A 134,744-nucleotide genomic window follows, 5' to 3' on the forward strand; every position below is an offset into this window, starting at 1 on the left:
AATAAAGTCAATAACAGTCCCTATTTTATCAAGGTCAATGGTAAGTGAAAATGATATCTTATTGACCCCTTGTCATAGTATTTTATCACAGCAACTAGAAATGAAGCTAGAGTTCTCAGCTGGGGTCCATCGGAAGTGAAAAGGAGCCCTTTGGCTGTTTATATAATGGGCAGGAATAGGCAAGACATTGTTACCATGGAAATCATAACCTCTGGCTGCATCTTAAGCTGGAAAGTGTGTGGACAAGGAGGGAACTGACATAGTTGCCTTGACAGGTACAGGGAGACTACATTTTGAAAGACGAGTCTATTTCTTATAGTTTAAAAGACAAGGAAGAACCTGACAGCAATGCCACATGGGGCACTCTGGGCTAGTCAAAAGGAAGAAGCCTAGACTGAGGCCTTTCTTTGTGACTTTCGAGGAAAAGGATTGCAGCAGGACAGAGAAGCTAAGCAGGATTATAACCAAATGTTGTTATGCATGTTGAGGATAGAGGCATGCATACATGTGTCGGCTCATGTGTTCCTGCTCGTACATGGGAAGCTGGAAGATACACTTGGGTGTCATCCTCACGAACATCATCCAGTTCCTTAGAGAAAGAATTTCCCATTGACCTGGAGCTCATTGCTTAGGCTAAAATGGCTGGTGGCAAGGCCCAGGGTTCCATGTGTCTCCATCTTCCCAGAGTTGAGGTTGCAATGTACACCATCCTCCGGCTTCATGTGTGGGTTTTAGGTATCAAGCTCAGGTCCTTCCTCACCTTTGACCCTACTGACTGACCCATCCCCCACCCAGCTCCACAGTGGTTTCTTTTTTTTTTTTTTAATCGTTTTTTAAAATTATCAGAATCCAGATAAGGAAAAGCAAACTGCAGGCTGTGGCAAGGACCCCGTGACGGTATCACATATTTGGTGGCGAATGGCATCACGGGAAAATCATGTATGTGATACATTGGTCATGCAGTAAGGCAGAGAGTAGAAAAGGGTGGGCTCACCTTGATCTTCTAAAACACCCTCTCTCCTGGGCACTACTGCAACCGCATGAGAAGAGCCTTGACACCCCTTCTCGGGACCGTGCACCCAGTGACCTCATACAGGTCCCACTACCTGATACCATCACACCGAGAACCAAGCTTCCGGCGTATGAGTTGTGGAGAGATCCGTGATGTTCAAAGCATGGTACAACTCACCAAGGGCCCTGGGTTTTTCTACCATTGCAAGCAAAGAGGCTGAAGTCAACACTGAACATCCAGAAACTTCAAGGCAAGGAGAGGATTCGAGGTGGAGCCCTGAGTATCGCCTAAAAAGGTGCACTTGGCTCCACACTGGACTGGAAACCTATAGACCAAGGGCCTGATGCTAGCCCTTACTAGGCCCCACCTAAGTCTTCCAGCCAGACTCCCCTAGAGGCCCCTGCACCTGGGTCCTAAGGCCCACTGCACCAGGCTGGAGCTCTCCTCCTGTCTCCTGAGGTCAGCTCTGGCCTGGTTGGCTCACACAAGCAGGCTGCATAATGGCATAGCTGACAGCAATGAGTGCACAATGGACCAGTGTGAAGATGGCCAGCGTGACTCAGAAAAGTTATGGTCCGTTCTCCGAGTTGTCACCTCTGATGTCGCCCAGCAAGCGCTCCTCACAGCTGACTTTGAAGAGGACACCATCTGCATTCCCATATTACAAGGCTCAAGTCTTCCCAACCTGGGCCAAGTTCAACTCCATGACCACGAGACTTGGCCACAGTAGGATCTCACAGTTCCTAGGAAAGGCCTGCTTTGATAGTGGCTGAGCCCTGGTCCCGCCAAGGACAGTCTGGGAAGACGCAGGGCTGGCCCAGATGCTCACACAGATGGGTCTGCAGACCCCATAGCCAGCAGCTTAGGGAACCATCTCGGGCCCTGCTGTGGACAGCACAGGTCCAGGTGGTAAATCCAGAGCTGGCCTTCAGCAGTCCTTCTTGGGTCCTGGAAGGGAACGGTCTAATTATCACAAGCCCTGGCCTGCGCAGCTCTCCACAGAGCAGAGCCTAGTGAGAAGAGGCCTGCACTGCCAGATGGGCCTCATTAGGATGGGAGTGTGGTATTTCTTATGCAAATGAAGGCAAATAAATCCTTTGGAGAAATGTGAACCAGGCAAACCTACGGGGAGCCTGGATTTTGCTGGATTCTAGCTAAGGAGAGGGAAAGTAGAAGGATCCAGCATTGCCCTGGGGGGACCTTTAACCCCGGGTGCTCTAGATTTGCCTACCTGGGCATCCTAAGTGAGAAACTAAGGCCCCTGGATCAGAGAAACTGATCCTGGCCAATAAGTAGCTGGCACCAGGAATTGTTGGGGTGCAAATAGGCAGAGATAGCAAGAAGGCCCCAGCTGCTGGGACAAGCTGGAAGCCAACACTACCCCGTCCAGCTCCATCCACCCCTGCGAGCGGTAAGCATTTGACGAACCAACCTAATCACCCCTGGGCTTTATCCTCCCGTCTCCCACAGCACCCCCAGCTTCCCTCAACTTCATCCTTTACCTTGTCAGCTCCACCCTGCTAGAGGCCTCCTCTGCCACTCTTTGGTTGGGTGTTTGATTTGCTTTTTAATGACAAGGTCTCGTGTAACTCAGGCTGGTCTGGAACTTACTATACAGCTGCTGAAGATGACCTTGAATCCCTCCTTATCCTCCTGAAGCCCCCTCCCCATGCTGGAACTAGGATTGTGTGCCACCACACCTGGAGAGTGTGCACAGCCAGCACTGTACCCACTGAGCTACCTCCCTAGCCGCTCCGCAAGGCTTTTAGCTCACTGCTGCCCTCCCAGGCCTCTCCCTTGGGCTTTACAATCCTGTGTCCACCCTGGACTCCTGGTCCATGATGGATCATGGCAACTCACCATGTGCTGTGTGGGTCACCACTGAAACCTGCAGGCATTGCCTTCCTGTGCCCCCAGCTCACATCTGTTCAAGAAACTTACTCACCCTCCACCTGGAACCCCACCCCAGACACAGCCCCTTCCCTTCTTCAGCTTAAATTCTGTAGCCCATCAGTCACCCCAGCTGCTGTCTGCCATGAGTTCCTCCCTTTTCCTCCACTCACTAAAACCACAGACCTGGCCTCAGAGTCTCTGGTGTCCCCGGCCACCGACTGAGCTAGAACAACATTCATCAGACCCAAGACTCCCCTGTGGGCTCAGCCCTCACCCTGACAAGCCTTCATCAGTTCAGGCTTCTGTACTCCACACACTTCTGTACTCTGTGGATATCGCCCACTCACCCCGGGGTGCAGGATCTCCCCGCCTCCCCCCATTCCGACCTTGCATCCCCAATCAGAAGTGACTTATACAGCACTATAACACACATCTGAGGCAATCATCTTATAAAGAGAAAGGATTTTTTTTAAATTGAATCAACCCTGTGTTGTTGGTCATTGGAAATCTGGGGCAAGCCTACCAAGGATACCAAGGGGTGAAGAGACCACTCTGGCACCAAAACCCACGTCCTCTACAGGACTTCTAGAAAGAACTTGATTTAGAAATCATGTCATTGCCAATTAACTAGCTAAAGTCATAATGGAGCAAAGTAGATCTTCCCTCTCACGGGGCTGAAGTCTTCATAAGAGGGTGAGAGACACAGGGACACACCCCACATGTCAACAGTGTAGGGGGAACCCCAAGGGCTGCCAGGAAAACCAAAGCAGAGAGGAAAGCAAAGGCTAGGTTCTCCGTACCCCACCATGTCTCCTGCTAGATGCACGGCCTGCTAGAGCCTAATTTTGGCCTTCTACCCTCAAGAACCATGGCTTTAAGGCACAAGGTTTGTGCTTATTACAGAGGATCTACCAACCAATACAGAGGTCATTTTGTCCCCATGTTAACTATAGGCCTAACCCAACCCAAACCAAACTCAAACAGGATTTGTTTAGATTTGAGCTTTGAGTGTGTGTATGTGTATGTGTGTGATTGTGATTTGTATACAATTGTGTATGTAGTTGTGAGCATGTGTGATTGTAAGTTGAATGTGTATGTGATTGTGAGTGCTTATGTATGATTGTGTTTGTGTGGTTGTGAGTGAACATGTGGTGTGTGTGTGTGTGTGTGTGTGTGTGTGTGTGTGTGTGTGTGTATGTATCTTTGGGTGAGTGTCAGGGGTTGGATGGGGGGTGGGGTTATAACAATGTCTTGCTATGTTTTCCCTCCCTGTTTTTGTGGGTTTGGCGAGGGAAAGGGATTTCAGGGTCAACCTAGCGGGAGGAAAAGCTCAGCAAAGGGAAAGTGACCAAGCTTGGCCAAGGCTCCCCCTGCATGTGGCCACTGCCAAAGGGAGGGGCCGAGAAAAAGAGGGAGTCGGGAACAAGCAGAGAGGGTTTAGTTCACCGTGGAGGAGGACCCCCATTGTGAAGGACATGGATTTGATCCCCAGAAAACACAAGATGGCTTAAAACCACCTATAATTCAAGTTTCAGGGAACTGCAGCCTTCTTCTGACCTCCACAGGCACCAGGCCCTCCCGGGGGGCACAGACATACATGCAGGAAAACACTCATGCATAGAAAAGAGTAAAAATAAATCTTTTAAAATTAAAGAAAGAAAAGAAGGAATGAAGAAAGGAAAGACAGGGCATAGTGCTGCCCACCTGTGATCCCAGCATTCAGGAGATGGAGGCAGGAGGATCCGGAGTTCAAAGTCACGCTCTGCTCCCCAAAGTGAGGAAGGAGGGAGGTGGACAGAGGGAGAGCCGGCTGTGGTAGATGGAGCATCCTTTTTCCAAGTGCCCCAGCAGCACAGGGATAACAAAAATACTTTCAGTGGTCCACATCTTTCAAGAAAGTTTTGGAAAACATAAAGCAAATGAAATCTGATTTATTAGAGACACCAAAAGCAGAGGAAATCGCATATTCGACAGAGAATTCCTTTTTCCCACCAAACATCCTTCCTGGTTCTTGCAAGCCCCCCCCCACCCTTTGCACATGCTCACCTATGATGCCCCTACGAAGTCTCCCAAAAGCTCATAAGAAAAATTATTATGAACCACATTAAAAATTTGATTAAATTGTAATATTCTCCATGTGCAAAGATTTCTTATAAACTGGAGCAAATTTAGGAATTCCCAAACTGTGTAGCCTTTTAATTAGCATAAACCAGCGTATAAGACATGCAAGTCACTGTCTGAGCCCATATGCGGCACTAGCTTACACTCTTGTGTGTCCGTGTCTGTGCGTGCACGGAGTGGGGGTCAGAGGACAGCCTTGAGTGTCGCTCCTCGGGAGCCACCCACCTTAGTTTGGGTCTTTCTTTTTTGTTACTTTTATTGTTGCTATCATTTCCGTGGTGTGTACATCTGTGTATGTGTCTGTGTGTGAAAGACGTGGGGGGGGGGCATGGTTGCCATGGTTTCTGTGTGGAGACCAGAGGATGACTTTGTGGAATCAGTTCTTCCCTTCTACCTTTAACTCAGATTCCAGGAATCAGACACTTGCTCATTGCTAGGTCTGCCTGGCAAGTGGCTGTACCTGATGAGCCATCTCTCTAGGCCCCACCTTGTTCTTCAAGACACAGTCTCTCACTGGAACTTGGGGCTCACCTATTAGGCTTGACCAGATGGCCAGTGAGTCCCAGAAATGGACTTGCCCCCCTCACCCTGCTCTGGGATTACAAACATCCCCTGCCACACCTGACTGTGTGCTTGTCCATTCCTGCGAGCTCAGGGGTTCTGAGGAGAGAACCTGGGTCCTCATTTCTGCAAGGCAAGTGCTTCCCTGCCCTGAGCACTTCGTCCCATCCCCTGCCTTCCTCTTTCCACACCAAAGGCTCCTTTCCACCCTTCTCTCACGACTCTGTCCAAACCAGGGAAACCACAGTCTCAATTGGGCCTACTGCATAGACATCACCCAGAGAGGCGAGACAAAGGAGGCTGGTTTTAGGCAAAAATACAAACTCCCCTTCTCCTTCTCCTCTCTTTCCAGGCATTCCACGTGGTTGCTGGGTTGTTTGGGAGCTGACCTCCGAAGACCTTCCGTGCTGAGGACTCCAGTTTCTGAAATGTGATCATTTTCCTCACAGCCTGGCTGGTCCCGCCAAGTCCCTGCTGCTCCTCCAGCCACCCAGTGTGTCCTCTGAGTGAGTTTCACTTATCACCTCCCCGGCCCCTCTCCAGCCGCCTGCAGACATGCAGCCCGCCCTGCGGTGCAGAGTGGAACACGTTGGTCTCTGTCACACAGCGGGAGATGGTTCTGGATGTTCCTAGGAAAAAGGGAAGGTGTGCAATGGTAGGGGCCTCTGTCTCCATCCACGGGCAGACAGCTGACAGGTACACACGGGGATTATGCACCAGACAACCTATTTGCATTGTCACCCTTTGTTATTAAAATTAAAGCCGAGTGCAGGATTCATTTTACATCCGGGAAATTAGCAAAGAATCAGAACATTCTGGCAAGAGTTCAGCGAATTAGGCCCAGCATACATGTGTCACTGCAGAGGACAGCCCTTTGTAGGGCCTATAGGTCACCAGTTAGCTCAGATCACCTCTATCACCTGCTACTAAAGAGACCTCATTGAAACAAAGACTCAGCTCACCATAGAATTACATTCAAAAATCATGGCATATCAGCACTGTAGAAGGAGCTGTGCCCTTCAAATGATGTGAAGTCTAAGTAACAACATGCAACTAATTCCACACATAGGGCTCGGGAGATGGTCCAGTGAGTTAAAATGCCAGCTGCTAAGCCTGAGTTCAATTCCCTGGGACCCACGGGCCATGAGAGAATGCAATGTGTTCCCCAAAACTATCTCTCTGGGCCCAAGCACTACTCAGAGGGCTCTGGGGGACACTGAGCACACAAACCACAGCAGGCCTTGAATACAGCTTGCTGCGGCTGCACACGCCAGTGTGCAGAGAATTCTTCCTAAAGAGCAGGTCTCTGCTTGCCTTCCTCCTTGTCTCCAAGGCTGACTGCAGCCTTCTGAAGAATCCACGCATCACACCTATGATCCCCCACGTTGTGGTCTCACCCTCCACACTCACGCTGAACTCGATCACTATCAAACCAAGGGTTACAGATTTCCAAGCTCAGTTTTGTTTGGTTTGGTTTGGTTTGGGTTTTTTGTTTGTCTGGTTGGTTGTTTGGTTGTTTGGTTGTTTGGTTGGTTGGTTGGTTGGTTGGTTGGTTGGTTTTTCCAGACAGGGTTTCTCTGTAGCTTTGGAGCCTGTCCTGGACTAACTCTTGTAGACCAGGTTGGCCTCTAACTCACAGATATCAATGGTGCGGGAGAATTGTCTGTATTCTGTCAATCATGTATTTTAATAAAACGCTGATTGACCAGGCAGGAAGCATAGGTGGGTCAAACAGACAGGAAGTAGAGGCAGGGCGATGAGAACAGGAACATTCTGGGAAGCAGGAAGCTCCCTCACCACTCCTGCACAGACCCCCGAAGAGGCAGCATGTAACTTGCCCAGCTGAAAAAGGTACCAAGCCATATGGCTAACGTAGATAAGGATAATGGGGTAAGATGTGTCATAAGAACTAATAAGTAGCCTGACCTAATGAGCCAATCAGCTTTATAATCTTATGGAGTCCTGTGTGTGATTTTCCTTGGGGTATGCCGGCAGTGGGGTACCGGGTGGGACAGAAACCCCACAAGCTGGCCCTCATGTTACATATCTACCTGTCCCTGTCTCCCGAGTGCTGGGATTAAAGGTGTGCGCCACCACTGTCAGGCCCAAATTCAGTTCTTGACCACACCCGCTCTGCTGCGCACTGGGCTACTCTTGTTTATCAGATTTGGTTGTTTTTATCACCCTGTTTTAATTGTAGGAATTGACAGGACATGGTATAATGGCCTGATGCATGCATGCATCATGTACTGAACAGATCGCTCCTTTTGTCTTTTTTTTTTTTTTTTTTTTTTTTTTTTTTTACTCCTAAGCTCAAGCAAGGCCCCTGCCTCACCTTCTCCAGGAGCTGGAACACTGTTCCCAGCTTGCACTTATAGTTTGTGACAAGAACATCCAAAAATCACTTCTCTAGTTGCTTTAGAATGCATGGCGCATTATTGGGTTGTTTTTTTTTTAATTGTTTTTATTTTTACGTGTCTCTGTGTGCATATGTGCCTGTGGGTGCAGTACCCTCAGAGATCAGAAGAGGGCATCAGATCCCCTGAAACTGGAGTTACAGATAGCTGTGAAGACCATATACCAGTTCTGGGAACTAAACCTGTGTCTTCAACAAGAGCGGCCAGTGCTCTTGAACATTGAGTTAGCTCTAGACTCACTGTTCCTAACTAGTTACCATCCACATAACAAGCACTAGGGCCTAGTCACCCACCAGCTCACAACTCTTGCCCCAGACCACCCTCCCCCAGGTCCCTTCCCCAGTGTTCACAACCACTGCTAAATTCTCTAAGCCCAAGGTTTTAGAAGTCCCCTGAGTAAGATCGTACAGTCTTTGTCTTCCTGAGCCCACCCACCTTTTACATAATGCCACCTAAGTTCTGTTTTGTTACAAAGGGCAGGATTGGTCTCTTTTATGTCTGAGTAGTCGTTGTGAATAAAAACTGCATTTTATGTATTCATTCATCCACTGCTGAACATTCAGTTAATTTTAGAGTTTGGCTATTGTTAACAATGTTGAAATAAATGTGGACAGAAAAAGAGATTTTTTAATATAATTTCATTTCTTTGCCTTATTTTTCACGGGAATACAATTACTATGTCATGTGTTAATATTTCTAAGGGTGCATTTACGTGTCCGTATGCATGTGGGAATGATGGAGGGGCACATTTATGCCACGATCAGCCTGCGGAAGTCAGAGGACAACTGTGAAGTCAGTTCTTTCCTTCCAGTCAAGATCCAGAGACTAAACTCATGGCCAAGTGTGATAGGTGCGGCCCCTGTACGCTGTGTCACCTCCTCAACCCATCTTCTCAGGGTTTAGAGGGACTTCTTTAGCAAGTCCCTAGTAAGTGTGTCAATTCACATTCTCACCACAGGGGACAAGAGTGCTCCTCTCCACAGCTGACCAGCTATCGCTATTTCTTGTCCACGTTTGAACTTTTAAAGAGCTTCTAGAATGTTCCTTTCTCCATGCTATCACTAAACTTGCTATCTGACTTTCTGATATGTGTATGCAGTGGTGTCTCATTGTGGTGTGTGTGTGTGTGTGTGTGTGTGTGTGTGTGTGTGTGTGTGTGTAAGGACGTGGGCATCTCATCAAGCTGTAAACCACTCTCAGGTCTCTGAAGGATTTGAGTTCTCATTCATTGGGCTGTGTCTTCTCTCAATGAGTCATGAGAGAGTTGTATATCGTCTAGATACTGGTCCCTTATGGAACAAGTAAAGAGTCTTGCTTTTCTGATAATTCAATAATTTCCCTATAATACAAATTTCTTTCATTTTGACTAATCCTGTTTCCTTCTTTCTGCTGTTGTTTATGCTGTGTGAGTGAGTACACATGTACACACACACACGCACCTGCACATGTGTGTGCAGAGGGAATATTTTCTAGCTTTCTGAAGGTACGTCTATTGGCATGCTGCAGGTCCATCCAGATTTCCCGTTTCTTCTTCTCTTCTCCTTTTAATTGCATTTTTATTAGTTTATTGCATCTGCATAGGTGCATACTTGCCATGGCATCCATGTGGAGGTCAGAGTCTTGCAGAAGTCTGTTCTCCCTTTCTACAATGTGGGTAGCGAGGACTTGAACTCAGCTCCTCAGGTTTATCAGCAGGTGCCTTTGTTCACTCTCGCTGGCCCTCTTATTCTAGAATATTTCTTAATAAACCTTCTCACTTCTGAAAGGTCCACCAGTGGCTGAGTCTCCTCTTTTACCCAGGCAGTTTTGTTTGCATGACTGGTTGTTTGCTTGATTGGTTCGGTTTGGTTCTGTGGGACTGGGGAGTGAACCCAGGTCTTTGAGCGTGATAGACAAATTCACTACCACGAGCCCCATCTCCAGCCCCTAGACCCAGACAAACGTTACCCATCTGCTAAGATCTGGTTGACATCTAGTTTGCCATCCTCTCAAAACACCATGCTCACCTTCCCCACCGAGCTCGGGGCTCGTCCCCTGCCGCAGTCGCCCTATGACTGGGTCATTCCACCACTCTGGGCCCTAGGGCCTGCTTCTTTTCACACCAGGAAGTTAGGAGCTTGTCAAAGGCCAAGCATTCGCCTCTCCTCTCCAAGCTGAGTCCGGGCCAGCTGAACTGTCTTGGACTTGCTGAATCCTAACTGGCGTCTGTACTGTGTGTTTTGCAGGAGACTCATCACATGCTATTTGAGCTCACTGAGAAGCTGTCTCCAGACGTGGGTTTGCCCCCTCCCTTCCCCCTACTCCCCTCTGACTTTCAAACCTAAGCATGTTTGTTTCAGCGTGTTCTCCAGTTACCCCCTGACTCTGTGATTAGAAAGGACAAGAACACCAAAACAGAGGAAAAACATTGTGTCCTTGAGAACAGCTAGGTCAGTCCTTCTCCAGCAGAGGTTACTACTGTCCAGTCCGTGAGAAAAAGTGTCTGCCTCGGGAGAGAAGCTGGAAGCTCAGCCACGGGAGCTTGGCCTTGAGAGCTCGCTGTGGAGAGAAAGCTTCTGAGCTCAGCCATGGAGGGAAGGCTCAGTTGGCTCAATTGGAAACCCCAGTCAACTGCCTCAACTTCCCAGTGGGTTTCTAGCAGATGTTTTGAAAGCCTGGTTTGATGATGTCATCACTGTTGTTGCTCTTTGTTTTTCTGCTTGGAAGCCTTACCAGAGGGGATACTTGGGTTTGGCCATGCCTCTGTTCATCAGAAATTCTGGCTGGCTTCCCCAGTTGATTTTGGCTCGATGTTTTGAGCATCCCATTCGATGGTATTTAAATACGGCGATGGCAATTGCTGTTTCTTCTTTTACTCCGGCTTGCTGGTTACTTAAAGAACTAGCTCATTCAAAACTAAGGACATGGTTATCGTACATTATTCTCTGGAACATATAAAACAGGGTCAAGGAAGATGGGTGCCCTTGGCGTCCCCCAGAAGAGCAGCCTCAAGAGCAGTTTTTAAAAATGGTGGGAGTGGAGTAGGCGTGAGAAAGTGAGATGAAGATAGGTAAGCAGACACCTTTCCAAATGGCCCTCCCTATGGGACAATCATTTCTTTCTCGGTCCCATAAACTACCTGTGGAGGAAGAATGCAGGAGCCGTCTCCATTGTTAATTGCTCATAAAGTGTCTTTATGTCGCCCTCTTTCTTTCTCCAGAGGTATTTGGCTTTGAGCAACCTCACAGATAAGCTTTGAAAAGCAAAACCAGTTTCCACCAAGCCGCAGCCCCAGGGGTCCTTGGGACACTATCGCCAGCCATCTGAGGCGGTAACACACACCCAAGGCTGAACAAAGCATGCGGGGATTGGGGGGGGGGGACGCTCCCTTGGAGCCTGAGAGGTTTTATGGGATCCCTTGACTAATTAAAATTCACTCTTGCAGACAGCTGTGATCTTTAGTGTCTCATGCACCTGAAAACTACATCGTGACATTTAAGCCACGCTCACTGGGATGGCCTCAGAAGCAGTTGTAAGCCACAAATCCCAGGAAGAGTGGAAATGCTAAATTCCATGTTTGGGGCTTGATTTGAAGGGCAAGAATGCTCAGTTTGTCCTTAATCTGCCAACACCCAGAGGGACCAGGGACCACCTCGCTCCCTGTCCTCCAGCTGACTGGACCGTGGGGTAAGAACAAACAGCCTTTTATGGCGCTGTTATTGGCCAGTTGCTGTCTTCAAGGAATACCGTTCAAAACTATACCCAACCCCACGGGATTAGGAGCCTGAGCAAACTGCCTTAGGCCCCATTCCAGTCCAACTCCAGGCTAGAGTGGCACTGGGCCTCCGCCCCCACCCGGAGGCCCCAAACAGGATCCAAGAGCCCGGAGAAAGCATGAAAACTTGTGACTTGTGGCTAAGGCCCTGTCTGAAACATCCCTTTTTCCAGATAGGCACACTCAAGGGGAAACACACCTCTCCATTTCTTTTCATGGTACCAGTTTGGATAGAAGCCACTCCCAGCCTCTGGCATCCATATATCCAAAGAGTGGAAGTTCCCCTCAACTCCCAGGAAGTTGCCTCAGTCCAGACTCTGCCCCTCAGAAGACAAAGATGGGCAGGCAGAACACCCCTTTTTCTGGGACTTCTTAACCTAAGGGCTGAAGGTACACACAGGTCCTACACACAGGTCCTACGCACAGGACAGAGTCTTCCCTCCGCAGAAGATCCCTTGAGATCTCACAGATCTGCCCATAGGCATGTTGCTTAAATGATTTCAGAGTCAATCAAACTGACAATCAAGATTGACCGTGGCTAGGAGTTAAACCTGGACGGGAGGGTTGGTTGAGACAGAACCACATTTCCAAGTGCTGGCTCTTCACGCAAGGCATGCTGGTCTAAGGGAACTGTTCCTGCAAAAGGTGTGCAGGGGAAACCATGGGGCTCACAAGAAGACACTTCTGGAACCCATTCTGGTCAGGAATGTAAGAAAGTAGAGGAGGGAGTGCAGATAAGGATAGACTTAGCCATGGATCAGGAGGCCTAAGATGTTCAGATAAACCCGGGTCCTGATTGAACGGCTGTGCTGGTCCAACTCAGTCCGCTTCCTGCTCTGTGCTGTTCTGGGTCCCCTGTCATCCACGGCCGAGGTTTGTCTGTTTGTAGGGACTGATGCCTTCCTGGCCCACTCTGGATGCCATAACAGAATAGAATAGAAGGCTGGGCTGATGCATGTGGAATGGTATTTCTCAAAGGTCTGGAAGCTGGCAAGGAAGATCAAGGTGTTGACAGAGTCACTGGTGAGAAGCCATCTTCTCTTATCACTGTGTTCTACATGAAAGTGATGACAGACTCCTGGGACCTGTGTGTAAAGGACCCCATCTATTCCAGAGGCCACTGCCCTCATCACCTGATCTCTTCCCCTCAAGGCTCCATGCCCCAACAACCTCACACAGAGGTCAGGTTTCAGTGCATGACTTTTGGAGAGACCTGGTATTCAGACCATAGCAGTATCTATTGGCACACTAAAATTTACCCTAAAACAACGTGCAGACGTTTGAGGAGGACATCCCCAGCCAATCACTGAGATCCCTTCTCACCTCTCCCACCCAACAAGGGCAGCTGAGGTCCACACCTGCTAGGGCGGTATCTGATTGGAGCCACAAGCAGGGGAACAAGAGGCTCTCAGCAGATCTACTACAGCTCCTCAGGGCAGCAAGAAGGCAGCCCAGCACCAACCAGCTCCAGAGAACACATTCCAGTCAGTGAGGTAGCTCAGCAGGTAAATGTGCTTGCCGCTAAACCCGAGGACAGAGTTCAATCCCCAGGGCCCATGTGATGGAAGGAGAGCAACTCCTGAAAGCTGTCCTTTGACCTCCACACACAGGCTGTGGCACAAGTACACACACACAAACACACACACACAGAGAGAGAGAGACACAGAGAGAGAAAAAGAGAAAATAATGTAACAAAATACTTAATTCAGCTGGGCAGTGGTGGCACACACCAGGCCAACCTGATCTACAGAATGAGTTCCAGGACAGCCAGGGATACATAGTAATAGCCTGTCCCAAAAAAAAGTATTAAGAGAACAAGTATAGCTTGTTCACTGTATTGCTTTGTTGTTGTTATTTCTTTTTTTTTTTGTTTTTTGAGACAAGGTTTCTCTGTGTGTATTCTGACTGTCCTGGAACTCACTCAAGGCTAGGCTGACCTTGAACTCACAGAGACCCTCCTGCCTCTGCCTCTGCCTCCTGAGGGCTGGGATTAAAGGTGTAGGTGTGCGCCACCACCCACCCAGCTCCACTGCATTGTTTTAGCTGTTCTATTTTATTGGTGTTAGTGACTCATGTCTAATTTATAAATTAAATTTGGTATCGGTCTACACACATTAAGAACATGGTATATTGAGGACTCCGCAGCACCGGAGTAATTAGGCAGCCACTGGGATGTCGGGACTGGTCTCCCTCAGCTAATTACATTTCTGTTTAACTCAAACTAACCAGCTGGCAGTTGCCGCAGAGAACCCACAGCAGAAACTGTGAGGTGGGTCTGTGATGCCCGCTCAGGGTCCCCCCTTTTCCCTCCTGCTGTTGCATTTGAGGCGGGGCTGAGACCACTGGAGCTGGGACCTGCAGGAAGCCCAGGGAAACAGTTGCTAATTTAATTGGTAGGCACCTGTTATTTTGTTGCTGTTGCTTCAGGAAATTGATTTTCTTCGCTGTTTTTTTTTCCTTTTGAGCAAAGAAAGATAATTGATTTTTATGTATTGATCAGACATCAAAAATCTTGCTAAAGTAGCTCACTAATTCTATTTCTCTGTAAATTTGGGGGTGCTCTTCTCATAGAACTCGGTCATTAGATAACAATTCCGATGTGATTTCCGTTTTATAAATACTTACACAGTGAATTGATTTGCCTTCTTGGAGTGTCTGGGGCCTCCAGGACAAAGCTGAATCTAACTGGACCGTGAGCTCACCCCTGATGCCTGAGGACTATACCCAGCCTTCCACTACCGACCACGTCGGAACTGCTCATTAGTATGCGTCCTACCTAGACTGTATCCTTTCCTGTTATTCCCAGAAGTGCCTTATTTCTTTGTATTTGCGGGTGCATGTACCGGGAGTACACATTTGTGTGGTCACACAAGTGAATGTGAAGGCCAGAGGTCAACCTCGGGGATTGGCTCTCAGGAGCCATCACCTTGTTTGGTGGTTTTCTTTCCTTGTTGTTGTTTCGTTTTACGTGTATATGACATGAGCGCATGTCTGTGTATGTGCACGTGGGAGGGAATGTTCGCACATGTGTGCGCATGCATGTGGAAGTCCAAGATTGACATCAGGTGTCTTCCCCTACCTCCCACCACCGTGTGTTGTATGTTGTATGTTCAAAACTGAAAGCGACAGTAGGCTGTGAAACTACACAGGAAGTTCTAGCTCCTACCCCGCCCCTTCTTCATACCTCCCACAGGTAGCCATTTTCATTAGTTGTATGCAAAAACAAGGGACAGCTGGCAACAGAACATTCTGATTCCCTACCCTTTCCTCCCAGAAAGGTAACGTAATTTATACAGTGCTCGCCACCTTCCTCGTTGACTTAATCTCTCCTCCAGTACATTCTCGTTGACTTAATCTCTCCTCCAGTACATTCTCGTTCTTTCTCCTGGTCGGTCCCCGCTCATGTTTATTTAATCAGCTCCCTGGAGACAGACCCTTGGCAGGGCTCCAAGCTTTTGCAATTACAAACAACGCTGCCCTGTGTAATCAATCACGGGTGCTTTAACACTTAGGAATATCTGTGTGTAGGAGTGATTCCTGGGGGTGGGGACTGCTGGGTCAAAGGACACACAACCCCGCTTGGTATCTCTCTAAACGATGCCAACCCGCCTTCTGTCATGACTGACCGATTTTGCGTTCCCTACCACCAAACCTGTTTCCCCACAGTCGCGCCCGACCATGCGCGGACTTGGGGCTTTTGTCAGACTGACTTGTGGGAGCAGACATCTAAAGGATTCCTCCTATGCAGGCTGATTGTGCGTGTGTCTCCCTTAACCGTTAAGGACACGGCTTCCTCTGTAAACAGGCTACTGCTTCTCTTCAAGCTTGACTTAAAGTGTCCATTGCCGAGGCCTACAAGATGGTTGAGCAGGTAAAGATGCCTGCCACCGAGACTGAGCTCCGCCCCTGGGGCCCACGTTGTCCTCTGACCTCCAAATGTGTCCTGCGACATATGTTGTCAGTGATCTGTCTGTGTTGATTGCTCTGAGACCACCAATAGAGTCCAACCTCAGTTCAGAGAGCAGAGAACACATTCAGCTGACCAGGATGGACCTTTTGGACTCAGAGGGAGAGAGAAGGGCATACGGGTGGGTGAGGGGCAGAGGCAGGGAGGGAAGCTGAGAGATTGTTCGGTCTTTTCCATCTGGGAAGTAGAGAGCAGAAGGATTGCATTTCAGTTGTTTTGGGGGAGACCTCAGGTTTATTCACTAATATTTGCCCCCGAGTTTTATTTTTTAACAAACGATAAAAGGAATAGTAATAGCCTGGCAGTGGTGGCACACGCTTTTAATCCCAGCACTTGGGAGGGAGAGGCAGGCATATCTCTGTGAGTTTGAGGCCAGCCAGGTCTACAAGAGCTAGTTCCAGGAAGGTTCCAAAAGCTACAGAGAAACCCTGTCTCAAAAAAAATTAAATAAATAAATATTTTTAACAAAATTAATTTTTTTTAGAAATTTAAAGAACATATTAGCTCATTGTTTGGGACTGGTGGGTCTCACAGTTGGACCTGGATTCTGTCCCACACCATCCGACGAGGGCCTTGTGCTACTTGGTTTGTGGCAGGAGAGAAAGAAAGTGTGCGCAGGAAACACACAGCATGGTAGGCAGCCTCCACTATACACATCCTGCTCTTGTGTCCTTGAGAACTCACTCCCTTGGGAAAGCTATCATTGATCCCTCTTGTTCATGTATGTGCTAGCGTGTGGAGATACACACGTAAGTGTATGAATTCACAGCCCACGCATAAAGGTGAGAGGACAACCGTGGTGTCACCCCCGGGCACCATCTGTCCACACTGGCCTAAAATTGTACCCAGTAGACTAGATTAGCAGTCCCGTGAGTTCCAAAGACCCTCCTATCTGCCTCACCATCACGGAGATTATAGACCTCCGCATGTGCTCTAGAGAGCTGCGTAGGATCAAGTGTTGGCGGGTCAGCTCCCTTACTGAGGCCAACACTTGACTTTAAGCAGCTTGAACTATGAAAGAATAAATCTCTGTTGTCTAGGCCATCAGGTTTGTGATAATTCATGGCGACAGCCCTAGGAAACTAATACAATGTCTATACTGTTGACATTCTGGAGACGTTTGTATAAATAAAATAACCATAGCATACGACCTTTTGAGGCCGGCCTGTTTGCTCAGCAGAGTTCCCTGGACACCCACTGTTATGTGCTGAATACCCCTTTCACTGTATGGGCGGCCACAGTGACTTAGCCACGCTCTCTCTAGAGCACAGCTCCCTTCCCCCTCATATTTCTCGATGGCCAATAAAGCTGGTGTGAACAGTGCCATGTAGGTTTCTGTGCAGACACTCACCTCCAGTTCTCTGGGATAAATATCCAAGCGTGTGATTGCTAAGTCATTTGATAAGTCCATAATCGTATTTACTTTTATGGTGCCAAACTATTTTCCAGAGTGGCGATACCATTGCACATTCCTACCAGAAATGTGAAAATGACCAAGTGTTTTGCCCTCCCAGCAGCACTTGGTGTCGTCACTATTTTTTATTCTGCCCGTTTTGACAGGTCACACATCTTTGATTGCTTTTTCCTGTTATCTAGTATGATTATCTATTTCCCGTTACTGCAATAAACCACCTGAAAAGGAAGGAAATGAAAGAAGGAAATGTCTGAGTTGGCTCACAGTTTCAGAAGGCTCAGTCCATGGTCCTAGCGCTGTGGGCCCATGGCAGCACCGTGTCATTAAAGAAGTGTATGTCGGAAGAAGTCTGTCACCTCATGGTGGCCTGGGGGAAAGGAGGAAGAGAGAGAATGTCTGCTGTCCCAGTATCCCGCAGTCAAAGACTTTCCCTAAAAACCTCCCATTCATTGCCACCTCTCAAAGGTTCTACTACTTCACAGTATAGCGCTATGGACAAGGAACCAAGACTCTGAACACTCAGATCTCTGGGAAACACTACAGATCCGGATTAGCGATTAGCCAAATCATTGCCTCCTGTGTATGAGCATTCTCAGAAGGTGTGAAATGTCCCCTCTTTTGCCATCTACTAACTGAATTTCCTACTCTTGAGCCTGGTGAGTACTTTGTATTTTCTAGATAAGAATCCTTTGAAGGTGCTGGAGAGATGGCTAAGTGGTTAAGAGCACTGGCTGTTCTTCCAGAGGACGGGGATTCAATTCCTAGCACCCACATGGCAGCTCAAAACTGTCTGTAACTCCAGTTCCAGAGGATCTGGAACGCTTGCTGAACATATGTGCAGGCAAAACACCAATACAAATAAAAGTAAATAAATCTTAAAAAAAAAAATAATCGTTTGAGCAGTCACTCAAGCAAGCCCCAAATGGTAGGAATTTACCATATCCCTGTGACTATATGGACCACACAAAATGGACTTGTGTTTATTTTTTTGTGAGGGAGGTCACGCGTGAAAGGGGGCAAACATGGGAATAGTTGTAGGTGAGCAATATGGTGTGAATAATGTGAGATTTCCAAATAAACAACTAAAAAAGAAAAGAATCCTTTGAGGGGGAGTCAATGCCCCTAAAAGGATCAGTAAAATGTTCCCACTTGCTAGATATTAGGTGAGTAGAGAAAGTCATCCAATAGAAGTACCCATAAAAGTCAGTAATCTATGGAAAGGCAGACGTGGTGGCACACACTTGCAGTCCCAGGGTTGAGGTGGAGGCATGCACATCCCTTCGGCTCACTGACCGGACAGCCCAGCCAGACTGTTGAGCCCCAGGACCCAGTGAGACCATCAGAGAACAAGGTACATGACTCCTGAAGAACCACCCCAGGCCTCCCTGGGCACGTTCACACTTGTATACACACACACACACACACACACACACGTTCCACCACCTAGTATTATATACTAGTATAGTTAGTATTACATATTCAAGTCAACTCTTTTCATCTTCCACATATGATAGAGTATGCGGTACCTGTCTTCTTGTGTCTGGTACATTACAGTTAGCATATCATCCCTCTGGTTCTGCCAATAAGAGGATTTCAGTATTCTTTCTGAATATGCTCCATTGTTAAAAATATGCTCCATTATTAAAATACACCACATTTTATTTACATATTCGTCTGTTGGTGAGCACTTAGCTTGCTGCTCTTTCATTATCGCTCTGAAGGTTGAAAAAGAATGTTTTACCTTAGAGATTACTAAAATGATGTGTTAAATTATAACTTAAATCGTATCCCTTTCTGTCTCTCTGTCTTTCTCTTTTTCTAACTTTCATCCTCTTCCTCCCCATTCCTCTCCCTTACACCCTGTCTTTAGCCATCCATGTTCTCATTTTGACCCATGTAGACCTGGGTGCCTATTTACTTTGGTCATCTTCAATATGCTCAAAATCTTGCACTTGATGTTGTTGTTTGAAACAATCGTCTTTATTACAGGTGTTTAGAAACTTACTGTTTTCTAAGCTCCCCCACCCCCCATTCTGAGCCTTGACTGACTTGGTCTCATTGGGATGTAACCTTTGTTACTCCTGTCTGCCAGCGTGAGAGCCACAGCTACTTACACTGCTTACCCACATGCCCTGAAGTTCCCTGGCCAGCTCCCCTCCAGCTGATGGTGGTCCTCGGCCATCGCTCATGGACGCTGTACCGTTGGTGTTCTTGAATTTTTTAAACCTCATCTTCAGCCTCCGTTCTTGCAGCAGAGATTAGCTGCATAGACCTTGCCTCACATTTTCCTTTATTGAATTTCTTGGGCATGTTATCCTGCCGTCTCCTGAATGCTAATGTGGAGAAGTGTGATGCCAACCTGATTTTATTTCCCTCCAGGAATATTTTCGTCTGACTGTAGCCAAGATTCTTTATCGTACACGCCCCATCGTTTTAGAGGGTATCTGTCAGTGTTGATGCTCTGTGGCACTTTTCTCCAGGATGCTGTCTGCTTTCTCGATATGTAGATTCAAATCTTTGTTTGGTGGAAATTTTCTTACATTATATTTTTAAATAATTATTCACTCCTTTGGTTGGCTTCCTTTGTAGATCCCAGTTATGCAAATATTGGGTCTCACATACTTGTTTTTTGTATCTAGCCCTTTCGGTCTGCTACAGCATAATTTTTCACTGTTTCAATATGGTGGGTATACGCCTAGAGTAGCGTCTACCATGTCAACAATTTTAAATGTTCTGTTCAGAGCCACTAAGTACATTCGTGATGTTATGCAACCAGCACTAGCAACGTCCCCAAAGCCTTTTCGCCAAACTGAATCTCTTTCTGTGTTCCTTAAATAACTCCCTGCTTCCCCTTGCCTCTTGGAGCCACCATTCCACTTCTGTCTCTATAAACTGACTGTTCCGTGTTCTGCACAGAACATTTAACTTGTTGTGTCTGGCTTGTTTCACCTCCTGTCTTCCGGATCCATCCATGTATTTGGTGGGTGTGGTAACACATGTGAGCTCAAGGCCACCCTGGTCTACGTATGAGTTCCAGGAAAGCCAGAGCTACATAATAGAGAAAACTTGTCTCAAAAGGAAAACAGAGTCATCCATATGGTACCAGGTATCAAAATTCCCTTGCTTTTTCAGGGCTGAGTAGCCTTCTGTTACATGAGCATTGTATTGCTGGGTCCTAACGTCTTCCTCAGGGGAGGGGGTGAAAAGGCGCAATGTCAATGAACACAAACGCCAGGAGTCAGGTAGAAGGCTTACAGCAGACTCATTTATTTAACAGCGATGAGAAACTCATATCCCCTCCCAGCACCCAGGCCTTCTGATCCATTGACAGCTGACATTTCATGCTGGTCTCTCATTGGCTAGGCACGATCAGGACCTCTGACAGCTCCTGTTGCTAGACATTAAGGAAACACCGGTTGGTTGCACATTATTGGCTAGGCACAGAGAGGACTTTTGACAGCTCCAGCCAAACTCCAGGTTGGCTCCTTTTGGCCTGGTAGGCCTTAAATTCCTGCAGACGTACCATATGCAATTCATGCATTCACTTATGGATGGACACCAGCCTCCAGCAAGGAATAATGCTACTGTGGACACCTGTTTTGTGAAGTAATTTACATTTTCCTGCTGGATATTTTGTTGATTCGTTTGTTTTTGTTTTGCTTTGTTTTGTTTACAGTCCATCAGCAACGCACAGGGGTTCTGATAGTCTACACTTCTATACACCACTTGTTTTCTGTTTGTTTGCTTGCTTTAAATAACAGACATAAATAGTAGAGAACATAGAGCTTTCTTTGTTGGTTCTTGGACTTAGAAATAAAAGGATTTTTTTAAGCAGACTCAGAAGGAACTTCCAGGAGAATTTAATTGGAGCTTGAGAGGGAAACAGTAGGAGGCGGGCAAGCTGGAGGTCTCAGCAGCTGCCTGAAGCAATCATGTTTTACTGGGAAGGCCAGGAGAGGGTGTCAGATCCCCAGAACCGGTGTTACTGACAGTCGAGAGCTGCCATGTGGGTGCTGGGAACCAAACTAGGGTCCTCTGCAAAAGCAGGGCTCACTCTAACCATTGGGCAACCTTCCCAGCCCCCATTCTACCTCAATATTTCTATACGATGTTAGGCAGAGTCCAGCACCACTCTTTTGCATGTGAGCATCCAATTTTCTCAACACCATTTGTTCAAAAGACCACCCCCCGCATCAGACAGTCTTGGCAGCTTTGTTGAAGATAATTATTTTTTAAGGCGAATAAAGCCATGATTTCCTAAGAAGATAAAATGAGCACATTGAAGTGATTTTATTTGAATCGTGAATGAATGATCAAATCCAGTAAATATTGCAAACAATTTAGAGACAACATCAATGACGAGAGACACATAGAGACCATAAAATTATACATACACATGTATGTACAGACCATAAAATTATACATACTAGAGACACATACAGACCATAAAATTATACATACTAGAGACACATACAGACCATAAAATTATACAGGCACATGTATGTACATAAAATTGACTCTTTAAAAGGATAGTTTTTCCTATGTTACTATAAAAAAAGTCACCACAAGGGAGCCAGGCATGGTGCCACACATCTTTAATCCCATCACTGTAGAGAGGCAGGCATATCTCTGTGCGTTTGAGGCTGGGTTGGTCTACATAGTAAGTGCAGGTCAGTCAGAGTTATGTGCAGAACCCTGTTTTTAAAAATAAATCCCACAGGACCAGAGAAATGACTCAGCTGGTGAAGTACGTGCTCCGCAAGCTTGAGGAGCCGGGTTCAGGCCTCACTACCCCGTCAAAGCCGCTGACAGTGACGTGTGTCTGTAATCTCAGTGCTAGAGAGACAGAGCCTGGAGACTCTCTGGAACTTCCTGGCTAAACACGATCTAAATTGCCAAGCTCCAGGTTCAGAGAAAGACTGTCTCAAATACTAAGCTACAGAGTGATTGAGGAAGGTGTGCACCACGTACATGCCTCTGTAGGCACTACTTCCAGAGGCAAGAGCACACGTGCGCACAGACACACACACACACACACCAAGATATACCTTCTAAAATAAAAAGCAACTACAAAGTTAGTCACTTAGACAGCGGAGTAGGTGAGATGGCTCAGTGGGCAAAGGCGCTTGCCATCAAGCCCGAAGACCTGAGTTCGATCCCCAAATCACACAGGGTGGAGGAGAAGAACTGATTCCAGCAAATTGTCCCTCTGACCCCCACACGGGCACCATGACACCCATGCTCCCCCACACAAAAAAAACTGTTTTGTGTTTTTGTTGTTTCTTTTTTTTTTTTTTAAGTTAACCCAGCAAATCTTGCAATTCTGGAGGTCAAATGTCTAAAATTGTTTGGCAGGGCTGCCTTCCTTCTGGAGACCTTGGGAGAGAATCTATTTATTTATTTATTTATGTTTTTGGTTTTTTGAGACAAGGTTTCTCTGTAGCTTTGGAGCCTGTCCTGGAACTGGCTCTTGTAGACCAGGCTGGCCTTGAACTCACAGAGATCCGCCTGCCTCTGTCTCCCAAGTGCTGGGATTAAAGGCATATGCCACCACTGCCTAGCGAGAATCTATTTTCTTTAGACCTAACTGCTGCCTTTATTTCTGGACTCCTGAACTTGTACCAACCACACCACCCCCTTGACCCCACTGTTATGTCGCCCTCTAGTAAGACCTTCTGTGACTTCACTGGGCCTTCCTTTGATAATTTGGGAGAATCTCCCAGATCATAAGCATCATCACATCCCACACAAGCCCCTTTTGTCTATACATGGGAAGGTTATAGGGATTAGGATACAGACACTTTTGGAAGAGCCATGCTCTGCCTACAACAAGGATCTAGTATCCCTTCCCCCAGGAAGAACCAGTCTGCACAGCTACAGATAAAACCATTTGTGTTGCATTGAGCATAGTGGTGCACACCTTTAATCCCAGTGATCAGGAGGCAGAGGCTGGTGGATTGCTGTGAGTTCCAAGTCAGCCTGGTCTACATAGCAAGTTCCAGCCCCAGCCAATGCTATATAGTGAGAGCCTGTCTCAAAAAATAAATAAGCAAATAAGAAAATAAATAAATAAATACGAGGCTTCCCTATTAAAGGGGAGATTTTGTCTGTAGACTGCAGTGTTGGCTCTTGCCTGAGAATTTAGCCTGTCCTTCCAGATGGCCTGCCTTAGGGCTGAAACATGCCAATCAGTGGTGTATGACAGTTCCTTAAAATCAATCCTTATATTCTCTCTCTCCCTCTCCCTCCCTCCTTCTCTCTCTCTCTCTCTCTCTCTCTCTCTCTCTCTCTCCTCTCTCTTTCTCTCTCTCTCTCTCTCCCTCCCTCTCTCCCTCTTCCCCACTTCCTCTACCAATCATGGGACCCAACAAAAAAGAATCTGCAGGCTCTAACACCTTTACTCATTCTCTCCCAAGCTTCCCTCTCGTTATCCCTCTGAACGCCTTGTCTTCAAGACAGCCTTGCCCAACCCCTCCCTCGACCAGTCAAATCAACTCTGACAAAACCATCTTCCCTGACTAAAGTCTCTCCTGTGAGCAGTAGAGTTTGTCCCCCAACGTCCTAACCTGTTGCGACCTCTGGTCCCAAGCTCGGGGCATCAACTATCCCTTCCCTGGTCATTTGCTTCCCTACAATCTATCAAATTCAGCCTTTGGGTGAGACAGCAGAAGAGCTGAGGGAGACCCACTTCTCCATGGCACTGGGTAGATGTCAGCCACTAACACTGCTTTATTTAAAAAACGTTGCCATTGCTACTGGCATTGGTGAATTCTTCAACCACCAATTCTGCTCGTTCTGATATTGGTTTTCCTATAAGCAGGCAAAGGTATTTAAGATGGAGCAATCCAACTCCCTAATTAGCTGCAGGACGCTCCCTTGCTGCTGAGCTGCCTTGAGAGAAAGATCAGCCCAAACCTTCTGGAACAATCCACAGATACCTTAAGGCAACTACACCAAGGCTGTGGTGACTGCCATGGACCCTAAAAACACAACTCAGTCAAAGCCCTCTGCAGCAGCTTGTACCAGACTTCTTCAGTCACAGGTCAGGGCAAACCATGTCCACTTCTGTCTGGTAGAAAAGCCACTGTCACTAGTACTAAGGAGCAAGGGTGTCATTGATCCAAGACTCAAATCCTAAGGCTGTGGTTGGTCCAAACGCCGCTTCTCAGGATGTATAAGCAAACTGCTCTTGCTCCTCTGCAGTACTCAGGTAGGTGTACCTCACTGCTTCAACCGTGGAGCGATATTAAACCCACTAAAACTTCTTTTGTTCTTTCATGTGGTCTTTTCTGTCGTACTCTCAATTGGGGAGACTGAGTATGAAGGACCTTGATGATTTAAAAATATTTTTTAAAAAATTTTTTAAACACCCCAGATCCTGGTGGCTTCCAACCCTTGGTGCTGGGCTCCTGACAACCCAGCTTGCCTTCCTGGCACCCTGCTCCCTGCACAAATTGTCTGGAGCCTCTGTTTGGAGTTCTGAAGTCTGGTACTCAGGTCTCAGTTCCAGGTGCTTTTCCCCAAGCTCCATTTGTAAGCAGTCTCCACTGCACCCCAAACCACACCACACCACAGCACCTCCTCCATCACCACTACCACCTCCACCTCCACCTCTACCATCACCACCTCTACCACCTCCACCACCACCATCACCACCATCAGCTCCACCTCCACCATCACCATCACCACCATCACCTCCACCATCACCACCACCACTACCACTACCTCCACCATCACCTCCACCATCACCTCCACCATCACCACCACCACCATCACCTCCACCATCACCACCACCACTACCACCTCTACCATCACCACCTCCACCATCACCACTACCACCTCAACCATCACCCCCACTATCACCACCATCACCATCACCACCACCACCTCCACCATCACCATCATCATTACCACAACCATCCCTGCCTCCCAGCATGGAGCATAAGCCAATGGATCACCAACCATCTACTCCAGAAGCTTAGAGGCCTCAGAACCACCCACCAGCAGGACTGGCTGTGGTGTGCTGCAGGAGCAGTCACAGATCACCCACTGATCCCACTCATCCTGGGATCTCACCTGATGTGGGATTCCCTCTGTATGCTGTAAATACGTTTTATTGTCGTTGGTTGATAAAGAAGCTGCTTTCAGCCAATGGCTTAACAGAATATAGCCAGACTGGAAAAGATATATATAGAGAGAGTAGGTAGAGTCAGGAAAAGGCCATGTAGCTGCCTCAGGAGACAGATGCCTGATGCCAGATGGAACCTTACCAGTAGGCCACAACCATGTGGCAATAAACAGAATAATAGAAATGGGTTAATTTAAGATATAGGAGCTAGCCAGAAATATGCATAAGCTAATAGGCCAAGCAGTATTTTAATTAATATAGTTTCTGTGTGCTTAGTTCATGCCTGGTAGCCAGGAAACAAATAAACAGCCTCTGGCTACAGATTGGCGCCCAACCAAATAATTGGGGCCAACCCGCATGGCAGACCACACACTTCAGGTCCAGGTGCTTGTGTGCCCACTCAGGGTTGGGAGGAAAGTAGCTGAGAGCATGCCTGCTGCTCAGCACCCTGGCCTGGAAAAGCAGCTGAATCAGGTCTGCTAGGCATGCACAGGCAGGAGAGTGTGGTGGATTCCCGCCACCATACACAGAGATATCTCCAGGCCGTATGCACTGTGCTGCATGGCAAATTTATGTTTTACTCAGATAAAAAGGGTTTATATGCTGCACAGTGAAGTCCAGAGTTGAGGTGGTGAGCACAGTTCCCACCCAGCAGTCCCAGAGCCAGCAGTGAACAATCTCTGCCATATTGAAAGCCTGAGAGGCAGATCCAGCATCCAGGGCCACTATGATCAAGCTGCTTATCATTTTAAAAGTGCTCCTGGTCAGAAAATTATTGCAGATATGCAATAAAGACAGATTCAGATATTAAAAAAAACTCTAGATGTGTCACAGTGTTGAATAAATGTACATGGGCTTGAGAGATAGAAGAAAAAGAATATAGAAAAAATAAAAAACAAGTCTTTAAAGAGACAGAGTACAGACAGTCATAAATTAAAAGAATAAAGAAAACTATGTCTCATAAAGATGGAATATACACAGAGTCTGGATTATGTATATTATTGTGTTTTCTTTTAAGTTTTTGACTGTGAATGGGCTAACTACAGAGAGACACTTCACCGTATAGGCTGCTAAACTAAATCAACATATATACTTTAAAGGCATTGTGACTTCAAAATTTGGGGCTAAGGATAAGTTGCTTTGGAAAAGAGGTTCTGCTTTTGTTTTCACAGAGGATGAGAACCTGTGGATTCTTTCCAGACTAATGTGGTTTGATGAACCAAACCCCCTGAAAGGTCTCTGTGAACACCCCCAAAAGATATTTCACCCAACAAAAAGCAGGAAGCAGTTTTGAAAGAACTACATCCAAATTCCCTAAAATATTGTTTATAAATGTTTGTTTACATTTAAAGGGGGATATGGCTGGGCAGTGGTGGTATATGCCTTTAATCCCAGCACTTGGGAAGCAGAGGCAGACAGATCTATGTGAGTTCAAGGCCAACCTGGTCTACAAGAGCTAGTTCCAGGATAGACACTAAAGCTACACAGAGAAACCCTGTCTCAAAAAATGGGGGGCAATGGGGAGGGATATGATATAGAGATGAATACTTTACATTGTTATGGATCTTTGTTTATTGATACAAATTTAAGGTCGATTTTGTTATACGTATATTTCTGCTCTTGATTGATGTACTGTGTTTGTGCAGCTCATTTAAAAATGTAATATATAATTAAGAAATACAGGTTAATAAATAGTCATCTATAGTCATCAAGTTGTAGTCAGGTTAGTTATGTTTTCTAGATATACAGAAATGTATTTCAGATGGATAGTTATTCTTCAAACCTTTCAAACACTAACAAAAATTTTGAAATGTTTTAAGATAAGAACTTAGGAATTTTCTTAGAATTTTCTAAGAAATTTCTTAGAATTTTAAGAATGAGACACATCTGCTCCTAGAAGCACCAATCTACTTCAAGAAGATGGTGGGCACCAAAGAGGCTCCTTATGGTGTTGGTTGGCCATTTGGGCAAGAAACTGCTCTTGCTTGGACTGCTTGACATCATGCTGTATGAACTGGACAAGCAGGACTCAGAGAAATGACTGCTAAACTTGCCTAAAGAGGAGACGATCTTTCAGGATTCCTGCTTCATGAAAGAGTCTGCCAGACATTCTGCAGAACACAGAAGAAAGTTACTGATAAACTGCCAATATAGGTAGAACTGTCTTTGAAATTTTCTGATTCATGAAAAAGTATGTCAGATACTATGGTCCTATAGGCTGAAGATGGGTGCCCCAATGTTACAGAAGAACTTTGGGTGACTGTCCAGGCAGCAAGATGTTTCTGTCAAGTCTAGAGTTTTGGAAGTTGCTTTCAATGTACTTCCTGCTAACTTAGGTAATATTATATTCTTCTGGAGTCTTTGATGGAGTTGAAGAATAGGTAGTTATAATTATAGTTTTCCTTAGATATGATAAAAAGGTAAAGTAGATATAAATATTGTAACTATAAAATTCTTGCTTGATAACTGTTTTGTTGTATGTAATCTTGCTATGTTAAAGTTAAAACTTTCCTTTTTAATTAGATAGAAAAGGGAAAGTGGTGTGGGATTCCCTCCCCCCGTAAGCTGTAAATATGTTTTATGCTGTTAGTTAATAAAGAAACTGCTTTTGGTCAATGACTTAATAGAATATATCCAGGCTGGAAAGGATATAGAGAGAGTAAGCAGAGTCAGGGAGAACCATGTAGCTCAGGTTCTCAGGAGGCAGACACCAGACGCCAGACAGAACCTTACCAGTAGGCCACAACCATGTGGCGAAACACAGATTAATAGAAATGGGATGATTTAAGATGTAAGAGTTAGCTAGGAATACGCTAGAGTCATTGGCCAAGCAGTGTTGTAATTAATAAAGTTTCAGTGTAATTATTTCAGGTCTGGTGGCCAGGAAACGAACAAGCAGCCTCTGACTACACTCACCCACCCACCAGCAGGAACAGCCCAGACACCTGAGTAATCGGGCTGCTGGGTTCACCACTTCCTCCATGGCCTGATGAGCACCTCAGCTCTAGACAGCAGCTGATGCTCCAACCATTCATGCAATCTTGACAGAGGTAGGTACATGGAGCTGGTCCCAGCAGCAGTCACAGAGGAAGCAGCTGAGCAATTCCAAGTGGCCAGGTTACTAAGAAAAGACACACTGAGGACCAGAGAGAATGGGGAGCCTAAGAAAAGGCCATAGGAGCCAGAGAAGAGACCTTGCAGCCATAGGCATGGGAAGAGGTCCAGGAAGCTGTCAAGGTTTCAGGGCCAAGTGTCCTCGAGCCCCAGACTAAGGACTGGAACACTGGTGGCTACCAAGGTCCAGATACCAAGCCCTGCAGGAAGACTGTAGCACTAGAAGGACCTCTTGTCAACTGCTTCACCTCCTTTCCTACTGCCACTGCACTTCAACCAAACACTAGGGAACAAGAAAGCTGCTAGAAACTAGCTTTGTTCATTTGTTTGTACGTGAGAGAGACTCCTATATCCCAGCCCAGCCTCAAACTTGCTAGGTAGCTGAAGGTGACCTTGAACATCTGATCCTCCTGCTTTTACTTCCCAGGTGCTAGGATTATAGGTGTGCAATACCACCAGGGATTTATGTGACACTGGGATCAAACTTAGGCCTGTGCATGGTAGAGAAAACCTGTACCAAATGAGCCATATTCAGTTCCCTAACCAGCTTTTACAGAGTTTCTTACCTACTCACAACTTCTACCTAGGTAAAACAAAAGAACCCTCAGATCACTCAACTCCTACCTTGGAGGTAAGTCATCAAAAAAATACTTGCATAGCCAGGTATGATGGCACATGCCATCAGAGGCCGAGTCAGGTGGTTTTCTGCAAATTTGAGGCCCTAGCCTGGTCTATAAGCAAGTTCTAGGCTAGCCAGGGTTATACAGTGAGACTGTGTCTTGATTGCTTTTCTATTGCTCTGAAGAGACATCATAACCAAGGCAACTTATGAAAGAAAGAATTAAGGAGCTGGAGAGATGGCTCAGTGGTTAAAGAACACTGGTTGCTCTTCTAGAGGACCTGGGTTCAGTTTTATCGCCCACATGACACTACACAACTCTCTGTAACTCTACAGGGTGGTATGGTGCCTTCACACAGATGTACATGAAGGCAAAACACCAATACACATAAAAATAAATCTTGAAAAAAAATAAAATTAAATTTAGAAAAAAAAAGAATTGATTGGGACAGTTTCAGAGGGTGAGTCTATTACTGACAAGGCAGGGAACATAGAAGCAGGCAGGCAGGTGGGCGTGGTGATGGAGCAGAGGTTGAGAGCTTACATCTCCTCTATGAGCTTAAGGTAGGGGGAACATACTGGGAATGGTGCGGTCTTTTGAAACCTCAAAACCCCACATCACCCTCGGTGACACACCTCCTCCAAGGCCACACTTCCTAATCCTTTCCAAAAAGTTCCACCAACTGGGGATCAAGTATCCAAACAGATGAGTCTGTGAGGATCATCCTTATCCAAACTACCACACCCTGGCTCAGGAAAAAAACAAACAAACAAACAAAAAACCACCTTGTGCAATTGAGTGATCTTTTCTGACCTGAGTTGCCTACTGTTCTCTCCTTAACTGGCTCTGTGGTAGAACTGAAGAAATGTGTTTATGTCGTTTGGAGGAAGGGTATCATCTTTCTCTGTATCTGTTCATGGTTTAATGGTAGATGACTAGAACAAAGGATATTTTGCTCCTTGAGGAGATGACATCAGCTTTTGTGCAGGTCAAAGTGGCAGTCTTGGGAAAGGATATGAAATTATTCTTCAGGGGTCGGAGAGATGACTCAGCAATTAAGAGCACTGGCTGCTCTTCCAGAGATCCTGAGTTCAATTCCCAGCAACCACATGGTGGCTCACAACCAACTATAATGAGATCTGGTGCCCTCGTCTGGCCTGCAGGCATACATAAAAAATAATAAATAAATCTTGACAGAAAGAAAAAAGAGAGGGGGAGGTGGGGGAGGGAGGAATTACCCTTCGGAATAAGCTTTATTGGGGAGAAAGAGAGTCTTGTTACCAGGGTCAGAGTTGTGATGGAGCCTTGAGGTAGGAGAGCTTTAAGAAACACCTCTGTGGTTAAGCACTGGCTGCTCTTCCAGAGGACCTAGGTTCAATTCCCAGCATCCACGTCGCAGCTCACAACTGTCTGCAACAACTGTCTGCAACTCTAGTTGCAGGGTATTGGACTCCATCACACAGACGGCATGCAGGCAAAACACCAATGTACACAAAATAAAAATAAATTGTTTTTTAAAAAAAGGAAGGCAGCAATATACCAGAGAGAGCGGGAGATGCGAAAGCGATAGGGGCTTCCCTCTAAGAGCCGGAGAAGATGGAGAGATGGCTCAGGAGTGTAAGTGAAGCAGGGAGGTGTGGCCTGATAGCTGGGAGAGGTCCGGTGGCTAGAGCCCTGTTGCTGCTGTTGCTGCAAACATGTAAGGTCGCCTAACAGTGTGTGGCTGTGGTCTTAAACTGAGCGCCAGTGGCACTTTGATAGTAAAACATGTTCTGCTCAGTTGATTCTTCTGAGCGTCCAAGAAGAATTTGGGACGACTTCTTCAAGAGCTTAGGCAGTGGGTGAGGTTCTGTTCTCCCCCACATTGTGGAGGTCCCAACCGTCGGCGCCTTCATGACTGTGTTGGGTGGACATGATTCATCTTCATTTTCTAAGCACAATCCTTGCCCCTGAACCAAAGCCTTTCTTCTGTCCTGGTCATGGGATTCTTCCAAGCATTAGCTCTATAAGTAAAGCCTGTGGTCTGCCGGAATCCACCGTGAGGGCCCAGCCCCACACATGAGTTCACTGGTACCACTGAGTTCAAAGAGCAGACATAGCCTGCTGCCTGGAAACCAGCAAGAACTTGCTGAAAAAGCACACTGTGAACTTGGACCTGGCTTCGACAGCTATCTGTTTGAGATCCTCTGTGCTCCCTCCCTCCCCATCCTGAATTCCAACTAATTCTTGGATAATGAGTCCTCACTAGAAAACTATGGGGCAATGATTAAATCAACATTGTTGGGCTTCAGCAACAATTTCGTGAGTTTGTTAAATAAAGAGAGCAAACATTGACAGCCAGCCCTTGAATTGCGCCTGCTGGGGTCAAGGGCACTGCGAAGAGAATCCCGGCAGGGCGGGGCGGAGGGGGGGGGGCGGTGATTGAGCCTTCGGTGGCGGAGAGCCTGGCTGTGGAATGCTTCCTTTTTGCAGAAAGCTTGGCCTCTTGCACCATCCTCACCTCTGGTACTTTTCCACCCTCGCTTTCTGAATCGCTGCCATTCGGTCCTCTCCCCAGATAAAATCACACGGAACTTTTAAAAGTTCTCTCACACAGAGCTCAGACTCATAAAGACAGTAACCAGAGCTCCAGGAACTAAAGGGAAGCGGAAAGGGGAGCCGGCTGCCTCCTCGATATCGAGGCTGCCAGCAGCCGAGCAGGTGAGCCAGCGCCAGCCACCTGGCTGAGCATCCCCGTGGTCCACTGCCATGGAAACCGCACACAGCATCGCCTGCAGCTCACACCCTCCAGGAGCCAGACAACCGGGTTTGGCAAGGCCACAGGCTGGGTAGAAAAGACAAAACAAAACAAACTAAATCAGCTGAGTCTTCTCTGCTCCGGGCTGACACCCTACCTTCGTGGTGTCTTGAACAAGATAGCTCCCACTATTGACCGCCTCCCTTTGAAAGTGGGAAGTCAGGTCTCTTGCATGGGAAGTTCAGAGGCACCAGCAGCTCCCGGAGCTGTCTCAGTTACTACGCATTTAAATAACAACAACTGCTCCAAAGGGACCAAGTGAGAAAGCGACCTCTCAACCTTTGCAGCCCGGAAGCTGAATTGCAAAATGACACCCCCACTGCACACCCCACCCATCCGTGGAACACGTGATTGCTAAATGGACTAAACAGCAATCTCTCTGCAGCACAGAGCAGGAAGTTAAGAATTAAAAGTTAGAGTATCTGTCCCCTCTTCCATGCCTGGTTCCGGGAATTAAAGTCCTCCTGGCATTATAACCATCTCCCCCTCCATGAAGTCTTTACTGACTGACCACTGAAAAGCAGAGTGGGAGTGGGGATGGGGGTGGGGGTGAGGGGATGGACTTAAGTACAAGTCTAACCTGGTCTACAGGGTTCTGGGATGGACAGAGGCTACTCAGTGAGATTTTTTTCTCAAAGCAGATGTGCGTGCACACACATAGACAAAACACCATCTTAGTGCGTGACAGACCAAGTTCTCCACAACCCGTCCCTGATCCTGAACCTCCCTCCTAACCACCCTACAGCTTAAACCTGGTTCCCCACCGGCTTGCCTGTCCATCATTCTTTAAACAATCTATGCTCCCTTCAAGATTCCTTATCCTAGCCAAGCATGGTGGCACACGCCTGTGCACCAAGCACTCAGAAGGCAAAGATGGCAGGAGCTCAAGGCCAGCCTCTGCCACATAGTGAGCCTGACGCCACGAGACCCTTTCTCAAAAAAAAAAAAATTAAAATTAAAATTTAATAATAATAATTATAATAAAGAATCCCATCCCAAGCACCATGATTCAGGTCTAACAGGACAGTGCAGGAGCAACTTGACTTGTGAAAATAAAAGCTTTGATAACAGCCCGCAGCTGCAAATTCCATGCTGCAAGGGAAAGGTGTGAGTGCAGACAACTTAGTAGCTGGGAAACAAGAAAGGATTAGAAATACTCTCCCCAAAGAAAGAGATTCTCAGTCGTTGATGGGAGAAGGTAGGCAGGATGGTGTAACCCTAAGCAAGGGACAGCCAGCGAGATCTGCAAAACTAGAGGTTGCAAATGCCCTTTGGTGCAACACTCCCACTTCTGCAAGTCAGTTCCGCAGAGACCTCTCACACAGGCAAGTGACCGGTGCACATGTTTATCCTCTGGGGCGTTCGTTGGAACAGCAGACACCTGGAATCCCCAGCAGTTGCTAAAACAGGGGCTACTTAATGTACTGTGACTCATCCACAATAGTGGGGTACCCAGAGCTGCCAGTCAGTTAGGGAGCACCATACACTGGTGTCTTTGTCAGGGTTTCCCATTGCTTTGAAGAGACACATGGCCATGGCAACTCTTACAATTGAAAACATTATAACAGTCTATCTACATAAAATAAAAGAAAATAAAGAAAACATTGAATTGTGGTGGCTCACTTACAGCTTTAGAGGTTCAGTTCATTATGTGGCAGGAGATGATCGTGTGTGGGCAGACATGGTGCTGGAGAGATAGCTGCCACATGTTGATATGCAAGTCCACCGTCACAGTGACACACTTCCTCCAACAAGGCTACACCTACTTCAACAAGGCTATGCCTCCTAATAGTGCCACTCTCTATGAGATTATAGGGGTCAATTACATTCAAGCTGCCACAATTGGTGAGTATATGGCATACCGTCTTTTTAAGGCAAGAAAAGGAAAAATATTCATATACAAGTGCATAAAGAAAGACTAGGGCTGCCACTCTGTTGGTTGGGGTAAGTAACACACATGAAATTCTGGGTTTGATCCACAGCACTGCAGACCAAATCTGGTGACACATGCCTGGGATCCCAGCACTCAGGAGATGGAGGCAGGAGGATCACAAGTTCAAGATCATCCTCAGCTACATAGCAAGTTCAAGGCCAGCCTGGACTACATGGGACCTTGTCTCAAAAAAAAAAATATTTTCAGTTAGTTTTAAAAAATAAGAAACACTAGAAATGTAAACAAGAATCTAATACAAATTGTTATGTAGAGGACCAGGGTTGTAGCTCAGTGGTACAACTCTTGCCTGGCATGTACAAAACCCTTAGCTCAGTCTTCAGCACCTCAAGAAAGCAAAGATTGAAGGGCAGTTGCCGAGAGTGTCTTCCTTCTATATCATTTTGATTGTTGAATCATGTAATGGCCAGTTTCTATTGGAAAGTTAAAGTTCTCAAAGGAATCTTACTTACATAAGAGTAAAATGTTTTTTATTTCAATCACTTTCATAAAGGCCTATGAAGTTGGGTACCACTTGGAAGACACACTCCTTGGAAGCTATGGCCTCTTCTTACTTACTGAGTGGGGAGAGCATCCTCTTTGGGTCACTAAAATTAAGGGAACAGTCGATATTCGTCGAACATTGACTGACTAGGTGGTGTTTTGACTGACAGACACAGCTAAAGACGCCAAATTTGGCATCACGGCTCATGACAGGAGTGTTCACTTTATTTAACAAGAATCACCATAGTGATGAGAGAGAGAGACAAGTGAGAGAAATGATGGTTGCTAACAGCAGCAGCCTGGGCCTGGCGGGCCTACGAGGCACAGCCCATACCATATCTGAAAAAGGGTCTCATCTCTGTCTGGACTTCATACTTTGGGGGGCACTTTTTTGATGAAGTTTTACTTATTTTTACAGCAAATGTTGAAGTGTTTAAACATGCATTATCCCCCCAAAATGTGTAGCTGTATTATATGAGATCTGGTTTTCTTGCCATTTTTTCCTTTGCTGATTAAAAGAAAAAAAAAAACAGGAAATGAAATCTGGTTTATATATAATTTGTCACACATGTAATATACCCAACTTTGTAAGAACTCCAAGTTTTCATTAACTCTACTGAAATATATTCACATTAAGAAATCTCTCAGCCCTAATGTTGTTAGTCTCAAACTTCCAAACTTAGTTGTTTTGCTAAAATGCAGATTGGAGCCAGATGGAGGACCAAGCACCCCCATTTGACCTCCCTCCTAGCCTGAGTCCCGCATATGACAAAAAAGTCTTCTCAGAGGAAAAGAAGAAGAAATAGGGGGAAAGGAAAGGCGGGTCCGTGCTGGTGTGGGAGGGTGGGAAAGGCCACCATCACTGACCACAGCATTCGCTGCCAATCTGAAGCTGGGGGTGTGAGAGACAGGACCCTGCCCTCAGGGATAGCTGATGCTCTGTCCTCAAAAAGGACCTGGATCTCCTACTCTACACTTAAGGAAGAGAACCTGGCCCACCCCCATAATCATCAAAGAACAGAATCAGGTTACTGGGAATTCTCAGACAAAAAGATGGGCAGACAGCCAAGAATCTACAAGCACTTAAGAAAAAAAAAAAAGCACCATGATTTAAAAAATTTAATATATCATCAAAAAAGTACAACCAAAGGAAATTAATGAAAAAAATAAAGAAAACATAATAGGTATAATTATCTTCTGAAACATAATAGAAAATAGTTCATTCATTAAAAAATTGTAACTAGAGCCAGGTGTGGTGGTACATAGCTGTAAGAACTCAGGAGGTTGAGGCTGGAGGATGCGTTTGAGGGTTACATGGTGAGACCATCTCAAAATAAGTTATGAATAGTAGAAACTGAAGATTATTTTTTTTAAAATGCAGCAGATGGGAACTGGAAAGGTGAGTCAGCAGTTAAGAGCACTTGCTGCTCTTTCAGAAAACCGGAGTATTGTTCTCAGTACCCACACTGGGCTGTTCACAGGTACCCATAACTCCAACTTCAGAGGGTTCCATGCCCACTTCTGGCCTTTATGGGCATCTGCACTCACATGTATACACACACACACACACACACACACACACACACACACACACACACACACACACAAATATGTATTTGTTTACTTGAAGTCAACAGAAGGAAGAGTGAATCACACACAACTAAGGGATATTGATGTCATCAAAGACGAGACCAGTTGTTCTGGAGCTAAATGTGGAAGGACAGAGAAGTAAACAGTCTGGGTTAAAAGTCACAGATGCTGAGGACAGACCCAGAGAGTCCAGTGTCAGGATGACAAGAGTTCAAAGAGGAACGAAGAACTGAAAAAGCTGACGGGGGTGGGCGTTCCAGAGGCGGGAAAGGACATCGCTCGTCAAGTGGGTCAAAGCAAAAGTGAGAGAACTTTCAAGATCTAGGCACATTGCAGGAAGTACTTATAATATCAAAATTAAGCGAGAAATCATTTTAACTTTGAAAGAGAGATAATAGGTTAATCATAATAGCATGAATATCTTGGCACTAGATATACCAGCAAAGTTGAGTGCTGGAAGACCATGGAACAATTTCTCTGACATTCTTATGGGAAAATAATTACTTTTTAGAGATTTGTTCATTTTTATTTTACGAATATGAATGCTTGCCTGCGTGTCTGTGTGTGCTGCATGTGTGTACTTGCGCCCATGGAGGTGAGAAGACAGCATTCGATCCCCTAGAACTGGAGTTACAGATGAAAGTGTGCTGACATGTGGGTGCTAGGAGCAGTACCAAGGTCTGCCCCAAGAGTAGCAAGTGCTCTTAGTCACTGAGCCATCTCTCCATTCTTTTTGTTTTGTTGAGACAGAGTTTCTCTGTAGCCTTCTTGTAGACCAGACTGCCCTTGAACTCACAGAGACTCACCTACCTCTGCCCCCAAGTGCTGGGATTAAAAGCGTATGCCACCACCGCCCGGCTCCATCTCACCATTCTAAAATACATATATATATATATATATATATATATATATATATATATATATATATATGTATTATATGTATATATATGTGTATGTGTGTGTGTGTGTTTTAATTTATCTTTTAATAACCAACCAAACTATCATTCAAGGGTAAAAATAAGATAAAGACGTTTTCAAGCATGAATAAGAACCTAAGAAAATAAAATATGTAAAATCAAGTTGGATTCTCAGCAGCCACAAGGGACAGCTCACAACCACCTGTAACTCCAGTCCAGGGGATCTAATGCCCTCTGGTGGCCTCCTGCATCACATACATGGCACTTAGGAGAGCAGAAGGATCACAAATTCAAGGCTACACTGCAAGATTCCATCTTAAAGAGCCAACTATATTGGCATAAATATTAAATTTCGGGATGAAATTGAAATCTCAAGTGAGCTGACCACAGTAGGAGCTGATGCAGTAAGGAGCAACAGGAGAAAGGAGAGAGCCAACTCACACGCCCGCGTGCATCCCCGTTCAAATGCAAGAGCAAGGTTTCTTGGGAATTATCCAGTTAGCCCTGCCACACCTGGGCTGCAGGGATTGCTCAGCAGTTAAGAACATTTGCTTCTCTTGCCGAATGCTTGAGTTCATTCTGAGACCCCAACATCAGGTAGGTTACAAGTTTCAAGGAACCCAACACCATCTTCTGGCCTCTCCAGACACTGTATTCACAAGTATATACAGACATAAAGCTTTTAAATTTTAAAGAAAATTTTGTGTTGTTGTTATTTGGGGAGTTTAGGGGGGTTGTTTGCTTGTTTCTTTCTTTGTTTGTTTGGTTGGTTGGTTGGTTTTGTTTTGTTTGAGACAGAGCTTCTTTTGTACAGCCTTGACTATCCTGGAGTTTGTTCTTAGACCAGTTTGACCTTGAACTCACAGAGATCCACCTGCCTTTGCCGTCCCAGAGCTGGGATTAAAGGCATGTGCCACCAATGTCCAGCAAGAAAATATTTCTTAAAAGTTGCCACGCTTCTAAAACAAACAAAAAAAAACAAAACAAAAAAAAACGTAATTTAACAGTTCTCTAAATCATTGAACCAATAAACTAGCTTTGCCCTTTTGAACAAATGAAAATACCAATTTCACGTCTTTAAATTCACTCAGGGGCAGGGGTTAAAAAAAGGAAATCACATTTTAAAATGTAGTTAAATCATTACGTATCTTTTTAAGCTCCCTTTAAGTTAGTAATACAAGGACTGGGGGTGTTACTCGGCAGCGGAGTGCTAACTTAGTGTGTAAGGTCGTGGGTTCAGTCTTGGCACCATAAGAAAGAAAAACAATCAAAGGGGAAGCTTATGAGCATGGGGACACATGCCTGCAACCCCATCTGTCAGGGAACCGAAGCAAGGGGATCATGAGTCTGAGAAGAGCATGGACTCTAGGGGGAGACCCTGCCCTTAAAGCAGAATAGATAAACCAGGCTGTGGCGTACACTTTTAATCCCAGCACTTGGGAGGCAGAGGCAGGCAGATCGCTGAGTTCAAGACCAGCCTGGTCTACAAAGAGGGTTCCAGGACAGCCAGAGCTGTTACACAGGGGAAACCTGTGTCTCAAAACACAAACAACAACAAAAGTCATGATAGCCAGAGAAGTGCCTAAATTCTGATAGGTGCTGTATGACCAAAATCAACCTCTTCTCTCTCTCTATCCCCCTCTTTCTCTCTCCTACCTCCGTCTCTATTTTTCTCTGTTTGTCTGTGTGCTGGGGCTCAAACTCATGGCCTCCCACACACTAGGCGCTCACTCCACCACTGAGCTACCTACCCCAAGTGCAGACAGATTCTCTTAGAAGTCAAAGTTACTGAGCTATGTACAGCCACAGTCCTGATCGGTGCTCCTACACTAATGGGATTAAGTCCTGAATATACACATCAGTCAAAAACACACTGGAAGCTAGGTGCTATTGTTCACGCCTGCAATCATAACTCTGAAGAAACTACAACAGGAGGATGGTGAGCTTGGGGTCAGCCAGGGTTACATAACGAGACCACATCTCAAAAAAGATTTTTTTTTAAAGAAAAGAAGCATTAAATTGTCCTAGCCTATCAAACACAGTACACACAGCAATAGTTTAACAGAAAATACCTGACAGTGTTGTAATGGGAACAGATCCAAATTGAAAACTCAAAGTATGGTTTTACTGAACACTTTTATCATCAGGAGTCTTAAAAATCATTAAGTCGGGGACTGGAGAGATAGCTCAGTGGTTAAGAGCTTTGCCTACTCTTCCAAAGGTCCTGAATTCAATTCCCAGCAACCACATGTGCTCACAACCATCTGTAATGAGATTTGGTGCCCTCTTCTGGCCTGCAGGGATACATGCAGGCCGAACACTGAATACATAATAAATCAATCTTTATTTAAAAAAAAAAAAACTTATTAAGTCAAGTTCTCACAGGCTGGGGACTGTTATGTTTTGAATCTGGAATGTCCTCCACAGGCTCATGTTTCAAACACTCAGTTCCTAACTTATTCTAAAGGCTGTGGAGACTTTAGAAGGCAGGACCTCTCAAAGTTACACCTGAACCTGGTTCTGGCCCACATTCCCTGCTTTCTGCTTGGTGCTACATGAACAAGCTAGAGCAAGCTGTGACCCCCAGCTCCCGCCGCCAGGGACTGTGTCATTCCCCTGAGCCTTCCCTACTGTGAGGGACGGAACCTCCTCTTAACTGAGAGTCAAAGGGGATCTTTCCTCCTTTAAATCGTCAGCTGTTTGGATCGCGGTGATGAAAAATAACCAACGCAGATACCAACCATCTGTTTATTGCCGTAATAAGCAAACAGAAATATCTCCTTTGTTCTTTCAAGTCCAATAAAAAAACTTCCTTGTGAGTGATGACTGCAGGACACAGGGTATAGTAGATCAGCCTTTTGGCCCCAGTTCTTACCTGTGCCCACACCCTAGTCATATTCTTACTATAGGCGGAAGCCATTTTTCAGCCCTTGGCCAATAGGATATCAGCAGATACAAGCCAAAGCTTGAAATGTGTTTGTGTGGTAAATATGCCCCTTGGGGCCCCTGACATCACCCATAGGTGCACATACCATTACTGATCTAAGGACAGGGATGACAGACAGACATGTAGACAGGAGCTGCCTGGTTGCCATAGCAATCACCTGCAAACTCTGGCTAAGAAACAAATGCTTATCACTGGATGCCACTGTGACTTGGAGATGGCCTGTTATGCAACGTAACTGTAACATCAGCTAACTGGTACTTGGGGGCCGAGCATTCGGGCACCTCTGTGGTGGGTGAGGAGCAATTCCTGGGTCTTGTTAAAATGTTAAAATGTTAACCTTGTTAAAATAGCTACTCTTGCAAGAGTCGTTCTGTCCCACGCACAGCCCAGTGGCGCCAATGCCCTAGTATGCTGTTGGCAAGAGAGACTAGGGCAACAGTGTGGAGATCCCTGTTGACAATTTTCAAAACTCTGGCACCCACTAGCCCAGTCGTTTCAGTTTTGCGTATTGATCCTAAGGAAAGGAAAGGGCTTTCTGCCCAGGGCAGTGTGGCTCACACCAGAAAGAAGTGTTTACTAACCCTCTGTTCTCTAAGAGCCTTACCTGCATTTTCCCGTTCAATGTCAGCACTATAAGATTCACATGGGGCCCAGAGAGACGGGGCCACCTTCCTGAAGTCAGACATTGCTAGTGATGGATGTCCAATGGAACCTTCAGGCCTAAAATAGCCATTGAGAATGGGCGACTCACTCACACCCTTTTAAATGCTTCAGAAATAAGTTACAGCGTGAGACAATGTAGAATAAAAGTAAGAGACAAAATTACCTTAATCATTGCCTGGGATAAGGCAAAGCCATGACTATGTTAGTAAATAAAATAACTTTGGGAGAGGGGATATGACCCAGTGGGTAGAGTGCTTGCCAAGCACACATGAAGCCCTCGGTTCTACAGCCAGCACTGCGGAAAGGTGGGCGTGGTAGTCTACACCTGTAACTCAACACTGGGAGAGGAAGGGACGTGGGAGCGCCCTCAGCTACATAGTGAGACTGGAGTGCATGAGATCCTATCTTAAAAAATAAAAACAAAGAAAGAAATATAAAATGCCCACAAAACTGAACGTGTTGTACAGACTGAAATTGTGAGGCTCTGCTATGCACCCATGCAAATACTTATTTTAAAGAGACTACATTTGGGGCTGGAGGAATGGTTCAACGGTTAATCATAGCGCTTGGAAGGCACAGTCAGGCAGATCTCTGTGAGTTCGAGGCCAACCTGGCCAATGTAGTGAGTTCCAGGACAGCCCAGGCTATGGAGTGAGACCTCATCTCCAAAACAAACTCATAAAGATCAAGAGCAGGCTGCTCGCACAGAGGACCCATGTTCAAGTCCCAGCACCGCACAGCGGTGCACAGCCATCTGTAACTCCAGTTCTAGGGGATCTGGCATCTTCATTTAGCCTCTGAGGGCACCAGTCACACACAGAAAGCCCCTACACCCACACAGGCAAAACACTTATGCACATATAATAACAATAAATAAATTCCAATGGTGGTGGCGCATGCCTTTATTCCCAGCACTCAGGAGTAGGCAAGTGGATCTCTGAGAGTTTGAGGCCAGCCTGGTCTACAGAGCAAGTCTCAGGACAGCCAGGACTACACAGAGAAATTCTGTCTTGAAAAGCCAAAATAAAAAATAAATAAATCATTTTTTTTTAATTTTGTTTTGTTTTTCATGACAGGGTTTCTCTGTGTTGCTTTGGAGCCTGTCCTGGAACTCGCTCTTGTAGACCAGGCTAGCCTCAAACTCACAGAGATCCGCCTGCCTCTGCCTCCCAAGTGCTGGGATTAAAGGCGTGTGCCACCACTGTCTGGTATGCAACTGGAGCTCTTACTGGCTGTTGGCAGGAGTAGAAATCAGGGAAAGCATGCAAGCATTGCTGAGAAGTTTGGGACTGTTTGTTGTAACATTTTTTCCCAGCCCTTGACTCTAAAATTATACCCCTTAAATATTCACAATAACAAAATGGCACTGTACACACACACACACACACACACACACACACACACACACAAGAATGTCAACTTCAGCTTAATTTACAGTAGAAAAAGATGAAGGAGCCAGGGCTCAGACTCAGTGACAATAGTACTTGCCTGGCACGGCAAGGCCCTGTGCTCCATCTCCAGCGATGGAGACAACTATGCTCGCCAGCCAGACAATGGATAAGCAAACCATGCTGCCACTCATCCTGCGTCCTCACCACAGCCATTCCCCTGCCTCAGCCAGACCGTGTCCTCAGACTTCCAATTCTTCTCTCCATAAGAAACTGAAGAGATTTGGGGCAAACTATGTATTGCAAAAAATAAAATATGAATTATGAATCTTTTTAAATAATATTTGATAATTAATATAATATTAAAGTTGCTGAGAGTAGATGTAGTATTCTCATCGCTGAAAAAGCACGCAAAGCAACTACCTAATGAGCTTAATTTAACTACTCCATGATGAATACATATTCAAAACACAGTGTTAGACACAATAGATAGATACAATTTTTAATTTATCAAATTTCAATTTAATAAGTACTTAAAATTTGGGGGACTGAAGAGAAGGCTCAAAACTGCCTGTCACTCCAGCTCTAGGAGAAATCTGATGCCCTCTTCTGGCCTCTCTAGGCAACTGCATGCATGTTTTCGTTCCCCCAACACATCGGTGTAATTAAACTTTTAAAATATTTTTAATATTTAAATTTTATTTGATTTTTTATGTTATATTTGTGCATTAGTGTATATATGTCCATCACACATTTTCAGGTGCTCACAGAGGCCATAAAAGAGTGTTAGTTTCCCCAGAGCTGTACTGAAAAAAGGTTGCGAACCTTCTAGTGTGGGTGCTGAAAACTGAACCAAGTTCCTCCCAAGAGCAGCAAGCGCTCCTAACCACTAAGTCATTTCCTCAGCTTCTAGAATAGTTAAACTTTTTTAATAAAAATGATGAATGTTTTGCATTTTAACAACACTATATGACAATAACTACATAATATTAAAAATGAGTGAGAAGCTGAGAATAGTGGGACGCTTTTTAACTGCAGCACTCAGGAAACAGAGGCAGGTGTGAGTTCAAGCCCAACCTGGTCTACAGAGTGAGTTCTGGGCCAGCCAAAGCTACAGAGTGAAACAGTGTCTCAAAAAAAAAACAAACAAAATTTTTAAATTAGTCTGAAGAGCAGCTTGGTAACGTTTTCAGCTCTCTAAAGGATTCCTGGCTTAGTGGGTGACAGCTGGGTTCTCACATCTGCTTCAGTGTTCAGGCTATTGAATGCACACATCTTGCAGACTCTCTGGAAAATTCCATTGCATACTCAGGGGAGAATGACAAGTGTGTGCTTTTATAAGGCAAATGAAATCTTAACATTATTATAAAAATATTTGGGGCTATACTTTTAAAACTACTGTCTATAGTCTGATCGTTACTGCTTAAAAGCAGGCAAATACCAATTTCTGGACAAGTGGCACAGTGTCCCCTAGTGGCACTTTGAGTTATCGCAATTTCTGGTTATGGATCACGTTTCTGCCTTAAATCTACATACGGTTTATGAGTGGCACATGGTGTATGAGCAGGTGAAGTGTGTGGGCACAGGCTGTGAGTGTGCAATGATATGTAGTGTTTTGTGGGCATGACATGTGCTCATATGGCATGATATAAATGTGTGTGCATATAGCATGTGCATATGATTTGTATATGTGTGTTCTGAATGATATACATGTATATACGCAGTGGGAAGCATATATGTAGTTTCCTGTGTATGCATGTGATATAGTATATGCCATGCAATGTTTGTATTTTTGTGAGTGTACAAGTACATATAGTATGTGCCTGTCTTGTCTGGATATATATAGTATTCTATATGACATGTGTCAGTCACATTGTGTGTGGTATGAGCACATAGCATGTGTTTTGCTGCAGTACATCGTGTCTATGTGAATTCTTCCTGTGTATGTAATGTGTGTGGTGTGTGCTGGCATGTGTTGTGTGTTTTTCTATGACACCTGTGCATGTGTGCTGTGTGTTTAGGACTTGTATGCAGAAGAGTTAACTTTTCATTGTCTTCTGCATATGTGACCCCTCTGCACTGAGTCCTTTAATCCTTCCACAAAGCATACACTAAACCACGCCAACTCTGGGTCCCAGAGACTAACAGGCAGGCCGAGGTCCTCAAGGGGGCATCCATTCCCGACCAGCAGGCTTCCTCCCTCAGCTTCATGGGTAGGCCTTGCCTCCATTTTCCAGCGATGGCTCTCACAGATGAAGTGACTATCTCCGGTGACTCAGTAGTAGATATGGGGTTCCGATTTGAGTTTTCTGACCAGCAAGGGACTTAATGATCTTGTACTAGTGTTATAAAAATTAACATAAATGCTAATGTAATTGACATATTAATGCTGACTGCAACCTCAAATATAAATGTGATTACATAGCATTAATGTCACTATGTAAACATTAAAATATTATTACATTTCCCTAAAATTAAAAAAAAAAATCCTGGTGCTGGAGAGATGGCTCAGCAATTAGGAGCAATGACTGCTCTTCCAGAGGTCCTGAGTTCAATTTCCAGCAACCATATTGTGGTTCACAATTATCTCTAGTGAGATCTAGTGCCCTCTTCTGGCCTGTAGGCAGATATGCAGGCAGAACACTGCATACATTATAAATAAATCTTAAAAAAAAAAAATCCCACGTGTAGGGCAAGGGCTCAGTGGTTGGGGACCTGCCTAGGAAGCATGACACCCTGGGTTAATCTCCAGTGCCACAACATCATAAATTAACAGAAGGTGAACAAGCAAGAAAATTTCTGAATAAAAACGATATGAGTGAGCCCCCCCTCACCCCTCACTCCCAGGGAATTGTCTCTTCTCAGAATCCTTACCACTGCCTCTGCCTTCCCCCTGTTACCCATGGAGAGGATCCAGGCTGCACCTACAGCCGGCTCCATCTCTCAGCCCACCCCTCACCTATCCAAGGGTGCTGTCCACCACCACCACCCTCTCTCCGACACCACCAGCTTTCCACGCTCCTGGACCTTCTCTATCACATTAAGATGCTGTCGCCCGCCCTGACTGAAAAGAACAAACAGAGCACCGTCCTTCCCCACTTCCTCTGTCAGCTTTTTGCCTTTCCTCATCTCTCCCTCATCACGTCCCACCGTCTCTCTTAAGCCCACTCCAAACAGGCTTTTGTTTGCTTGGTTTTTGCATGTGGTTCTGGGAAATTACTTTAATCAAGATCTCAGATCGTTTCTGCCTGCCAGTTCTCAGTCACCTCGTTCCTGTTTTGCCCTTCTCTTACTGGGTGTGGGGAGGAGAGAAGTGGGGAGGAGGTGGGGTACGGGTTTGAGTGGGAGCTAGGGTCTCACTATACAGCCCAAGCTGGCCTCCGTTTCTCAGTACTCCTGATCCAGCTTCCTAAAGCGCTGGGATTGCAGCTGGCTTTCCTGCCCATTTTGATCATTCCCTCCTTGGGCTCTGTGGTATCTACTGCCCACCACTCGCACCCTGGCTGCCGCCGCTGCTGCCTACATTCCTCCATCCACTTTGCTGGCTCTACTTTTCTGTGGCCTTCTTCCCCTCTCTGCCTACCTACTTCTCCTTCTTCCCTTGGCTCATCTGATCCTCTCTCCTCCTGTGCCAGCAAGTGGAACGTGGCCACTGGATCTGGCCCCTCAGCTGTGAATAGAAGAGACCGGTCACTTCCCAGCACTCCCTGGCACACGACTCTCCAGCTGCCTTTTCTCTGGCTGCAGCTATTTGAAAAGATCTTCACATGTGGGACCAAACACCAAAGCAGCTGGATGGCTGAGTCACTCTACGAGAGACAGATGGGCTGGGAAGAAGCCCAGACCTGCACCAGGCTTCGTATGAGCAAGAAACCGAGTGTGGTGCCAGGTGTGATGGCGCATGCCTGAAATTCCAGCACTTGGCAAGCGGGGGCAGGAAGATCACAAGTTCCAGGCCAGCCTGGGCTACATAATAAGACTGTCTAAAAAAACAAAAAACAAAAGACAAAAAAAAAAAAACTTGTTGTTTTTTTTTTAATTCTAATAACAAGAATTTAGGGAGTGTGTAAGCTTCTGCACTTTTCTGTGGATACCCGAACCTCGAAACAGGCGCGCGCATTCCTGACTCGAGCCCACGAGAACGGACAATTGTCCTAGGGGTTTGAACAGAGACGACACACACACAAAGAGACCTGGCTCATCTGCCAAGGAGCAAGTGGCAAATGGCAGCTTTATTAAGCATAAGTCGGATATATATACTGTGGGGCAAAAGGACACCAGCCCCCCATCAGGATCAAGGAAAGAGAAAAGTCAGGGGGTCGCACCCAAGGTCGGACAGCAGCTGAACAGAGAAAAGAGGAAGCCAGGTGGGCATGCTCAGGCTCAGAGAAAAGCTGACCCAGGAACCTTGCCTGCGGCGAGAACCTTGCTTGCAGGTGGAATTACCATGACAGAAGAGTTCTCTCTGAGCTACGCCCTTGGGCCATAGGTGATATTAACATAACAGGAGAGGGCAGTTCTATGCTACACCCTCAAGCTGCTGCAGTGGAACCAGGAAGCAGAACAGCCCTGCATAGCACCTCGGGAAAAATGGGGAACCTGTGTACCTACAAGTCTCCCTTTAAATATATATAAAATATGATGACTAGCAGCTGTCTTAGGCATGTCGGTCGTTGGGTTAGATCTCTAAACCCGTCTACGGGAATGTGTTTAGGTTCAAACGCACCCCTTGTCTTAGGCGAGACCGCCCCCCCGTGCAATAAACCCGTCATTGCTTACTAGTCATACATTGAATCCAGTCATATTTATGTTGAAAGATACTCCGAGGTGAATGCCTACTAGGGCCAGGCCGTGGCGGACCTGAAGCCATCGGCCACGTGAAAATGCTCCAGCATACACATGAGCAATCCTGGAAGAGACTGTGCTTGCACAGTGTCTGAAACGTTTTGCCCTGAATAGAGCCCTTTTGAGCAAGGCTACGGCACCGGCAAATGAGACCCCTGGAATGACTAACCATACTAAATTAAAGCCAATTAGCAATTTTGTATTCTGGGGTCCGAGAAAAGCAGCAAAATCCTAACCAGCGACCAGCAGAGGTCAAAATCCACACCCAGTTTGTAAAGATCAACAAAAGGCATCCAATCGAGAATTTAAATTAATTCGAATGTCCATGGTATTTCTGTCTGACCTGTAAGGTTTCCGCTGTGAGTACTCAATGCTGCAATCTAGGGTAGGGGAAGTAGCTGCTTCCCCTCAGGGGGTAGAACAGCCTTGGCTAAACAGGCAGATCAAGGCAGAGCAAAGACAAGAAGCTGGGAAAGGGGCAAAGGCAGGCGCTGGATCATCTCTCAGGAATCTGCCATCTTTTTCGTCGCCTCTGCCGCGCCCGCGGGGTCTCTTGATCTTGCCTTGTCCTCAGGTCTCTGAATAGAGGAATCCATGGTCCGCACCAGACGTTTAGGGACCCAAATGGATTGCTTTGCATCCTGTGGAAACACATAAACCGCTCCTCTACCCCAAATTAATTTATGAACTAGACCATGTTACATATTGGGAGTAACAAATACTTAGAACAAAACTCAGCTCAGCCAGTATTGACATTGGCTGGTCTGAACTTAGAGACCTACAGGTCTCTGCTCCAAAGAGCAAATTTTATTGGCCTGTGCCATTGTAACCGGCCTAAATATTGGGCTGTATAGCGAACCCCAAAACATCCTTTAGAATTAGTTTTGCCTGGAACTTTTCCAGGGGCAGAAAATAATTATCTGATCCAGTACGTGAGCACTTACACAACTGGATAGAATTATTAAAATTGTTATCTCTATGGGGGCACATCGCCTCCCGCCAACATTTGAGAAATAATTAATAGGATCGACATATCTGGCTACAGATGTGGAAATCTTTGTCAGTCATCAATCTATATAAAAAACATTAGATTTAAAATCAGACAACTGTTTCTTACAACAACCTCTTTAACTCTGATTTACCCGGGGTATTCCCCATTTTTTAATTATCTCTATTTTAATTATATCTCAATCCACAATGCATCCTGGCCACACAACAGGATGACCCAGTCCACGATCCTTATCTTTCCGATCTCGTCTACGAGTCTCGGCGGAGGGTGTCCAGGTTGAACAAAATCCATAGAGCATGAAGTTGAGGAGAAACAGCAGCTTGCTTATTGCTCTGCTGGGGCTTTTTACCATGGCACCAAATGGAGAGCCACGGAGGGACTCTCACCTGACCCCAGCAGGGATCAAGGAATAATCACCTGCATTTAAACTTCCTCATCCAACTCCAGGAGCAGAGGGAAGTTATGATTCTTTGTAGATAAGCTCCTCAAACGTACATCTTTGTCCTGGAATAACTCTGTAGACCAGGCTGTCCGTGAACTCATAGAGACCCACTGTCTCTGCTTCCCCAATGCTGGGATTAAAGGCGTGTGCTAACACCCAGAACTCACAGAGATCTGTCTTTGCCTCCCAGGCATTGGGATTAAAGGTGTGTACTACCACACCCAACTACTCTCTTTCTTAAAGAACTTTAACTTTTAGTCTGCATATACTTTTAACATATTGTAAACCAGTTAGAGGTTTTTTTCCTCTTAGAATCTCTCTTTATTTTATATTTCTCCTTTTCTGATTACATAAGCCTTTAATTTACTAAGCAATATGGAGACCCTTGGCTTTGATGACTAGATTTCTATTGAGATGGAAAATGCTTGAGCTAGCAGCCTTAATGTTGTCTGCCATTGCCCCAGGCTATAGGTCCTTTGTTATCTAGGACACAGGCAACCTGCTGAAGCAGCAACCTGCTGAAGCAGCTCTCCAGCTATGGCGCGCTTTTTGAGCTAGCCCAAAGGTAGCAACTGTCGGCCAGAAAACTGTAGGCTCGTGGCCTCTGTCAGCTTAAAGGCATTTGTGTCTGGCTCGGCCTAGTCATGGGCGTGCGCAGCCTTTGCTCTGTTGGTGTCGCTCCGAGCCTCGCATAACACCACATACAGCCTCTGATGTAAACCTGCCCTTAGCCCGCCCACTTGTGGCAGGCACCTTTTGGCATCGCAGTGTTCCGCGCTTTGGCCGCCAGTTTCCTGGGACTCCTAGAGTTGCCAGCCACAGTTGCGCAGCCTGCCGGAGTCCTGTGTACAGACCCTGTACGGTCTGTCGGCCTCCGTGCAGGTGGATCACATTCCGCCTAGCATGTAGCTCATTAGCTGCGGGTAATACCCAGCTCCATCTACGGCTTGGGGCTCAAGGCTGCTGCGCTCTCTTATTTTGTCGAAACTCTCTCTCTTTTGCTCTTTTGCCTTTAGTTACTCAGAAACTTTTAATAGAATTGTTAGACACACCTTTGAATATTTTCTCAGCCCGAGGTCCGCAATTACATGGCCATCGGCTATTGCTAGCGTGCTTGCTTCCGCTGGATCCTGTAACCTTGGGAACGGATTTTAGCCGAGAGCTAGCTGTGCCCAGCCTGTTTCCTTAGGCAAAAATTAAAGTTCCCTGCATGTTAGAGCCAGGGACTGAGTTTTAAAATAGTCTAAACCATCTCTTGTGTAGTGTCATCTTAATCCTGGTACCTAGTCTCTTTATGAAATTTTAGCAGCTGATTTGCCCATTGGCCTTCAGCTCTGGATCAGACCTTTTGGTGCCCATACTTCTAAAAATCAAACTCATTCAATACCCCCTTATCACACGTGCACAACTGCACATCACAACACTGGCCAGATTCCGGATCGTGGGGGAACCCCTACCTCTTTGGGTTTCTCGTGGTAGATCCACAGACGGCAGAACGCTGTTCTTGAGTCCTTATTCAAAGCCATGCCCACCCAGGGACGCCATCTGTAAGCTTCTGCACTTTTCTGTGGATACCCGAACCTCGAAACAGGCGCGCGCATTCCTGACTCGAGCCCACGAGAACGGACAATTGTCCTAGGGGTTTGAACAGAGACGACACACACACAAAGAGACCTGGCTCATCTGCCAAGGAGCAAGTGGCAAATGGCAGCTTTATTAAGCATAAGTCGGATATATATACTGTGGGGCAAAAGGACACCAGCCCCCCATCAGGATCAAGGAAAGAGAAAAGTCAGGGGGTCGCACCCAAGGTCGGACAACAGCTGAACAGAGAAAAGAGGAAGCCAGGTGGGCGTGCTCAGGCTCAGAGAAAAGCTGACCCAGGAACCTTGCCTGCGGCGAGAACCTTGCTTGCAGGTGAAATTACCATGACAGAAGAGTTCTCTCTGAGCTACGCCCTTGGGCCATAGGTGATATTAACATAACAGGAGAGGACAGTTCTATGCTACACCCTCAAGCTGCTGCAGTGGAACCAGGAAACAGAACAGCCCTGCATAGCACCTCGGGAAAAATGGGGAACCTGTGTACCTACAGGAGTGCTTGTTACCAAGGCAGATGCCCAAGTCTATCTGACTGATATAGTTATCTTGCCTGGGTTTGTACTTTAAATACTGTCAGTTCGCTAATAGTTTCTAAATTCATAGATCTTTCATAGACTCAATTAGCCAATCACCTAGTCAACACCTCAACAGAATGTTAGATATCTCAAACTCAACATATACAAAAGTGAATTTTCTGTGTGTCTTCCTCTCTCTCTTTCCTTCTCTCTCTTTCTCTCTCTCTACTTCTCTCTGCATATGTGTGTGTGTGTGTGTGTGATATGTACATGCTGCTATAGGATTTGCATCTCTAAGTGTGCATGCACATGTGTGTGCATATGTAAGGAGGCAGAGATTGGCAGTGTGTGTGTGTTTCTCACTCACTCTCTGCCTTATCTTTTGAGACAGGTGTCTCACTGACCCTGAAGCTTGGTGGTTTTGGTGGTTGACTGGCCAGTGAGCTCCAGGGATCCTTGTGTCTCTGTTTTCTCTTTCCCTACCTCACCAATGCTGGGGTTAGGGATGCTTACAGAAAATGCTGGGGTTTATGATGGTGGCGGGGATCTGAACTCAGACCCTCATTCTTGTATGACAGGCAACTTTATCAAACTGAACCATCTTCACCATCCCCGTAAGGCAGCAAACTGTCTGTAGCTCCAGCTCCAGGGAATCTGGCGCCCTCTTCTGGTCCCTGTGGATACTAAGCATGCAAGTGGTGTACAGAAACATGCAGGCAAAACACCTATTTGCCTAAATAAACCATTCATAATAATAACATTTTGGGGTTTTTGAAGCAGAGTTTCTCTGTAGCTTTTGAACCTATCCTGGAGCTAGTTCTTGTAGACCAGGCTGGCCTCGAACTCACAGAGATCCACCTGCCTCTGCCTCCCAAGTGCTGGGGTTAAAGGCCTGCATCACCACTGCCCGACATAATAATAATTTTTTAAAGCTAGGCATGGTGACACGCTCCTCTAATCTCAGCATTTGGAAAATAGAGGCAAGATGAGCGCCACCAGCCTGAACTAAGAACTGAATTCTAGGCCAGTCTGAAAATTATGTCCCTTTGAAGGAAAATGAATAGAACCAGAAATCATCGTATTACTCCAAGCGTCCAATAAATACTATATGTTTTCTCTTATATGCAGAATCTAGATAGATGTGCGTATTCACGCACATACATACACACAGCATGAAAGCAGGAAGGGTACTATTTGGGAAAAGGAAGAGGAATAGCAGGACAGGGGAAGAGGGGAACGAGAGGATAACGGAGTTTGAACAGGCAAAGCACAGAGGTGCATATGTACGGAAATGCCATAATGAGCCCTATTATTTTGGAAATTTATTAGGTCATAAAGAGGAAGAGATCGGCACACACATCACCTGAAGTTGAAGAGTGTGCCTGCATGCACACACACAGTGCCCAAGGAAGACAGAAGAAAGCATCAGCTCCTCTGGAACTGGAGTTCCAGGTGGCTGTCAGCTGCCCCACACCAGTTAGGAACTGAGCTTTGGTCCTCTGCTGTAAGAGCAAGTACGAACCCACTGAGCCATCTCTCCAGAACCCGTCTTGTTTTCTGTGTAACAAAGGGTATCTATTATTGCTCTTACTGCTTCTGGATTTTGAGTCATAGGAAACTAGACTTGTTTCCAGTGTGAGTCACTGTGTGAGCAAACATCTGAGGAGCTGCCTGCTTGAGAGTGTTCTTTAATGACATGCACATGTTTGAATAAGACTTTGTCTGGATAACTGCATAGCCAGGCTCAGTGTACCGAAAAAATTTACTCTTCTGTGATCATTCAATTTTCAACGGACACAATGTAGAGCCAACAGGGAAGTCTCAGTGAGGGGTTGTGTAGGTCAGGTTGGTCTCTTGGAATGTCTGTGGAGTTTGTCTTTAGTTGAAACAGGAAGCCCAGGCTGAGAGTGGACAGCACCATTCCCTTGGTTTGAGCCCTGGGCTGTCTCAGTGCAGAATGCTAGCTGAGCACTAAGCATGCGTGTGTTTGTTTTTCTGTGCTCTGCGTTAGGGATGTGATAAAGCCAGCTGCTTCAAGCTCGGGCCCCTGTGCTTTCTCTGCAGTGGTAGCTATACTCTGGAGCTGTGAGCTGAAAGATCCCTTTACTCCTCTAACATTCTTTTCTTGGTGGAGGTGGGGTGGGGGTGGAGAGGTGAGTCGGTCTATTCTACTGTAGCATCAAAAAGGAACCTAGGGCCCTTGTTTTCTGTTTTCACTGTTTGCTGCCTCAAAAACTGAGACCATTCTTACTCCTAAACTACCACTAACGAGATAGCTTCTCTTTATTTCTATATTTAGAAATAAATATCTATATACATAATCATATATGTGTATAACAACAATAAATCCAAAAAGAGGCCATGAATTTGAATGAGAGCAAGGAGGGGTAATGGGAGGACTTGGAAGGAGGCAAGGAAAGGGGGAAGTGGTCTAATTACATTATAATCTCAAACAATAAAAACAAAAGAAGCTTATTAAGATATATATTTTCCCTTATTGAGTATTAAGTTATTTTGTCTCTGTGGCACAAAACTGACTGAGACAGAATTCAAAAACAAAATCTTCCCAGTACCAGGTGTGGTGGTACATGCCCGTATTCTCAGCTCCCAGGAGGCTGGGACAGGAGCTGAGCCACTTGGGGAATGTAGGAAGATAACCACCTGGGATGGGTGGGAGAATAACCACATGTGGTAGGGGTAGGGCTTCCTTTCCTGTCAGTAAAGCAGGAGTGGACCAGAGAAGGGGGGAACTACTTCGCATCCTGCCCTGTTTGAGGATATTTGTTTACACTATAAAGATGTGTCTCTGACAAGGCACCTTCTGATTAGTTTAATAACCTGCAGACTCAGAGCAAGTCATATATGCCATACTAAGATTTAAAAAATTACAGGTTATTAAGTTATAAGAACTAATTGGGGAAAAGCCTAATCTAAGGCCAAGCTTTCGTACTAAAAAGTCTCTGGGTCATTATTTGTGGACTGGCAGTCCAAAGATACTCTGTCAAGAAAACTTGCTACATTTGGTGCCTGAGGAAGCATATACATTCACATAGGGCCTGAGAAAGCTGGGGGGGGGGGGGAGTTCAGAGTAGGCTTGGTGTTTGTGGCAGAGAGGCATGGCTCTTTTAAGAGGCCCTGCTACCCAGCACTTGAATGGGGTTTATGAACAGTGGTGGTGAGCTGCTTGGTTGTGAGAGACTGGGTAGAAGTGCTTACTGGTTGGAGCTGGGGCAGAAAGACTAGTTCCAGCCCAAGGGTCTCCATTCTCACCAACCTGAAGGGGGCAGAGACAGCCACCAGGCTGTGCTAAGCTGAGCCACCCAGCAGAGGGCCTGCCTAGCCTCTGCTTAGCAGTTTAAGGTTTGGCTGGTCAAAGAGGGCCGCAGACACACAAAAAGTCAGGTCCAGAATAAGAAAACCTCTAAACAGATACGGCATGTTTAAAAATGTGCTTAGGTGCTGAAGAAAAGAAAATTGGTATAGACAGTCATAGAAAAATAATAGTTTAAAAATAGTAAAGGCTTTAAAGAGAGAACAAAGTAATGTAAAAGGAAAAAGCCACATAAAGATGGGAAATACACAGGGTTTTTGGGTCCTATATAATATTTTGTTGACTTTAAATTTTTTAAATGATAGTGAACAAAAACAATAGCTGCTGAGAGACATCGGATTATGGAAGCTGCTGAATTAAACCAACCTGTATATTTTAAGATATGTGTCTTATATGCCTTAACTTCAGAAAGAAGTCAAAAAGTATGCTGCATTAAGGGAGAGGTTTTGCTTCTGTTTCCACAGGAAACAAAAAGTTATAGATTTCTTCAAAAGTAATAAAGACCAGATTTGATCAGGGAGGCCTTCTGAAAATCTTGGCTACAGTCATAAAGAAAGAAACAAAAAAGAAAAATAAAAGAAAAACTGCAAGGCAGGTGACACATATGCTGACCCCTTGGCACGGGAACAGCTCTGAGACTCGATGACATCATGAAGTTTGTTGGCTACAGAGTCCTCATGACTTACTATTACATGTCATCCTTTCATAGGGATGAATAGAGATTTGGTTATACAGTCCAAAGAGACTTATAAAGTTAACAGAGAACAACAAAAAAAAAATCATCTTAGCTCACTCGTACACACCACACATTCCATACTTGTGTTACTACAACTGTATATGCTACCTTTAAAATGTTGTGTGTTTTCACAGGCTAGGGCCTTGGCCTCAACAAGGTGATGGGACAGACTTAGTTGACTTCCCAAGGGAGGCCTTACCCTCTCTGAGGAGCAGATGGGGAATGGGGTGAGGGAAAGTGTGTGGAGCTGAGGAGAGGAGGGAGGGGGGACTGGGATTGGTATGTAAAAATACAAAAAAAAAAAAAAAAGAAACTTTGTGTGTTTTCAGAAAAAAAAAAGTGCCAGACACCAATGAAGACAAGTAGACCAGATGATACAGCCTCAGAGATACAGTTGAGATGGTCCAGCCTCAGAGACTACTCCAGCCAGGACTTTAAATAAATTCTACATTTTCCCATCACATAGAGAATGAAAAATGAAATTTATGCCCTGGCAATGCTGAAGCATGCATGGGCAGCCTGTATATGACGGCTCTGTTGAACTTGTCCACATTGGGCTTTATGTTCTAAAAAGATGAGGGTGACTGACCAGGTCTCTTCCTCAAGAAAACACCAGATCTCATTATAGAGATCCACCATGTGGCTGCTGAGAATTGAACTCAGGACATTTGGAAGAGCAGGCTGTGCTCTTAACCATTGAGCCAACAAAAAAAAAGTACAGCTAGCTCTCCCAGGATTGACCATTATCCCAATTTTCTCAGGGTCCCCAAAGATGCTGTTACCTCCCAGACAACAGAAAGCAGTCTAGAAAACATGATGTCTACATTCGCAAGAGGTGGGGTGGTTGCTTTTGGTCATTTAGTGGACTATGGGTGTTTGTCATCATTTGGGAGGTTGATTGCCAGTTGTTACTAGCTATGGTCAGGGGGAAAAAACTAAGCAAAAAAAGATTAGATTCAGGGATCGCTTTCTGAAAAGACAGAGGGGGGGATATAGAAATGATAGGATACACGTTTAGATTATTGAATCTACTTTTAAACTAAAAAAGCAACTACTAGTTTTAAATATTTTACACTGGTATGGATTTTTATATATTGATACAAATTTAAAGTTATTTTGTTATACTGTATATATTTTTCTATTCTTGTTTAAGGTATTGTAACTACGCAGCTCATTTAACAATGTAATGTAAATTTCTAGTCCTTGAGGATGCCTGAACACAGGTAACATACACATACGGACACATGTATACATACACATAAATAAAAATAAACATATTTTTAAAGTCAGACAGCCATGCTAAAACTGGTATAGAGTGCAGAGCCTATGCAAAGAGTAAGTTTGGAGTCTTTCAGAACAGGAAAGAAAGGGGGGCTAGAGAGAGGTCTCATGAGTTAAAAATGTTTTGCGCTCTTCCAGAGGACCTAGGTTCTGTTCCAAGATCCAACCAGGAGCTCCAACACCCTTTGGACTCTGAGGGCACTGCACACATGTAGTACACACAAACTCATGCGCACACACACACACACACACACACACACACACACAGCTACACATAAATAAAAATAAACTGTCTGCTGTGGTGATGCACAACCTTAATCCCAGGACTGCGATGCAAAGGCAGGAGGAGCTCTGTGAGTTCAAGTCAGCCTGGTCTACGTAGCAAGCTCTAGGACAACCAGAGCTACAAAGGGAGATCATGTCTCAAATAAATAAATAAATAATGTTTCTAAAGAACATAAAGAGATAAAAAGAATATAAATGAGGGGTTCACAAATCTACATGGTGTATGATGATATGAAGAGGCATCAGAAATACTGATGGAGGACAGGTGTGTAAAAGATGGATATGGATGGGTTGGAGGATATATCGTTAAGGATAAATAGGTGGGAGGGTGGAAGGATGAATGCAAAATACATGGGTGAATGCATGGATGGATAAATACGTAGATAGATACTGTCGAATTCTGGACAGTTAGAAACCCAAATCCATGTTAGAACCCAGCTGGAAGTCAAATATTTTCTATTTGTTACATAGATGCTCTTTCTTTTTTCTATTATGATTTTTTTGGGGGGTTGGTGTTCTTTTTAGGGGGGTTGGTTTTTGTTTTTCGAGACAGAGTTTCTCTGTGTAACAGTAGTCCTGGCTGTCCCGGAACTTGCTTTGTAAACCAGTCTGGTTTCAAACTCACTTAGATCCACCGACCTCTGCCTCCCAAGTACTGGGATTAAAGGCGTGCGCCACCACCGCCCGGCTTCTATTATGCCTTTATTTCTGTGTATGTGTGTAAGAGTAGGTGCATGTGCTCTCAGGGACCAGAAGACAGGATCGGTTCCCCTGGAGTTACAGGCAGTGGTGAGCATCCAGACATGGGTGCTGGGAACCAAACTCGGGTCCTCCGGTTGAGCAGACAGCTCTGTTAACCACAGAGCCATCTCTTCAGCTCCCAGGTGCCTCTTTCTAGTGGTATAAATTTTAAAACATTCTCCTGTGCAATAAAAGAACTTCTGAAGGCATCACAATCCTTGACTACAGAGCTACAGTACTGAAAACAGCCTGGTATTGGCATAAGGACAGACAGGAGGACCAATGAAACCGAATAAAATATCAATCCACACATCTTTGAACACCTGATCTTTGGTAAAGAAGCAAAAAATATCAAGTGAAAAAAAAGAAAGCATATTTAACAAGTGGTGCTGGCATAACTGGATATCAACATGTGGAAAAAATGAAAATAGACCCATATCTATCACCATGCACAGAACTCAAGTCCAAATGGATCAAAGACCTCAACATAAAGACAGCCACACTAAACCTTATAGAAGAGAAAGTGGGAAGTACACTCAAATGCATTGGCACAGGGAACCACTTCCTAAATAGAATGCCAGAAGCACAGACACTGAGAGAAACAATTAATGAATGGGACCTCCTGAAACTGAAAATCTTCTGTAAAGCAAAGGACACAGGCAACAAGACAAAACGACAGCCTACAGAATGGGAAAAGATCTTCACTAACCCCACATCAGACAGAGGTCTGATCTCCAAAACATACAAAGAACTCAAGAAATCAGACACCAAAAGAACACATAATCCAATTATAAAAATGAAGTACAGACCTAAACAGAGAACTCTCAACAGAGGACTCTAAAATGGCTGAAAGACACTTAAGGAAATGTTCAACATCCTTAGTCATCAGAGAAATGTAAATCAAAACACCTCTGAGATTCCATCTTACACCTGTAAGAATGGCCAAGATCAAAAACACTGATGACAACTTATGCTGGAGAGGTTGTGGGGAAAAGGGAACACTTCTGCATTGCTGGTGGGAACACAAGCTGGTACAACCCCTTTGGATGTCAGTGTGGTAATTTCTCAGAAAATTAGGAAACAACCTTCCTCAAGACCCAGCAATACCACTTTTGGGTATATAGCTAAAGGATGCTCAATCGTGCCACAAGGACATGTGCTCAGCTATGTTCATAGCAGCTTTGTTTGTCATAGCCAGAACCTGGAAACAACCTAAATGCTCCTCGAAGAGTAGATAAGAAAAATGTGGTACATTTACACAATGCAGTACTACACAGCAGAAAAAAATAATGACAGCTTGAATTTTGCAGGAAAATGGATGGAGCTAGAAAACATTATTTTGAGTGAGGTAACCCAGACCCAGAAAGACAATTATCACATGTACTCACTCATAGGTGGTTTTTAAACATAAAGCAAAGAAAGCCATCCTACAAACCACAATCCCAGAGAACTTAGACAACAATGCGGACACTAAGATAGACATACATAGATATAATCTAAACGGGAAGTAGAAAGTAGAAAAAGACAAGATCTCCTGAGTAATTTGGAAGCATGGGAGCCTTGGGGGAGGGTTGAAGGGGAGAGGGGAAAGGCAGGGAGGGGAGCATAGAAAAATGTAGAGCTCAATAAATATCAATAAAATAAAATAAACAAAAAACAAAAATGTAAAACATTCATATCCTTCACTGAGAAACAGACAGGCTTTTGATTCCACAGAGCAGGACAGCCTTTACTGGCCAGGGTGGCTACAGAAGAAACTGCCATGCAAAGCTGGTCATGCCTTTGGTCCAGGCATCACCTAGGCAGGTCTGGAGAAGCTAAAACCGTTAACTGCTAACTCTGGAGCCAGCAGCTTCCTCCCATTCACAGTGCTGAATATACAACCAAAGTTACCACACCTTCAATGGGTCAGGATGGTGAAAAAAGCAGGAGGTAGTGCTTACAAGATGAGACTTTTTTGTCTTAACAAAGGATCCTGAGGTCAGGCTAAGCCCTACTCTTACTCCATGATGTGTAAGACAGTAATATTTTTGTCTGTGCCCTAGGAGACACTGTTATACAGACAACTTTGGGCTCTATTTAGGGAGGAAGAGAAATGTAAAGAGAAAAGAACTGAGGAGGCCCAATGGTGATGGGGTGGGTTTGTTTTGGAATAAACCTGAGAAGGCCTCTTATCAGCGAAGGTAGGAGAGAGAGAGAGAGAGAACTTCGCTCACAGGTGGGGGATTTTATAAGCACTGGGGATCAGGGCTTGTTGGGCCCTAAAGCCCCACCAAGGAGGAGGTCGCCCCAAGAGACACTCTCAGCACGGTTGATGCAATAGCAAGAGGAATTTTTATTCTGCCATGGCAGAGGTCCCTCAGCCTCAAGAGGAGAAGGACCCCGGCTTTGTCTACTACAGGTTCTTTTAAAGGAAAAATCACAGAGTTAGGGAGGGGGTGGTACAGGGTACAGGGTGGTACAGAACACAGAATCAAAGGGAAAGCCCAGAAATCATTTGTCAAACATTTTGACTATTTCATTTAACGGTTGGCTAACTCTAATTAATCAATGCTATGGTGATTAGAAACATCTGTGGGTCGTCTCACCCCAGTTCCAGGGCCTGGGTCTATAGAAGAAAGATTACAATGGGGATGGAAAGTACGCAAAGCCCCAGTACACGCGTGGTTAGTTACCTGGGTCTTGGTTCACAAGGAGGGGGGTGTAGTAGTGCTAAGGCACCTCAAAGTCTTTCAGGCTGGCAGAGGCATCGAGGTCTGGCTTGGCCAGGCAGAGTTAATGGCTAAACTAGAATGTGCAGGAATTATGTTAGTAATGTTAACTTCAGGAAATTGAAACTTTTTTTTACAAGAGGGGAATGTTGATCATGCTGAACAGTATGGGAGAGGGACACGGACTGACAGACAGGATGAAATGGAGTTGCCTCTGAGTTCTGAGTTGTGCCCTCTCAAGGATGAGTGTAGCCAAAGATGGACCCACGAACCTCACCATCTGTCAGGCACCAACCAGGTAACACAGACTTATTAAATGGCTTATTCTGGGAATAGAACCAAACTATAGGTTTGTCAGGGGGAATTGAGATGATGGAGGAACATGTTTATTTTAAAATCATATCCGGACCAGGCAGTGGTGGTGCACGCTTTTAATTCCAGCACTTAGCAGGCAGAGACAGGTAGATCTCTGTGAGTTAGAGGCGAGCCTGGTCTACAGAGTGAGTTCTAGGACAGGCTCCAAAACTACACAAAGAAACCCTGTCTCAGAAAAAAAAAAAATCATACCTGGGAAACCAGGCCCAAGAACTTATTGGCCATATCGAACCAAGAAAAGGGTGTAATTCCCTTACACTAAGATAGCATGGCCCACCAACCCGGCACCCAGCGTGAACAGAGGACCAACCATTAGAGAACACTAGTCTGACCCTGGGACTTCTGGCAAGCTTGATTCCTGCTGCCCATCGAACTGCGTGCTGGGCCTGAACACACACACACACACACACACACACACACACACACACACACAACTTCCTGGTCCAACCTGTTTCCACTCTTACCTAGATTCCACCGTGAAGCCTGTCTTTCAGCCAGGACCCTCCCTTGGGCCACAGCAGGAACTTCATCCCGGGGTTGGTCTCCGCTTTCTCGTCTACACAGATTCTATTGACATTTCTATCGGCCCACCTCTAAAAAGCCCTTTGCACTCTGCTGTAGCCTCTTTAACTTGCATTCACTCAGAAAAACATGTAATAGTACCTAAAGAAAGCTAAATTTACTGTGCGCAGTGTGATAGGAGAATTAAGATTGGAATCAAAGAATCTGGTTGGCCTCAGCCAGATTTCCAACCAGGCAGGACTGTCTGAGACACTTCCGCCACAGAAACCGCTGAGCCTTGTGAAGATACAGAAGATGAATCACTTCTCAGGTCTTCAGACTCATCTGCATTACTTCTGGGGAAGGCTCCATTCTTTAAGATGTGAGTGGATCTTCCGGTGGTCAGTGAACTTGAGCCTGGCCCTAGGTAGGGCCTCAGTCACACGCTTCTCATTCTGCTGCTGAGTGAAAAGAACATGATGACCTAGATAATGTGAACCTTTGTCTCTGCGCCTTGGAGCGCACGGACACTAGGTTGGACTTCTCTATGTTGTTCCAACTAAAGTATCTGCTGCCAAAGGGTGTGCAATAGATAATTTCTCACGGCAGCCATCGAGCCACTACCACCAGTGTTACCATCAGGAAACATAGTCTAAGTTGTCCAATCTATCGATGATTCAAGAAGAGGCTAGAATACAGATATTTAGGTGAAATTATTTGATCTCTACCACAACTTTTCATTTTTATTTCACTTTTTGAGACAGGATCTTACTGTGTAGCTCTGACTGGACCAGAACTGGCTATATAAACTAGGCTGGCCTTGAATTCACCAAGTTTCACCTGCCTCTGCTTCCCAAAATGTGGGATTAAAGGTGTGTGCCACCACGCCTGACCTGAAACTTTCTAGCAATTTTAAATACTGACAGTTCTGGAGTTTGATGTGGTCTATGTCCTTGTTTTTGCAAATTGTTAAATTCTATTGACATTTTCATCTCAATCTGGCCTAATCCCTTCCTTTTCCTGTTAAGAAAACAGGCTGAATAACCACATATATATATGGTGACTTATCCAGGCCAAAGTTGGAAAGCAGAGACAATAATCACAAGGGAGACTGTGTGCTATGTTATTGTGAAATCTTATTTAATAATGAGGTTGGTTCAATCCTATAACAATTAATAGCAGAAACCAGATCTCATTTCCAGTCGACCACTGTGGATCTCACCTGACAAGTTGTCGTTCATATTCATTGATTTAAAAGCAAAGCCACGTGCTTGCGCACACACACACGCACACTTCTGATTCAGCTGCCCTAGTTTCTTCAGCAGTCCTTTTCAGGCCTGTTTTGAAGAATGCTGCAGAAAAATTAAATAAAGTCAAAAATATTGGACATCAGTTGGCAAAGTGAGGCACACGTGTATTCCTAGTACTCAGGAGGCAGAGGCAGGAGGATCACTGTAAATTCAAGGCCAGCTAGTGCTACAGTACTGAGTTCTAGGCCCTGAATACTGGGATTAAAGTACTGGGATTAAACACACTGGGAATGTAACTTAGTTGGTAGAGTAAATGTCTAGCAGGGTGTTGAGTGCTGTCAAGATGGACTCGAGAGATGGAGGCAGGAAGATTACAAATTCAATGTCCCTGTTGGTTGTATGTGTGCTAGGGGTGGAATGCAGCTCAGTGGTAGAGATCTTGATTAGCATGTGTGAGTCTAAGGTTCAATTACCAGAACTGCTGACTCCCCCCCCCCCAAATAAGCAACCCATATTCAAGCACGCATTGCTTGCCAGGGTTTCTGTGTAGCCCTGGCTATCCTTGAACTCGCTCTGTAGACCGGGCTAGCCTCAAACGCAGAAATCTGCCTACCTCTGCTTCCCAAGTGCTGGAATTAAAAGCAGGCACCACCACTGTCCGGCTCCAAGGCCTATTTTGAGGCCAGCCTGGGCAACAAGAGGCCTTGTCTGGGAAACAACATCAACAACAAATAAAACTCCAACAGTGAGATTGTGTCTCTCAAATGGAAAAAAAAGTAGTCATGAAATGAAAGTTCAGAAGAGGAAGTGGTGTCACAAAGACCAAGGGGGTTGCCAGACTGCTAAACTAAGGTGCATTCCAAGTCCCGGGAAGCAGAAAGTTCAAAAGGAGCTTCCAGGTACTCCCGGCTGGGGATCACAGGCGTTTCTAAGGAGTCGTACTTTCCCTGAGCGATATTCCAGGAGAGCAAGCCCAGGCGAGCAGGAACAGAGAGGGAGGGAAGCGGCCACAGGGAGCAGCGCGAGGCCGCCAGCCAGGCCAGCAGCCGGTCACGTGACCGGCCAACATGGCCGCCCGCGGAGAGTGCCGCCGGGCGGGGCACGAGTCGGAGCCGGAGCAGGAGCCGGGGCCGCAGCCGGGGCCCGAGGCAGACCGAGAGTCGGGGGAAGAGTTCGAGATCGTGGACAGGAGCCAGCTGCCGAGCCACGGCGAGCTGCGGAGCGCGGCGCGGCCCCGAGCGACTGACAGCTGGTCGGCGCCCATCCTGACGCTAGCACGCAGAGCCACCGGGAACCTGTCGGCCAGCTGCGGGAGCGCGCTGCGCGCGGCCGCGGGGCTCGGAGACGGCGCTGGCGGCGGCGGCGGTGGGGAGCGCGCAGGTAGGCCGGGGTCTCGCGGGCTGGGGCTGCTACAGGGCTAGGGGAGCCGGAGAGTTGGACGAGCTGCCCCGCCGACCTGTTCCGCGAGAGGCGGGGTTCTGTATACGGTCCGGTCCAGCAGGAGAAGCGCGAGACAGGGTGCCTCCCACCTTGTTTGTCTTTGTGAACCCCAGAACAGCGGCATCGTGACCACGGATTGACTTTAAATAAGAGGATTCAATGAGAGGCTCAGACGGAAAGTCACCTGTGTTTATGTTTTGCATACTTGAGAAACGAAGTCTGTTGTTGGTCCCCTGTTAACAGACCGGCCGCTAGCTGGTTGTACACCTGCGACTGAGGTTGACAGCGTATTCCAAAGTTGGTGACAGCGGCGAGTCAGAGTCAGGAGGTTTTGGTTCCCTTTATACACCGCCACTAACCGCCCTGTGGGACATGAACAAGCCATCACCCCTCCTACTCACATTTCCCAACCTATGAAATGAGGATTTTTTTTTCTTTTTAATCAACTACCTTGTAAAGCCCAGTTCAGCTCTTAAGAACTAGATTAGAATTTCAGCATACCAGTAAAAAACAAATGATTATTTTATTTTTGACTTCTGGGCATGGTGATGCAGGTGCATACTGCCCGCACAGCGTGTTTCTGTACTCAGTATTGTGCTAATTTTAATGCAGTGGTGTGTGTGTTTCTAGACCTACCTAAAAATACAGTATAAAAGATAGCCATGGCTTCAAGCGTTGTGTTGCTCTACTTTAATCCTGGCCCTGGGGAGGCAAAGGCAGGTGGATCTCTATGAGTTTGAGACCCACCTGCTCTACATAGTGAGCCCCTATATCAAAATAAAAAATAATGATGCTTCACCATGCAGTCTTTAAGTTGCTGTAATAGAATGAGTGTTAACTGTAAATGCCTGAGACTTCATGCGTACAGTAGACTTTGTTACCTGGAGTTTATTTTAAAACAAACAAACAAACAAACAAAAAACCACACTTCTTTCCTTGGTAATATATTAACCTTGATTTACTACTGTAACTTTTCTGCTTTATAACCTTCACTTTTTCGTGTGAATATGGGTTCAGACATTTTCGTACTGTTTGTGCACTTGAAGACCAGAGGTCAATGTTGGGTATCTTCCTTAACTATTTAATCCATCTTATTTTTGAGACAAGGTCTCTCACTAAACCTGGAGCTCACCAATTGGCCACACTGTCCAACGAGACCCTCCAGGCTCTGCCAGCACTGGGAATACTAGCAGATGCCACCGTGCCCGTTGTTGAAAGCTGGGCGTCTGAAGTCAGGGAATGCTAGCAGATGCGCCATGCCCAGTGCTTAACGCTGGGGCTCCGAAGTCAGGAAATGCTGGCGGATGCGCCATGCCCAGTGTTTAACGCTCTGGCTCCAAAGTCAGGTCTTCATATTTGCAAGGCAACCACTTTTTCACCTATCCAACCCTATTTTTTACTTTTTTTTTATTACCTTGCATGCCCTGGCTTACCTGTGGAGGTCAGAGGATGCCTTTTGGGAGTCAGTTCTCTCCTACTTTGTGGATAGACCTCAGATCACCAGCCTTGACAAGAGCCTTTCCCCTCTGAGCCACCTCACCAGCCCTGGTTTTTTGTTTTTGTTTTGTTGTTGTTGTTTGATTCTTAGAACACACATTATATACCTAATCAAAAATATTTCATTTCCTTATATCTATATCTTATCATTTGTCTATTTAAAGTTGTTTTGGTTTTAGTTTTTACTTAAGCCCTTTGGCTAAGAGCAAAGATACATAGAGACCAGACAACAGTCCCCAACGCCTCAGGAAGCTTGGTGAGGATAGATAGGGGCTGGTTAATGAATTCAGAGTAGAACTGGGTAGGAGGAATGGTTTCTGGAGTTCTGCAGCATAGTTGGAATAGCTAATGCCTGCAACAACTGTTAAATATTTTCTAACAGCTAATAGGGAGGTTTTAAATGTTCCCCACACAGACAAAGGGAAGCTGAGGTGGTGGCTATGCCAGTCTCCCTGATGATCATTACAAGCACACATAAACTGTCAGTGTACCCCTTAAATGTGCACAATCTCTATTGCAATTTAAAATATAAACATAGGTTGGCAGGATGGCTCAGTGGGTAAAAGTGCTTACCTCCGAGTTTAATGGCCTGAGTTGAATTCCCAGGACCCACATGGTAGAAGGAGAGAACGGACTCTTACAAGTTGATCTCCACTCACTGTATGTGTGCCGTGGCATACACACAAACCCCCTTAATGTATATATGGGTGTGTGTGTGTGTGTGTGTGTGTGTGTGTGTGTGTGTGTGTTTTAACTAAGATACATTAGCTTAGGCCTTGAAGGTCAGGATCATGACTATCACTCTTCTACCTCCTTCTGGTACCACCGGAAAATCTTCAGGAAACAATGCACAAGGAGCTGTCACTTGTGTTCATAATGCCTTCTTCTAGAATATGCCCCACACACCCTATGGGTAACATTTGTTAATCTCACTGAACAAGAGTAAAACCATTACCCAAATTCTTTATTCAAATTATGCAAGCTTTATTTTCTGTCAGACAGGGCTATTTCCCTAAAGTGGGATTTGAGAAAATAGCATCAAACATAGGAGAGGGTGGGGTTTATATTAGCCCCAAAATTGCAAGACTAGAGGTTTTCCAAAGGTTTTTGGTTATATAGGAACTTGGCAGAAGACCTTAAGATTATTTGGCAGAATAATCTTATCAGAGTGGAGGTCAGGATATAGGGTGTGGAACATGTCAAATTCCAGAAAATGGCTCAAGATGTGGTCAATTGCATTTTTACAGAAAACAAGAATGAACTTATTTTGACCTTGTAACAAGATGGTTTTTAATCTTAAAATGGAATCAGGCCAGTCCATCACATGCCACAGTTAACTGTAGTTAAATGTGGGAGGCGTACATACTACAGTAATGATAAAAGGCATAATATAATGAGTGCATAAGCCAGTAACCATGACTTACCTGTACCAGATTTCTGTGAGGATCCTTGAATGTGTGGGCTGTACTCTGTACCTCTGGCAGTCCAGCAGGTTTGTTTATAGGGCTGTCCCATAGTGCGTGAGGAATGCAGTTTTACAAGTGTTGTTTTTTTATTTCTGCTGCACGGCAGCCTCACCTGATCCTGCTGTCTCTAGAGCTGCCTCAGTCACCTCGCTGCTGAGGCCACAGGCCAGAGGAGTTTTCTCATCCCGCCGCTGCTTCAGCCATCTCTCCATAGCGAGACAACATTTTAACTAAGTCTCTATCCTCTTATTTTACCAAAAAAAATAAATAAATAAATCAGGAGCCAGATGCTGGGGTAAAAGCCTGCTAGCTCAGAGAGGCAGAGAGAACAGCTGGGTGATCTTTCTGCTCTACAGTCGTCCCAAAAAGAGACCCTCGCAGCCAGGCGGTAGTAGTGCACGCCTTTAATCCCACTTGGGAGGCAGAAGCACTTTGGAGGCAGAAGCAGGCTGATCTCTGTGAGTTCGAGGGCAGGCAGATCTCTATGAGTTTGAGACCAGCCTGGTCAGAAACCTTGTCTTGAAAGAAACTGAGAGAAAGAGAGAGAGAGAGAGAGAGAGAGAGAGAGAGAGAGAGAGAGAGAGAGACCCTCTCCTGCTCTGTCTAAAAACAAACCTCCTCCAACCAGATGTCCCTCCCTTCTTCTTTTGTGCCTCTCTTTCTTTCTCCAACCTCCCAACTTTCTCTCACATTCTATGGTTACTTCCAATCAACTGGTTGCTTGCTCCTGCTCTCAACCTATTGCTGATTTTATTTAATACAATCTCAGGGTCCACAGTGTGATCAAATATCCTGCAACACAACTGCAGGGTCACAGGCTCTGGGAATTCTTCTGTTCCCTCGTAGCCTTGTCCTTGATCCGTCATTGACTGAAGCCTTATTATACAGGTCACACTGTTCATTGACAGATAAAGCATGCCTGCCTGGCGGGCCCCAGACTCAGAACAAATGTGCGTCTGGAAAGGCCCTGTTTTCCTTTACTGCAATGACGTAAAGCGTAGACAACACTTAACAGTGCGCTTACTGAATGCCACAATAGTGTTAGAGCTGTATTCATACCATCGCCCCCTTACCTCTAGCTCCACAGTCAGGACAGTAATAGGCTGGCTTCATGGGTGTGGATTCAGTGCAGCTGTATTCTGTGACTAAAGGGCAAGGTTTACAGAACCTGCTTGGAGTTGATGATAATTTTTTTCAGTGAGCTGTCATGTCTCACTCCTGTAATCCTAGCACTAGCAAGACTGAGGCAGGAGAATTACCATAAGTTTGAGGACGCACGTGCCTGGGTAAATTTATGTTCACACCGTAAGTGTAGGTACTTGTAGAGGCCAGAAGAGGGCACCAGATCCCCTGGAGCCAGAGTGAGGCTCCTGATGCTAGGATCGTCTTTAAGATCAGCACACACTCTTAATTAACTGGGCCAGCTCTACAGCTCTGAATACAGTGTGTTTTATAATGAAGTGGCCTAGGTGAAAGGATAAAAAAGAAATGTGAAGTGGGTGCCTTTTGATGGCCCCTGCCAAGGCATGCCACTAAGCAAAAACTCCAGGTACAACAGAGTTAGGGCAAGAGGTTTATTGGGGGAGGAAGAGAGCGAACGAGCAAAAGATCAAAAGGCTGTCTCAGAGTGTGGAAGAGGAGAGGCAAGAGACAAGAGAAGCAAGAGAGGCGTAAGAGAGAGAATTGTGCCTGATGGACGCTTTTAAGGGGTGCACTTGTCACTTCGCTGACGATGGAAAGACACCTAGTGATAGGTGATGACGTAATTACCTCAGCGGCTGAGGCAGGCTGCTGCCACAGTGGGAACTAACACCGGGGCCAGGGAGCCTGGCAGGGGCACTTGGAGCCAAGTTCATGTGGGATCCCTGTCTGCCTTCTCAAAAACTTTGAAACTAACACTCCTCAACTCCACTGTAACCATGAGTGGCCAGGAAGAGCCCCTCCGAGCCCTCTGAATTTCAGGGCAGGGTGGACTCACAGCACACTAGTCAAGCTGCAGAGGAGAGGACTGTCGCCCTCAGTGCAGCTTCTCTATAGGAAGGGAAGATTGACAGTGACACTTTGGTCCTGGCCCAGATTTATGTGGGCTTTATGAACTGTGTGGAGGACCCAGGTGACAGTTACTATTATCCTCGTCCATTTTTATTACATTTTATTTATTTAGTGAGAGAAAATGAGTGTGTGCGGGGGGGGGGGGGGGAAGACCTCCATGTGGAAGTCAGAGACAGCTTTCAGGATTGTTTGCTTCTTCCATCTTGTGGGTTGGGTACTGAGCTCAGGCGTTCACACCTTTACCCACAGAGCCATCTTGCTGGTCCTGTCATCCCACCCTTTAAAGGGGAACCTTGAACCCACACGGTATATCTCTCAAGCCCATGCTCCAGTTCCAGTCACAGGGCAAAGCTGCCTCCCTCTTCAGGTGACTTCTTCTGTAAAGTGTCATAATGTCAGTTTTGAAATTAGCCAACTCAATGAAAGTATTCAGTAATAACAGTCACAGAATGTGGCAAATATGAGCATGGCTTCTTAAGGGTCACAGTTGAAGGAACTGCTGGTTTGGATGTATGTATCTCCACAGGTCAGCCATGTTTAAAGCATCAGCTCATAAGCCACACACTCTACCAAAGGCTAGGAGACACAGGAACAAGACAGTGGCCAGCACTTCAGGCCAGACTCCCTGATACCCTCTCTGTCACTATTGCCATGGGTGCTCAGTGGTAGAAGTTGAATGGTAGTCAAACTCTTTTTTTTTTTAAGATTTATTATATTTATTATGTATACAGTGTTCTGCCTGCACACCAGAAGAGGGCACCAGATCTCATTACAGATAGTTGTGGAACTTGAACTCAGAACCTCTAGTAGAGCAACCAGTGCTCTCAACCTCTGAGCCATCTTTAATCCCAGCACTCGGGAGGCAGAGGCAGGCGGATCTTTGTGAGTTCAAGGCCAGCCTGGTCTATAAGAGCTAGTTCCAGGACAGGCACCAAAGCTACAGAGAAACCCTGTCTCGAAAACAAACAAAAAAAAAAAAAAAAAGGAAGAAAAAGAAAAAAAATTACCATGGGATGCTGTAGGTGCTTTGAATATTTGTTTTACAATATCCCACATGGGCTCAAGTGCATAGTTGTCTTGTTTTAGTTGGGAGTTTTCTTACACGTGTGTGCATGTGAGTACTCATATGTACTGTTGAATCTTTGCACACAGCACAAGTGTCCTTGCACACAGCTCTCCTCTCCCAGCACCCTGTTTTCACACACTCTGGATATACAGAAAGGCACCGCTTGCATTGTAGAGCGAGTTGTCTGAAGGATGCGTAACAGCGCCGATAGGGAGGTCTTTAATTCACGCTTAGATCAGGCCAGGTGGAGTCTTAGCTCTTCACAGGGTTGGGGCAAGCGGCGAGCTGAGCCAGGAGCTAAAAGCTAGACGAGGTAGCATAGTGCAAACACTCTGGAAGAAGTTGTCTTATGTGTCTGTCTCCTCAGGTCATGGTGTGAACAACTATGTTTGGTTTTCCTTGCTTTTTGTTTTGTTTTATTTTTATTTTTGTTTTGTTTTTCGAGACGGGGTTTCACTGTAGCTTTTGGAGTCTGTCCTGGAACTAGCTCTTGTAGTCCAGTCTGGCCTCAAACTTGCTACGATTCCATGAGCTGGGATTCAGGAACACGCTGCCACACCCATCTTCCCTGGTGGTTTGTCTTCCACTTGTCAGAGCACCTCCCCATAACTGGTACCGCCCTTTTCAGGTGAACCTGGCTAGCTTTCCCCCTTCACGTCGGTGATCTGAAAATCAAGAAAGCCCAGGACTATATTGTTTTTGCTTTTGGTTCAGTGCAGGATAACATTTTCTCCTCTCTCTCTCTCTCTCTCTCTCTCTCTCTCTCTCTCTCTCTCTCTCTCATTTTTTGAGATAGGATTTCTCTGTATCTTTAGAGCCTGTTCTGGAACTCACTCTAAAGACTAGGCTGGCCTCGAACTCACAGAGATCCGCCTGCCTCTGCCTCCCAAGTGCTGGGATTAAAGGAATGTGCCACCACCACCCATCAACATTACCCCGTATTAATGGCTTATGAAACTAGGGGTATAGCTCAGTGGTAGAGTACTTGCCCCATTTGCACCAACCTTGGGTTCAATACCCACCACAGGATAAATGGGCATGGTAGCACACCTGTAATCTCAGCCTTTACAAGGTGAAGGCAAAAATGATCAGAAGTTCAAGGTCATACTGACTTTTATCTATTTCCTATTTTGTGTACATTCCTGTACATACATGTGTGGAGGCCATGCTGCTTGTATGTCAGAGGATAACTTGCAGAAGATGGTTCTCTCCTTCCACCATGTGGGTCCTAGGAATAGAATAGATCTCAGGTTCTCAAGCTTGGCGGAAGATACTTTAACATACTGAGCCATCTTAACATGCTGGGCCAGATAATGACTTTAAAAGAAATTGTAGGCTGGAGAAATGGCTCGGTGGGTTAAGAATGCTGGCTGCTTTCCCAGAGGACTTGTTTGATTCCCAGTACCCACATGGAGGCTTACAACTATCTGCAACTCCAGTCCATGGCTATATGAGATACCCTCTTTTGGCCTCTGTGGGCACCAGGCACACTGGTACGCATACTCAGCATAAAAATAAGCCTTTAAAGGTGACTTTACAAAAAGAAAAAAAAAAAAAGAATGTCTCAGCTTCTGAGAAATACCAAAAAATACTTCACCAAGATTTCAGGGCCCTAGTATGGTGGCACACACCTTTAGTTCCAGCACTTGGGAGGCAAGGCAGATGGCTCTCTTAATTTGAGGCCAACCTGATCTATAGAGCAAGTTCCAGGACATCCTGGGCTACACAGAGATACCCTGTCTTGAAAAAAATAAACAAACAAATAAACATATAAATAAATAAATAAATTTTTGTAGACTTTCTATGATTGTGATATATTCATGTGTTTTTCTTGACGAAGTCCCCCCTTTTCCTCCGTTTTTTTCTTAAGTTTTACAATTTTTATTTTTTCTAATCCATTTATTCATAATGTGAACATTTAATTAATAGGATTTTCTCAACAGTTAAAAATACTATATAGCTCCTATCCAAATGCTTTACTTAATCTGCTTCTTTCTATCCTAAACCAAGATGAAATGTTAAGACTGTGAGGCCCAGCACCCTCCCCGGACTTCTTGTGTTTTGCTGAGAGAGTTTAGAAACTTTTTCCCCATTGCAATCTTAATCTTTATTATAAATTTGAAGTTATAAGCCTGTCTTATAGATTTAGCTATTGTTTAGTTTATAACTTGTGTGTGTATGTGTATGTATGTATGTATGTGTGTATGTATGTATGTATGTATGTATGTATGTATTAGGGCCCAAGAAATTCATTTCCCCAAAGCCTGGCATTTAGGCAAAAGCCAGAATTCCCTCCAGAGACTTAAGATAGTAAAGATAGATCCTGCTTGCTAAAAGAGTAATCTCCTTAGCCCTGGCACAAGTGACATATGGCTCATGCATTTACCTATCTATGCCTCTGGTGCCTATTACATCAAGGTCTACATTAGCTCTAGGCTCCCTCACTATCAAGTGTCTGTTACAGAGTCATCCTGGCTGGCAGACCCTGCCCCCTACCCTAAACCTCCCTCCTCCAGCTTCACTTCCCCTCCCCCAGCTTCTCTTTTCTATATAACTCAACTATTTTGGCTACGTTCTATCTTGGCTTGCCTCTTGGCTCCACTCTTCATCCTTGGCTCCTCTCTTCATCCCTGTGCCGCCACCTCCCCACCCCAACTCCTCCACCCCACCCCGCTTCTCATGGTCCTCTATTCTACTGACCATGTTTAGTCTGGACTCTTCTGACAGTACTCTCCCTCATATCTACATAAAAACCTTCTTCTCAATCATACCTAGGAGTGGTCATGTCCTCATTTTCATTTAAACGGCACCTATGTATTCTCTTAATTCTATGCCTTCATCAGTGCTCACATCCGAATGTACATGTCAACGAGAAGAGCAAAACCTTCCACACAAAAATTAAAAGATTGAGCAAGTGGTATGCCGAAGGGGGGGGGGGGGGCAAGAAAGCAATAGGCCGAAAAGTTGCTTGACCTCAGTAGTAACCAGACAGCTGCAAACAGAGATCTCCTGCACCAATGGACAAGACTGAAGGGTGGCACAGGCCGAAAGGCAGGAACACACCACGGGGAGACCCCTTCACCCTGCAGCTAGTACACCTGTGGGGGCTTTTAATTTGGAGTCTACTTGTTTTTTTTTTAATTTTAATTTGTTTTTATATTTTTAATTATGTGTGTATGGGGAAAGGGGGGTATGTGCAGGTGCCTACAGAGTCCAGGAAACAGCGCAAGATGCCCTGGAGCTGGACTTAGAGGCGGGTGGTAGGCCTGGGTCCTGGGAAAGAGCAGTACATGTTCATAACCACAGAGCCATCTCTCCAGTCCTGGAGTCTAAACTTTTTAAACTCAAGCATGTCGTTTTCGTGGGCTTAAGGGAATGTTTTTAAAGCACTTGTTCTAGCTGTCCCATACGAACTGTAGACTTAACTCTCCAAACAAAATGACAAGATGAATATATTAGAAATGAACGTACTTCTAACCAACTTTTTTAAATGGGTACAAAACATAGAATGGTCACACGTCGTGGACGAAGCCTTGGGGTCTGGAAAGGAAGGGAGGGCGCTTTCCTGAAGGCACGCATAGTAGGACATAAGGACATCGCAAATCCCTGTAATCCAAGTGTCTTTCCTACTCGGTGTAAGGTCAGATAGTGCAAAATGGCTGTCCTCGTCCATGTCGTGACTCTGAGCTGGCTTTATCCAATAGGAGTGGTCAAGGGCGGGGCGCTTTCTCTGCACGCCTTCTAGCTTGGGGGCAAGGCAGCCTAGACTTTGCGTCCTCTCATTGGTCAGGGAAGAAACCAATCGCGGCGAGCCTTGCTAAAGTCATTGCTCTAGCAACGCGAGGAAGCATCGGCCTCTGCTTCCACACAAAGCCCAGGTGGCTGTTTAGGAGCTGTGGCCAGCAGAGATGGATTGCGATTTGACTACGAGTCCTGAATATCCTCCCACCAGTGCGTCCTCACCCTGAGCAAGCCCCTGGTCCTCTGCCGCGCCACTGACCCCTCTCACCTCCATGCCCCTCTCAGCCCACTAACGAATCTGTCCTTGCTTGTGCCCGCAGCTTCCAAGGGCCAGATGATGGAGGAGCGTGCCAACCTCATGCACATGATGAAGCTCAGCGTTAAGGTCTTACTCCAGTCTGCCCTTAGCCTGGGACGCAGTCTGGATGCAGACCACGCCCCCCTGCAGCAGTTCTTTGTAGTGATGGAGCATTGCCTCAAACATGGGCTGAAAGGTGAGCCTGGGGGCGTTTAGGAGCATAGAAATTTGGGCTAAGTCTTTGTTCTGGCTAGTGCCAAGCATTGTGGTGGGTGTAGAGAGGAGAGGAGCGCACAAAACGGACAGGTTCCCCGTGATCTGGAGCAGTACTGTCCAGTGCAAGCGGCACTGTCAGCCGCAGAAACCGTTCTTAGTTCTCTGGTTGGCACTTTCTAATAGTAAGGCTTAAAATCTGCCGTGTTTTACATTGGCAGCACATGACATTCCAGTCCCTAGGCTGCACGAGGCACACTGCAGGTGCACCATTAGTAAGACGTGTGGCCGTCGGTGGCCAAGACAGTGACAGAAACACAGAATTACAAAATGCTACCAGTTCAGGGAAACAAAATAAGTAAGGTGGTAAAGAATGAAGTCAGGGTATTTCAGACGCACGAAGAAAAGTTCTTTCTGCAGGCTTGACTTGTGAGCTGAGACTTAAGGACGAGAGAACCCTGCAGAGATTTGGGTCCACAACATTCCTAGCACAAGAGACAAAATGAAATAGCTACAAAGGTGCACATGTCCTGAGACCAGCCCTAGCTTGAGACAGACGCCTGGTAACCAGGAAGTGTGGGATGCAAGGATGGGAGATGAGACCTGGGAAGCAGGGAGGGGCTGGATCATGCAGGCCCTTAAGAGGTCATGAGAGGGAGCTGTATTTTCTTCTGAGTTTGGAGGCATTTGAGGAGGAAATGTGACTTAGTTTGCATCTTAAAAAAAAAGAAAAGAAAAGAAAAAAACTTTGCCAAATTGGGAACAAATTATAAGGGTAGGGACATGAAGATACTAGGAAAAACAATCAGGTTATTGTGGCAATTCAGTGGGGAAGCGACTGTGACAGAAGTTGAGCACTGATGCTGCCCACCAGGACAGAGGTGGTCGGATTTCACAGATTTCAGTTCATAAGCAGCAAGTTCTTGAAGAAAGAACACAATGACAGAGGAAGCTCACTGCCAAAAGAAAGCAGAGCTGATTTGTTCTGTGGCCGCTGCAAGTCCGAAAGTCTGGCTCACAGAATTGAGTGTGGGGCTGTGTCACACTGCCTGGCTTTTGAAAGAGAAACTATGGGCCCCCGAAGAAACTGCGTCCTGTTCTCGTGTCTAACACTATTGTTTTCCCTTTTAGTTAAGAAGAGTTTCATTGGCCAAAATAAATCTTTCTTTGGACCTTTGGAGCTGGTGGAAAAACTCTGCCCCGAAGCATCAGATATAGCTACCAGTGTCAGGAATCTTCCAGAACTAAAGTGAGTAAGTAGTCGTGATACTGACTGAACGTTTGCTCTTTACTGTCTGCTGTTTGCCTCGACTCGATTCTCCTCTGGTCTGGAACACTCTGGCAGGAACCATACCCAACTTGGGCTCCAATCTAATCCCACCTGTGCTGCACACTATTCACGTGACCTTAAGACTTGAAACTTCCTGGGCCTCAGACTCCTGCTCTTCAGGATGAAGACAGCAGTTGCCTCCCGCCACATGGTTCACGTAGTTTAAATTTGTTGTTGAGGCTGCAGGTATGGCTCAGCAATAAGAGTGCTTGTCACTCTTGCAGAGGACTGAGGCACCCACGCCAGGTGGAATGTGGGAATCAGGGAAATTGCAGTTGTGTCTCCAGCCCACGATGTATATCTTGCATCGTATTTTAGTACAAACATAAAATTGCATGTATGAGCCCGTGCCTCAGAAATCTTATAATACTCAAACACTTGAAATGCCTGTGGTACAAAATTCAACAAGTACCTAGCTTGTACAGTAAGCATTCTCTCTGCCCACACAGAACCTCTCTAACCCCAAACTATCATGTAACTTTTCTCTCTGTGAGTGTGTGTGTGTGTGTGTGTATGTGTTATCGCCCAAATAATTTGTTTTCTTTTGTATTTGTTGCTGTTATTATGCCTTATTGGTCTGATTCTCTGATTTCTAGGACGGCCGTGGGAAGAGGCAGAGCTTGGCTGTATCTTGCTCTCATGCAAAAGAAGCTGGCAGATTATCTGAAAGTCCTCATAGACAATAAGCATCTCTTAAGGTATTCCACATTGTGTTTGTCTTTTACTCCGTAGTTGCAGCATAGTCTGCAGATCATTATGAAATAAAGGAACTGGAATGTTCAGAGCTAAGATTGAAATCATTACTAGCCTTCATGCTCTGAGGCTTGGTTTGAAGTGTTTCCTTGTGGAGCCCTGATATCACAGAAGCATTGTAAATGAGACTCACAGCTTTGAATCTCCCAGAATGTTAATACTTATAATTTGGTAGCTAGCAGCATTCAATTAAGTTTTAATAAAATGATACTTACTAAACTAGATGATAACAAGAATAAAATATCTTTTAAACTAGGGACAGTAGGTGATTTTTTTTTTTGTAAGAAAACATAGGTACTTTAATCTAGCTGAAAATTTCATATCCAGTTAAGAATACTGGCTGCTCTTCCAGAGGTCCTGAGTTCAATTCCCAGCAACCACATGGTGGCTCAGAACCATCTATAATGGGATCTAATGCCCTTTTCTGGCCTGCAGGTATATATATGAAGATAGAGCACCATACATGTAAAATAAATTTAAAAAAACTTAATATTTTTGTCAATGAAATTTATGTCTGGCTCATTCTTTATTTTTATGTATAAACAATTAGCAATTATAAAAGGGATTTCCTCTAGACTGAAAATTGATATTGCAGAAATCTCTGGAGTTAATTTTCTTGTCTAGTTCAGATAAAAATATCCTTTGCATGATAGCCTAGACCTCGATTTTTCAGAATTTTCAAGTCATGACTTATTGTTGAACACAGATCATTTTGATTTTTGGTTTTACTTGTTTTATAAATTTGCTTATTTATTTGGGGGATTATGTATACCATGGCACACATGTACAGGACAGAGAACAAACTGAGGAAGAATCAGGTTTTTTCTTTTTTGTTTTTTTTTTTTATTTATAGGGTTTCTTTCTCTGCATGGCCCTAGCTGTCCTGAAACTCACTCTATAGGCCAGGCTGGCCTCAAACTCAAAGATCCTCCTGCCTCTGCCTCCCAGGATTAAAACTACTAGGATTAAAATGTGTACCACCACACACAGCTAAGTTTTGTCCTTCAGCCCAGAGGGTTCCAGAGATCAGCTTAGGTTTTCAGGCTGTTGGCAGGTGCCTTTGTCCACTGTCTCCTCCCAGGCCAGCCCTGGTGACCAGTGTTCCAGGTCCTAAGTTTCATATGCAGAGAGAAGGCAGTGAAGACACAGGGGCACGAAGCAGAATGGTCAAGACAGTGGCCAAGAGTGGATGAGAAGGAAGGAGATCAAGATCTAAGTGGAGGAGCCTGTTAGGCCCAGTGCACTCTCTGCTGCTGTCATAAAACACCTGAAAGAATCAGGTTGTAAAGGAGAGGTGGCTCAGTTTACAAACTGCTTGTGGCGCAGGCGTGAGGTTCAGGCCCCAGGGCCTACATTGAAAAACTGGACTCGGCAGCTGCTTCATGCAGAGAGAAATACCATACGTACACAGACCTCTGGCATGTACACACATATGTGCATGTGCATCCACATACATGATCCCACACAAACTTGTCCATACGTGAAAGAAAAAGAAGAGGTCTGTTTGGCTCACAGTTTAAGTCCATAATTGGCCCTCTTGCTTCATGCCTGTGGCAAGGCAGTAGATTGTGAAGGAGGCGTGTGGTGGGTAGAATAAAAGCTGCTGACTTTCCTGGTCACAAAGTGAGAACGAGGGGAGGGCAAAGATCACGTCTGCTTCAGAGCACACCCCCAACAACCTAGCAATGTCTCAGTTGGCCCCCACTTCTTACATTTTTAACAGCACCAAGCTGGAGAGCAACTTTACCACTTGGGTCTTTGAGAGACACTTAGGATCTAACTGTAGCAGAAGAGGAAGCACTTGACATGGTGGGAGGAAGGAAACGCCCTGAGGGTCCCTTGCTCCAGGGTAGAGCAGGAAGCCAGGTGGCAAGGGGGGTGCTGGGGTGAGGGTGAGTGGTAAAGGGACTCCTGAGCAGCCCCTGACCTGTCCGTCTCTTGCAGTGAGTTCTATGAGCCTGAGGCACTAATGATGGAGGAAGAGGGCATGGTGATTGTTGGTCTGCTGGTGGGACTCAACGTTCTGGACGCCAATCTCTGTTTAAAGGGAGAAGACTTGGATTCTCAGGTAATATGGGATTTAGGCTTTGATGGGATGAATCGGGCCAGGAATTTTTTTTTAATGTATACAGTGTTCCTCTGCATGTATGCCTACACGCCAGAAGAGGGCACCAGATCTCATTACAGATGGGTGTGAGCCACCATGTGGTGCTGGGAATTGAACTCAGGACCTCTGGAAGAGCAACCAGTGCTCTTAACCACTGAGCCATCTCTCCAGCCTGGGCCAGGAATTTTTTACATGAAATCCACAGACTTGTACTGAACCTAAGAAAGTAACAGAAGGCAAGAGGCCTTTGGTAGAGGTTAGGGCAGACTGCGGTGCTGGGTGGGGGAGGGAGAGCTGCTCAGAAGCTCTCAGAAGAGTGAAGATGTAGCATGGGCAGAGCCAGGGCAGGGGCTCAGTTGGTAGAGTGCGTGCATAACTTGCACAAGTCTTGGGTTCAGTTCCAAACTCCATAAGCCAGGCATGGTGGTGCATGCCTGTAATCCTAACACTCTGAAAGTGGAGCCAGGAGGATCAGAAGTTGAAGGTCATAAGGTCATTCTCATTACATAGCCAAGTTCAAGGCCAGTCTGGGATACATGAAACCATATCTAAAAAAAAAAGAAAAAAAAGAAAGAAGAGGATGGGGAGACTGGAGAGCTGGCTCACTGGTTAAAAGCACTGGTTATTCTTCCAGAGAACCCAGGTTTAATTCCCAGCACCCACATGGCAGATAACAGCTGTCGAACTCCAGTTACAGAGGAACCAGTGCCCTCTTCTGGCCTTCACAAGCACTGCATGCACTGGTACATAGATATACAAGCAGGTTCAACAGCCATACACATAAAATAAATATAAATACCACCACCAATAAATTTTACATTGTATCAAAAATTTTATTAAAAAAGAGGCTGGGAGTGGTGGTATAGGCCTTCAATATCAGCACTGGGGAAACAGAGGAAAGATGGATATCTGTAAGTGTCAGGCAAGCTTGACCTAGTGAGTTTCAGGCCAGCAAGGTAGTGAGACCCTTCTCAAAAAATAAAAGAAAAAAAGTAAGCCCACAGCCTGCCCTCAAGTACCTCACTGACTTCTAAGCACCTCTTTCCCCTAATCCTTATGCTGACGCCTATATTAACATATCTTTAATAAAACACTCAACTCTGATCAAATATCAAACTGAAGACACTCAGAGTCAATGTGGGGCCTCCAAATGCATACACACTAGCTCACATACACTAGCATGCACACATACTGACATGCACACACCACAAACAATAACTTATACGCATCCACAAAAAAAACATTATTTAATAAAAATAAAAGTACTGTTGTAAGCTGGGCATGGTGGTACATACTTGTAAGCCAAGTACTTAGGAGACCAGGGCAAGAGGATTGTAAGATTAAGGCCAGGCTGGACCATTTAGTGAGACTTTGTCTCCAAAAATAGAGATAGATAGGTAGATAGATACATAAATAGATAAATAGATGGATATCTCTGAAAAATATAAATATAAACACAGTTTTATTCTGGTTTCCTAATTTGTATTTTTATTAGAAGTGAACATTGAATGCTATCAGATGTCTTATTTGATTGGCACCTGTTTTAACTCAAACAGAGCAGTTAGTGTATGGCTTTTCCATACAGTACTGTCGCCGTGTTCCTGAAATAAGACCCATTTGGTCATCGTTTCATATTCTTTTCCTATACCCCTGAATCGTGTGCTTCTGCTTAGGAGAAAAACTATCTGAGTTTCCTGTGGGCCTGTGTTCCTCATAGATTGAGCTGGGAGACGGTCATCCTCCTGTTTGGACCACAGTTTAGTAAAACACAAAGTTGGCTCTTTGCTTGTTTGTTTTGTTCTTTCTTTGAAGGTTGCATTCCCTTAAAAAAATCATGTGTGTGTATTCCTAAGTATATAAATACAACCTGCTCGGTCTGTATAATGTTACTTGTATGTGTGTTTTCAGGGCTGATCATTTAGTATTAGATAAACAATTGGTATGCTTTCTCTGAGGAAGACTTTCTCCAGCTCTTAGCATTCCTTAGTTGCCTGTAGTTCTTTGTGTAGGCTGAAGCCTCTTGGGCTTCCCCCTCTATCCCTCCCATGCACATTAGCGTGTCTGTTGTTGTTGTCCTGGTTCAGCTCATGTTTAGGCAGTCATGGATGAGACTTTATAACTATGGCTTCAGACACTCCTAGGAGCCACAACCTCACAGCAGACTCCCTGCTTCTCTGACTCTTAAAGTTTTTCTATCCCCTTTCATGATGATCCCTGAGCCTTAGGGCAGGACTTGTATTGTAGATGTATCCATTGGGACTGAGCTCCACAACTCTACATTTTGATTGGTTGTGGTTTTCTGTAATTGTCTCCATCTGTTGCAAAGAGAAGTTGTCTTAATGGGGGTGAGGACTGCACTTATCTATGTGTATAAGGATAAATATTTAGAATGTAGTTAAGATTTTTGCTGGTTTAATGAAGTGGTGGTTGTGGGTTCCTCTCAAAGATCCATGACTTCACTAGTCGAGAGTAGCTGGCTAGGTTTCCAGTACCAGGCATGGTTTCCTTCTTGTTGAGTGGTCTTCAGTTAGTTCAGTTGGTTACTGCTGAGGTATCTGTGCCACTACTGCATCCTTAGGGTTGTTGTAACATTCTGGTCATTGTTGTGGTTCATATACCATCTTATACCATCCAGGACCACATGCTCAGGGCCCCACATCAATCATCAATAAAAAAAATTCCCCTCAGGCTTGCCCACAGAAGCATTTTCTCAATTGTTCCCTCTCATCAAATAAATCTAGCTTGTGTCAAGTTGACCCCCCCCCCAAAAAAACCAACCTAGACAGGTGTAGAAAGAAGGACTTAGAAGTGTCAGATAAGGGGCTAGAGAGATGGCTCAGCGATTAAGAGCACTGACTGTTCTTCCAGAGGTCCTGAGTTCAATTCCCAGCAACCACATGGTGGCTCACAACCATCTGTAATAAGATCTGATGCCCTCTTCTGGCTTGCAAGAAAATATGCAGACAGAATACTGTACACATAATAAGTAAATAAATCTTTAAGAAAAAGGAAGTATCAGATAAACAAGACAGTCACTTTAGCCTAGAAATCTAGCATGTGCTCTCTCTCCTCTCCCATTTTCTTTCAAATTACTTTGTTCATAAGTGCAGGCAAAACACCAATGCACATGAAATTTTAAAAAAATATAAAATAAGTTACTTTGGACCCCCAAATCTTTGCTGCTCTTTATAAATACCATGATCCTCCTTTGGGTGCATACACAGTAGCGAGATGAACATGCAAGCTCAGTCTCACAGGTTTGCAGGAACGAAGACTGCCATGTGTCTGAGCCTGGGACCTTGGTTTCTGCAGGTTGGAGTAATCGACTTCTCCCTCTACCTGAAGGATGTGCAGGATCTGGACAGCGGCAGAGAGTGAGTATCGTGTTGCTCGTAGCTCTTCAGCTGGCAAGATATGGGCTTCGTTTTGCTTTGCAGTGTAGCTTTGTTGAGTTAGTTTAACTCTAGAGGTGAGAGACCCATTCTCATGCCACCTCCTCTGCCCATTCCAGCCTAGCCCCACCCTCTCACCATAGGAAGCTGCTGTAGTCACTTCCTTCTAAACCTCTATGTATGTGTGTGTGTGTGTGTGTGTGTGTGTGTGTGTGTACGTGTGGCGTTGCGTGTGGGCAGGTGTGTATGCCCCAGCACACAGATGTAGGTCGGAGTTGTGAAGCTGGTACTCTGCACCACCTTTAGGGCACCAGGCTTGCGCAGTAAGTGGTCCACCCGCTGAACCATTTCTTCAGTTTTATTTTATTTTATTTTGCTGAAATATCTTGAGATTCTCTGTTAATAAAGAATTACAGGAATCATGGGACATCTGTAGTGAATCACACCATTACGTGTTATGTAGACATAAAGAGTAAATTTGAGCTTCTTGTAGACTTTGAGAAATTTGCCTGTAGGATGATGGAATGAGAAAAGTATCATGCCAAGAAATATACATATTGCTTTTCTATAAACCAAAAAAGTTCAATATATACTACATGAATATATGTACTACATTTCTGTTAGCTAGATATGATGGTTATATGTCCAAAAAAGGACACTCAACAAGCCATTACTGTGGATTACCTGGGAGAGCTATGTAAAATGAAGACTAGGTAAAAGAAGAAAAAACAATCGCAACTGAGAAACAGACCCAGTAACTGTGGCATGAAACAGTAACTACACATGTCAGTGTATGTTTCCAGAGACCACAGAAGGGCAGTGAGCTGGCTCAGTGACTAAGAACACTCGTTGCTCTTATAGAGGACCCACATCAGGTGACTCACAGCGACTTGTAGCTCCAGTCCTAGGAGATGTGACATTCTCTTCTGACGTCCACAGGTGCTTGCATATGGTGCACACACTGACAAACAGGAAAACACTTTTTGCTTTTTTGAGACAGAGTTTCTTTGTGTAACAGCCCTAACTGTCCTGGAACTCGCTCTGTAGACCAGGCTGGCCTCAAACCCACAGAGATCTGCCTGTCTCTGTCTCCCGAGGGCTGGGATTAAAGGCATGTTCCATCACCACCAGGCTAACACATACATTTTTAAATGATTGGAATTTTTTAAAAAAGGAATCAGTTAAACGGAGAGAAAAGCTCGACTGTCAAATGGAGGGGACTTTTTTACTCAAACATCCCTGGCCTGTAGATTGCTCTACTGTTTTCTGAAAAGTCTTTGTTTCCTTAAGTGTCCCTTTCTTTCTGTATAGTAGGACTGTGTCATCAGCCACTTCCAGAACCATTACATGCGGCAGGCAGGTGTGTTCACCGTGCACAAACGCCTATGGCTTTCTGTCCTCCCTGCAGCAGCCCAGGCGGTCTGGGGATTGGGCGGTCTCTGCAGGGCCCCTGCTGTCAGGGCAGCCTGTCCCTAAGCCTTGCTGCTAGCTCAGTCCAGCCCTGTTTTCTGTTTATTCCATTACGTAGCTCTGACTGCCTCTTGGTTTCTACAAGAAAGTTGGGGAACCATTACAAATGGTTTGACATGACTTTAAGAAGTCCTTATTTTTGTGTACTCTTTTCACAAGGCACGAAAGAATTACCGATGTCCTTGATCAGAAAAATTACGTGGAAGAACTCAATCGGCACTTAAGGTAAGGCTCACTCCTCCTCAGCTCCAGTTATTCCACTGAGCTTTATGGGGCTCCACCATTAACTGTCATCAGTGAGTTTTATCCAAGCCGAGAAAAAGCTGGAACCACTCAAGCCACATTCGTGCGTCCCACCTGGAAGAGGACACCCGCCTGACGAACAGCTTTGGGCACCTCCTTGGCTTTGTTTGTACAGCACAGAGAGGCAGATACGCAGGGCAGGCAGCCTCGGGAAAGGAAACAAATAATATGAAGGAGAAAGGAAGGAATGAGAGAGAGGTTTCAGAGTTCTGTTCCCAGTACCCACCTCAGGCCGCTCTCAACTGCCAGTTCCTCTGTCGACACCTGCACACATGTGCACAGATGGTGTGTGTGTGTGTGTGTGTGTGTGTGTGTGTGTGTGTGTGTGTGTTAAATAGGGTCTGAATATGTAGTCTTGGTTGGCCTGGAACCCACAGAGATCCACCAGCCTCTGCCTCTCCAGTGCTGGGTTTAAAGGCGTGTGCCACTATGTCTGGCTTAAAACCTTAAAATTAGAAAGAAAAAAAAAGGCAGGGGGAGTCTGGGGTTTGAGTCAGAGATGCCCTCTGTTCCATCCCCATCACTCTCCCCACAAAAAGAAAAGAAAAAAAGTTGGGTAAGAGAGGACATCCATATATATAAATTTACATACATACATGCATATACTTAAGTTCCTTAAGATAAATGCTTAGGTTTAATCATCTAACAGAATAATTTACCTCTTCCAGTTATAGGGAAAATTAAGTGAGCTGATGCATTTAAAATGCTTACAACAAAGATGGTTTGACTAAGTCCCTGCTTTTCTCATAGGGCTTACTGCTATCATCAAACCTATTTGCAGATTCTTTACATTTTTTACAATATAAAAGTAATTTAAAATATTACTTTTAATATTTTAAGCTGAAGCGGTGGCTATTTGGTTAGGAATACTCGTGGCTCTTGCACAGCACCCACACAGTAGCCCAGCGCTCTAGGAGATCTAACACCCCCCCCTGGCCTCTTAGGTGCTGCACACATGTGGAGCACATATATTCATGATGGCACATATATTCGGGACACTCATACACATAAAAAATGAATCTAAACTGGGCAGTGGTGGCACACACATTTAATCTCAACACTTGGTAGGCAGAGGTAGGTGGAGCTCTATGAGTTTGAGGGCAGCCTGGTCTACAGAGCAAATTCCAGGACAGTCAAGGCTGTTACACAGAGAAACCCTGTCTCGAAAAACCAAAATAAATAAATAAATATAGACAGACAGACAGACAGACAGACAGAGATATAGGTGGGGCGTGTTAGCAAAAGCCTTTAATCCAAGCACTCAGGAAAAGAATGTTTCAAAATATAGAAAAGTATAAGATTTAAAAATTAGCTTTGCAGGACCAGACAGACAGCTCAACAGTTAAGAGCATTGACTGCTCTTCCAGAGCATCTGAATTCAATTCCCAGCATCTGTGTGCTGACTCATAATCACCTGTAACTCCAGTTCCGGGGGAGCAGACGTCCTCTTATGACCTCTGCAGGGATCAGGCACACATTTAGTACAGATGTGCATGTAGGAAATTTCATATATACATAAAATAAATAAAAATTCGTCTTGCAGCTAGGGAGATGGCTCAGTGTGTGAGGAGCTTGCTGCAAATGCACAAGGACCTGAGTTCAAATCTCCAGTGCCCACATAAAACATTGGGCACTGCCATGTACATGTGTAACCTCAGCCTTGGGGCCATGGAGACAGGCACATCCTGAGGACTTTCTGGCCAACCATTCTAGCCACTCAGTGAGTTGTGCATTCAGTGAGAGGCCTGGTCTCAAAAGGCTTAGCGGGTGAGACTGGAGAGATGGCTCAGCAGTTAAGAACAGTTGCTGCTCTTGCAAAGGCCCTGGATTCAGTTCTCAGCACCCACATGGGTGAACCACAGCCATCTGTAACCCTAGTACCAGGAGCCCTGATACCCTCTACTGGCCTCCTTAGCTACTAGGCACACATACAGAATACATACAGGCAAAACACATGAGCATAAAAATAAATCTGAGCCGGGCGGTGGTAGCACACGCCTTTAATCCCAGCACTTGAGAGGCAGAGGCAGGCGGATCTCTGTGAGTACAAGTTCAGCCTGGTCTACAAGAGCTAGTTCCAGGACAGGCTCCAAAGCTACAGAGAAACCCTGTCTTGGAAAACCAAAATAAAAAATAAAGCTGAAAAACAAAACAAAACAGGGTTTCTCTGTGTAGCTCTGGCTGGAACTCACTCTGTAGACCAGCATGACCTCAGACTCACAGAGATCCACCTGCCTCAGCCTCCCTGAGTGCTGGGATTAAAGGTGTGTGCCACACTGCCTAGCTAAAATAAATCTTTTTAAAGAAGTGAAGAACAATTTAGGAAAATACCTAGGGTCAGCTTCTGGCCTACACATGTGCACACACACAAAAGTACACACAAACAAAAAAAATTTAAAGGAGATTGGCAAGATAGCTCAGTGAGTGAAGGCTCATAATCACCTGTAACTCCAGTTCCAGGGGATCAGACACCACCAAGCCTGATGATCTTGACTGGGCATGGCAGTGCACGCCTTTAAATCCCAGCACTTGGGAGACAGATCTCTGAGTTTGAGGCCAGCCTGGTCTGCAGAGTGAGTACCAGGACAGCCAGAGATACACAGAGAAACCCTGTCTCAAATAGGAAAACAAGACACAAAGGTTTAATATGGCTGCAAATACAGCTTTGAGTCTCACCATCTGTTATGTTGGAGCTGACCGAGTAATGGGATAAGTAGACTATTTGATGGATGAGATTTATTGACAGTGGGTTTTGGTTTTTTGTTTTGTTTTGTGTTTTGTTGACTTTTCAAGACAAGGTCTCTCTGTGTTGACCTGACTGTCCCAGAACTCTTTCTGTAGACCAAGCTGGCCTCGAATTCAGAGATCTGCCTGCCTCTGCCTCCCGAGTGCTAGTATTAAAGGTGCGCCCCACCACAGCCCAGATGACAGTGGTTTTTGATTGTCATTATTTCAGTATCAACACAAACTGAGTTTCTACCTCAGAATTCTGAGCAGTCCTGTGCCTCTCTTTCATGGAGGAAGTCAGGACTCTCCCTTCTCATTCACCAGCTGGGAAACAGTCCACTGCTTTAAGTTTAGACCTCATGTGTTTATTCTCTCTAGCTGCACAGTTGGGGATCTTCAGACCAAGATAGATGGCTTGGAAAAGACGAACTCAAAGCTTCAAGAAGAGGTTTGTAACTTTTGCTTAAACAAAATAAAATGACCCAAGGTTAAGAGAAGTGGTATAAGTCAGCTTGGTGGCAGCAGGCCTGTCATTCCAGCTACTTGGGAGGTTGAATCAGGATTACAAGTTCAAAGCCTGCCTGGGCTAGAGAGTGAGTCCAAAACCAGCCTGAACAACTTAACGAGACTGTCTCAAAAAAAAGTAAAGACGGGGGCTGGAGAGATGGCTCAGAGGTTAAGAGCGTTGCCTGCTCTTCCAAAGGTCCTGAGTTCAATTCCCAGTAACCACATGGTGGCTCACAACCATCTGAAATTGGGTCTGGTGCCCTCTTCTGGCCTGCAGGCATACACACAGACAGAATATTGAATACATAATAAATAAATAAATAAATATTAAAAAAAAAAAAAAGTAAAGAGGATGCCATGGTACAGTGTTGTCTAGTATAGACGAGGCCCTAGGCTCAGTACACAGTACAAGAAGAAAAAAGAGAGAAAGAGTTGGGATGTTGGTACATCTGACCAGTGCGTCTTGTTGGAAGGAAGAAGAGCTAGCCTCAGCTGGAACTGCACAGGAGCATTTATGTTCACCTGTAGGGCTCCTAGTGAGACACTGCTCCTGAGGCAGTTCCCAGTGGCCTCAGTTTATCACCTCTGGTTAATGCACCATCGGGCAGACGGGAAATGGTAGTTTTCTTCTCTGCCCACCTTTGCTGTAGTGTCATGTGCTTCCCTGCTGCCTCAGAGAGCACAGACCGCCCGAGAGGCACCCAGCCCACCCTCCTGTTTTGGCCTCTAGCGAGCACAGATCCAGTCTCCCCACAGCATGGTCTTTCTCTGCTTTCTCACTAGGAAGAGAGAGAATGAAAGGACAGGAAGAAGGAGGGCTGAGGCCGAGGAAGAAGGCTTGCTGCCCGCTGCCCAGCAGTCTCCCTGGTGGACACATCTTGTCTCCTGTTAGCAGAAAGGGGGTTGCTCAGCCTTGAGGCTTTCCACAGGTAGTAGGAAGGAGGAGAGCTTTGAGGAGGGGCTTAAAAAGGGACACCCCGCAGCATGGAGGCAGGGTGCAGTAAGCTAGGAGGGTCTGTGAGTAAAGGACCCAATGAGGCTCACTGTAGGCTGACTGGCTCCTTAGGGACGTTTAAGGGAGGGGCTCAGGATTATGTAAATTGAAGGAGATGCAGACAGTATTCTCAGGGGAATGTCACGGTAGGAGCCACTGCCGTTAGCCCTGGGACTCACATGTATCTTGCTTGCGAGGCAGGTTTTGGAGGTTTAGGAGGCCTATGGAGGCGGTAGGTCTTTAAGCCTTGTTTTAATGTCTCCAAGTTGGGTGATGCATAGATTTTGTAATTTTGTTGTAGAGATTCAGTCAGTTTACTGTGGTACAAATACCCATGAAGCAGCACTGGGGAGGGGCTGGAGACTTGGGTGACTTCAGAGCAAAGCACTGCTCCCCAGCCAGGTGGGATGCTTCAACTGGAGGTCTGAGTGGGCACCTGAAACGCAGTGGTTGGGTGTTTGCATCAGCACGTAACTGTAGGAAAAGATGTCCTTCAGAGCAGGCGATGGTGGCACATACCTTTAATCCCAGCACTCGGGAGGTAGAAGCAGGCAAATCTCTTGAGTTTGAGGCCAGCCTGGTCTACAGAGCAAGTTCCAGGACAGGGAGCCCTACACAGAGAAACCCTGTCTCAAAAGAACTAAACAAAAAAGATGTCCTTTAGAGAATTCACCTCAGGGGGTGGGAAGGAGCTGAACACCTTCAGGGCCTTCGAGGTCTTTCTTAGGCACAGCTGCAGTTTAGAAAGGTCAGCCTGGGGTTGGAGGAGAACGCTGAAGGGTTTTAGAGGACAGTTCAGTGCCTTGGGACCCCGCCACTGAGAAAAAGTGGGCAGGTGGCCTGCTTTTGCTCCTCCTCTAGTCTCCTTCCCCCTCTGCAGACTGGAGCCTGGAGCTAGAAGAAGGAGGGGATCTGCCTTCTGTGTTGTCCTGTCCCCATTGCCTCCCATGATATCTGTTTGCTAGACACATTCATGAGCAAATCCAACTTTCCTTCCCTTAAGCCACGATGACATATTTCAGGAGAGGACGGGTTCCTCTGGGGTCTGTTTATAATGATTTAAGTTTGATTCTTTACTCCAGAATATTTAGTCTCCCTTGACAATAAAAATATTTCTGCTTATCAAGAAACTGAAAATGGGAATTGGGGAGATGGGTCAGGGGTAAAACACTTACTTCGCAAGCCTGAGGAACTGAGCCAGCATCTCCAGCACCTGAGTCAAAGCCAGGCCGGACAGCACGTGTCTAGAACCGCCGTGCTGGGAAACAGAGACAGGCAGATCCAGGGCCTTGCTGGGTCAGCAAGCCTAGCCAAAGCAGCACCCTCCAGGTCCAATGAGAGACCCTGCCTCAAAAAGTAAGGTGGGACAATGGAGAAGACCCCACTGTCACTTCCGGTAATCACACGTGCTTGTACAGGCAAGCATGCATGCACAGACACATGCAATAGTAGCAAAGGTGGCTGGGTGTGGCTGTACACAATATTAACCCAGTACTCAGGAGGCAGAGGCAGCAGCATATCTATCTCTGCGAGTTCCAGAACAGCCAGTAGCTACACAGTGAGTCCCTGTCCCAAAAAACAAAAACACCCCTGGAAAGAACAGTGAGTCAAAAAAAAAAAAAAAAAAAAAAGATGTTCATCATCCCTTTGCCTACCATTAACATAAACAGTCTTTATTTTACAAATTTTGGATCTGATTTTTTTAATTATAGGCGAGAGCATACCATACAAACTTTCCCTCTCCTGGTATAAGTATCTTCTCAAGTCATTAAAAGCTGTTCTAACCACCAAGCAGTGGTGGCACATGCCTTTAATCAGGAGGCAGAGGCAGGCAGATCTCTGAGTTCCAGGACAGCCAGAGCTACACAGAGAAACCCTGTCTTGGAAAATAATAATAATAATAATAATAAATTTTTAAAAATCATTCTAAATGTTTGGATAATAACATATTTCTGCTTGGTGCTCTTGTAGTAGTTACTGTCTGAACTCTAGTTTTTTCTTCTCTGTGTATGTGAACATAAATTATCACTCACATGAAAAATCAAATAACTGGTTTTGCAGTATGGGGGGAAAATGGAGATGTTACAGAAAGCTAGGCGTATGTGGCCGAGGTTTTACTACGTAGATGTCTTTGGAAGTTTGAACCATGCATTTCCTATTCAAAGCAGGCAAGTAAAATAGCAAACCTTAAGATGCATTGTAAATTGTGTAGAATCTAAGTAAATGTCAGCTCTTAATTTGGACTGCAAGATTAATTTTGATGTTAAAAAATGTAAGAAATCTTTTTTAATCAGCTTTCAGCGGCAACAGACCGAATTTCTTCCCTTCAAGAAGAACAACAGCAGCTGAGAGAACAGAATGAATTAATTCGTGAAAGAAGCGAAAAGAGTGTGGAGGTGAGAGGGGGCCCTGAAGGCTGGTCTCTGGCTAGTCTCTGGCTGTTGCTGCCCCTTGGCATCATGGGGAAAGGCTTCAGAATCCCCCTAGAGTGTTAAGTCTCTTGTATAAAATGGCATCACTGTCACAGATAGCCTATGCATCGCATGTCCTTCAGGATGTTTTAATGTGACTTGTGGAGGGACAGGAGAGATGGCTCAGCCCTTAGGAGCACTGGCCATTCTTCCAGAGGACCCGGGTTCAATTCCTGGCACCCACATAGCAGCTCACACCTGTCTGTAACTCCAGTTCCCAGAGATCTGACACCTTTACACTAATGCCTATAAAATAAAGTCAAATAATTATTTTTTTAAAATTGGAAAAAAAATAAAGTGAGCTAGGGAAACGGGCCACCCTGGCTTGTCTAGGGAAGAAAGTCTGAGTCTGTTGTGTGCAGAAGGTCTTCACTATTCCCCCCCCCGCCCCCCGTGGTCAGTGAGGGCGCTGGTGCTGAGCCTGCAGATAGCAAGGCCAGCTGTGACTTCACTCTGTCCCAGTCTCCAGAATGTACAAAGGGTGTCCCTACCGTGTCACTCACAGGCCACCTGGATCACTTAAGACTTCTGAAACCCCCAGCCTTTGTACTCCAGAGTTCCAGTTTGTTCTTTTTAATTTTGGCTCAGTGCTGAGTGGGCTGTCATTTTGTCCCTGGTTCCATGACTGGGCGCCACCTTCTTTCTCCCATACTCCCCTGGCATTTTGTTCCTTCTTCATGGCAGGTACACCTGGCCGTCTGTAAGACTGGTGGCTCAGCCATAGAGATCAGGTCTGAGTCACCATAAGTCCCCCAGTGCTAAATAAAGCTGGCAGCAAACACTGTGTGGTAGATGAAGTACGAGCCTTTCCCGCCAGGATTTCTTGTCCTCTTGTAAATAAAATTAACTAAACCATTACCCAGCCTAACTTGTTAGCCACACACCTGTGATCCTAGCATGCAAGAGGCAGAAGCAGGAGGATCACAAGTTTAAGTCCTGCCTGAGGTACATAGAGAGACCCTATTACATAGCCATACACAGATCTATTGGCATCTTTCATCTTTCAGGTTGTTATATCTTTAAGAGTCATCAGATACATGGCTGGCTCAAGATTCATCATGTTTTAAAGGTAGAAAATTAAGCCAGAGGTGGTGGTGACACACACCTTTAATCCCAGTACTTAGGAGGCAGAAGCAGGAGGATCTTGTGAGTTCAAGGCTAACCTATTCAACAGAGCAAGTTCCAGGACAGCCAGGGCAACAGAGAAAAACTATCTCAAAAAAAAAAAGTGACATATCATATTTTGAAATGTATTGTCGCTAGTTGACTTTCCAAGCGTGAATCGTTCTTGGTGTTCTTGTGTGATTCAGATAACAAAGCAGGACACCAGAGTTGAGCTGGAGACTTACAAGCAGACCCGGCAGGGCCTGGACGAAATGTACAGCGATGTCTGGAAGCAGCTGAAGGAGGAGAAGAAAGTCCGACTGGTGAGTGGGACCCAGCGTCCTTAGCGAGAGTCCGTCAGCTGCCTTCCATGCTACATAAACCTGCTTGCACGTGCTGACCCTCCTGGAGAGACAGAAACTGTCCTTTTTAGCTCGTGTCTGCAGTTCTGTGATATTTGTGTTGTGCCCAATGGATGAGTCTTTTCTAGAGGCTGTTAGGAGACCAGTCTGTCCCCTCGGTCATAGGTTCTGGCCACTTACTTCACTCTGCACTGCTGGCCACAGTTCCTTTCCAAACCTAGTTCTCCTGTGTGCTTTCTTGTCTTGGCTTCCTGGGATGTATGTGGGGCACCATGCTCTGAGGTACCCAGGACAGAAAGAACCATTTCAGGATGGTGGCGCCTGGGCCGCAGTAAAGTTCAGAGCATTCAGACACTGTCTTACCCCGTCAGGTCTCCTGGTGCACAAGTCAAGCATTCCTGCAGACCCTGGCTTCTGTTTTCCTTATGGGAACAACCTGACTTACAGAACTCTGGCTCATGTTGCCAAGTCAGTGTTCTGTTGACTTGATGCAGAGCTAGTGTCTTCATACTCTACTCCCGGCAACTCGGGAGCTGAGGCAGAAAGATTATGAGTTAAAGGCCAGCCTAGGTTACACAGTTAAACTCTTTCTAAAACTGAGAGGAGAGGAGGGAAGAAGAGCAGGGAGAAGGGAAAGGGAAGGTGGGAGGGCCAAGGGAAAGAAGGCAGGCAGGAAGTGTGGAGGAGAGGATGGCCGTAAGAAGTCCTGGCAGACCTTTCTCCATCTCGCAGGCCTGCCCTGCCTGCAGGGACTCCCCTCTCAGGTAAATCTGACACTGCCTCTTTCAGTAGACTCTCCTCATCCATGTCTTTGAAGGAACTAGAAAAGGAGCTGGAGTTACAAATTGGGATGAAGACTGAGATGGAAATCGCCATGAAGTTGCTGGAGAAGGACACCCACGAGAAGCAGGACACGCTCGTCGCCCTCCGCCAGCAGCTGGAGGAAGTCAAAGCAATTAACTTACAAATGTTCCACAAAGTTCAGGTGAGAACTGGCCTCAGGTCTGGACCGCTGCCCTCCGCTGTTGCCTTTCAGCGCAGTCTTTCTTCCTGCGGAACACGCAGACAAGCCTGGTCCTCAGTCCTCACACTATTGCAGTGTTTTGGATGTTTTGCTTTAGGTTCTCAGCAGGTAGCCCTGGTTGACCCAGAACTCACTACATAGATCAAGCTATCAGAGTTCCACCTGTCTCTACATTCTGAATGCAGGGACTAAAGGTGTGCACTGCCGTGCCTGCTCCAGATATTCATTTTTAAAGGTTTGTTTTTATTTACGTGTGTACATTTATGACTTCATGAGTATATGTGCATGCGTGTACAAGTACCTGAGAAGGCCAGACACACCAGATTCCTTAGAGCATTTGTGAACTTTTTTTAAACCATCTAGTTTAAGCTTTTACATTTTTTTTCAGGTTTGGCCCATTAGAGACACAGTAGTGTGTGTTAGGGAACCTGCTCTAATGATCTACTAGTATGCCTTTGAAGCATGGAAGTGTATCTGGAACACGGTAAGCCTTGCAGACCAGCAGGCTTGCTCTTGGCGGTCATTCAGAGACCCAGGCAGGGCTGCAGCTTTGCAGGGCACTGTTCCTGCATCTGAGCGGGAAGAGGAAGAGCTGTCTAAACCAGCCAGACACTTCCTGTCTCACAGTGAGATGGAAGTTGTGTACATTACCCCTGGTGTTCTCTCTGGGGACAAGTTGGTCATCTTAGCTGCAGGGCCCTGGAAACTCCATCTTTCCTGGGCTACAGCCAGATAAAAGAGAGAATATTTGTTGGTGTGCACATAATTGTCTGTCTGTAGTTAGCCCCAAGGTTGCTGCTGGGAAGTTCCATCCAGGCCCTGCATCCTCCTCAGAGGCCACGTCCCTGGCTGCTGACCAGTAATTCTCCAGCAGTCCACATGACCTGTGAGCTGGAACCCAGCTGTCCCTCTCACATTGACCCATCACAGCCTGTGACGCTGGGGGAGGAAAACAAACTATAGAGGACCAGCTTGGAAAAAAATGAGTACACTGTCTGAGTGGGAACTGCCAAGACCGCGGCCCCTAGCAGTGGGCTTTATTTCTGCCTTCTGAAAGGACATTTGTGTCACCCACGGGTCCCCACCATCCCTGGCCATGTTCTGAAGGAGTTCCGGGAGGGTGTCCTTCTAGAAGATATACAGCTTGGGTGGCCAGCCGCTTGCTGGTGTCAGTTCGCCAGGCTGGCATGTGTAATAGGAACCGTAGTCATAAGTATATTTCATGGCAGATTCCTGGCTCTTTGGCAGCACTGTCACCTCTGTCACAGGCTCTGGTCTTTTCTTTCCCTCCCGTGTGTTTATCAGGGACCCAGGTTAAGTGAATGTACTTCTGCTTCTTGTTCACCACTTCGCACGACCGAGTCTGGATGTGTGTCCGTGTCTCTCTGTTCTATCAATGACAGATCATCTGAAATCCCAGGGGAAGACTTGGGTCTGATTTTCACTAAATGGGGCTGCATACATCCGTGCTCTGCCACGGATCCATCCTCCAGCCTGCATCAACTGGTCTACAGGACCTTTATAGCCCAGTGTTTAGTCTTTGGCTGTTTTCCGAGATAGGGTCTCTCTGTGTAGCTTTGACTGTCCTGGAATCTGACCAGGCTGACTTAAAACTCACAGAGATCTGCCTGCCTCTCTACCTCCCAAGTGCTGGGATTAAAAATGTGTGCCACCACACCTGCTTTCATAAAATTTTTAAAATTAAAAATTAGCACAAGAGAGCTGAGTGACAGAACATTTGCCTAGCATGCAAGAGGCCCTGGGTTCCATTCTCAGCATTGCCCCCCCAAAAAAAGACAAACAAAGGAAATACACACCACAAGAAAACTGGCACATACTTGTGACTATCACTTAATCCCTACATTCATAAGAATGGGACAGGGGATCACAGACTGGCCAAGGCCAGCCTAGGCTACATAGTAAGACCCTGTCTCATTGCTGGGTGGTGGTGGCTCACGCCTTTAATCCCAGCATTTAGGAGGCAGAGGCAGGTGAATCTCAGTGAGTTCAAGGTCAGCTTGGTCTACAAAGTGACTTCCAGGACAACCAAAGCTGTTACACAGAGACACACTTACGGAGTGGAGTGGGGGCATTGCGAGAGGAGAGGACCTGAGGATACAGACAGCTCAGGGATAGAATACTTTTCTAACACCACGCGTGCGCACACACACACCACACACACACACACACACACACGCAGAATCTCAGAGTGCAGATAGCTCAGAAATAAAATGTTTGTATAATCTTCAGCATCAGCCAAAAAGAAAAACAAAAACTATTTTGTGTCCCTCAAATCCCAGCAAAAGCATTTCATCTCCAGGGAAGCACGCTTCCCCATTTAGCGTCTCAGGAGGCAGATCTCTCTTAGAGTTACAACACGTCATGTTTTGGTGACCTTTCTTTGTGTGTAAGTGGGATATGGCTTCATTTTGCTGCAGTATCATGGTGCTGTGTTCTTTCAGGTCTGAGTGTTTCTTAGTTTCCAGTTCTTTTCTCTTTAAGCTGAACAACACTTAGCATGCTGTTCTGTTTGATCAGTTCGATCCTGAGTGTAAGCTTCGGCCAGAAAATGCAGTCTGTGGGGAGTCCTCCTGACTTCCTTCTGCAGCAGCCTCTCTGTAGCCTTTTATCTTACAGTACGTCTCTTGTGACTACAGAGTGCTCCCTCCTGCTTACTGGGACCAGGTAACTGTTCTGATTAAAACTGGGACAGAGTGAGTTTCACAGCTATGGCTGTGAACAGTCCTGCCTCTGAATGGCTCTTTTTCCTCAGTCAGTCTCTTCTATGCTGAGCCTCCCTTTCTGTAGGAAACTGAAGCTGACAGTGTCTCCCTTGAGAACCCTCCAAGGGGTCATGTGAAGTGGCAAGTGTGGCCAGACCATGAGGCTGCTTGGGAACAGAGTCCACACTGACTGCAGCAGGCAGACCCCAGCACCTGCCTCTTTGCTCTTCTTCCTTTAGCAGAGCTGGAGCCTTGACCTGGTTTGTTCAGGGCTCTCGGGAAGAACAGCAATTAATGAAATACTCTTGCGAGTGTTGCAAAGTCTCTTAACAGTGAGAGACCTGGAGGAGGGCGGGGCATCTTACAGACCATCTCCTTGGTTTCATAGAATGCAGAGAACAGTTTACAGCAGAAGAATGAAGCCATCGCTTCTTTTGAAGGAAAAACCAATCAAGCAATGGCAAGCATGAAACAAATTGAAGAAAGGTAATCCCTTCCCTGGTAGACAGGGCAACTCTAGAAAGTTCTGGGTAATCCCTTCCCTGGTTAGATAGGGCATTTCTAGAAGGTTCTGGGCAATCCCTTCCCTGGTAGACAGGACATCTCTAGAAGGTTCTGGGTGATCCCTTCCCTAGTAGACAGGGCATCTCTAGAAGATTCTGGGCTACTTGGGCCTAGAAACAACCACAGAGTCCCACTGACAAGTACATACAAATTGGGGTGACTGTCCTTCCTTGGCCCACCCTCTGTCTAAGAAAAAGCCTGGGCACACCAACCAGCCTGGCCTAAGCGCTATTCAGTCAGTCAGACTTTAGGCTACTGCATCAGAATGTCCTCTCAGGCTTTGGAACTAGACAGAGTGGATTTCCACTGTCACATTCAAATACCACCTCAGTAGTGATCAGAACAGAGTTCCAGGGGCTGGAGAGATAGCTCAGCAATTAAGAGCATTTACTGCTCTTAGAGAGGACTCCACTTCTCAGCACCCACACTGAGTGACTCAGAGTGACCTCTAACTCCAGCTCTGTGAGATCTTCTGGTCTCTGCAGCCTCCAATACACACACACACACAATAATTTTTTTTTAAAAAAAATGACAGTATCCCAAAAAAGATATACATAAATGGCTGCTTTTGGGGAGATGTGATGCCATCCCATAGAGCAAAGGTGTTTGGGTTGTTTGGTTTTTTTTTTGTTTTGTTTTGTTTTGTTTTTTTTAGGTGTCTGTGGGGGGCGAGACAGAATTTCTCTATGTAGCCCTGGCTGTTCTGTAGACCAGGCTGGCCTCAAACTTTGAGCTTCACCTGCTTCTGCCTCTGGAGTGCTGGGATGAAAGGTGTGCTGCACCACTGCACGGCGAAGGCGGTCTTTTCAGTAAATAGTCTTGGAACAGTTGGTCCTCCATCTGCAAAGCAGTGACTCTCAGCCCACACCTCCAGTCCTATAGAACAGCTGGCTCAAAGGGCATCGTAAATTTCAATGTAGAACTAAAACTGTTTAGAAGGACATAGGGAACTCTGTGGCTGTGGGTTAGGCAAAGAGATTTCTTTTTGAGATAGCATAAAAGTATAATTATGTCTTAATTGGAGTTTCTATTGCTATGAAGAGACACCATGACCACAGCAACTCTTTTAAAAAAAAAAACATTTAATTGAAACTGGCTTACAGGTTCAGAGGTTTAGTTCATTATCATCATGGCAGGAAGCATGGTGTCACACAGGCAGACATGGTGCTGGAGAAGAAGCCAAGAGTTCTACATCTGGATCAGTGGGCTGCAGGGAGAGAGAGACAAGACACTGGGCTTGGCTTGAGCATTTGAAAGCCCAAAGTCCACCCCAGTGACGTGCTTCCTCCAACAAGGCCACTTCTCCTAATTTCTGTCAAGTAGCACCACTCCCTAATGACCAGGAGTCTGTGGGGACCATTTCTATTCAAAATACCACAATGTATAAGAGAAAAACTTGTTTGTAGGCAGAGTTTCTCTGTGTCCCAGCAGCCACTCCCAAATAATAACAGAGATTTATTTTTAATTATAAATGCTTGGTCAATAGCTCAGGCTTGTTACTAGCTAACTCTTATATTTTTAAACCCATATTTCCTATCTACCCTCTGCTACCTGTTCTCAGTACAGCAAGTTCATCTCCTCTCCATGTCTCCTCCTGACTCTGAGATTCCTCCCCTTTTTCTTCAAACTCATTTTTTGTCTGCAAGTCCCCGCTAACCTCTACCTGTCCAGACACTGGCCAGTCAGATTCTTTATTAACCCAGCGACACAGTGACACATATTTACACAGTGTAAAAGAATACTTCACACGTGATAATTAGACTGTATCAAAATTCTAAATTTACTGGGCAAGGTGTCAATGGCCTTTAATTCTAGCACTTGGCAGGCAGAGGCAGGCAGATCTCTGAGTTCAAAGCCAGCCTGGTCTACAGAGTGAGTTCCAGGACAGCCAGGGCTACAGAAACCTTATCTCAAAAACCAAAAGGAAAAACAAGTAATAATAGCAATATTATTTAAATACTTTAAATTTTCATCATATGAAACATGACTAAAAGAGTTAAAAGGTTTTTGTTATTGTTGTTTAGTTTTTTGTTTGGTTTGGTTTTGTTATTGTTGGCTTGGTTTTGGGGTTTTGTTTTGTTTTAGTTTTTGGTTTTTGCTTTGGATTGATCATTTTGAGACAGGATTTCTCTGTAGCTTTGGAACCTGTCTTGGAATTAGCTCTTGTAGACCAGGCTAGCCTTGAATTCACAGAGATCTGCCTGCCTCTACCTGGGATTAAAGGTGTGCACCACCACCTGGCAAGAATTAAAAGAGTTTTAGAGGAAATTTGCATATATCTGACAATGAACTTGTGTTAGACTCTATAAAAAACTCTCAAAATAAAAAAACCAAACAATTCAACTAAAAACAGACAAGGTGTCAGGGATGGCTCTGCAGTTAACAGTGCTTGCCATGGGAGCTTGAGGACCTGAATTCAAATCCATAGAGCCCACATGGCCATGTGCAGTAGCAGATGCCTATAAAAATGGAGTGCCTATGGCAAGATGAAAAACAAAAAAGCAAAGTCCATGGAAGCTCATGGACCAGCAAACCCTGTGTACACAGTGGCAAATAACAGCCTGTCTCAGACAAGATGGGGAAGGACAGACTGGCACCCCAGTTTGTCCTCTGACCTCCATGTGTGCACTGTGATAACGTGTGACACACACACACACCAAAAGGGGAGAAAAACAGACAAAAGAAAACTAGTTGTGGTGAGAAAAGACTGAGGCAGGAGGATCACAGACTGAAGGCTAGCCTGGGCTATAGCTAGTTTCAAACTAGCAAGACTTGGTCTCAAAAAGAAAAGATGGGTCAAGACTTGAGCGTGCTATTCAGCAAGAAGGATATGTGAATGGCAAATAAGCAAATGAATAAGTGGAGCCATTAGCTGGACAATGGTGGCACATGCCTTTAATCCCAGCACAAAAAAAGAAAGAAAAGAAAGATGGAGCACCATTCCTGTAAATTCCCGTTCGAGTGATAAGCTATGCATGGTGGTGCACACCTGTGTGTTGTACACACTATGGCTATGGTAGGAAGATCATAGGTTTGAAACAAGTCTGAACTAGGTAGCAAGTTCAAGGACTGCCTAAGCTGCAAAACAAGACCCTGTCTCTAAATAGATAAATAGATAGATAGATAGATAAACCAAAGAGGAGGGATGAAAGAAAGAAGGCAAGCAGCTCCAGCCAAGAGTTTTGAGTCTGAGAGGTGGCCTTTCCCTACAAAGACTGAACATGTCTGCTTGGCATTGCCTTCAGGTTACAGCAGGCGGAAAGGGCCAGACAGGGGGCAGAAGACCGGAGCCACAAGGTGCAGCAGGAACTCAACGGGAGGGTCAGTGCCCTGCAGCTCCAGCTGTCCCAGCTGCATGACCAATGGTAAGGAGCCAGGCACCTACAGAGGTCAACTTGAGAGGACAAGGAAGTGACTTTCCCACCTTTCTTCTTGTCTTCAAGAAGAGTAGGACATAGCCAGTCTCCCTCCTAAGTTCACCCCTGCAAGGCTGGGTTAGCATGAGTGAGGGAGTATGTGTGTGTGTGTGTGTGTGTGTGTGTGTGCGCGCGCATGCGCGCGCGCTTGCTAACTAAAACACCCAACTTGCTTCACAAACAAGAACAGTGGGCAAGCTCTAGGGGCCACCTGTGTCTCCAGCCTCCTTCTTAGCTGGTGAAAGATGAGTCAGGATCCAGCCAAGCTCACCCCTGTCACTCTCTCCCCATCTCCCACCTCTTTGGTGTCTTCCTGTCTACTGAATGTGGGCTGTGAAAAGCCAGGCGGATATTGAACTTTCTTGCCACTCAGGTCCTTTGTATAATCCTCAGCGTTTTCCTCTCATTGATGTAACAGCCAAGAATGTACCTGGCAGCTCCTGGTCTTTTGGGGGCCCAGGTGACCCTACAGGAGGAGGCCTGGTTTCACTCCATGTAAGGATTTTAATGTCTATGTGGCCATTTAGGTGGTTCCCCTATCTTGTGTGGTAGACTGTAGGTTATAGGAAGAAGCCTGATTTCACTCCATGTAAGGGTTTTAATGTCTTGGTGGTTCCCCTATCTTGTATGACAGATTGTGGGTCTTCCATGGAAGTCTCCCACTGAAACTAACTCTAGTTCACTTTTGGGGAAACAACAGCTCAGGTCTAGAGAAAGAACTGAAATCAGAAAAAGAACAAAGGCAAGCTCTCCAGAGAGAATTACAGCGGGAGAGAGACACGACCTGCCTGCTCCAGACAGAGCTGCAGCAAGTGGAAGGACTGAAGAAGGTAAGACAGCGGCGTGTGGGCACAGCCCTGCACCTTCTCCAGAACTCCCTACGAAGGCCAGTCTCTCCAGTGCCTCTGTGTGGGAGGCGGGGTCTGGAGCACTGTGCCCACCCCCACAGGGCCTCTGTCCTAAGAGGAGATGGCGAGTGGAGTCAGCAGATGGGCCTGACAGTGAGAGCCAAAGGCAGAGAGGAGCTGGGAAGAGCAGATAGAGAAGAAGAAGCCCGGGAGAGCCAGGCCACCTCTCACGAACGGGGCCGGGGGACGGGCTTTACAAGTGGTCTTAAAACCAGCTACTGTGTGGAGACCTGGTGTTGGGCTCCTGTCTGAGGAACCAGTCAACCTTTTCAGCAAAAGCTGGTACACAGGACCTTCTCCTGAGAGGTTGGCTGGCCATTCTTCCCAAAGCTCAAGTCATCCCAGGAGGCGGGCAGAGCCAGACCCTATAATCATTCCCATGCCCCATTTCCTTCTGGCGTCACTTCAGTTCTCTGGAGTCCCCAGTGTCACTCTCAGGAATGCCCTGGATCCTGTGAGCAAGAGAAGTGGGGTGTTGACCTAGTGGCATCCTTGTAGAAACAGACCTATCAGGAAGGTCAGCTGGCAGCAGTCTGCTGGACTGAGCATCAGGTTCCCAGACCTCCTGACCCCGCCTGGGCAACAAAGCCAGATGTGCACTGCCCTCAGCACACCCTTGTAACAAGGCAGCTGTCAGGGTGATGATGGGTGCCACTGTACAGTGTGGGCCCAGAGGCTCTGGATTGCTCTTGGCGGGAGCTCCAAGGAAAAGAAGGGGCTTAGGAGCCAGGCCAGTCTCAGGTGGTGGGGGGTAGGGAAAGGACTGGGCATGAAAGAACCTAGAAAATGGCTCTGTCCTTGAACATGCTCACCTCAAAATACTTAATCCACATTTAAATTCTACACACTGTAGCAAGCTTTTCTGTTGATTTCCACCTCACAAATAACAACACAGAAACTTCTTGTTAATTGTGAAAGCTTGACCTTTAGCTTAGACTTGTGTCAACTAGCTCTTATAACTTAAATTAACCCATTTATATTAATCTGCGTTCTGCCATATGACTTTACCTCTCTTCCATCTTATATCTCCTGTTTCCTCCTTATGTCTAGCTAGAGATTCAACCTTTCTTCTTCCTAGAGTTCTCTCTGTCCCTGGAAGTCCCGCCTAACCTCTTCCTGACTAGCTATTGGCCATTCATCTCTTTATTAAGCCAGTCAGAAGGTACCTGGGCAAGGGCATATCTTCCCAGTGTAAACAAATATTCCACAACAACATACTGCACAGCAGGCTTGGTGATGCCCTCAACAAAGCAGGCGGAGGCACAGCTCCCTGCTGTCACTCTCCGCAACCTGGGAAGTTGCTATCATCTTTTTGTTTGGAGACAGGGTCTTACTGTATTGTTCTGGCTGGCCAGAAACTTTATGTGTAGAGCAGAGTGACCTTGAACTCACAGAAACCTACCTGCCTCTGCCTCCTGGGTTCTGGGATTCAAGGTGTGTGCCACCATGCCCAGCCCTTTCATCTTTTAGAGACCTTGACTTAGACAAATCCAGGGTTTGGTGAAGAAAAGAATTCAGGACTAGCCAATACAAAGCATTTGGAATTTTATTAAACGTCTTTTAGATCATCAGGCAGTGGTGGCACACGCCTTTAATCCTAGCACTCTGGAGTCAAAAGCAGGTGGATCTCTCTGAGTTTGAGGCCAACCTGGTCTACAAGAGCTAGTTCCCCGTAAATGGAGACTGTTTGTTTCCCAGCCGCACGGACCTGGATAATCACACAGAAAAATACTGTTTGGCCAGTGGCTCTAGCATGTTTCTAACTGGCTCTTATATCTTAAATTAACCCATTTTTATTAATCTGTGTATCTCCATGAGGCTGTGGCTTACCGGTGCCAGTGTATTACTCCTTTGGCAGTTACATGGCATCTCTTTGACTCCGCCTACTCTCTCTCTCTCTCTCTCTCTCTCTCTCTCCCTCTCTCTCTCTGTTCTGATTTCCCTCCTGGCTTTACTCCACTAGACCGTCAACCAGAAAAGCTTTATTCAGTAACCAATAAAAGCAACACATATACAGAGGGACATCCCACACCAAGTTCTAGGACAGCTAGGGCTGTTACACAGAGAAACCCTGTCTGAAAACCACCCAAAAAGTCTTTTAGAAATACTTTACTGAATATATGTATTGTGTGTGCTCATGTGTAGGTCAGAGGACAGCCTTATCAGTTTTCTTCTTCCACTGTGTGGATCTTAGAATCAGTCAAGTTTTCAGACCTGGTGAAAAGTGTTTTAACCACTGAGCCGTCTTCCCTGCCCAAAGACTTTTTTTTTCTTTTTCTCCAAAGATATTTTAAAATAGACTTTATGGCAGGGGGTGGTGGCACACACCTTTAATCCCAGCACTTGAGAGCCAGGAGTTCAAGGCCATCCTGGTCTACAAATCAAGTTCCAGAACAGCTAGAGCTACACTGAAAAACCGAAAGAGAGAGAGAGAGACAGAGAGAGACAGAGAGAGAGAGAGAGAGAGAGAGAGAGAGAGAGAGAGAGAGAGAGAGAGAGAAATGAGAAATGAGAAATGCTGAAAGACTTTAGAGCCCATGGGACGGCTTAGCAGATAAAGGAGCTAGCCTCTCCACCTGAAACCCGCAGGGTAAAAGGAGAGAACAGACTCCTTAGGGCTGCCCTCTGACCCTCACATGTATGTGCCCATACTCCTGCACTCACATGTATGTGCCCATACTCCTGCACTCACATGCAAACGCATAAATAAATCTTAAAAAAAAAATTTAAAGGCACTTTTGAAGCAAGTCTTCAAAAAGTTGGCCTATATACATTCCAGAGAGCTGTGGAAGGAGTGATTTGTGTTTTGTTTTGTGATAGGGTCTCTTATCGTCCAGGCTGATCTTGAACTCGGTATGTAGTGTAGGAACACATAGAGCTCCTAATGCTGTCTTCACCTTGCAAGAACTAAGATCACATACACAGACTACTGTCTCCAGCCCAGATAACTGTGTTTTTAAAACCCAGCCTTTGGTAGATAGGCAAAACTTTACTTGTCCATGGGTAATTGGTTTTGGTTTTGGTTTCCTTTGATTTTTCAAGACAGAGTTTCTCTCTGTAACAGTCCTGGCTACCCTGGAATTCACTGTGTAGACCAGACTGGCCTCCTACTCACAGAGATCCACCTGCTTCTGCCCCCCAAGTACTGGAATTAAGAACATGCGCTACCAGCACCCCACTTTTTTTAAAATAATTTTTTAAAGATTTATTTATTTATTATTGTGTATAGTATTCTACCTGTGTGTCTGCCTGCAGGTCAGAAGAGGGCATCAGATCTCATTATAGATAGTTGTGAGCAACCATGTGAAATGCTGGGAATTGAACTCAGGACCTCTGGAAGAGCAGCCAGTGCTCTTAACCTCTGAGCCTTCTCTCCAGCCCCGATTTTTGGTTTTTAAGATAGGCACTACATAGACAGGATCTCACTATGTAGACCAGAATGTCCTGGATCTAACAGAGATTCATCTACCTCTGTGTCCCAAGTACTAGGATTAAAGGTATGAGGTATGTGCCACCAGGAACAAGTGCAGGGTAACTCCCCCACCCCTTTTCTGGTTTTTGGTTTTTAGCAACAAGTGTAGCCCTGGCTATCTTGGAACTAGGTCTATAGATCAGATTGGCCTCAAACTCAAAGATCTGCCTGCCTCTGCCTCCTGAGTGCTGGGATTAAAAGTGTTTGCCTTCATGCCCAGCCCATGTAACTGTTTTTAATTGGCCTGAAGGTATCTCATCCCTGCCCTGCATCATTGTATCCAGCTTAGAGTCACTTGTAGTTGTTGTTTGAGAAGGTCTCCGGAAGCCCAGGATGGTCTCAAACTCACTGTATCATCTGCCCATAGCTGATATAAAGTTATCTATAAAAGAACCCTCTCTTGGGTGCAATTCAGCCAACAAAACTATTCTTTTCTTCTGCCAGGCATTCTGATCTCCTGACCACACTGGTTACTAAACATTTCAAAAGGAAGATGTAGTTGTGTGTGACATGTGGCTCGTCTATTTCAGGAACTGCGGGAGCTCCAGGATGAGAAGGCAGAGTTACAGAAGGTCTGCGAGGAGCAGGAACAAGCCCTCCAGGAAATGGGACTGCACCTCAGCCAGTAAGAGCCACCCACATGCAAGGCTGCATCTGTGCGCCTTCCAGGCCTGGTGCTAGAAGAGACAGCTAGGAAACCTCCCAGCTGTCCCTAGGTGACCTCCCAGGAAGTCAGGCCTTAGGAGGCAGCTGTGTGACTCCTAATCCTTTGAGAATTCTTTTCTCCTGTGACCAGATACAGTGATCTGGCATCAGGCAGGGCTACCAGAGAAAAGTTCCTCTTGCTCCACCTGTGGCCAGAGCATCGAAGAATTGTGACCTTTAACAGTCAGGATCCATGTGGTTTTAGAGATGGGAACCAAGTGAGAGAAAGCTAGAGAAATTCAAGAAAATTGATAGTGGGCATACTGAACCTTTTGTTTTGTCTGAAAAGATGAAAGGTCTCCTATTTTGTTTTTTAAAGAATTTATTTTTTATTATTTTAAGTGTTGGGGGGGTGTATGTTCACATAAGTACTGATGCCCTCAGAGGCTGAAAGCATTGGGTTCCCTGGAGCTGGAGTTACAGGCAATTGTGAGCCACTGACATGGATGCTGGCAACTGAACTCGAGTCTCCTAGAAAAACAGGGAGTGCTCTAAACTACTGAGTATCTCTGCAACCCCAAGGTTAGGATACTTTGTTGTACAAGCATGATACCAGAGACTGTTTTGAGACAATCATCCTGTGTCTCTCAGGCTCTAGCCTTGAACTGGCTGAAGGGTTCTACTTGGGTTTATACCTGAAACTCCCTTCTTCCTGTCCCCAAGCTGGATGGACACAAAGCAAAGTCAGACCCAGTGGTCCTGAAAGATGGCAGTGGTTTTCTGACTCTGGGGACGTCTCGGATGTACCATCTGATCTAGTTTTGGAATCCTATCTGGAGATGGTCAGTCACCATGTCCCTCAGAGCCAAGCTGTGTGGCTGTGGCAGAGTTAGGTGTACATGCAACCCAGACAGGACTGCCCAAACCCCCTCATCTCCCATTCCTTCAAGCCCATGCTGGGACAGCTTCTGGTCCAATAAGTCAACTAACCGTTTTCTATTGGACAGGGAACGGGTCACCTGCTGGTGATTAATGAAGGCCATGGTGGTTCTTGAAAGTTCTGGTGCTGTTTTGTAAGCACTAGCTTAATTCAGCCTGTCTCTCAGGAACCTACCACTTGACGCCTAGCGATCTAAAGCAGTTAGACTAGTCAGTTCTTAAGGCTCCAGGTGCGATGGCACACACCTTTAATCCCAGCACTCAGGAGGCAGAGGCAGGCGGATCTCTGTGAGTTTGAGGTCAGCCTGGTCTACAAGAGCTAGTTTCCAGGACAGGCACCAAAGCTACAGAAAAACTCTGTCTCAAAAAAAAAAAAAAGATGGCGAGTTAGTAGAGCCTCTCGGCCTGCCCTGTCTGGACTGTGCAGTGGGCTGGACACCCTCCAAGAAGCCTGGGAAATTGAGGTCTCTACTGAGAGTGGCAATTAGGTCAGGACTTCCTGTCCTTACCACAAGTACATTAAATGCAGGGACAGCTACCTAGAGAAGCCAGAACTCTAGACTTCCAGACTCATTCACCATTCTGTTTGTTGTTTGTTGAGACAGGGTTTCTCTGTGTGGTCCTGGCTATCCTGGAACTTGCTCTGTAGACCAAGCTGGCCTGGAATCACAGAGATCTGCCTGCCTCTGCCTCTGGAGTCACCATGACCTGGCTCATTCACCATTACAGTTGTTTTTGACCCTTTTGGACTTGCAAGTCTGCTCTTAGGCCACATAGTCCCAGGTTTAGCTGTCACATGAGCCAGGAGGGTGTAATACAACCTCAGGTCACACAAAAATGGGAAGCACTTTTACCAGGTGCACGCCTGTAATCCCAGTACTCGGGAGGCAGAGGCAGGTGGATCTCGGTGCTTCCAGGCCAACCTGGTCTACACAGTGCCGGGACAGCCAGGACTGTTACACAGAGAACCCCCGTTTTATCCCTTTCTTACTAAAATAATTCTTTTTTTTTATAGGTCCAAACTGAAGATGGAAGACATAAAGGAAGTAAATAAGGCACTGAAGGTATTAAAGTTACTTTTATTAGCAAAAATCACTTACAGCTGATGGTGGTAGGCACATCTGTCAACCCAGCACTCCAGAGGCAAAGGCCCTGGAATCTCTGAATTCAAGGCTAGCCTAGTCTACATAGCGAGCTCAAGGCCAGCCATTGTTCCTTAGTGAGACTGAAGGAAAAGAAAGACTGCTCACTGTTCCCTACAGGGGTGACAACATAGTGCCACAGGCACATCCGAGATGGCATTGCTGCAGGGGGACAGGTGTGAGCTGGAGGCTAACTTTTCTAGTGGCAATTTCTCTAACCCAAGCCCATGGTAGGCACTATGCCCACTGGCTGGCTCTGACTTGCTGTGTGCTTGAGAAGTTAGCACACACACACAGGTGCCAGGTAGAACAGCCTTCCTCACCCAGTTACCACAGGAGAGCAGGGCAGACAGGGGCTCCTTCATGGTGAGAGACCAAGCTGAGCAGCCACCTCCAGTCCAGCAGGTGAACGGATCCCTGGCTGCTCCTGCTCTTTAAATGAAGGGCCTTGACTATAATTGTGATCTGCAGGTCTCTGTCTAGCCATGCAGTATTTGTATGACGGTGGCAGCAGACAGCTCCAGAGGGGCTTTCTAGAATAAGGGTGCCGTAGGTAGCCCCAGCAGCCTGCTTCTCTGGCACAGTAAAGATTGTGTCAAGGGGCCCTTGACCCCTCTGATCATGTACAGAATTCCTAAGGGATAATACATCTCAGATCAGTTTTTCCTGGTAAAAACTTGCAAAGCATCCTCTTCTAGAGCCTCCAGTTTCTCTTATATAATGTAGCTAAGCTGTTTGCCAGAGCCATTGAGGAAGTGTGGCTGGGTGTGCAGAAGAGAGAGCTTTCCTGAAGATAAAGGCATTCCTCCCCTACACATTGTCTCTCTGCAGAAGTACATGTCACTTGTTTGAACCTTTCCTTCTGCCAGTGTAGCTAGTCATGGGATCACATCTCAGGCCGGGCCTGGGGTTGCAGGCACCAGTTTGACTGTGGTGACCTCAGCTATAGCGAACCTCTTAAAAGGGCAGGGGAGTATCTTGAGTGAATCAGCCTTGATCAAGGCCAGGATGCTGAGAGCAGGCACTTTGAACAGATATGTGAATGCCATCTACAGCCAGCATGAGAGAAGGGGCTCCATTAGTCCTCCTACATCTGGGAAAGCTGCAAGGCCTTCCGCGGAGGGACAGTCACAAGTCAGTGGATGCAGCCAAGCAGGGGCTGACATGAGGTGAAGCTCTCAGGTGTTTTTTCTTCCTCAGGGCCACACGTGGTTGAAGGATGATGAAGCAACACACTGTAAGCAGTGTGAGAAGGAGTTCTCCATTTCCCGGAGAAAGGTACGCAAGGGCCACTCCCACCCAAGTCTCCTTTCTGGTTCCCAGAATTGGAAATGACCTTTCCATTTGTCAAGACCTGCTGAAGTCTGAGGCAGCACAGTCTGGCCATACCCACATGAACATTTTTGGGCAATCTAGCCTAATTGTCTGTAGAGCCAGGACAGAGGCTCTCCAGGCTAAGCTTGGCATCCATCACATGCCCAAAGAACCCAACACAGCCAGGTGTGGCGTTATCTTTAATCCCAGCATTCAGGAAGCAGAGAGAAGCAAGTTTCATACCAGCCAAGGGAGCACATAGTGAGGCTCTATCTCCCTACCCAAAAAACTCAACCCCAATAAGTCCTAGATTCTTGGCCCATTTATAAACAACCATCTGCCACCAATCAGGAGAGGCTATCTAAAAGCATGTTGGGTCTAAGACATGGTCATTACAGAAGCCAGGATTTCAAAGCAAGCTAGGTGTACGGGTTGCATCCCCCAGTTGTCTTGACTGGCTTTTTTCTGTCTTCTAGCACCACTGCCGAAACTGTGGCCACATTTTCTGCAACACCTGTTCTAGCAACGAGCTGGCCCTGCCCTCCTACCCTAAGCCAGTGCGTGTGTGTGACAGCTGTCACACCCTGCTACTGCAGCGCTGCTCCTCCACGGCCTCCTGAGGCCATCAGGACACCAGTAGGGACCTTAGCCTGTTGAGCTCCATCTTCAGAGTGGAGGAAAGCCTCAGGTCCAGTGCCAAACTCTGGGTCTCCAGAGACCTGCAAGGGCCCCAGAGAATCAAAGGAAAAAATGAAATCCTCACCAGGCTGTCAGCCTCTGAAGACAGCGCCAAGTGGCAGCTGACCATTTTTCCATGGTTTGTATAGAGCCAGCTCCTCTCAACTGACATGTCTGTGTCCTCGGTTATATCCTGGCTTTGGAACAGGTGTAACTTCATGATTTTGCTACTGTCACTTTCACTTTTCAAAGGATTAACCTATTTTGCAGCAGTTGCACTAGTACAGAATCCTTTCTTTTCCTACCCACATCCCACAGAAACCTTGATTTCTGCAGAGCTTTGAGCCTCCTGGGTCTGTCAGTGTGCCTTGTCTGCTTCATCCAGCATTTACCATCATGCCCCTGTCAACAACTACCTTTAGCCCTGCAATAAAATCCTTTATTTTTCACTCTTGTACAAAGTGCTGGCTTCCAGCTTGCATATGGAGGAGGGCCTGCTGCTTTTGTTCTCTTCAGCTGGTGTGTTGCTTGTACTTAGGCTGCTCCACCCAGGTGGAGCAAGGCCAGGGTAAAGGACCTCAAGCCTTGTCACCAAAGTCCAAGTACGTATTTACACAGATGCCTGACTTGCAGTGGGGTTACATCCTCATTGCAGTCAAGTAGAAACAAGCCAAGAATGACCACTGTTCACCTCACTTAGCCTGCCTTGAAAGTGCTTGGGACACTAGCAAATAAACAGACTCAGCTTTTTGTTTTGAGAAAAGGTCTCAAATAGCCTGGTCTGGTCTCAAATTCAAATACAACCAAGGCTGAACTTGAACTGATCCTCTTGCCTCTACCTCCCAAGTACTGGAATTATTAGCATGTGCCACCATGTCCAGCAAAACAAAGCCTATTTTATAGATGTTGGCTTATCTCAATAATTTACTGAAAATTGTCTATACAGGTACTTCTATGCCATGGCAAATCTGAGCCATCCATTAAAACCATCTAGCTACATGGGACTTGAAGTGCTAGCACAGATGTCTGTGGCCATGCAGATTTGTACCATCTTCCTTAGGCCCCACCCAAGTGCAAGTTCACGTACCTATCCCATCATGCAGGCCAATGTCCTTAGATTTCTGTCCATGCAGGCATGGGACAGAGACAAACAAATGCCAGGGTACAAGGCCAGATGGCAGCTTACTAGAATGAGTTCTCTCCACCATGTGTCTTCCAGGGATAAACTCAGATGATTAGGCCTGGCAGCAAACATCTTTATGAGCCATTTTGCTGGCCTGAGACTCTGAAATAAGTATTGGAGCATCAGACAAGGCAGCCAGTCAGTCCACCTGTCTTCCAGCCCTTCCCTTGTACTTTTCCATCCTTCTAGACCTAATACCTTCACTTCTCACCAATTCCCAGATCTGGTTGTTTACTGTGCAGACTCTGCCCCAACCCAATCCAAGCCTGTCTCTCCTTCCTCCCACTTCAGTCAGTACTGGTTCTGGCGCTTTACTTTAAGCAAGATTCACTATGTTCTCATCTGCCTCTCCCTAATCCCTACAGCAAGGACTGTGCAGTCAGGATTTAAAAAACCAGACCTGAGCAGCTCCAAAGCCATGTTCTAAACTGCAGGCAGTGAAAAGGGCCAAAGGAGTCTGCTGCTCCTCCACCTGAACCCCTAACCTCAGGACTCAATTTTCCCACAAAGTTCACATACCACTGTACTGCCCCAGACTGTTGTAGTTAAGTCTGTACCTTTTCAATGTGCCAACTTAGGTTCCAGCTTTTGAGGGGCATTTAGTTAAGTCACTTTACTTCTGAGTATCACATTTTTCATCTGCACACAAAAGAGCAGGATAACACCACCTTCCATTTACATGCTGCTGCTCAGAAAAAGCACGCATCAGGTCCCCAGCTGGTATATACATGTTCACATTTTTATCCCTTGTCCTCCCAACTTCAACTACCACCAAGTTACATAATAAATGTATTCAGTATTATTCATAATGGATCCAAGTCCCAAGTCACTAATATTTAGTTGTCAAGTCCTTGGTATGGCATGTACAGAGGGACATGTGCTGTTCAAAGTAAATGTAGAGCCAGAGCATGGCAGACTAGACAGTTTGTGTGCGAAGGCCACAGCATTTCTTCAGAGGTCAGAGGGTCTGCCTTCCTAGAACTTGGATTAAAGAAAGGCATATGCCATCATGCCCAGGCACTTCATTTTTGTTGCCTATATGGTTTATACCTTCTTGCAAATGGAGGTGAGAGCCCACCTGTAGGAGTTGGTTCTACTACCAGCCAGGGCTACACAGTAAAAAACCAATCTCCAAGTTGTTGGCGTTTTGATTTGGTTATTTTTTCAAGATAGCTTCTCCCAGGGTGGTGGTGGCACATGCCTTAATCCCAGCACTAGGAAGGCAGAGCAGAAGGAGCGAGTTCTAGGACAATCAGGGCTGGAGAGACCAGTCTCTATGAAGCCCTGGCTCTCCTGGACCTAGACCAGGTTGGCCTCAAAAACAGATCCACTTGCTTCCACACCTCCCAAGAGCTGGAATTAAAGGTGTGCTCCACCACTGCCCATGTTATTAATTCTACTTCCAAGTGGACAGGGTTTGTGACACAAACCTTGGCACAATTCCAAAAGGGCTAAGGGTACAGCTTAGTGGTAGAACCTTCAACCAATAGTAAAGGTCCCAGATGGAGAGGGATACAGCAGCACACAAAAGATGGTAGCACACTTGTTAACTAGCACTCAGAACTAGTCTGAGGTACATATGGAGACATCAAGAAAAACTCCAACCTGTGAGAAAACATCTATGGACATCCTAGAGGACAAGAAAGTGGCCTTGTGAGTGACCTGTTACCCCTTTGCTCTAATACTTTGTTTCTGCCGTGCCCAAAAGCCTCTTAGACAGTGAGTGCTGACACTGTAAGCCACCTCTTATACAGTGAGTATAGGCTGTTCAGACAAGATCCAGTGTAGTCAGGCCAAAACAATCCTTCCACAAGGGCTCAACAGCCAGGCTTACCTGTAGCTTGTCTGAAGACATCTAAAGCAGCCTCGGCTACCCAGACTTTACATAATACACAGGGATACCCCATGCAGGAATAATGTACCAAGACAGATCACATGACACTGAAGCAGATAGGTATAGCTTTTAAAAGGAAGATTTATTTGACAAGGTTCACTTAGCGCAATACACCTAAAAGGAAATCACAATACAATGAAAGACTTAAATCAAGGCCTCAGAATTTCATACAAACACCAAGACCAAAAATCCTAAAGTAATGGTATTGCGTCTCAAAATTTCTCCATGAACTTAAAAAAAAAACTCACGTGCCTTACAGGTTATCAAATGAAATTAGAACATGCCAAATGTTTCACTTTTAATTGTAGACGCAGCTCCTATATTGAGTTTTACAAAAAAGCATGTCTTTTCAACATGCATCAGTGTTCAATGTAATGTATGTATAAGAGCAACATTTAACATAATTCAACTGCTTTAACCTAAATACGCTTACTACTTACATACATCCTACAGTAACTAGAGAAAAGCTGGGAATTGTTTAACAGTTACAGTTCACTCAACTTCACTATATCATCCTAGGTGACTATGTTTAACATTGGACCTTAGTCCTTTGAGCGATGCCAATGTTCACTTAAAGAGTAGGCATAAATCACAAGGATGGATTGCAACTGTTAAACTGAAGGGTTTGTTTTCTTAAAAAAAAAAAAAAAAAGACCAAGAGTCAGTGATCAAAATCTTATTACATTCCCCATCCACCACTCATACTGGACATGCTAGACATCCCTCCCATTCCATTCACGCCCAAAGATGCACGGCTTCCGCTACTGTAGTAGCTGCTGTTCACTGCTTCTTGGCTACCTGCAAAGAGATCCATTTGACAAGTTAGGAATGATGCCTAATAATTAATCAAATAAAATAACATTACAAGAAAGTTTAAAAGGTATACGAGTGCAAATGGCTGCTGTCCAATTGGCGAGAAGCATGTTGGGAAAAGGGAATCCAGACTCCAAACAAACCTCAATTAAACCCTTTTCTCTGCAGTACCAACTTGCCAGACTCTTGTGCTACCATTTTAAGTGGATTCTTCAGGATCAACGTGGAAATTAAGTTTAAAGGAAAACTAGTGTTTTTCAAAAATTGCAAAATTACTTAAAGTTTTAAAAACCAAAAAACAAAGCACTTAAAAATTTTTTTACCATAAACATGTACTATGTGTCCATCGAATGGTGTGTATGAATAGGGAGTAAGTACAGGGGAAGTCTTTTGCTTTGCCTATTCATGGTGGGCAAGAAGTGAGGAAAAAAGTTGGACTAAAGGCAACTCACTGTGCCCAAAATGGCAGCCTCCATGGAGTTAAGTCAGAGTCACCGACTGCTACAGAAAGTGTTATCACAACATTATCAGTATTTGCTATTGGGAATTTAAGTTATATTTTTTGAGAAAATATTTACCTATGCAATGTTTGATTGAAAATCACTGGAGTTTTCCTGTAAAACTTGGTCTGCAAAAGGATTTTGTAGGGTAAGACTATCATACCAAAATCACCATTCTTTAGACCAAATTGAAAAAAATAAAACCATTCCTAGGTTAACCGACTAGTAAAATACTGTCCTGAACCCAACCACCAATCTAATATTTAAAAAATTACCCTCCGTCAAAACTTAATGCTACAACAGAAAAGCAAACTAATGTTTTAGTAATTGAACACAGATGTTTTCTGGCTTGACAGTGTTCCAAAATTGCAATGACTAGAATACATCCCCTCTCCTCCCAATGACTGTTTCTACACTTTATACTATTAAGAATTATAATAAAAAACCATATTTAATACCCCACTCTTAAAAAGGAGCCTGTATATTCCCAACTAAAGAAACCAACCTAAAACTTATTCTAGGTATATAAAAAAAAATAAATAAAATCAAACGTACCATATCCACTCATGCTGCTCTGGCCGCCGTAGCCGCCTCCATAACCACCACTCAGCTGCTGGCTGGCTGGGCCACCGTAACTGGACTGGTTTGCTGTTAAGTTAACAGAACATTAGAGCTTTGCTTCTTATCCAGTGTGGTACCTGGTGGTACCGGGCTTGTAATTCTATGTCTACAATTTTCCAGTCTTGATCTTATATTACTGTCTCCTCCTGCCTACTATCTATAACAAGACTAACTCTCTGTGACCAGATTAATCTTTATATTCATCATTTGAGCTAGTTAAACGTTTATAAACCAAAAGGTTGAGGAATACACATGATTCACTAAGTAGAGGCATTTTTTTTAGTTATCTTATAAAACTTTAGTGGGGTTTCCCCCTTAGCTTGATATATATATATTTAGATGTCATTATATAGGTTATCAGTTAATTATGCCTAGTTAATTATGCCCAATTATGTTCCCAATTAACATTGTTAATCCTATATTTTTGCTAAGTATTTTAGACATACATTATAAACAGATACTGTAACACATTCAATAGTCCCCTCCCCCAAAAGTACTTATATCTACTTTGAGTAATCTACCCTAAGCAGCTTCATGTTATTACAAGATTTTAGTAATTTACTAATTACAAAACTTGCTCCAATTAAGAATCTTTGTCTAAATTTGTCTGCTAACTTAAAATTATTATGCTAACAAACTCTGATACTAATTATGTTAACTTATCTTATAATCTACTTATACAAATACAAATGTTTTGGTTTTTAAAAAAACTAACGATATTTACACAAGCCCATGCCTCCCATCATTTGGCTACCATAAGCACCACCGCTTGCTCCTGCTGTAGAATTCAAGAAGAGTTCTACATATCTGTGTTCTGAAATGAGAGAAAAGGCATACAAGGTTAGCTTAAAAAAAGACACTAAAGTGATATTTACACAAACCCATGCCTCCTAGCATTTGGCTACCGTAAGCACCACCGCTTGCTCCTGCTGTAGAATTCAAGAAGAGTTCTACATATCTGTGTTCTGAAATGAGAAAAAAAAGTTTGAAAGAAAGTTGGTAAAAGAAAACAAGATAAACAATTTAAAAGTAACTTGTGAATCACAAGTTTTAGTAAAAACTCCCATGTTAGAATTTAAGAACTAGCTTTTAAAACACTCACCTAAGCTACCAATTAAGGACAAACTTAAGGTTATGTCCAACCACCTATCCCAAAATAGCAGTATAAAAAAAAAACCTAAGCTTTTAATAAACCCAAGCTATATACCCTTACTATTCTATTCCTCTACTCTAAATGTCACTTAACTGCCTGAAGTTACAAGTGCTTTAATTACACTTACGCATATTTGCTTTATCTTTTGACATGGCTGCAACAGCATCTTCATGGGTTGCAAACTCGACATCTGCTTCACCAGTTACTCTGCCATCAGGTCCAATCTCAATATGTACTCTCACAGGGTTGAGTGGTGAAAAAAACTAAAATACAAGTTTTTTTTTAAAAAAAAAAAAAAGTTAACTTTTTAAAAATATCATCCCACATTTTTACTGCTGTACTGAATTAATTACCTGAAGTGAATTTATCTCAATACTTACATTATAAATGTCATTCTCAGTAGCTCTGTATGGTAATCCCCGCATGTGTACACAGTGTCCTGTTGTACTTTGGAAAGTAGAGCCACCATCCCCGTATCTGTGGTCAGACATTCCTGAAAAACAATAATTGAGGTCTAGATGGACAAGTGTGTAAGTACCCTTAAACTGAGAAATTTAATTCTTATCCTACCTCTTCCAAATCTATCCGATCCAAATCCATAGCCATCATTATAGCCATTATAATCATCATAGCCTCCATAGCCTGAAAGAAAGATAAGAAAAGGTAAGTCACCAAAAACTCCACCTAGACAAAATAAACTAGTTCAACCTTGCATATATCAGCACATACATACCTCCACCATAAGCACCACGCCTCATCCTTTCAAATCCAGCTCCTCTGCCAATGCTGTTATACCCTCTGCCAGCCCCAGGTCTGTCATAGGGACCTGGCCGCTGCATGGCCATAAGTTTTCGTGGTGGATCATAATGAGTTCTAACTTCAGCTCGACTGCTCTTAAATATTTCAATATACCTAAAGCATTGTCCAAAAGGAAGGGGAATGGGGAGGGGAGAGAAAACATTAGTTCATGTCATACAGTTACTTAGTTATACAAGAAAAACAATTTAGTCATAGCCATGAAACTGACTAATATTTAAAGCCAGCTTTCTTACATTTGCATAGGCAATGACCAGAAATTTACTCAAGACTATTTTAAACTTTATAGAAAAAAGAAAAAAAAAAAAAACTCCTCTGAGGCAGAGCCCAACCTTAGAGGCAGAGAGGAGTATTACAAATAAATGGTTTAGGAGGGAAGAATTCCACTCAACTTTCAATATTCCAACTCTTAAATCCTTTGGCAGCATGTATAGCAAGTGGGCTAAAAAGCCAGCCTCCACCAACAGTCTAGCCCACACTACACACTTCTTTTCGCCAATACCCAGCCTATGCTTTTAGTAGGAATCAGCATAGGTAAAAAGCGCATGCTTCAATGAAAAATAGTCACAAGCAAAGAGAATAAAACCTTTTGTGACAATTTCTTGAAAGCTATGCTTATTAATACATATGCAGAATATTTATACAGCAAGAAAGTTTGTTGCATTTCAACTTTAAAAACAAGATCAGAAAGTATCACATTTTCTTATGGTAATATTAATTTCCTATGTGGGTGTTATTACAGCTAAAGACAGGTTTGCATTAATTTTTTAAAGCCATAGTCTCTCGACTCTATTTACTGGGGTTAATAAACTAAGAATCCTACAAAATTGTAAAGACGGTCCAAATAAACTGGGGATAATTTTAAAACCTAAAATTTAGTTTGAATAAAATACATTAGAAAGAATTTAAAAGCTATATCAGGTTACCAATTAACTGGGAATTTTAGGAAATGGGTTATTTCCTCCTTCTAAGCAGAGAGAATATGGATTTAATTGTTTACCATAAGAAAAGTGACATATCCAACCAACCATCCATCCCCACCTGTGCCCTATTCTTTCCTTGTGTTTCTTTAGAGCCTTTTCAGCTATTTCCTGTGAAGCAAACTGCACGAAGGCCTCCCCCGTACTCCTCCCCTGGAAGTCCACCGGCAATGTTATCCCATTTGGCACGATTTCCAACCCTTCAACCCAAGGACAAATAACCCCAGTAGGGGGGCAATATTAACATCACAAGCCCAGAAATGATTCTTCTTATAGCTTTAAATAAACCAGAATTTTAACTTTAGGTGAATGGTATTGCTTTCAACAAGTACTCTTAAAATATGCATTGCAATAAGAAGTTCCACTATTAACAAAGTTTAACTCAATTCTTAACACACCCAAGGCACAATATATACATTAAAAAAAACTTGATACTCCAGAGGGTGCATTAAGAATTCAACAATTAAAACATTTTAATCTATGCAGCTTAATAGAATTATACAATTTCATAAAATTTTAAGCATTAAAATAACAGTTTAAGTAAAATAAGACACCTTTAACCTCATTATACTTCAATTCTTTTAAGTTATTGGAACTTCAAGCTTAAAATTACATTTAAACAGTTTATGTAAAAATTGAAAACATTACTTAAGAAAATCATAATTGACAAACATACAAACTAAACTTAACAATAACTATCTACACAGCAATCATGCACTCTTTTATATGCTCTAACAGTAGTATGATTCACTTCTGGAAATTCCGTCTATGAAAAATCCTTCCCGTGGATACATTCCCAAGCTTACAAAAAGGCCTTAAAGCACTTTCCTAGAAGATATGAAATTATGTTCATATTTAACGTTGACAGATAGCATTCAATTCTCACCAATTTAGATAAAACAAACAGACTTGATTTCAAACTAACAATATTATGAATTGATACATATCTAAGTCAGTTCTAACACATATGCTAAATAATAAATATGAAAGAATGTTTGACATCAAGAGTATTAATAGTATTTAAAAATAAAGATTTAACATTCTGCTAAACATGCAATCCTATCAGCTTGTCGACATAAAAAACATTCAAATACTTTAGGCCCAGAACAACTTTAAAACGCTTTCTATACTATTTTCAGAGACTATAAGCATTCAACCTACATTTGACTTTGACTAATAGGCTAGCTAAGGCATATTTCTTTTATAAAAATTTATATACAGAGAATAAACTAATATATTTCTTCTGGTCTCATGACCCAAAATAAGTTATCTTACAATAAATACCATAAAGTACAACAATCTCAACTCACACTAATCTAATGTTAAAAGAGCTTACCTTTAACATGAAGTATTTTGCTAAACAGCAATATGAGGAAGAAGTTAAGATGGTTGAGTAGAATCCTCAGAGGTCTACTCTGAACTACAATACTAAATATAGGCAAAGTTAACACTCTGGAAGTACTTCTAATTTCCACCTTTAAGATGGGCTTAAGTTATTTGAAGGTCTCCAGGAAGAAAATGTGAATTCAACAACATATTCCAACAGCCTACTTAAGTACCTAGACTAGTCAACTTTTAAGTCTACTAATACTAAGTCATGTCGCCAGAAGCTGCCATACCTCACTGCTCAGCAACAAACAGGACTACATACCTGAGAAAAACTGAACAATTTCTTCCTTGCTACATCCAAAAGGGAGTCCTCTAAGCCGTACAAAGCCATCATTGGCCGTGTCAGGACTATTTGGACCAGTATGCTTCAACACCCAATCCATTTCAACGTTGTTTGACTTGAATACTGAAAAAGGTGCTTAGAATTAGTCAATTAAGATAGAGAACAAAATTCAGATTTCCTGGGTTTTTAGGTAACTAGGAAGAGCTGCCACAAACTCCCTTAGATGACCATTTTTCCATGCGGTCAAACACCTAAAATTCAGAAGGGGTAAGACCTCTATGTGTTTAATTACTTAGCATTTACTGTTACTAGGGCAATGTAAATCAAACCTTCAACATATCTGTGTCCCATAGTTTCTCTGTCTTTTTTCAAGGCCAATTTGACTTCATCTTCTGATTCAAGTTCAACAAAAGCCTCGCCACTCGGTCTGCCTTCTCTGGTGTAGATGAAACGAATACCTTGGGCCCCATTTTGAATTTTGCAGTCTGAAAAAAAAGCAACCGTTAATACAGAATTTATAACATTAAAACCACCTATGAGTGATACAGATGAAATGCATATTTGAGTCAACACACACACACACAAGACTAAACTGACCAAGCATTTGCACCAGACTACCTCATCCTAATCCATTGAGATATCTCCTATTCAAAGCAAGTTTTAAGGAAGCTATAGCCCTGCCTCAGTTTCCACTAACCATCTTTTTGTACAATGTGTCAGAATATTCTCATTTGGACCTGGTGACTTCACAGTATTTACTGTACATGACATTTACAGCCACATGACAATTTCTCATCAAAACCAAACTCCAGCCCAAATACTCACCTGAAGGGGATCAATGTTAACAACTAAAGGCTCCAAGTTGCACACACTTTTAAGTCAAACCCGGTCGGGAGCTGCCCCCTGCAATTGCTTCCAATATACTTGGGTCTTGTTTTACAGGCCGTTTTCTGTTACCACAGCTAAATTCAGATAGTAAGGTCAACACTACAAGCACCTTTTTACAAAACCGTTCAACTTTTTACAAAATACAGTTTAACCAGTCTTCTGTAGAAGTTATTCGGGAAGCCAATGTATATATGGTAAAAAAGAACTCTACAGTGCTATAACTTCCATGGGTTCAGCGTCCTCAATTGTAAAGGGAGCCAAATTATGAAGTAACTAAATCTAGAACACGATTCGACCGCGAAATCTTCAATTCTGAAAAATGAACTTTCTGAAGCAGAACGCTCCTTTCTGAGAGAGGAGAGATTACTTCTTTCCCTATTTAAATAAATCTTTCGAAAAAGACAACTTCAGAATGCATGGATTGGTGCTTAGAGACAGAAAAAAAAAAGATGAACTAGAAATTTTCCACCGGGGCGCCAGCATCTCCCCCCAAGAAGAGACACGGCGGGGCGGGGGAGGGGGTGGGGGGGTCGGGTTTCGCAATTACCATTGCGTAACAGCGGCCGCCAAGCGCGAGCAACCGGGGAAAGGCGGAGTGCCCGCGACTCGCTAGGGGGAGCCCATGAGGAGCGCCCCGCCCCGGGTCCGCCGCGGGCCCCACTGACAACTCCCGCCTCAACTCACCAGAAAAAAAGCGCTGCACCTCATCTGCGGAGCAGGACCAGGGCAGGCCCCGGACCTTCACCACGAAGCCCTCTCCACCTTCTGCGCCCAGCATCATCGTCTCTTCGTGTGTCCTGGCGTCGAAACAGACTGCGGGGCGGCGGGGGTGGGGTGGTGGGTGTGTTAGGGGCACATCGGAGAAATAGTCATTTAAATGGCCCTCCCACTTCAGGGCGCCCTGCAGGAATGGGGCCCCGCGATGGGGGCCCCGCCCGTGCAGATGCCTCAACCCTGCAGCCTCAAGCATGCAACCCAGCCTCGGCGAGCAACCCGAGCCACTCTGTGCGCCCAGTGTTGAGACCCCAAACTAAGGAGACCCCGGTTTAGAGCCATGGTGGAGGCAAGGAAATGGCGGCCGCCGCTTCCGCTCCGCCTCCTCAGACACCTCACACAATAGAAGCGGCGCGGCCTGCAGGCCTAGGCGGCGCTGCCACGCCGGCGGGACACCCGCGACTCCCGGTGGCAGCCTGCGCTTGCCACGGCCCCCCAAGTTACAACCTAGGTTCGGGGAGGAGCGATTGTCACAAAAACAGGCGTCTACGAAGGCCTCTGGAAGCAAGCGAAGACCGACAGACACTCACCTCCAGACAAAAGATCGGCGTGGCTGGGCAGAAATGATTAGCGGGCGCCTGCGCAGCCTAAATAAAGCCCTTCGAACGAGGTCTGCGCACGCGCACCCTGCTGTCTGCCCCGCCTCCTTGCGTCACACCAAGTTTGAACGCATGCGTACTAGCAAAATCCGAACCCTCTCCCGCCGTCAGCTTATCGCACGCATGCGTTAGGGCTCAATCCTCTTCATAAACTGGCCGTGGTTTTTTTCTGCGCCTGCGCCTTTTTGCAACTCTTGTGCTTGGCGTCTCAGCGGTTTAATCGTTGTACTCGTGCGCATGCGTCTACCTCCAAACCGTTCTCTAGACGTACCCGCTTGAGTGGGGGAGGGGAATGGCGGCAATCAGCTCCCCGGAGGGACTGAATACTAACCAGGAATTGACCGGTTGTGCAGAGGCGGGAGTCCTATCCTTAATCAGCAGCATCTCACCCGCGCTTCTGTCAATTTTGAAAGACAGCACGGGGGACAGGAAGCCCTACCCTTTCTCCCCCAAACCGGGAGCTGAAGAGCCGGGTGGTGCCGAGCCTCTTCTCGGTGCCGCCCCGCCCCTGCGCCCAAAGCCGCCGTCACCGCTGGGCTCCTGGGGCCGCTCCCCTTACCTGCCGCTTTGAGGGGCTCAACCCCCGGCCCGCACGGGCTGCAAGGCGGAGTCCTGCACCCCCACTTTGCCCAACGAACTCGCACTCTGCGAACCCCTCGCCCTTCCCTGGGCCGCGGGCCCTTGCACGAGAAGTGCTCTGGATGCTGCGCCTCGCGAGTGAAGGCTAAGCATGGGACTCAGCCCCGGAGCGCTGCATCACACCACCGTGCTTTTTTTCCCCAAGTGAAGACACCGAGATCGAGAAAGCCCCCGGGTCAGCCCGTGTGCACGTACAGTGATAATGAGTAAAGTTACTAAATTCAAGCAGCACTGCAGAAAACGGATGCCCCAGTCTCCGGATTTGATTTATCTGACGCACCCCAGGCAGCTCTGGTAGAAATTAACAAAGAGACAGTGTTGGGCGGTGCCACAGTGGGTACTAACAGTTGGTAAGCCCCTGAGAGCCATCACAAGAAGTTGCAGGCAAAATACGTATTCCACCAAAATGCAATATCGAGGAGACCGAATCCAGTTTGGACAGGTTGATAAAAATGGAAAGCCCCGTGGTGGTGGTGCATGCCTTTAATCCCACCCAGCTCTAGTGAGGCAGAGGCAGGTGAATGTCTGTGAGTTCGAGGTCAGCCTGGTCTATAGAGCGAGTTCCAGGACAGGCAAGGCAAGGCTACAAAGAGGAGCCCTGTCTCGAAAAACAAACAAAAAAAATGGAGGACTCAAAGTTAAAATGTGCAGAGACGTGGGCATAACTCGGACCCTTTAAACCTGCGCGAGAGTGTTAAGTATACAGGTGGGCAACAGGAGCTGCGTAACATGAAGCTTCAGGTGTAAGGGAAACTCAGATGAAACAGGCAGGGAGAATAACGCTGCCTGACCTCATCTGCAGAGGATCCAGAGAAGATGGAAAACGCTAGCTGAGATCATTGAAAGGTGAGACTCCCAAGTCTTCCAGCCAGAAGGCTGGTGAAAAACAAGATACACAAGCCCAAAAGGATGGCAGCTTCCAAGACCTGCCTGAGCAACAGAATGAGTTCAAGACAGCCTGCGAAATTAGTGAGAACCTGTCTCAAAAAGAAGGCTAGAGAAATATTAGCAGTTGAGTGCTTGCTCAGCAGGTACATTCTCTGCTACATCATGAAACCTGTCTTGAGACCGGAAATAGGTTGCCAGAAAACTCTAGTTAATTCACAACATTTGAGCGCTCTAGTCTTACTGATTTATGATTGGATGGTTAGATGGGAGGGAGTAATGCACGCTAGAGACAGAACCCACAACTTTGGGCAAACCTGTCCTACTACTGAACTACATCCTGAGACACACATCATTTTATGGGTTCTTTTTGTTTTGTTTTTTGTTTGTTTTTCAAGACAGGGTTTCTCTTTGTAGCTTTGGAGCCTGTCCTGGAACTCACTCTGTAAGACCAGGCTGGCCTCGAACTCATTGAGATCCACCTGCCTCCGCCTCTTGCATGCTGGGATTAAAGGCTTGCGCCACCACAGCCTAGCCATTTTATGGTTTACCCATCTTTTTCACTTTGCACAATGGTATGCCTATATTCCCAGCTACCTGAGATGCTAAGATGGGAGAATCGCCTCAATTCAGGACTTCCAGACATTCACCTGAGGGAAGAGAATGAGCCAGCAGTGGTGAAACAGGCCTTTAATCCCAGCACTCGGGAGGCAAAGTCAGGGGGAAATCTCTGGTTTACAAAGTGAGTTCCAGGACAGCAGGGCTAAACAGAGAAACCCAGTCTCGAAATAAATAAAAGTTTCCCTTTCGACAACATAGCCACATTTCTAAAATGTTTTTCTAGATTTTTTTTCTAGTTGTATGGGGGGGGTGTTGCGGTTTACAACATATAATCATTTTAGGAAAAAATCCTTTCCTTAGGATAGATTTTGTTTCTGAAGGATGATTGCACATAACCCAGACTGGCCCCTAATACCCCTTGTGGTCAACCATGGCCTTGAATGTCTAATCCTCTACCTCTTGAATGATGGGATTAAGGTTTTTGCCACCATACCCAATTTAGGATCTATAGATAGACAATTATTTATCAGAAGTCTGAGTATTTTTGTGGGGTTTTTTTGTTTGTTTGTTTTTTTGTTTTTTGGTTTGTTTGTTTTTTTTTTTTTGAGACAAGGTTTCTCTGTAGCTTTGGTGCCTGTCCTGAAACTAGCTCTTGTAGACCAGGCTGGCCTCAAACTCACAGAGATCCGCCTGTCTCTGCCTCCCGAGTGCTGGGATTAAAGGCGTGTGCCACCACCGCCCAGCGGTTGAGTATTTTTATAACTTCTAATAATAAAAGGTAGACGTATATGAGGACTCCACATGCCTAAACTCAATTCACTAACAGTATATTTTCCATTAATCTTTTCTAGTTTTGTACTCAGAAAATGGTAAGTACCTGTATCTAATCACTAATGAAGGGGAGTAAATTTTAAAACATAGCCATTCTTCTTTATGTAAATTGTTCAACATAAAGATTTCTCACACAACAAGTTCAGTTTCTGGTCCAGGCACAATTACACATATCTTTAAGCCCAGCAGGACAGTCAGAACTCAATGAGGCCAGTCTGGTCAACTTAGTGAATTCATATTTCTTTTCAGTGTTGTTTGTTTTAGATAAGGTCTTACTATATATCCTGCCTGGCCTTGAATTTACTGTGTAGACCAGGATGGTCTTGAACACACAAAATCTGCTTGTCTCTTCATCCTTGGTCTTAGTGCATGCTTTCTTCTTTGTTTGAGCAAGAGTCTCTGTATCCCAGATTGTCCATGTGGCTTCCTCTTTCTGTCCCAATTCTGTTCTGTACTTATTGATGGTTATTTAATGCTTTAGACCTAACAGAGAGAGAAGGTCTTGTGTGGGTCCTGCAGCAGAAAATGAGGGGTCAGATAGTGTTGCTGCACATATTTCACATCTGCTTCTCTCTCCCTGCTCCTAATGTCTAAGGGGTGATGTGCATCCTGGCCCCTGCTCCAGACTGCAAACTACATGTGGGACTTGCCTTTCTTTCTGTTCTCCTTTCTTTCTTTTTTGGGTTTTTTTTTTTTTTTTTTTTTGAGACAGGGTCTCTCTGTAGTTTTTGGTGCCTGTCCTGGAACTAGCTCCTGTAGACCAGGCTGGCCTCGAACTCACAGAGATCCGCCTTCCTCTGCCTCCCGAGTGCTCGGATTAAAGGAGTGCGCCACCACCGCCAGGCCTCTTTTTGGTTTTTTGAGACAAGGTTTCTTTGACTGTCCTGAAACTCACTCTGTTGACCAGACTGGCCTTGAACTCACAGAGATCTGCCTTCCTTTGCCTGCATGGGTTGCATTTCTTGAAGCGGCAATAGCTTTGTTGTTATTTGAGCATAGATGGATTTCTTATCTGCAAATGTGGTGCACAATTTAACCATGAATGGTCTACCTTTAGCCGGTGGTGGTGGCAGCACACACCTTTAATCCCAGCACTTGGGAGGCAGAGGAAGACGGATCTCTGTGAGTTCGAGGCCAGCCTGGTCTACAGAGTGAGTTCTATCAAGGACAACCTCCAAAGTTACAAGGAAACCCAGCCCCAAAAACAAAACAAAACAAAACAAAAAAGGCTTATATGAGGGGCTGGAGAGATTGCTCAGTGGTTAAGAGCACTTGCGGCTTTTCCAGAGGATCCTGAGATTAGTTCCCAATACTCACTGGGCCACCCCAGGGATTCCCTCTTCTAGCATCTGTGGGTACCCACCCACACATGGGACATACATTCACACAGCAGCACATACATAATTTTTTTGTGTGTGAGATAGAGTCTCACTGTGTATCCCTGACTGGCATGGACCTCACTAGGTAGACCAGGCTGGCCTCAAATTTGACTGCTTCTGCCTCTTCAAGTTCTGGGACTAAAAGTTTTGCCACCATGTCTAGCCTCATACACATAAATTTTAAAAAGGGTTTGCGGAAAATGAGGCCCCCAAAAATGCGAGCCTATTTCCACCTTGTCTGATGGTCAGAGAGTTTGGAGGGTGATCAAAATTGTTGACAACAAATGTAGCTACACATCCTGACTCAGGATGTGGTTACTTGGTGCTTTTGACGTCAAGATGGCTCGTACAAGTAGATCCATTCCATCCTGACAGATGGTCAGGAGATGCAAGCGTACATCTGCTCCTTCTTTTGTAATATGAGATTACCAGGGGAGTGATTGCCTTCAGGATACTTGGTCTAGGTAGCTTCACTGCTAATAATTAACAGAATGCTAATGACTTGATGTCTCGTTCCAGTGTTAAAGCGCCTAACTGTTCCAGTGTTAAAGCGCCTAACTGTTCCAGTGTTAAAGCGCCTAACTGTTCCAGTGTTAAAGCGCCTAACTGTTCCAGTGTTAAAGCGCCTAACCGTTCCAGTGTTAAAGCGCCTAACTGTTCCAGTTGTCCTTTCTATCATGTTAAAGAAGTCCTTTGTTGCCTTCTTCCCCCTTTGGTAGTGTTTATAAAAGTAAACGCAGGCGATTTCAGTATTCACTGGAACTCCCTCCAGGTACTAGTCTATGGTTTTTGTTTAATTATTTTTAAACACGTCTTCGTATTCTTTACTTATATTTCTGATCCTGGCAAGTAGTATTTTTGTCGAGGCTGGTCCCCGACAAGGATTTATGTGGGATAACAAAATCAAACCTTGAAAGCATTCATTCCCATTCATTCCCATCCAGACATGAAAATATTCACTATCTTTGGTCTTTGAAACAGGGTTTCCCAGTAGTTATGGAACCAGTCCTGGAACTCGCTCTGTAGACCAGGCTGGCCTCGAACTCACAGAGATCTGCCTGCCTCTGCTGGAATTAAAGGTATGTGCCACCACCACCCAGCTACATTCACTATCTTTTTTTCAGTAATTGCAAAACACATTTTTTTCAGTTTACTTATTCAAAATATGAATATTGCTTAAAATGAATGGCATGTCAGAGTTTGGTTGGCAGAATTTCTTTCTTAGTAAAATACAAATAGTCCTAAATCTGATGACATCTTAGATTTGATAAAACGGGTTTATTTGTGGTTTTTGTTTTGTTTTTCTTTTAATATTTTATTTAATTATTTATTTGGTTTTTCGAGACAGGATTTCTCTGTAGCTTTGGAGCTTGTCCTGGAACCAGCCTGGCCTTGAACTCACAGAGATCTGCCTGCCTCTGCCTCCTACTCTTGGGATTAAAGGTGTGAACCAGCATGTCTGGGAATATTGGGGAGGGGCACCTGTAATCTCTGTACTCAGGATGTGGAAGGAGGAACAGGAGTTCAAAAATCATTCTCAACTGAGTTGGAGGCTTGGCACAGTGGTCCATACCTTTAATCCCAGCACTCAGAAAGTTGTGGTGTGCTCTGTGAGTTCAAAGCCAGCCCTGTCTACAAAGTAAGTTTCCGACCAGCCAGGGATACATTAACTATGTAGATCTAAATAGATGTTCTATAAAATATCTAAAAAATATGATACTGAAACATTGACTATTCAATGGAACAGTCTAGGACAAGTCCCAGGTGTTGTAACTTAGGAAAAAGTGACACACTAGAGAAAGATGCCATTTGACAGAGCTCAGATGGATGGGTTTCTGCTGGGGGAAAGTGAATAGGAAAAGGGGAAGAGCAGAGACAGGCCTCTGGGGACAGTCATAGCAGAAGAGAAGAAAAGACAGACGACTGGACAGAGACAGAAAGAGAAATAAAAGGTGGGCAGGGCCTTTTTAAAAGGGAACTTAGTGAATGTGGCTACACTGAGGACGCGTTCACCAAGGTCAGGCCAGCACAGATGCCTGGATACTAATAAAGGTGCAGTTTAGAATTCATCGTTCACTAAGGTGTCTTTCCCGCCAGCATAGAAAGTATCTTCAATAAATGTTAAAGCTAATGTCTGGCAATTTTGGCAATTTTGAACAAAATAACATTGATGATCTATCTCAAAGAATAGACTACAATGAATTTCAAACATATTTTAAAAGAAATATATATTGGGAGATTTGGATTTTTGTTTTATTTAGAGAAAAGTTTCTGCGCTGTAGCCTAGGTTAGCTTGGAACTCAACATGTAGCCCAAGCTAGCCTAGACCTCACTGCGTAGCCCAGGTTGACTTTGAATCTGTGGAATGCTCCCACCTCACTCAGCCTCTGGATGCTGCGATTGGAGGTATGTGCTACCATGCCTAGTTGAAAGGTTTAAATTTAAAAGTGTGAAAAGCTGGGGTTAGCAAGGAACAAACGCTCTTCTAGGGAACCTGGGTTAAGTCCTAACACCTGTGTTGGGTGGCTCATCAACTGTGGTTCCAGTGCACATACAGCTGCAAACAAATAATTAAAACCTTTTTTTTTTTAAAGTATGAAAAGCTTCGAAGCAGGGCATGGTGGCACACACTTGGAAGGCAAAGGCAGGCAGATCTCTGACTTTCAGGTCATCCTGGTCTACAAAGTGAGTTCTAGGACAGCCAGAGCTACACAGAGGAACCCTGTCTCAGAGAAGAAAAAAAAAGTATGAAAAGCTGAAGGTCCTCAAAATGTATGTATAGTACATTTGATCCTATTAATTATATGAAAATATATTTTTAATTGTTTGTTTGTTTGAGAGGAAGTTCTGGTGTTAAAGAAAGATGTAAGCCATCACGCCTGGTAGCATAAGCTTTTGAAACCTCAAAGTCAAGTAAGGTGTATTACTCAGATTTCTAAAATATGTATAATTACACACATACACAAGAAAACATATATCTGACCAGGTATTCTAAAATGTTCTTATAGACTATCTTTTGATAGTGAAAACATGAATGGATTTTTTTTCTTTTTCTTCTCAGTGTTTGTAACTACCATAATGCTGAACACTCAGTAACTTATGGATCCAACATTTAGCCAATAATTTTACCACTCCGGAGGCAGAGGCGGAAGGATCACAAGTTTGAGGTCAGCCTAGTCTGAAGAGCAAGTCTAGACCATTCATAGTTCCAGGGAGAGACCTCGTCTCAAAAAACGATTGGATGGATGTATAGGGCAAATTGATGGATTAAAATTCAGAGTTATAAGGATTATCAGAATGCTGAGACAGAACTGGGGGTTCAGCTCAGTGGAAGAGCGCTCACCTCGCTCTTTTCTTGTGGATTCTATCCCTATCAAGGCTAAAGTGATACTAAAAGAGCAGCAGAAGGCAGGACGGGGAGAGTACCCCACTCCCCACAGCTGGCCTACTCAGATGTCAGGGACACGGGAAAAGCAGTGGGAGAACCAGGTGGGTCCCTGTGGGGCTCGCCCTGCCGCCTCCTTGCTTTAACTAGGATAGCTCTCCCACTGTTAGTAGTTGTCTTGGCAACCATTTTAACCTAGTCAATGAGAATCGATGTGGGGAGGAAAGCAACGCACAGCTCCGCCCACGAGCCTCTTCGTCGTCCAGATCTGCGATTCTGCGCCCTCTTCAGTTTGCTCAGCGCTTTCCTTAGAAAAAGGCTTTGTCTCGAATTATTTGCTTTTGTGGTACAAATTTTTCGGTTTTGTGGTGTTCAGGATGGCACCCGCAGCCTTGCCAGCTTAGGCAAGTGCTCTGAGCTGCACCCCCCCCCCCCCCCCCCCCCCCCGCCCAAGTAACAGATTTTCAATGTTGTGGAGACTGGTACTAGCTCCCTAATGCCTCAGCCAAGGTCTATCACAGTAGTTAAATCTCAAGCTGTGTTCAAAATGTACTGAGAGGTAATATTCTTTAGGTTAGGAAAAAAAAAACAAAAACAAAAACCGGGTGGTGGTGACTCCCGCCTTTATAATCCCAGCACTAGGGAGCAGAGGCAGGTGGATGTCTGCGAGTTCAGGCCAGCCTAGTCTACAGAGTGAGTTTCTAAGCTAAGACTACACAGAGAAACCCTCTCTCTCTCTCTCTCTCTCTCTCTCTCTCTCACACACACACACACACACACAGAAGAAAAAAAGAAAATAGAGAGGTAAAAAAATATACATAACATAAAGCCGGTTTTGTTTTTTGTTTGTTTTTTATTTTTGTTTTTTCCTGAGACAGGTTCTTTATGTAACCTTGGCTGTCCTGGAACTAATGCTGTAGACCAGGCTGGCCTCGAACTCAGAGTTTACTTCAGCTTCTTTCTTGCCACATGTTCCCACGCCTCCCCACCATGATGAACTCTTACCTTCTGGAACAATAAGACAAAATAAACACTCTTCTTTTTTATATATTTACTTTATGCGCACATGCCTGAGTATGTGCTGGAGTCTGCAGAGGTCAGAAGAGGTGTCTCAAAAAAAAAAACAAAACACATAGCATCAATACATAACATGCACCCACACATACAATTCTTCCCCAGTTGTCTTACATGCTTTGGTGGTCTCTTACAAAACATGTAAAAGGAAAAATATTGACTCAGGACCGCCAGGCCAGTTCTCAGCACAAAGGAGATTTATTTTCCCCAGAAGGCCAGAGGGCGGGGAATAGGAGATAAACACAGAAGATAAAGGATGAGAGAGAAGGGGAGGAGGAGAAGGGAAAGGGAGCAGGGGTGTTTGTCTCTGAGAGACAATCTGGATAGAGAGGAGACAGACATCGCACATAGGCAAATGGTGGTATATTGAGCACAAGGGCAAACCCTATGTTAGGATGATGTGTCTTATTTTAATTGGGCATATTAATTTGGTGAACCAAAGGGGGCTTTTGATTGCTGAACTTCAATACTTTGATAGCTAGAAATTGGTAGTCAGCCTCAGGAGGACTAAGTGGCCAAATAAGGGAATAGACCTTGGGGCTAGCTTCAGGAATGTAACCTAAAGGTTTTTTAGCAAGGCAGAGGGAATGGAGCAGAAAGACAAAGCCTGCTGGAGCCATGCCTGCCCCCGCCTCCGCCCCCAGGGTCACATCTGTTCCTCCCCTGCCCCCATCCTGCACATGTTCTTACAAGTACTTCCTGCTTTCCAGTAGGACACTTGTCTGTTTTCCCTGCTTATGAGTTGTGCTTCTCAGGCTGTGGAGATGGCTCAGTTGGTAAAGCAGTAGCACAACAATCAAATTCAGTCCGCAGAACTCCCATGAAAAATGCCACAATGGCTTGTGCATATATTCAGGCCCTGATGAGGCAGAAACAGCCAAATCCCCGTGGCTCATCAGCCTAACCTACTGGGCAAGTTTCAAGCCAAGGAGAGACCATGTCTTTATTTTTATTATTTTATGTGTATGGGTGTTTTTCGCCTGAGTGACTGTGTCACATGAGCTCAGTGCCTGTGTGGGTCAGAAGAGGGCATCGGATCCCTGGGAACCCTTGTTACAGTTATGAGCCATCATGTGGATGCTGAGAATTGAACCCAGGTCCTTCACAAGAGCAGTAAGTGCTCTTAACTTCTGAGCCATCTCTCCAACCCCTTAACTAATTTTATTTTTATTGTATTTATTGATTTTTATTTGTTGAGACAGAGTAGCTCTGGCTGTTCTGGAACTCACTCTGTAGACCAGGTTGACCTTGAACTCAGAAATCTACCTGCCAATGCCTCCCTGAGGTTGGGATTAAAGGTATGGGCCACCGCCTCCAAAACAACTAAGCTTAAAAATCAATTTGCTCAGCCGGGTGGTGGTGGCGCACGCCTTTAATCCCAGCACTTGGGAGGCAGAGGCAAGTGGATCTCTGTGAGTTCGAGGCCAGCCTGGTCTACAAGAGCTAGTTCCAGGACAGGCACCAAAAACTACAGAGAAACCCTGTCTCAAAAATCAAAAAAAAAAAAAATCAATTTGCTCCTATTTCTTGTGTTTTGCTAACACAGTCTAACCTGAAAAATCTGAAATGAAAAACAGTCCAAAACGTGAAAGGTTTTGAGTGACAGCATATCACTTTTATCACCAGTATAGAACTCTGTACGTTCATGTTTTGGATCTTAAATGTCCCTCACACACCTACACGCCTGTTGTGTAACAAAACCCTTCCTGGAGAGATGCAGCACACACATCTACTCATCTCACATAGGAAACCCATGACACACCAATGTGTGGATATCACCAAAGTCCAATTTGGTAGAACCAATGAGTTTTATTGTGGTTACTTACAGGAATGGGGGGAGGGCTACTTACAGGAGTATAAATGACTCAAAAATAGCTGCATTGCCGGGGGCAATGATGGTGCACACCTTTAATCCTAGCACTCGGGTGGCAGAGGCAGGTAGATCTCTGTGAGTTGGAGGCCAACCTGGTCTATGGGGCGAGTTGTAGGACAGTCAGGACTATTACGCAGAGAAACCCTGACTCAAAAAAACAAACAAAAAGACAGCTGCATTACCAAAGCCTACTCCAGCATGAGTGGGCTCACAAAACTGGGAACCTGGAGCACATTGCACAGCCCGCAAGCAGCTCAGCAGATTAGAGAACGGCCTTTCCTGGTTCCTCAGATGGTCTAAACTTCTACCAGGCAGCTTGGTCTGGTTTCAGGGTCTTAATAACTCAGCTTTCTGAGACTCTTCTGTGCAGCTGTTTTTGTTCATTCCAGAGTGACTCTCAACTTTTATTGCTTACGCTGGCAGGGAGGGACTCATGAATCTGGTCAGTTTCAGGGACTTCCTGAAGCTATTTTGAATTGTTTACCTTCTACTTAAGGCCGCTTCCCTACAGGATGGAATGTTTCAAACTCAGAGGAAACTGTTACACATTATCACCAAAGACTGTAAGCCTGCAACACTGTCGGGAGGAGAAGCAGTTTTTTGGAGGTGGAGTCTAGAAGAAGGTGGTTAGTCACTAGCCATGTGTCCCTGAAAGGATGTTGGACTCACCCTCTCTGCTTTCCTGCCTTCTGAAAAGAGCTTCTCCTCCATGTGCTCTCAACATGACACACTGTGCAACCACAGGGCCCAGGAACTATGACTAAAACCTCTGAAGACATGAACTGGAACAAACCTTTTCCCCTCTGGGGCTAAAGAGGTAGCAAGCTTGATAGAGTGCTTACCTAGCATGTATGAAGCTGGGGTCCGATCCCCATGCTGCATAAGTCAGGGGTTGTGGTGGTGCATACCATGATCTCAGCTCTTGGGAGACTGAGGCAGGAGTTTGCTGTGTTTCTAACAAAGAATAAGTGAACTACTGAGTGAGACCATTTTAAGGAAAAAAACTGAAATAAGGGCTGAAGCAAAGACTCAGTAGAACTTGGTTTGATCCCTGGAATCCATAAGGAGGCTCACAACCCAAGTAATTTTAGTTCCAGGGGATTTGGTACCCTTTTCTAGACTCCATGGTTACTGTGTGCACATGATGGACAGACATATATGCAGACAAATACCATATACATTAAATAAAATAAATTACCTCAGGCTACATGTATAAAATGTGTATAAAACTTCTTATTTAGACTAAGGTCCTGTAAGATTCCTCATTGTGTATATATAAATGTCTATGAATTAAAAAAGAATCTGATACAGGGCTGGAAGAATGACTCAGTGGTTGAGAGTACTTGTTGCTTTTGTAGAGAGCCTGGGTTCAGTTCCTAGGTGACTCATGACATCCCTAACTCCAGTTCCAGGAGGTCTGATGCACTCTTCTGACCTCAGAGGGCAGGAGACAATTATATGGTACACATACCTACATGCAGACAAAACACAAAACAAAAATTTCATAAAATACAAAACAATAAAATCTGATATACTTCTGGTTCCAGAAATTTCAGATAAGGTATCCTAATCCATTCCGAGCTCCAATGTGTATTTGAGGTAAGGACTTACTCTGTAGCCCAGGCTGGCTTGCAACTATGTCTGGTCTTGCACTTCAAATAATCTGCCTGCCTCAGACTCCCAAGTGCTTGCTAGCTAGGATTACTGGTGCAAACCAGGAATACATGGTTGTATGCTGCATTCCATTCTGTACCGCACTCTTTACCCCTGACCGTTTTCCCTGGCCCTTGCTCTAATTTCAGCTGCTATCTGCTTCCTGAGCTGGTAGGTAGTGAAGAGACCCGTGTGGCTCTGGCAGGCCTTGCTCTACTCCCAATTTCCTCTTCCTTGCTAAAAATCTTTAGATTGGATTCTTGAAGCTAGCCCCCAAGGTCTATTCCCTTATTTGATCACTTCCTACTCCTGAGGCTGACTACCAACATCCAGCTATCAAAGTATTGAAGTCCAGCAATCAAAAGCTCCCTTTGGCTCACCTGATTAACATTCCCAATTAAAATTAAACACCTCATCCTAACACAGGGTTTCCCATTTTACCTTTATCAACCCCATTTCTTATGTGCCATGTCTGTCTCCTCTCTATCCAGGGGCAGTCCTTTGTCTCTCTGGAACAAATACCCACTTCCTCTTTGCCTTGCCCCTTTCCCCCCTCCTCTATTTCCTTTACCAGCACATCCTAGCCCATTCTAACAGAGACCTCCCCCTTTTCACCTTTAATCCCAGGCCTCTGGAGGCAGAGACAGGCAGATCTCTGTGACCTCAAGACCAGCCTGGTCTAAAGAGTGAGTTCCAGAACTAGCTCCATAGCTACTGGGAAATCCAAAAAAAAAATTACACCTGCAACGTCATTTGCTGCTGTTTTTCTGCCTGAGTCAAAAAGAAGCCTCTTTTTAAACTTTTTTTTAATTTAAAAAAATTTTTTGAAGGCACTATTATTTATTATTTATTTTGGTTTTTTGAGGCAGGGTTTCTCTGTGTAGCCTTGGCTGTTCTGCAACCCACTCTGTAGACCAGGCTGGCCTCGAATTCACAGAGATCCTCTGCCTCCTGAGGGCTGGGATTAAAGGCGTGCGCCACCACTTTTTCTCTGCAGTTTAATAAGGGGTCTCTGTAAAAACAGGTGTTTGCATGTGGTTTGTTCCTAATCTGGGGTCCCGGAGGAAACCCCAGGTGTGTGAGGTCTCCTTCAGGTAGACTGAATTTCAGAGTACTTGTCTCTAGGTAGAGGTTCTGATCTCATGACCTCTGCTTTCTGAGCTCATATGGGATTCTCTATAAGGGATGTGTGTTATGGTCTCTAGACCATAACAGAAGAGAAGAGCTTCCCAAAGAGTCCTTCTTGCTGAGCCTCAGCCTCTCATAAGTGTCTTATCAGCTTTCCCACAGCCTCCAGTGTATCAGAAACATGTTTAAGCAGTTGTTTGCTGCTGGGTGTAGTGGCACACCTTACCAGCACATATAGTGAAATCCGTCCCTCAAAAATGAATTATTGTACTGGAGTTTGAAGACAGGAAGTCTCGCATATTAGACAAGTGCTCTAACATTCAGCTGTGTTTCAGCCCCTTTGCTGCCACATATATATGCACACGCACATACTATACACGTACATATACCACACCACACACACACACACACACACACACACACACACACACACACACACACACTATGTGTGCTGTTGTGAGGCCCCAGTGCACTTTTCTTTGTTTGGTTCGCTTCGTTTTTTTTTTAATATTTATTCATTTATTATGTATACAATATTTTGTCTGTGTGTCTGTCTGGAAGAGGGCATCAGATATCAGTTCAGATGGTTGTGAGCCACCATGTGGTTGCTGGGAATTGAACTCAGGACCTTTGGAAGGGCAGGCAATGCTCTTAACCACTGAGCCATCTCTCTAGCCCCCCGTTTTTGTTTTCCGAAATAGGTTTTCTCTTTGTATCTCTGCTGTCCTGGGACTCGCCTCCAACTCAGTTCAACCTGTCTCTGTCTCCTGAGTACTGGAATTAAAGGCATATGCCACCACTGCCCCGTTCCCAATGCATTTTTTTTTTTTAAATGCTGGGTCAAATAAATGCCTTTATTCCACGTAGGAGAAAATCAGACCCTAACGGAGGCATGAATAGAAAACAAAACAAACTGAACCACTCCGGCGAATGCGGGAAAGCAGGACCCAAGGTTTCAAGAAACTGCTCTAAGGTCCTGGGTCAAGAAATAAATAAATAAAAATAAAAAATAAAAAATAAAAAAAAATTAAAAAGCCAAGCATAAACCCCGAGTCTGTCCACCTTTCCCCAGTCCAAGCGCCACATGCTTTCTGCCTCCTGCATTGAAATAACTGGGAAGCACACAGCGCCACCCAAAGAGCACGGTGCCTGCCCACGGACAACGGGCCACCGGGACCCCTGGGGCAGGGCAAGCTGGGGTGCGCACGCGCAGCTCGGCTTTATGTATGGCTTTATTGCATCACCGTGACCCTAGAGCGCGCGGCTGGATCACAAGCAAGCTCGCGCCCTCATGCTTGCGCATCTTCCTCTGCCAGGCGCGCGCTGCGGTCGCGGGGTCTAAGTCCGCGTCCACCTTCTTCTCCAGCAGGTGCAGGCGAGCGGTGGTCTCGGTCAGCATGTCCATGAGCAGTTCTTGCTGTAACTTCAGGTAGTTGTTCTCCTCCAGCAGCACCTGGCTCTTGATCGGCTCCACCGGGGGCTTCCAGGCCGGGCCGGCGGGCGAGGGCAGCGGCGACCGCGCGCGTGCTTGCTGCCCCTCGGTGGTCCAGCGGCCGTCGAGGAACACGAAGGTCTCGTTGCTCAGTCGTGTGCGCGGCGCTCCATAGTTCAGCCCCAGCTCGGCCTGGCGCGTGCGGTGGTCCAGCAGGTAGAAGGTGGATATGGATGACAGGCGGCGCAGCGGCGGCCTCCGCGGCGAGAAGCGGCGCGAGAAGTGGTCGGCCCAGAATTGCCGCAACTGCTCACACAGGTGGGCCGCGTGGCTTGCGGCCAGGCACTCGAAGGCCTCCAGGGCGAAGCGTGGGTGGGCTGCACGGGGTGCGCTGGTGTCCGAAACCGTGCTGTCCTGGAATGATGAATTCGAGCCAGTGGCACTGCTGAGAAGCAAATGGCCAAATGGCCGGTGAGCGGACTGCTCAGGACAGGTTGTCCCCACCACCCAGGGTGTCCAGGGTTCTACAGTTC

General features: G+C 45.3%; 3 protein-coding genes across 14 annotated transcripts; 1 reads left to right on the top strand and 2 right to left on the bottom strand.

The window, feature by feature from the left end:
* The first annotated feature begins 59,400 nt into the window (after positions 1-59,400).
* Positions 59,401-107,927, top strand: Rufy1 (RUN and FYVE domain containing 1). 2 transcript variants are annotated; one of them, XM_085694897.2, is made up of 18 exons: positions 59,401-59,532; positions 72,943-73,116; positions 74,265-74,382; positions 75,060-75,161; positions 77,161-77,284; positions 80,636-80,697; positions 82,345-82,410; positions 85,594-85,663; positions 89,011-89,112; positions 90,498-90,614; positions 91,471-91,638; positions 94,789-94,886; positions 98,210-98,329; positions 99,081-99,210; positions 103,291-103,385; positions 105,360-105,408; positions 106,687-106,764; positions 107,277-107,927. In XM_085694897.2, the coding sequence occupies exons 1-18, from the start codon at positions 59,493-59,495 to the stop codon at positions 107,418-107,420; spliced, it is 1,857 nt and encodes a 618-aa protein (XP_085551023.2). In that variant the 5' UTR covers positions 59,401-59,492; the 3' UTR covers positions 107,421-107,927. The 2 variants fall into 2 exon arrangements, with proteins under 2 accessions (XP_085551023.2, XP_085551021.2); XM_085694895.2 differs by lacking the exon at positions 59,401-59,532 and adding an exon at positions 62,405-62,740.
* A 2,691-nt stretch (positions 107,928-110,618) lies between these two features.
* Hnrnph1 (heterogeneous nuclear ribonucleoprotein H1) lies at positions 110,619-119,457 on the bottom strand. Of its 11 annotated transcripts, none has more exons than XM_048451582.3 (14): positions 119,303-119,457; positions 118,683-118,811; positions 117,440-117,595; positions 117,090-117,233; positions 115,500-115,638; positions 114,376-114,554; positions 114,213-114,284; positions 114,023-114,135; positions 113,770-113,905; positions 113,395-113,454; positions 113,214-113,303; positions 112,424-112,516; positions 111,947-111,996; positions 110,619-111,353 (listed from the first exon to the last, which is right to left on the bottom strand). In XM_048451582.3, the coding sequence occupies exons 2-13, from the start codon at positions 118,777-118,779 to the stop codon at positions 111,947-111,949; spliced, it is 1,329 nt and encodes a 442-aa protein (XP_048307539.1). In that variant the 5' UTR covers positions 118,780-118,811; positions 119,303-119,457; the 3' UTR covers positions 110,619-111,353. The 11 variants fall into 11 exon arrangements, with proteins under 11 accessions (XP_048307539.1, XP_048307545.1, XP_048307524.1 ...); XM_048451588.3 differs by having other exon boundaries at positions 113,244-113,303; positions 114,023-114,156; XM_048451567.3 differs by having other exon boundaries at positions 114,023-114,156.
* Positions 119,458-134,019: 14,562 nt separating this feature from the next.
* On the bottom strand, positions 134,020-134,571 carry Cby3 (chibby family member 3; the record flags this gene model as incomplete). Its single annotated transcript, XM_048451931.2, has 1 exon — positions 134,020-134,571. A coding segment is annotated over one exon (552 nt), but the record flags the coding sequence as incomplete, so codon positions are not given.
* Positions 134,572-134,744: the final 173 nt, after the last annotated feature.

This window comes from Myodes glareolus, chromosome 9 (genome assembly GCF_982192425.1).
Source record: "Myodes glareolus chromosome 9, mMyoGla1.1, whole genome shotgun sequence".
Lineage (NCBI taxonomy): Eukaryota > Metazoa > Chordata > Mammalia > Rodentia > Cricetidae > Myodes > Myodes glareolus.

What these genes read in the sequence shown, in the direction of transcription:
- Rufy1 (XM_085694895.2), top strand. Translation starts at nt 62,428, where the DNA reads ATGGCCGCCCGCGGAGAGTGCCGCCGGGCGGGGCACGAGTCGGAGCCG. An exon ending in AAATGTTCCACAAAGTTCAG is followed by an intron (nt 91,639 to 94,788) that starts GTGAGAACTGGC and finishes TTGGTTTCATAG; the next exon opens with AATGCAGAGAACAGTTTACA. An exon ending in ATGGGACTGCACCTCAGCCA is followed by an intron (nt 103,386 to 105,359) that starts GTAAGAGCCACC and finishes TTTTTTTTATAG; the next exon opens with GTCCAAACTGAAGATGGAAG.
- Hnrnph1 (XM_048451534.3), bottom strand. Translation starts at nt 118,779, where the DNA reads ATGATGCTGGGCGCAGAAGGTGGAGAGGGCTTCGTGGTGAAGGTCCGG. An exon ending in GCGTGGTGCTTATGGTGGAG is followed by an intron (nt 114,285 to 114,375) that starts GTATGTATGTGC and finishes TCTTTCTTTCAG; the next exon opens with GCTATGGAGGCTATGATGAT. An exon ending in AAAAGATAAAGCAAATATGC is followed by an intron (nt 113,455 to 113,769) that starts GTAAGTGTAATT and finishes TTCTCATTTCAG; the next exon opens with AACACAGATATGTAGAACTC.